The sequence below is a fragment of the Buteo buteo genome, chromosome 2, assembly GCF_964188355.1.
Source record: "Buteo buteo chromosome 2, bButBut1.hap1.1, whole genome shotgun sequence".
NCBI lineage: Eukaryota > Metazoa > Chordata > Aves > Accipitriformes > Accipitridae > Buteo > Buteo buteo.
The window spans coordinates 3136363-3277543 of record NC_134172.1 but is presented as its reverse complement, the minus strand read 5'-3'; the positions used below and the strand labels follow the sequence as shown (position 1 = coordinate 3277543).

Sequence of the window (141181 nt, the reverse complement as noted above, 5' to 3'; positions counted from 1 at the left end):
TTAATTGTCTGGACCTTCGAATTTTACTTAGGTCCCGTGGAGAAAAAAAAGACCCCCCAAACAAACCCCAACACCAAAGAATAACTCAACAAGCTTCAGTTTTAACCCAGGGCATGGCTGAGTCACCCAACCATAATCCAGCAGCACAGGTGAGTGCTAGTCCTATATTTTTACAGGTTTACTGCCAGTTGCACTGTGGAATTACTTCTGTTTCCAGCCTTGTGTCCCCTTACAGCATCACTCTTGTTGCTCAGAAATCACAGGAAGACAGAGGAACATGGCACTGGTGTCCATCAGAAAGGAAATTTCAGCAGGACAAGATGGCCCACCACATACACCATATGCATCTATTAGACCAGGCATCCTATCAATGCCGTAAGGCCCTGTGAATATCTGCACACCACAGATTTACAGAAATGTTCAACTGAGGAAACCCTCCCTTCTTAGAGGAGTGAACTCTATTCACTCCTCCAGAATAGGGGAAGGTAAAGTTTCAAAGAAATCCTTCCACCTCCCAGAGATAAGAGTCTTCCTGGCTGCCCAAAATAAGAAGAAACCTATTCCCACTCTCCCCTTGAAAACTCAAGTCTTGGGCTTCTCAGGGAGAAAATACCCAAACTTTGCACCATAACAAATACTGTGTTATCCTAGTTCTTCTCTTCCATCAGTCCCCATGTCCTTCATCTTCTCTCAAGGCCAACCAGTTCACCCAAAAGCCTCTCCTCAGGTTCTACGCTCCTACTATTGCTTCTGGCCAAGACTATAAGGACATCTTCTTTCAGCATCAAGGCCACCTTCAGCAGCTAAACCTTCATTCATTAAAAAAGCATCTGCTGCTGTAGACCTATTGCAGTGCTTTCCAGCTTGGCCTGCCAGTCCCAGGCTTTGCTGCAACTTGCAATTGCGTGAGCCCTTACAAATTTCAGAATGGCTTTGCTTCAAGACAGGACCTGAAGGAAGGATGGACTAGGTCCAGCCTGTACGAAAAGTGCCAACAAACCTTGGCCAACTCACACATACTTTTGAGGATTTAAAGTGAGTGGTTAAAATAGATGAGAATTACTTTTATCTGCCCAACAGCAAAGGCCAGCAGAAACACGCAGTTGGAAGCTGCACATGCCTTTTGGCTTTTTAACACACCACAGTGGAGGGAACGAAGGGCACACAGGCTCCTCTCTGCAGAAAACCTAACTGCTGCACCCTTCCCTGAACGTGGAATCGCACAGACCTACCGAGACACCCATCGTGGTCCGTGGAAACCCTTGTCCTAACCGAAGGGGGTTAGGACTGCAATTAACGTTAACTGCAGAAGGATAGAATCATTCAGGTTGGAAGGGATCTCAGGAGATGTCTGGTTGAGTGAGGGGTAGGGACAGACGTTGTGGGGAGATGGATGGGAGGCACTTGTTTAGCCTGGACGTGAGATGCAGAAAGAATGTCGGAATGGAAGAAAGAGAAGAGCCGGGCTGATAAAAAGGTTAAGGGGATTAAAAGAGGCTTATGTAAGCTGACCGTGATGATCTTTGTGTTTTCCATCCACATTGCTGTTTGCCTGGCTCCAGCTCACGTTAACAATCAACATTGTGCTTAGGAAGCACAAAATGTCTCAGTAGATAACCTGAAGGAGACCCACGGCATACGGCTGGTGGACCGTGGTGTACCGGGCTTTGCCCATGCCTTACCCCCACAAATCACAAGAATGAGAGCGTGGTCAAGTGGGCTCATTCTTGACAGGTGATGTAGGTGCGCTCTATCATTTCTTTGCTGGTGACACCAGCATTTTCCACGTGTGAGGCATCTGAATGTGACAAAGCTGCATCTCCTCTCGCCCACGGGAGCACGTGAAAGTGTCTCGTGCTCCCCAAAGCCTGACACCCCTCTGAACCTGCACGAGGAACCGTCTTGGGAGCGTTGTGCCGCGACTGCTTGTAAATCAGCGGCACGATGGCATGTTTGAGAGTGGATGCTTCATTGGTTAGTCCCTGAACTATGGCCTAATATATGTGAACGCTGACAATGATTTACAGGCCAGGAGCGGTTTGCATGCCCACACACACACACACACTCTCACAGGTGCCGAAATGCCCTTGCATGCTGGCAGCTATGCACTCCCCTCCATCCCCTGGGGTGCCCTGGCATGGGACAGGTTTTGCCTCTCTGGTCCAGTGCCATCAGCTTTGCAAGGCGAGGGGGAAGAGCAGATTGTTTCCCTCTTGCTCCGCATTGAGGTTTAGCAACAACCAAAACAGGGGAGAGGAGGGGAGGGCGGGTGAGTGATGGGGAATTGGCTGCAGGATGAACCTGGAGTGAACCCTGCCCATCACATGTGAATGCCTGCAGCGATTTTTAAATGGCATCCAGCATTTTGAACTGGTGTATGCCAGGCTGGCCGCAACGCTGCCCGTGTTTGCCCAACAACCGGAGGTCTGATCCAGGACCCTGTGGCAATATTTGTGTTATTAGATAAAACAAGCTGGAGCATGCTCCTTACATCTGAGGGCAAGCAGCGTGGCACAAAGCACATCCAGATACCTGCATGATGTCTCCCTCCAGGTAGGGTGGCTGCCCCAAACTGGCTTCTGGGAAAATTACATTTTCCCCAGAAATTCACTCGAAGATAAGAGTGCCCAGCAAAAAACTACTTACTCCTATACATAAATAAACTCTGATCGTTTCCTCCAGATATACACATGTACTAGTTTCTTGTAACAAGAAAAAGCTTGGACAAATGTTCCCAAGCAAACCACCCAGCCTGTGACTCATGCACATGGTCCAGTGTTGTGGTATGACTATTTTGGAGCAACATAAAGAAACAAGCCTGAGCATCCAGCATCTGCAGTGCACACAGCAGAACATTTTCCTACTATCTCGTCCTCGGAAACCCGGCACTGATTCAAAAAAGCCAGAATACGAAGGACAGTAAAAGCAACGAGGAGATAAAGTAAACTGGAAATTAGTGATCAGGGCTCCCATAACCTCCCTGGCAGGCAGGGAAGGATGCAAATGCAGAACCACAGTCAGTCTGTTTTGTGGCTTCTTCCAAGGTCAAAATTTGCTTCTCATTCCAGGTCAAAGCTGAGGGCATCAGGCAATGAAGTGCAAGTTAACATGCCACTTACGGACCTCTGGGTTCCAGAAACCTCCCGGAAAAAGGTTTTGCTGAATCCAGCAAATTCAGGTAACATTTCCTTACATTTGGGTCATTCCATGTGGCTCGATGGGGTCCAGGCACGCGAGTAGGGGATAGGCAGCTGCTGCACATCCGCCAAGATCAGCTGAGTGATTGCCCGTGTGTTTTGTGATGGTGGCAAGTGCCATGGCAGCTGGGCCCCTTTCACTGATATCAGTCTAGGCTGCTCTCCCTCATGCTGGTATAATCAAGAGACTCAGAGATACCAGCATACGCCTGCCTGAAGCCTTCCACAGTCCCCACTGATCGCATCTCCACTGATTATAATGGGAACCTAGATAACCACTCAAATGGAGACCCCAAAGCTCGAATCAGCTGCCTCAATGTAGGTGTCTAGCACTATCTGAGACACCCTGGGGCATCTAAGACATCCACATGAGCCTGGCCTGCAGGAGATAGGACCTTTCGGAGGACTGTATTCAGGTGGGATGGCAGCTGGAGGCTGGTGAGCATCCCACAGAGCATTTTAGATGGCAGTAGGTACCTGCGGTTAACCAACTGGATTGTGCCTCCAGATGTAGACACCAAGATTTAGATGCTTTAATGTGGAGCCAAATCCCACTTCCATGGCTCTTTCAAGGTGGAGGTTAATCCAAAGGCTTTCGACGGTCAGGAGAGCTTTAAAGGTAGTGGCAAATGAGAAGAAAACAGCCAAACTGGTGAATATCTAGCAACTGGGACCCGGAGGTCGGTCACCACCCCCTGCATTGCTTTCTTGGGCATGAGGTCTCTCACCAGCACTCTCCTAGCTAGCTATGAGGGAGCTGCCCTGGGCTGCTGCCAGTCTTGCCTTTGGCCACAGACCTGACAGCCCCAGAGCTCATGTAGAGCACATAGGAAGTGATAAAATAAAGCCATTTGCTACAGGAACATTCAGAAGGGGAACCACCGAGGATCAATGTCAATAGCTTTACCCAGGCTACTTTTACAGCAATGACATTGTAAAGAGCAATCACATCATAAAGGAATGGAAGTTTCAACTCTGAAGCTTTTTATTTAGCTGACAATTAGTGGGGCAAACACCTTGGATCTGTTGGAAAGAGAAGCCTGGGTGGGGAGAGGCTTACTGGTTACTTGCATTGCGTTGCAATGATCTGCACTGGGCATTTTTGGGGGGACTATCAGCCTCTGTCTTCCCTGGCATAGCCGTGCATTTCAGTTTGCACTCTTTCAGACGGTGCAAAGGAGAGAGCAAGCTTTGAAAGTGTGAGATGGGGAAACTGGAGACTGGCTACAAGAAGCAGCAGAGCGCTCTGCAGGCAGGTATGCTATTAGAAATGACTGACGCATGGCTCGATTGTCTATTTTTTCTGTATTTTGAAGATGTCGTCAGCAGAAAACGAGGTGGGATTTGAATGCTAAGTGAATTGCATGAGTTAGGGCCCTTGGAAAAGGAAGGGGTGGCTCTCAGAAAGCTGTAACTGGACAGACTGGAAAAAGGTCCTGGGGATTTCATCTACCCTGTCGCCCTGCCCCAAGACAGCACTGCATCTGCCCAAACCACCCCGGGCAGGAATGTGCCCTTAAGGACCTCCACAGGTAGGGTGTTTCCAGGCTTTAACTGGATTCCCAGTTAACAAACATAAGCCCGGTAGCCAAGGCTTGAAAGACAAAGCAACCACTCATCCACTGGGACAAGATCCCAAAGGCCGGAGGGTGTGTTGGCATTGGATGGAGAGAGCTAAAACAGGGGGGAACAGACAGGCAGGTGTGATCCATGTTTATTTTACATAGGTTAATTTTTTTGTGCTGGGGAGATATTTTGTGCATTACTTTGCTTTTCTATCTAAAACACTGTTGGTTGAACTAAATTATTTGTCTTGGTGAGCGGGGCAGTTTTAGCTCACCGGGCACCGGTGCATTTTGCTGGATGTCCTCAGGTTCCTGGGGTCGGAGGCCCAGGCTGGTGTTTTCTGAGTGACCCCTTCACACTTGAGCCTGGTCCGTGTTGCTGCCAGCCGGTCCTGCAGACAGGTCGCACTAATGTTTAACTCCAGCCTGTGTCACTGCATTCGGAGCCCGTTGTTGCCTTCTCTCTAGATGAGCGGTTTATTCCCTCCCTTTCCCAGCAGTGTGAGTAGATACACTGACCCCATCACCTCTTGGTCTCCCCCACACGAAACAAGTCTATTCCTCCATTGCCCTACACAGGTCCTCTTTTGAGACCTCTTTTCATTTTAGTTGCTGTCCTGTGATCCTCTCTAGGGGGGACACATCCTTCCTCGGAGCAGTGGAAAGCCTGAGACTGGTCAAGGCTTATTTTTGCTAGGAAGGATGTGTGGATTCCCACGCTGGGATGAGGATAGGGTCCTGAAACAGGCCAAATTCAGGGCCACAGGGTGAAAGGGCTCTGCCTCCTTGTCCCTGAGCAAAAGAAGGTCCATCTTTTTGTTAATCTTTGCCCACAGTGGGGTCAGCTATTTCGGCCAAGGCAGTGGGATCCTCCGGAGTAGCTGGGCTGTGGGCACTGGTCCATTAGCTCCTCCAGGAGAGCAAAAACCTCTGGTACGAGGGCAAGTGGATGAGCTCATGTCTGAAACCAGGGCAAAAATATCCATGCCAGCTCAGGCTGTCTGTGGTTATCTCAGTTTACTTTCTTGTGGAGGAACTACAGGCTGCCCCATTCCCCCTGGTTTTAGGATGCGAGTTAAGCACATTTGCCCCTGGAGACAGGGACTAACTTCTACTGCTGATCCTCTTCTCTAACCTGGCGGTCATGACCTCTCCCCATCATCCGGTGCAATGCTCACCACTTAACGACAAAAAAATCTGGCGAGGCTGTGGTGTTGGCATGCCTCTCCAGATGGGAAGGGGACCTTTACTTCAAAGATTACCCATCCGTGCCCTGGAAGGCTGGAAGTACTTCCCAAGTGACAAGTATCCGTCGGGGAGGAACAAACACTCCAAGTGTTTGTAGACCATTCTTCTATCACCTCTTGCCACCCTAGATGTTGACATGAAGTCAAGGCTGTTGTTCCTAAGTGGACTTGAAGTGTATTGACCATACTTAGTCACAAGCACTTCAAGACTGCTGTGGGGAGTCCTATGAATGGTCTGTTAGACCTTATTGTCTGAGTTGTGTCTTTTTTCATCTAGTGGCTTTCTCGGTGTTGGGTTGTCTGGTTGTGTGTTTTAGCAGATACGAAAGTCGTTGCATCCTACTCAGGGGGACAGGAATGTATCAAGGGTAGTTATAAAGGACATCTCCCCAGCATATTGGTGGCTGGTGTTTCCTTCCATCAACTCATAGACACTTGTCTGGGAAGGGACAGATCATGTTCTGGAAGTGACTATCTCAAAAGAGTGGGGGCGGGTGCTTAGTTTAGACTACATGTAGAATTAAACTCTTGTCAAATTAGGGGAGCTTGGAGTGAAATCAGTGTTACCCTTAACCAGCTAAAATGCATATTTGTCACTGTCACATAGAGATAGAGATTTTTAGGTCAAGATGTAATTATGCAGTTTGATAGCCTGAATATAGTAAATCAGAAAATTGGACCCAGCAACTCCTGCCTTGACCCTGAAAAGCTCTGACTCCTCATCTGGATGACTCCAGGTGCTTCCAGGACTTAAAGTAGTGGTGCATCCCCTATATTAGACATGTCCAAGCAAGAGACACCTCCAAAATGACATCAGTGAGTAGAATCTGGGCACCTGACTCCGAGGTCCACAACATCTCTGCTGGATCTGTTCAGACAGCACAGGGGTGGGATGCGCAAGTTTGGGATGTGGAAGGCTAGAGTTGCATGATGTTCAAGCGATCAGAATAAGAGGTACTACTGACACTCTGAAATCCTGAAAGGTGATGGCCCTCAATCCCACTTGCTGCTTTAAAGAGTTTGGCGTGAATTTTGCACGTCAGCTTGCAGCCATTTGTGTGATATCCGATAGTCAGCTAATTTAACTGTCGGAAAATGGTCTGGGGTTGAAATACTCATTTATGTGGATCTGTGCGTGTGTGTGTGTGTGTGTTCATATGTATGAACATGCACATAGTGTTGCGTGTATGTACGCATCCATGCCTTTATGTACGTTATTGCTCCCATTATTTCCACTGATTTGAAGTCAGAGCCTCACAGCCTGGCATTTCTCCTCTCTTTTATTCTGCCAGTGTCAAATACTTTCCCTGCTCACAGCTGGGAAGTCAGCCCGTCACATGAACTGTAGGCAAGGAGCATTATCTGCGTGGGTTTACTTGTTGAACAATGTAAGTAGATGATTAACCATTAAAGCAACAGAGCTTGCTGACCCATTAACCAAATAGGAAGGCCCTCTGGTTTGCTATACAATGGGTCCCATACAGAACGCACCCCGACTTGTCCGTCTCGCCAGTGCCGCTGCTGACAGACCTGTGTGGATATTGGGATGTAATGACTCGGTTCGGGCTCTCACGCAACCAATCGCGTGCCGGAGGCCGGTGCTCCCCACATTTTCATCTGCACTGCGTTGACCTTGGAAACTAATCTTGCCCGAATCCACGCTTTGTATCAAACCCTGGGAGACTTAATAGCTGCCACTTATTCTTCACCCTCACTTTTGCATGCAATGTGTCTACACGTTGCAGAAATGCTATGTCCGAATTCAGGAGCTGCTACAGCACACAAATTTATTCATCTGGAGGCATTGGCCAAACACCCATCAGTCCTTGCATGAGGCAAAATGAATCATTCCTTTCTAGCTTATCATTACTAATTAAACCCTGCATTGCATACCATCCTTGCCTTGTCTGTCAGATGCATTCCCAGTCAAACCATCCCTCTTGTGTTTTTGCTCTATGCACACTCAGCTGTCCAGTACTTATTACCTGTCATTCTCCTTGGTGGGTGCTACTGGAAATTCAGGAAACTGAATTTCCCATGTCTCTAATTTCAAAAGGGAAGGAAAACTGGTGATGTGATGATATGAAGGGGGAATCTCTTCCATCTGGATGTCATGAAAATCATGATGTGACACAAAGACCAGGTACTGTGACGGGAAGATACATTTCCCGCCCCCCCCCCCCCCGGCTAGTACCTGGATGTGGACTGGGTGGATGTTCTGCAAGCTGTACATTTGATATATGGGATATTCCTTGGTGTATCTCAGAGTTCCCAGGAATATTGAAATAGGAAGTTCCCCAAAGGCAGAGATAAGTGTGGGACCCTCAAAGTTACCTGAGAGTCGAATTTCTGAAGGTATTTAGTACACTAAAGATGAAAACGGAATACAAAAGACCTGTTTTGGCATTGGGAAGAAGAAGAGTGAAAAAAAAAGGAAGTCCAGCATTTGAATTGAAACCTCAAACCAAAACATCTATTTGAAACAAATAAGGACAAACTTTTCCACATATTGAGCTTCATCTCCACTTCCCCCCACAAATTCCTTGAAAAATAAACCTTTCATTTCCAACAACTCCTCCTTCTTTTAGGTGAGGAATTTTGTCCAGCTCTGTCTCAACCTGATGTGTGTGTGTCATTCACAGGAGGACCTGGATCATATCTGCCAGCCACGGGTTGGTGTCTTGGATAACCTACGTCCTCTCAAATGGCCCAAGATGCTTGTGTTAAAACAACTGATTTTCATGTATGACCTGTAGGTCTCCACCAACTAGGATGAGAGTTTAGATGTTAAGGGGAGAAGAATTGCCCTTTAGGTCCCACTGCATATATTGAATAGATCTCCAATAGCTATGAAGAGAGGCTGATGTGAGCATCTAGGTCCGATGGAGTGCGTAGATGGCAGACATCTACATCCAACCCAGTGAATCTCACTTAAGGATGGGATGGAAGGCAGATTGACCAAATATACGTCAGCTGGTGGATTTTGAGCCAGATCTGGAGTGACCTACTTGGTATGTCTAGGATGAGTATCCTGCCCTATAGACTGCATGCAGATCACAGCTTACCAGTGGGGATGGACCCTGCTTTTCAGTGCTCTGCTTGCCAACTGCCCACATAGTAATGTCACATCACAAACATCAACCAGACAACACAGCCAGGGACTCTTCCTAAGTTTTGGACTCTGGCCACATTCGGCCTGTCTGCAAAAGCCTTGTGGACACACAAAAGTGGATGCTGTGAGATAACAGGGCTTCAGGTTGCCTCTCAAACTGTATTAGGTGTTGAGCTTGCAATCTAAGACAGAAGGCAATGGGCTACAGAGAGGCAAGAAAACACAAGGAAACAGGGAGATGGCTTTGCTCAGCATGATGGTGTGCTCGTAACGGCTTACATTGGATCAAGCGATATACGCTATCATCGCCCTTTGTCATCATGATGGTGTCCCACCATCGGTGGTATCTGAGTGCCTAAATATGAAGGCATCATACAGTTCAGCCCTGAGTCATTGGACAGCTATGTTTGGAGACCACCCCAGCTGCACCAGCTAGCTCAGTACCAATATTCAGATTTTCCCCAGCAGTGAGTTACATATTGAGATCTGGCATTTTTATTCTGTCTGTTACTCAGCTGGAAACAAGTGGTAAAGGATTTCAGAGATGTAGTAGGCTGGGACAAGGTTTGCAAGAGCCTGAGCAGCCGCTGGCACATTGCAAAAATGAGTATTTCATCACCCTGGCTGTGCAGGGAGACATTAAACATAGGGCAAGCAAGCAGAGAGGACTGGCAGCAGACAGGTAGGTAGCAAGCATGATCCTCTACTCCACACTCAGACACTCCAGAAGACACAGATCTCCCGTGTCATACCTGCCAGCCCCGCACGGATGTCCAAGGTGCCCAAGGCCAACTCGCTGACAACAGACACCTGCCTTCCATCTGTAATGGGGGCTCAGGTGCCCAGTAGACATGGGACACCTTCGGTGGAGACCTCTGAATGGAGAGGGCTCGGTCCCACTGGGGGTTTCTGTGTTTTGCCATATACCCACCTGGGACCACCACGGCTGAGCAGCCCCACGACTGCGATCCTGATTTCTGAGCTTGAGTTTTCTTTCAAAAGGCTCATTTTGCTCACAGGAGTGGGGACTCACTCATGGGAAGCTGCTTCTGACTCGGGGCTCGTGAGCCAAAATCTGGCAGTCTACTCACGCGCTAACACAGGTAAAACCACCCAGCTCCTAGACGCTCTGGCTGAAGACCAGACAGACAACCTTCAAGACAATGACATTTCAGTTACAGCAGTAAATCATAAGACCAACTTTAAAAGAAGGCTAAACACTGTGAAATAAAACCCTTTTATTAGCGTGAAACGTCCCAAAAGTGAAACAACATGACCAAAATCAACCTTCATTAAATATAAAAGCAAAGAGAGAGTTTTCAGCAGTGCTGGAAAATACTCGACACACATTCAATGGGTGGGCTTGATATTGTGACTACGAAAATATTTTCGCTCAGTTTGTTTCTGGCTGTTTTGCAGCTGACGGGTTGCCAGATCTCTTGGCTGGATCCCTTCTGCTTCGGCATTCAATAAGATGGGTTTGCTAGCTTACCCGTACGGCTCGAAGAGCCGGTGGTGCCACCGGACTCGGGAAATGACCCCCCTGCTAAATGTCCTAGAAATATCCCACCGTTTTGAGCCATGGCAACTGTCAACAGTTTCAGAGAAAGTTCCCAGAGCTGCTTAAAAAAGAACCAATGGCTTCTTCTCGCTTCAGCATTTCGAACGGGGCGTAGCGGGACGGAGGAACAGCAGTTTTCCCCTTTTGTTTAAGGAAGCGCGGCTGTTCGCAGGACGGAGGAGCATGGGAGGACAGGTCCCCGGGGAGACGCCTGCCATCCAAGCGCTGGCGGTGAGTGGTTTTGGACAACGCTCTTGCTCCTCTCCGCCAACCCGCATGGCCCCAGCGTGGGGGGAAGAGAGGTGGATCTCCGGAGGAATAGCCAAAAGGAGGCTGAACCCCCAAAACGGAGGCTGGACCCCAAAAACGGAGGCTGGAAAGTGGTGACAGAAGTTCAGGTAGATTGGAAAGACCAAAGGGGTTTGTTAGTTGTTTTTTTTTCTTTTTTTTTCCAGGCTTTTCAGCAAAAAATGGAGTCGGAGAACAGCAAATGTCCTTTTGGCTCAGCTCGTAACAGTCCATTTGAGCTCAGTTGCTGGTTTTGTTTCCTTCTGAGGGCATTTCACTCCTCCCTTTACTGCCTTTCCTTTGCACACAGGGATTTTTTTTTTTTAAAGACAGCACGTAATTTTCAAACAAAAAGGTCATATTTTGAAATATCCAAGGAAATCTGTTGACATTTTGGACCTGACTTGAGAATGTTGCAGGGAAATGTTTCATTTTTTCCCCAGAAATTTTCTCCCACCTTTTCTCCAGCCCACAGAATTTCAACATGAATTTATGAATGTCTTCTGTCCCTCCCCAATTTCCATTTCCAGAAAATTCCCTATTCCAAAAAAAAAAAGAAAAAAGAAAAGACACTACCCAGACCTGCTCCTCATCCACTATTATTATGATACCTTGTTCTTTGCCATGTTAAAAACGGATCCATCATCCTGTATTCCTTCTCCATAGAGCCAACGGAGGTAAGTGGGTCTGGGACGAGCATCCCCAGCCCCATTCACCAACCCACGCCTTGCTCCTTCCCTCATTCCCATGACCACACCTTGGCATTCAACACACACCAGCCCGTCTCAGCCACGTCTGGCCCCATGTTGTTGCATCCCATGTGCATAAATGCAATCTAGGAAAAGCAGATGCTATGACCTGTCATTTACCATCAAGGAGAGACCCAAAATGAAATGGTGGCAAGAACCTAGGAATGAATAACAGGATTTTTTTGTTTTTTTTTTTAATTTTACCAGAGCAGTAATTAATCAGGGGAACTTAAAAAAACCCCCATGGTGGATGCCAACATCCACAGACAGGGGGGATGGCTAGAAACTCTTACAAAACATCAACCAAAAATTAATTTGCAGGGCTCTAAAGAGGTTTCCCTGTACCACTCTCCAAGGGGACAGCACTGACCGCAGCCAGGGACACAGAAACAGGGGCCGGCTGGACTCCAGAAATGCAGCCTGTACTCCCCACTCTCTATTTTTTTTCTTTTTTCTCCTTTCCCTTTTTTCATACATTATCATACCTCTCCTTTTCCCTCTCAGGCACTGCATGTCCTTCGGTTAACTGGTTTAATATATGTTCAAGGTCAAAGACCCTTGACTTGGGCATATCCCTGGTCATTGCCATCAGCCCCTAAGATACAGAGGCAAGGTGGGTGACCTTAAAGATAGAGGAATAGGTTACGCCAGGGCATCTGTCACCCTACGGATGAGGTAAACAAGAGGTCCTACGGGAGCAGAGCTAACGAGGTCTCCTATAGATCCGCAGACGGCATCCCGACATCTGCTCTTACAGGTCTCTCTCTTCTATCTGATTTTCCTAAGGAAGCAAATTGTCATCAAAAGCCCTCAGATAATGGCCAGTAAATCACTGTGTTTTTTACAGTACAGGCTCAGGCAGAACGAGAAAAGAGTCCCTGCTTCGTTGGCACTAATCCTTCAGACCTAAAAAATACCTCCTGCAGCTCTGTCTAACGAAACCACATTCATTCCCAGCATGCCTGATTGTCATAAAGACAGTAAGGACCTTATTTTGCTCTGGGACTAGTTGCATCAAAAATCATTCTGGTCCAGACTATAAAGTCCCCGATTCTCCGTGAAATTACCAGGAGAAAGGTGATTTCCATGTAAAGGATAACCTGTCTGGGTTTACTCAGAGTGGCTGTTTTGATAGCACTCGTGTACTTAAGAAGAAAATCCTTTGCAAGAGCAGAGCACAACTTAGGAAAGATATGCATGGAAGGAGGAGGCAAAAATCTCCTTTTTTAGGGAATTTTAAAATACGTTTTCCAGCTCTTGGGAACATCAATGAAAAGAGATGCCCTTTGCTGCTAGAGAGAAATGATTGCACCTTAAGAGAAGCATTTACGGGGCTTTCCACGAGTGGGAGATATTTTACAATTTCAATTTTTTAACGATGGAGAGCAATTGAAAAGTAAAAAGTTTGAAAACCTTTTGTTTCTCACACACACACACACAGGTACGTATAATATCAGCAAGCCCTGAGGCTTGGGGGACCCCTGATGGTGCTTTCCTGTGGTTCAGGCCCATCAAAGTCATTTGGGGGAGTCCCACTGAGTCGTCCTCCATCCTCTTCCTCACTGCAAGGCCCTGTTGCCTGCTGGGCAGCAGCCCTGACCTCATCGATGGATGCAGAGCTCTGCAAAGACATCGTTCTTCACCACCATGGGGACTTTGTAGCCCAGCCCGGGAGTGCAGAAAGCCCCCCTAAATAGGAGACATGTCTGCTGCTGGACCCTATTGGGCTTCTTTTGGTTGGACTGCCCTAATTTGGATTTATTGCAAGCCTATGCAGATGCAGGGTTATCACTGCCATTGCACATCACTTCAAAGACCAAGAGCAAACGTAGCAGGGCAGCGGCAGCTCCTGGGGGTCAAGGTTTGTACATTGGGCCTTGGGATGGAGGAATCCTTGCAAAGGATGCACAAGGCAAGACCAGCTGCAAGCATCTCCACCTGTGTGTAATGCTCAAACTTTAGGGGAAAGTCTGTGCAGCCACTTCGAGCTCACTTGGTACAAACAGGCGATGAACTTGGTCCTTCCTTCAGCTTAACTTGCAAGCAATAGCTTCTTAAATTAGAGGCAAAGGGGTGAGCGCTCTGAAACATCACCCCTTGCTCTTCTTGCATGAGATACTTTCAAAGTACTTTAATATGGGTCCTATAATCAGTTAAGAAAGAGGATCTCTGATGGGACTGAGGTTTAGTGAAACCTACGGCTTGTTGAGATTTGGTGCGAGGGACCCGGCTAGGCATCAGTCCCATGGCAGCTTGGTGCCCTGGCCTGATTCTGTTCCCACCAGATTGCCTCATTTTGGGGTAGACTTACAGAGGAAGAAGCAAAAATTCAACATGTGCAGCCCAATGAGCTGTGGCTCTGAGTCCAGCATGGTCCCCACAGCAGATGGATCTCAGAGGACAAAGCTGGTGGCCCCCCACTTTCTGCGTCTGGGGACACACACAGCCTTGCAGTACCCCCATGTCCCTGCATCCAGCTCTGCCCTGGATGGAAAGGGGGGGTCCGTGATGGAGAACTGCTTGCAGACCATCACGGCATGACAGGCTCTCGTTTTTGCTTTTTGCCTTCAATAACGCTGAAGTAACGCACTGCGACTGGCTTCGGTGCCTTTTCTTTATTGGGAAAGGTGGGGAGATGCAGGGCAGGAGTGGAAATCAGGGCCATGTCACTCCTTATTTGCAGTGATTTGCACTACCCAGCGCCCCGGGGAAGCAGGGATGCTCTCAGCCTGGCTCTCAGCAGCCCAGCTGAAAGCAACAGGCATATTTTCACCACATCTCTACCCTTGAAAATCATTGAGCCTGGCCAGAGGGCTGCGTGCTGGCAGGAGGGAGGGAAGGGATGGAGGTAAAACACCCCACCACGTTGCCTGAAGCTTAGAGCTGTCCCCCGGGGGTGACTCTAACTGCCTTCAGGCCCGATGGAAAAGAAGCGAGAATCTGGCTTCCAGCCCGCGTGCGATCACTTGCAAGGAGGAAACACCCTGGAAGTCCACGTGACGGCGAAAAAAGAGTAACTGGAAACGAAGGCGGTGGCAGCAGGGGGGGACTTACACGGCGTGATCCCTGAGATGGTGGAATAAACCACGTCCCGTGGGCAGGCGGCGTTCCCGGGTCTTGTCTGTTATTTCAGACCGTATCCGGAGGGAAGATAAATGCCAGGCCCACTTCTAATTAAGGAAACTGAGGAAGGGAAATGTGAGTGGCTCGTCTCGGAGGCGATCTGTCGGGAGGAAACACAGCTGAAGGCTTCTCAGCTATCCCAGGCGCAGCCTCGGATACCCAGCCCGCACCGAGCCTGGTGAGGTCCCCACCTCTTGCTGCCTTGCCCGAGTTGCTCCGATCTGGGAACGAATGCCAAGTATCTGGTGGGGAACCCATGCGGGACTGGCGATGAGGGATGAACGAGATGACCTCATGGGTATTTTCCTTCCCTCTCGCACTCCTATGACTCAGTCGCCCCGCTGAGCTGGAGTCGCTGCCCTGGAGAGGTTTGGTTCACGCAGCGAGACCTTGGCGAGCCGGTCAAAGTCCTTGCGTCTCTAAGGGGAGATGCTCGGAGGGCACTGCAGAGAAAAGCACCCGGAGCAATGCCATAGGGAGGCAAGGGCAACCCTGAGCAAAAGAGGTGCTGGGTTTCCCTGCAAAAAAAACATAACGGGGACGGTGGTGAGGGCTCCTCTGGCGTGGGGAAGCCTCCGGAGCGACGCAGGCAGGCTGAGCCCCGCTCGAGAGTTGAGTCATGGAGAAGGAAAACTTGAAGTCACCCTTCAGATTCCTCTGTGGTCTAAAGCACCCGGGAAAGAGCCTGACGGGGCGGCCGCAGCAGCCTGGGCTGTCTGAGGATGTCCCGGCGGCCGTGCTCGCTGCCAGTCGGTGTCATCCGTGGGGCTGGGAGCCAGGACTCGCCCTGGCAGCAGGCGCGGGATGCCAGGACCCTTTGTGGGATGCCAGACCCTTTGGTGGGATCCTCACAAGACACCCGCCACCCCCCCCCCCCAAATTCTTTGCATTACAGAAGCACAACGGCGAGGTCAGGGTTAGGGGGAGGATGCAGGTTTTCTTCTGTTTTTTTGGGCTCCTTGCTCAGCATTAGCATTGCACCCTGGCACCTTCTTTTGAGCCTAAAGAAACCGGTACGGTGCCAGCAGTGGCACCGTTCCCCAGTGCGGTGGTGGCACTTTGAAAACGTCACTTGAAACGCCAAACTCCTTGGCCACTTGGCTGCTTCACTCCGGCTACTGTGTGTCCCTTCCATCCTGGATGTAAAACACCCTGCTGAAAAATGCCCGCTTAAAAAAAAAAACAAACAAGCGGAGGCCAACGTGTTCAACGCCGCCCTGGACAAGGTGGCACTGCCCTCTGCTGTCGGTGGCTATGGGGGACACCAGCCAAGGCCACCGCCGCCAAGGAGAAATTCAGCTTTTTGTGTCACCCTAGGAACTGCCGAAGGACCTGGAAAGCCACAAAGCTGTCCCGGGATGATGCTGAGCCCAGGATTGGTGCACGGTCCCCGGGCATGACAAGCAGTAAAGCCCTGGAGGAGTCAGCGCCTGCTTGGGCTTCCCTTTTCCCCCGGCCGAAAGCAGAAGTGGTGACTATTTTTGGTGCTGTCTCACTTCGGAAAGAGTCGCGCGTGCCCCAGAGCATCGGCCACCTTTCTCTAGGCAGAGGATATGAGTAACGGCGAGGGTCGCGCTGCCTTTCCGTGCCCCGGAGCTCTGCTTCGGGGCTGCCCGGAGTAACCGGAGTTTCCTTCCATGTGCTGAGCACGCCAGCTTCTAGGGGGTGTGCATGAAGAATGACTCTTCAGCTGTCTTTTCCAGCAGAAAAACGCTCGGGTAAAGCCTCCCGATGATATACATATAACCTTGCTTGCCCTCCCCTCCACCCGCAGTCCTTTATTGCCTTTTCTCAAGCTGGAAGAGCTCAGGTGGGAGAATGAGGACACCCAACACGACGCCAGAGCTGGTGCTCCTCTTCCAAAAAAATCTCCTCGATGAAAGGCCTCTAGATGGGGCTTTAATGCAATATTGCTGCTGGCCTCTGCCGAGCCGCGATCCATCGCCCGCAGAGCCCCGGGGGCTGTGCACCTTCCAGCACCCCCGGGGGGGGCCATACGGGGCCGTGGCAGGGTGCCACCTCACCCCAACCACGGCCATAAGGGAACCGAGATATTCCCAGACCCTGCTGAATCACACGGATTTGAGGAAGCCGTTTGCTGGATTGGATGTGACCCCCCCCCCCGCCCCCAGCATGTTTCAGCCCTCACCCCGAGGGGTGCTGAGGCTTGCGGTGGGGGGGAGCCCCCCCAAACGGCACGCAGCGACGTGTGCTTGTGGGTGTGCAAAGCTTCGCACGGTGCAGGGCAGGCTGCTTTTCCACAAGTTCATTTTTTGCAAAGGTTTGGTCAGGGACTGGGCTGGGATGCTTTACACGTTAAAAATTAAAGCAGCTTTCCTCCTGCTCCCCCCCACTCCCCCATGCTTTTATTCTGAAAATAAGCAGAACCCAAATAATTTGCACAGTGCTGGGAAGCCTGGAAATGCCTGAGTGCACGGCCAGTGGTGAGAATAAATTCCCCGAGCTCCCAGTGTCCCCCACGGTTATCCGAGGCTCTCGCCTTCTCGTCGTGCACCCAAATCGTCACCCGCCGGGCACAGCGGGGACAGTGGCTTTTGAGATGAGAGGCCAGTGCCAAGGACCTGCGTGTCCTCCTGTCTGCGCCCCCGGGGGGACACGGGGCGGTTCAGCAGCGTGCCACACGCACACACACGCTTTTTTGTTACTGGGGGGCAGCAGGGGCAGAAATTACCTGGAGGATGACGACGAGAGTGACGTCCACCGACCTGCACCAAGCACCGGGCCCGAAGAGTTGACATTTTGGGTATTAACTCCTTCCCAGCCGGGGCGCTCATCATCCCGTCCGTGCACTGGGGTCTCTGCGCATCGTTCTTGCACGGGGCTGGGAGTGTGCGCACAAGAGCGTGCGATGCTCGTGCCTTGCACGTCCAGCCTTTGCACGACTGGATCAGCCCTGGCCCACCTTGCCTCTGCACGGCTGTGTAGCCTTTAAAAGACTCACTGGCACGTCCGACCCTTTGCACAACTACCTAGTTTTTGCATGATGGATCACCATTCCCTGCAGCCCTTGCGTGTCTTGTCATTGCACGCCTGGCCTTTGCACGGCTGCCTGGCACTAACGTGTCCGGATTTTACACACCCAGCCCTTGCACAACAGTCTGGCCTTTGCACACCCCCCCTTTGCCCAGCGGCCCATCCCTGGCACACCCAGCCCTTGCACACTCAGCCTTTTCACGACTGCTCAGCCCTTGCCCAGCTGCGGCACATCCAGCTCTTGCACATCTGGCCCGTGCACGACTGCCCGTTTGTCACGTCCCGATTTCTCAGGACGGCGGCTCAGGTTTGCTGAGTCCCGGGTCAGGATTAAGGTAAAATGACACAAGGGATCCTTTAACTCACAAAACTCAACTTTTATTCGCTCACGACAAGAATTGGCATGCTCGTCCCCCAAAACTGGTACGCTCACAAGAACAAATCGGCGTGAAACTATGTCAGTGAACTGCGTAATGTGCTAATCGTGTATCACCAAACATCTACTGCAGGCCTGGCTTATCTGGGAATCGGTTCAGGGAAGACAAGAAGGAGATTCCTGCCGTTGGGTCAGGGGGTTCAGAGCGGAGCCCCTCGCTTTCTAGACCCCTTCTCAGAGAGGACCCCGGGGGGGGCTGGATCCGCTCTTAGTCCCAGATTTGGTCCGGGGTTTATGTCTAAAGGGATGAGGGGAGGGAGAAGGGGAGAGAGAGCATCGGTCCAGTCGGCCGAGGGGTCCCGTTCCGGTGGGTTTGCACACCCGGGGGCTTCAGTTTGTGTCCTTTTAGCACCCCCGCCCCTCCTCCGGGTGGGCATTAGGCTAATTAGGTGTCATGAGGGGTTTGTGAGCCTTTGGGATTTGGGGGTCGTTTGGGGAGTGACTTCCCCCTCCTGGCAGACATTTTGGGGCATGCACGGTGAGCTGTGCTGCTCAGCACATCAGAGCAGGGAGCTGGGCACCCTCCTGCACGCCCTCCCCTCCTGGTGCTGGTGGGTGCTGGTGGGTGCTGGTGGGCTTCTTCTCACCTGGGGTTCCTTCCTGGGCAGAGTTCGTGGATAAGCAGAACTTGCCCCACCACAATGTTTGAGACATTAACTCTTCCAGTCTCTCACGCCATTCCTGGCACGTCCAGCCCTTGCACTCCCAACCCTTGCACATTTGCCTGAACCTTGCACGACTACCCAGCCCTTGCACCCCCAACCTTTGCGCATTTGCTTTAACCTTGCACGACTGCCCAGCCAGCCCTGCCACGTCCAACCCTTGCACGCCCAGCCCTTGCACATTTGCCTGAACCTCACATGACTGCCCAGCCCTTGCACAACTGCCCAACCCTTGCACGCCCAGCCCTTGCACACCCACCCCTTGCACATTTGCCTGAACCTTGCACGACTGCCCAGCCCTTGCACACCGAGCCCTTGCACATTTGCCTGAACCTCGCACGACTGCTCAGCCCTTGCACACCCACCCCTTGCACATTTGCCTGAACCTCGCACGACTGCCCAGCCCTTGCACGACTGCCCAGCCCTTGCACGCCCAGCCCTTGCACACCAAGCCCTTGCACATTTGCCTGAACCTTGCACGACTGCCCAGCCCTTGCACGCCGAGCCCTTGCACATTTGCCTGAACCTCGCACGACTGCCCAGCCCTTGCACACCCACCCCTTGCACATTTGCCTGAACCTTGCACGACTGCCCAGCCCTTGCACACCCACCCCTTGCACATTTGCCTGAACCTTGCACGACTGCCCAGCCCTTGCACGACTGCCCAACCCTTGCACGACTGCCCAGCCCTTGCACGCCGAGCCCTTGCACATTTGCCTGAACCTCGCACGACTGCCCACCCCTTGCACGACTGCCCACCCCTTGCACGACTGCCCAGCCCTTGCACACCGAGCCCTTGCACATTCGCCCGAACCTTGCACGACCGCCCAGCCCTCGCACGACTGCCCACCCCTCGCCCACCTCCCTGACCCTCTCACGCCCCCCCCGCCCTGTCCAGCCCGGCCCTTTCCCCCGTCCCGTCCCTCTCTCTCCGCCCCCTCCGCGCCGCTGCCCCCCCCTTCCTCCTCCTCCTCCTCCTCCTCCTCCTCCCCCCTCCCTCCCTCCTCCCGCCGAGGGGGCGTGTCCCCGCCGCCTCCCGCCCCGCCCCCTCCGCCCGCCCCCGCCCCGCCCCCGGCCCCGCCCCCGGCCCCGCCCCTCCGCCGGCCGGGCCGCTCGCCGCCGGCCGCGCTATAAGAAGCGGGGCGGGCGGCGGGGGCCGCAGCGGGCGCGGCGGGGGAACGAGATGAGCAGCGCCGGCGCCGCTGCAAGATGCTGGATGGACACGTCCTGCTGGGATGGCTCTCCTCCTGCGCTCTCCTAGGGCTGCTCGCCTGCGCCCCGCGGCCCTCCGCCGCCTACTTCGGGTAGGTGCCCGGCCGCCCCCGCTCCGCCTTTTTTTTTTTTTTTCAACTTTTGCTTTAGCTCGGGTGGGTTGTTTTTTTTTTTTTTTCTTTTTTTGGAGTTGCAAAAGGGGTTTTCTACTTTTACCCCTCCCGCCCGAGGTGGGGATGCTGCTGGGCTGGGCTCCTTGCCTTCTTGCATCCCCTCCCGCCGGCGCTGACAGCCGCCCCGGGGAGCGACAACCCCGTCCCCGCTTCTTTCCCCGGCCCGCCGCTCGGAGCCGGCTCTCCCTAATCCCTCCGGCGTGCCGCCTGCCACGGCCGGGCTCGCCGGGAGCTGCAGGTTGCGGGCTGCCGGGCGTTCCCGGGGGGACCGCGGGCTGAAACCCCGTGGAGGGCGAGGGAGCGCTTCGTTCTGCCTTTTCCCCGACGGGGTGGGCGGCGGTGGGGTAACCGAAGAGCTCGGCTCCCAGGTGCCTGCTGTAACCTCCACCAGCATGCGACAGCGCCGAAAAAAACCTCCTTTTTTTTTTTTTCCCCCAATTTAAGTGCATGCTTCAGCACCAGGTGCTGGCAAGCGCGTCCCACCATCACCCCGGCAGCGTGTTTTTTTGGGGGTTTGGGGTTTTTTTTGGGGGAGGGGGGAGGATGTGCATGCTGCCGTCCCCAGCCTGCGACGGTGCCCGATTTTTATTCCCAAAAGAGGGGCGGGTTCCCCCCCCCCGGGCTGGGTGCGGAGCGCGGTCCCCGCCGCATCCCGCCGCGCTCACCTGTGCGCGGTGCAGCGGCGCGGCCGGCAGGGGGCGCCAAAAGCTCGGGCCGCGCCGCGCAGGTGGATCCCGCTGCGCCCCCCCCCCGACCCCCATCCCCTTCCCTCCGGAGGGGGGGGGGTGATATGGAGAAGCCAAATAAAATCCGCTCACCCCCTTTTTTCCACCCTCCCCGCAGCCGCATCGTGAAATTTCAGGCCATAGCGATGGGTCCTTGCTGGCTTTCCATCTGCGCCCCCCCCCCTTTTTGCTTTTTTGGGGTGTTCGTGTAGCTGCCTCTTGTCTTTTTTTATTATTATTATTATTTTTGAAAGGCTTAGTGCCAGAATGGGGTCGGTTTGTGAGGGGAGTGGGGGGCGAGCACCTGATTAAGGGGTTTCGGTGCAAGTTTACTCCAGGGTGATGGTTCTTGCTGCTTTTTGGGATGTTGTGTTGTGACCGCTGGTAGGAGCCACTGGACCGGCCCTGGAGAATGTTTTAGCAGACTTGAGGTTTTTCCCCCTCTTTCCAGTAAAACAAATCCTGGTGTTGAGGCTTGTCCATTGCCTGTGGTCTGGCAAAGTTTTCCAAACAGTGCTACTTACATCTTCTGTTTCCAACTCGAGAGCCATTTAACTTCCTGCTGCTGGGGCTGGTTTTCTGAGGAAACAGCCTGTCCTGTGTTTGCAGGTTTTTAGGAAAAGCCCTTTTTCTCCCTCGGCAGCACACGGAGGGCCGTACCGAGCCCGTTAGCTCGTGTGTCTGCCGAAGACCACCGGCACTGTGCAGTTGTACTGTGCCTCAGGGACTGACAGGGCTTGTAAGGAGCTTGGCTGTAACTCTCCTGTTAATCCATGTGGTACGGGAATCTGCTGTAGTGCAGCAGGTAACTCATTCCAGTCGCTTGCTTCTGGGATTTCTCTTCTGGCCTCGTGTGGCTGGTGTAGATTTTAACTTAAGAGCGAACACATTGAGCCAAGGGAAGTGTGCTGCTAGGTCTGTCCTGACCGCTTTGGGTTATTCTCTCTGTCTCGGGACGGCTGCTGTTTCTGATTTGAGGCTCCCTCTCTAGCAATAAGCGGGGGGGGGGAGGAGATGCTGCCAGATGTGCACCCAGCCAGATGTGCACTCCAAGTGCTCCGGGGCTGCTGCGATGCGCGGTGAAGTTTGCTTATGCAAAGCATCCTGCTCTCTGGTTAGAGCCCCAGCGAAGGAGCAGCATCTGCTGCTAATCTCCTCTTTGTTCTTCCGAGAGGCCTAAAGCAGAGATTGCACTTGCTGAGCTGCTGGGGACACGGGGGAATAGTCACTGCTGAGGTCCAGGGTCCCCGCTAATCCCCAGCGATATGTGATCTAACAAGTGTGTGTGTGGAAAAGCGGAGCCCTCCTTGCTGCGGGCTTCTGTATATTAAGGAAAGTAAATCTTACCTGGTAAAAGCCATATGTTCTTGCAGAGCTCTTGGTGCCCCTGCGAGTGCCCTGTGAGGGCTAGTATTAGCCCTTCTTGGTGTGCCTAGAGAGGTAGCCACACGCATGGAGGAACTGCTCCAGGTGAGGAAGGACATCTGTTTTATCTTAAAATAAACCTTTCCTAAAGACCTGGGTGCATCACCCTTTGCTCAGGAGCTAAGCTGAAATGCTGAAGTAGGCTTAGTTAATGCAAAACCCTTTCTGGGCAGGGGAAGGGACGTTCTTTCCCAGTCCAAGGCATCACCAAAGCTACCACGACACCCTTTAGGTGGCCTGCCGGACCCTCCGCTCCGGGTGCGAACATCCCCGTCGGAGGAGGTGGCGGGGCGCGGAGCGTGGCAGGCGGCTGTGTTAAACAGATGTCACGCTGGAGCTGCAGCTTAGCTGCTCCGTTCCGCAGTCTGGTGGGGGATAGGGACAGCTGTGGATGATCCCTTCTCCCCCCCCCTCTTCCCATCCCCAATGTCTTATTTCAGGGAAAGAATTCAGTGTCTCCAAATGTGTGGCCTGGCGGGGAATTAGTGCACGGGGACAGAAATCGGGCATGGTTACACGATAACAAGATTGTGTCAGCATGTAGTTATGTCTGTGTCTGTCCCACGGGGGCAGCTAGCGAGCGGGAGGGGATGCTGGGGTGGGAAGGCCACGGCTGGAGAGAGCTGCTTCTCTGTATGTCTGGCCCTGGTGTTCTTAGAGGGATGCACAAGCAGCCCAAAATGAGAAATGCCCTCTGGAAGGAGAGCTTGGTGTACGGGAGATAAAGCGTCGGTGCAGATGGGGCAAAGGTGGACCTGAAGTGATGCTGATGCGTAGCGGTGAGCAGAGCTGAGTCTCTATAGGCACCTGCTCAGGAGGGGTTTGCTAGCCCTAATTCCCAGAAAGCGGCTCAAAGAGGCTGGCTTCTGGGATGTGGTGATGCTACAGCTCCTAAGCCGTGTTCTGATAGCAGACTTTGGGATGCTAGAGAGGAGAAAGCATGCCTCCAAAAGCGAGCAGGACCTGATGGCTTGTGGTGGGTTTAGAGTTGCCCATCAGGATGCCTGATGATGATGATGATGGGTGCATTTTAGGGTAGGAATCCGTATGGGAGACTGTTACTGGCTGAGTCTATACCAGAGGGGGAAGCATTGCCTTGAGATAAGCATCAGCTGAGACTGGCTTGCTGAGATGCACTGGCTGCTCTAAAAGTGAGCCTGCTTTTATGTTCAGCCATCTCCTCTGCAGCTGGGCTGTCTGAAAACTAATTTGCACCATATTGCAACTGGCTGATGGGGTAGTTTGGAGCAGCCCCAGACTGCCGGGGTCCCTGAGAAAGCATTGCGTTTCACTTTTCCTCCCTGCTCTGCTTTTCTTGTGCCTGACAAGCTTTGGGTGTGGGTACCTCCCCCTCCCTCCCTTTCCTCTCGCAACTGTGGCTGGGGGGGGGGTGGTGGAAATGCCACAGCAGCATCTGGGAATTGTGTTGGGTCTTGCACTACTGGGCTTTGGAAGTGGCAGATGACAAGATTAGCCACGCTGGGGTGACAGGCAGGCTGATTAACTTCAGTCCTGCTGTGCCCTGGTGCTAGCGGGAAGGCAAACCAGCCCCGCAGGAGCTTGCTGCTTTCCTGAGCTGCCTGGTCTGTGGGTCTGAGGTTGCGACCTGTCCAGGCCATAAAGCAAAACTCCTCTGTTTCTTTCTGGGTGTTCTCATTTATAGTCTGATTCAGTTTTCATGTACCCTTTCTTTTTTTTTCTTGCTGGAAGAAGGGTTGGTGTATGGGAGATAGAGCCGAGCAGCTCTGCTCCCTTTGCAAACACTTGTCAAGACAGTAGTAATGTTACAAGTGGCTCATGCTTACATAGTGTTTATATTGACAGATTGCAATGTTCTTCATAAATGTAACTGATCTGTATGCTGCACGCAGGCAACAGGAACCCTTAAATGCTCGGGGGGTGGGGGGGGGAGGGAGGGGAAGCATAGCTTGCCCTAATTTACCAACACATCGCTAGTGAGAGCAGGTTCCTTGCTGCATGGTGGGTTGGTTTTTTTTGGTGTGGGAAGTGCAATATATTTTTGTTCCAATATATTTTTGTTCCCATAGGCAGGTGCAGAATAGGTCCCCTGCTATGCTTTAGGTGCTGCCGGGGTAGAAACCCTGCAACCGTGGGTGTGATTTTACTAAAATTACTTAGAAAAGATCTGAATGCTGGAGTTGAAGAGGTATTCAGGGCTTGTGACCACCCTGATGGGGTGGGATCTGGAGGGGGCTGAGAGTTAGCGTGAGCTTCTGAACTCTTGCTACAAGCGTGTGGCATCAGCTTGAATGTCATCTCCAATACAAGCAAAAGCCCGCTGGTGCTGGCAGGCTTTGCCGCTCGTTTTTTCCAGCCTGCGGGATACGCTAGGTGCTAACGTGGCTGTTGCGTTATCAAGAATTTCTGTACCTGTCACTTGATGGTAGTGTGGGGCCACACGCTCGCGTTTCCAGCTTCGGCTGAAGGCGTGTGAACTTCTGGGGAAGCCGTCGCGTCGCCAGGCCACAGCGCGTTGGCTTTCCAGACGCGCCGGTCGTCTCTGGCGTGTGTGAGATGGAGCAGCTGGTTCTCGGCGCAACCCAAAAAAACAAAACCTGGACTCGGGTGGCGAGGGAGGAATGCGGCACGCAGGCAAACACAGCTGGAGCGTAAGGAGGCAGCTCCCCAGGGCTGGGAGGGCGGCTTTGCCATCCCACCCTGTGGTGGTCTGGTTTTTTAATAGATGGCGATGCTGGTTTTTAAGGTGCTGGGTTTCTGGTTTTCCTTGGAATAGGGTGTGCCTGGCTGTGTTGTGTGGTTTTTTGTTTTTTTTTGTTTTTTTTAACCCTGCTCCTTTTGAGCTGGGTGAATTGTCATGTAGATACTGATCCGAGTCCTGACTGGCTTCTCTCCCAAAGTTGGCCTCTCTGGGTCAATTCAAAGCAGCGTTTAACCTCCATTCCTTTGCGAAGGGGAACCCCGTGTCCAGAAGAAGCATTTGTAGATGTTTGAAGGTGGCACTGGATTTGATGAAGTGCCATAAGGGTGGTGACAAACCCAGGAGTAGTTGGAAAAATAACTGTGCGTGCAGCTAAGGTCCACCAGACCTGCATCTTCAGCCCTGGGGACTGGGGTCTGTCCCAGATCAGGCTGGGAAGTACCTGAAAGCGCCTTCAACCTGCAGTGTACTTAGAGGATGGAACAAAACTTTATTCAGTCGGGGATTAGTATGTCTTAGGCTTCTATACGGGATTGATCATGTTGCTTGAGACTTGGGCACCACTACCTTTGTGACTCAGTTTCCCTTACTTGGAAAGACACTGGGGCTGTTTTTCTCTGAACTCAACTTAATGGTGAACGTTGTATGCAGCCTCTGTGTCCAAAAACTGCATGTTTTTTTGCAGGGTTCATCAGTGCTACAGATGACTCCTTAGGGGGAGAAGATGGCTGTTGGGGAATATTGAGTGTATACTTGGCAAAGCAGGAGGCCAGTGACTTTATTTAGTGTGACTGGTGATGCAGAACTAGAGACCAGGAATCTATAGGACTCTGGTCTCCTGGTGAAAGCCCTGGTCAATGATTAACTTGCTTTCTGGAAGCTGCTAACAACAATAAAAGGGAGTCCAGCCCCACAACCCCAACACAAAAAGCCCATGAGTGTTTAATAGTTAAGGGCCTTGTGCTTTATCGCAGGGTAATGAGAATCGCCTTAAGGCTTATTCAGTGGTAGGTAATTGAATTAGGTTGTGGGATTGGGAAGGGGGGGAGGGTTAAGTGGAAGGTCTGGAAGACTGCACGGAGAAGCCAGTGTGATGCTTCGTAGTTTGAATCTTTCTGACCAGACTGGGTTTTGTCAATCTTTGCTGCTTGCTTCTTTTTTTTTTTCTGTCTGCTTAATGCGCTGTGCTGGCAGACTTGGTGCAACTGCCTCCTGGAGAAGATGTTCCTATTCCAGGGATGCTCCGTTCCATTCCCTTCATTTAGGGAGATGTGAACAGTGGTTTTTATTCCTGGTGATTTCCTCTGTGAAATATTGATATTTAAAGGCTCCTTGAGATATTTTTTGGGTTTTTTTGGTGGAAGAGCTAAACCAGAAGGAACCGCTGAACTGTGCTATCCGTATTCACGGAGGAGCCTGACTAGTCGGAGGAGGTACCCAGCCAGGGATCATCATGAGTGGTTCCACTGCGTGAGGATGCTTCTGATGCAGAGCAGACCAGAGCTGCACAGGGATGGTGGGACCTCGAAAGCTCAGCTCAGAATAGCTGCAGGCTACACTTGCCTGCCCCATCTCCCTCTTAAGTCCCTGTGCATCGCTGCTTTCTAAGAGGGACTTAGGTTGGAAGGGGGTTTTGAAGCTGTTTTTAGAGACTGAGGAGATGCTGCATGTCCCTGGGAGGGAAACGGTCTTGAGCATGGTCTCAGGCCACCAGAGGTGTAAGGACTTCTGCTGCCAGAAGCCAGACAGATCCTCTGCTCCAGTTTCATGGCACCTTCAGGACTTGGGTTCTCTGGTCACTTGAGTTCTCTAGAGTACAAACGGGCCAACTCATCCTAATGTTTACCTGAGGCATCTGAGAGGAGAAGGCTCAATGCATTGAGACTGGCTTGATCTGGTGTATGTGAAGGCTCTCGCTGTGCCTACCCATGCCCCTCCAGCTACCCCCTGGAGGAAGCACTCTTGGGTGGGATGGCCCTTGCTTAGTTCATACTAAAAGCCAATGTTAGACTATGTTAGTCTAACAAACTTTTTTACCCCAAGCTCCCTGACTGTCCAGGTAGCAACCTGCCAGCTTCCCTTAGGGGATATGTTGAAGCAATCCAAGAAGTCTCATGTACCTGGCTTTCCAGACTGCAAACATGCTGAGCCTCTGGCTTCCCTCCATAATGAAGCAGCCTTTCTCTGGGCAGCCAAAAAAGAAAATCTCTCCAGTGGCTTGTAGCATGTTAATGCAATTGGTTTCTTAATCTGAGCAGCCCTAAGCAGGGGGTCTGTTGCTTGCACTCTTAAATGCTGGTGGGAGGCTCCTGCTGCTCCTGCAGAATGTGGCTGCAGGGAGGCTGGTGCTGCAGGTCCTGGACCAGCACATGGTCTGGCTGTGGGCAAGGACAGGTAGGCTATGTTTTCCTAACTTGCTGGATCCAGAGCTGGGGAGCCAGCTCAGGTCAAGTTCAGTAGGAGCTAGAAATTATTGTGATGCTGGGTGGAAAGGGTTAACCCTTTAGAAGCTGGTTTTTGGTGTTTATTCTCAAGTTTTTCCTCTTCCCCTGTTTTTAACTGCTTTTTAAGGTTCCCTCAGATCGTGGCTGTAAGTGCTAATGAGCCTTATCTCTTGAGATACTGTCATAAAATACACTTATGAAGCTTATCAGCTCGGTAAGCTTTACATTTTATTGTAATGCCTGTTTGCACTGTGCTAAGTGGAACAGGGAGTATTTTGACTACATGGATAAACATAGCAGTTACAGGATTTGCTTTAGCTGATAGAAAAGTCTATTCTGACTTTTTTCCTTAGCTGTTGCAGAGAACTCTTTCAAATGGATCAAGCAGCTCCTGCGTGAGCTATGTGGTGTTTCAGTCTGCCTGTGATCTTAAATCATTCTTCTGTAAGGTGTGGGGAGTATTTTGTTAATTCAGTTGCTGAAGGATTTCTTCTGGGGGAAGGGGAAATGACAGGTTAAAAAAACTTGAACTCTTCCTTTGGAAAGAACACAGAGCAAAACAGCTCTTCTATACATCCACTGTAGAACATGCAAACTCAACAGTATCTGACATTAATGCTGAGTCTGTGCTGGCGTGGAAGGTAGCATGGAGCGTGCAGTTCCTGTTGATGGGACGTCAGGCTGTATGGGAGTTGGCATGAATTTTGTGAGCGGATTCATTTGGCCTAGGCTCATTAAAATAGTGTTAATTGGATAGCCAGATGCTTATGGAGTTTGGGGAAAAACTAGCTTGCTCTGACTTCTGCGTTTGCCATGCGCTGGATGGACAAGTTTCACAATTGTGGCAAAAGTTTCCTTTCTTGGAAAAACTGCTGTGAGTCTTCCAGAGACTGAAGTAGCATAATTGACCATTTACTGTGCACAGTAGGAGGTAGCTGCTTGTGCTGCGGAGCAACATGTGATTTCCCCTAGATGTGAATGAAATACTGAGATGCCCATAGGAGTATCTGAGCTTTGCTGAAAAAACCCAACCTGTCAGATGGCCCTGCCTAAGGCAATCCTGGGAGGAATGGGCAGAAGTTTAGCCCAGAGCCTTGGTCTGCTGTTGGGAAACCTCCTGAAAATCAAACTATAGAGCAACCTCCCAAAGCAAGTGGGGTCAAGCAACTGTTGCTTTCAAGGCCAAGTCCTTTTGGAAGAGGTCAGCTCATGAGCAAAAGAAGTGGCTTCCATTGGATTACTTGAATTTTTTTCTCCATCTTTAGGCTCCAGCAACAGTTTACTTTGAGGTACACAAGGGTGTGTTTTGAGTCTGACCCCTGGGTGATGCCTTAATGTATAACATGCAGGTAGATGTGACAGGCTGCCAAGATGAATTACTTTGTGCAGAGCCTGTGGCTTGAAACTGGTTTCTTGCTTCTGTGTCTTAAGCACCTCTTAACTTCTACCCAAAAGGAACTGGTCATGACTTGGTTCCAAAAGCATCAGTGCTGCCAGGTGAGCATCAATGGAGGTGGGCTCACCCATGTCTTCAGGAATACCTGTTCTACCTTCCAGTCAGAGCAAGTTATTACCCTTTAAATTCCACCTCCACAAAGTGCCTTATTTATTTTCCCTGCTGTCATCAATCAGCTGTATGTGACAGTTTTCCCAGCTCTGCATTTGGGAGTGTACTCTGTGTTGCTGCAGCATGCAGAGGAGTGCCCTGGTGCTAGCTGACCCCTCCGTAGGCTTGGCTGCGGGGGCTGCGGGACCACCGAGTGCTCATCCGCTCAGCTCGGGCATGCATGGCCCGGCAGGATGCTCTTGTGACTTGCTGTGATTTTTGTTGACTTCCCCACCTGATTGCTTAAAAGAAACTGCACAGAGGTGTTGCTCACCATCTGCCCGCAGTGAAATCCCAGTGTAGATCTTGCTGTGTGAACCCCTGCTGAGCTGGGTGCTTTGACTGGCTTTCACTATTATGGTGAGCTCAGACCTTTAAATATCCTCATTGTAATGCCTTTTCTGCGGGTTGATTTTTTTTTTTAAGATCAGTGATCTCATGCTTGGTATTGCAATGAAACAAAGAAGGGCAGCCCTGGGGGTGCATAACTGCACTGCTGTTGGAGATTGCAGCTGAAGATTGGAGGTGAAGCTGGCTCTGCATGTTGCAGAGGACCTCTTGTGGGGCTTTCCAGTTCCATCTTTTAGGATTACTGTTAGTAAACACCTTGCTCTCTGAAGCTGCCAAGGTGAAGTGTTCAGTCTTCTGGGTGTTGAGACAGGGCTCCTTGGCTGTGCCTGAAGCTGAGCTTATGGGGGCTTCATTTTATGCTGGTGTTCAATACAATGCTTCACTTTGAATCAGTGCTAAGACCTCTGGTAGCCGACTGCTGGTAGGGTGGGTTTTTCTTTTTTTTTTTGATGGGGATCTGTCCTGCTTGGCCTTAACACTGAAGCTCCTCGCTCTGCCTGCAGGAAGGGTCGGTGTCTCGCCTGCAGGAACTCTGGCAGATCGTTTCCCAGATGGCTTGCTTCCCCAAAATCGTGCTTTGACTTCAGTGTCTCCTGATTCCCGTGGGAAACCAGTCAGTCCTGTCCCCTATGGGTGCAGAGCCTCTTCCAAGGCAGTGCCTTCCAGCTCTGGGCAGCGTGGGTGAGGGTACATTGGACAAGGCATTGCAAAATACTCAGGCAAGCAAAGAAAATGTTCTTCCACTTGAGTTTAGCAGAGGAAGGCCACTGTGTATTCGGGTGTTTCTCGGCTGCTTTACATCCTTCTGCTCTCTAGCCTCAACTGCAAGTATCCCAATCCGCCCAGGTCTGAGGACGCCTGGATATCTCCTCCAGTGGTCCCAAAGGGGACTTCTAGTGTCCCCCCCAAGTATGGGAGCATCTGTACCCCGCTGACCTGGGCCATCTCAGAGCTGAGCTTCTCCAATGTATAGAACCAGCCTTGGTCTTGCTCTGGTCTCATCACTGGTGTGAATGAATGAGCTATGACGTGTGCCGTGACATCAGAGCGTCTGGGGGCCAAGTCCAGGGTGGGATATTCACCTGGGAGCCAGGGCGGCCGGTGGGACTGGGTACCTGGGACACTGCTGAGCGCGATTGCACTTAGGGTGAGGATCCAGCATGGGAAAAGCCTTTTGGACTGGCTGCAGGGACCTCTCCCGGTGCAATCGATGACTTCGGTGGAGCTTGGCCACCTCAGGGACACGGGGTTCAGCTTACTGCTCCGCTGCAAGCCCTGCTGTGCTACAGCTCTCCAGGGCTGCCCATCTCTTCCAACAAGAAACCCTATCCTGGAGCCCAAACCCCTCTGGGGACGGTTCACCAGAACTGATACTTTATTTAAAAGGACTGACTTGTTTTGCTTAATCTTGACGAAATTCTTTTCTAGCCCTAATCCTCTTCCAGCGTAAGGTGAGATCTTGAAATACCTGGCAAACTTAGAGCGTAGCTGTCTTTCTGCATCTCTGGGCCTCTCTGTAATCAAAGGTGAGGGGGGGCAGGGATGTTTTCAGCCCCTGCCAAGGATAAATCTGCTGCTGGGAGCTCGCAGGGAGCTATTTCCCAGTCTGTGGTTAGCAAGTTGATCTGACAGGCCAGAGGTGAAGCAGCCACTTCAGCTGAATTACAGGGTCTGACCAAAGATCCAACATGTCCTTTGGCTCATTAGCACGGCTGTGTTGCATCTCTGGTGACTATTTCTATCTTCTGGCTTGTCCCATGTTGACTCTGGAAATCCAGAGGCTTAGCATGAGTCTGAAGAGAGGACTGAAGCCGAAGAGCTGCTCTTGGGAGAGCATGAACTGGACTAACCAAGGCTTTGAGCAGTCCTTGTGGTCAGCGTTACAAGCCATAATCTCCATGCTGGTTTTTATTGCTGATGAAAATGTGTTTATAGGCAGAGACTTGTTTCCGCAAGGTGCGGGACAGATGCTGGGCCGAAGAGATGGCATTTGGAGGGGAGTGGGACCAGATGTAATCCCGCATCTGTCTCCTGAGCTTGCAGAGGGGTCAACAGCCACGCAGAAACATCTCCACTGCATCAAGTGAGATTTGCCTTAAAACTAGCTGCAGTTTGTCTCTGGGGAGCTCGTGGTCCCAGTCTTCCCAAGTGCACGGACTGGGTTCCCGGTGGGCTGTCCCAGACACTGCCTTGTGGGAGGTACCGGGGTAAGAGAAGGGCATCCTCCCTCAGCGCCGCATCCCTTGAGGCACTTGCTTGGGCTGCTGCGAGGCTCATGGAAAATCTGAGAGCTGGAGCTGGCACAGGGAGAGGGGAGGTGAGCTCGAAGGCTTGGTCTTTTCTGACTCACTGGAGTTTGGGACAGCACCAGGCTTGATGACCCCGTTACGCGGTGACACTGGTCGTATTTTTACCGTGTCCCCTAGCAGCTGGCTGGAGTTGGGTGCTCTCCCCTGCAGACCGTGCTGGAGGCAGGGGGGGGCATCTCAGGGTGCGGAGGTGACTCCCAGGAGCCGACTGCTCCAGCGCTGAGGGTGGTTTGAGGCTGGGGAGCTGCTCTCGGGGATGCTGAGCTTCACTTGCTGTTGGACAGATGAGCAGCGCGGGGGCAGTGGGGTTGCCTTGTCCAAAGAGATGCTCTTGCCTGGGGCCGTATACTCTGTTACCAGAGCTTTTTGGAGCACTCCTTTCAAGCGCTTTCAGCTGAAGTGGTTCTAGAGCTGGTGGCTGATGTGTCTGGATGTGTTCAGAGGCCGGGAGTAAGTTTTACCTTGTTGCTCCATGGCGGTGAAGGGAGCAGAGAGATTGCCAGGCATCTATACGACTTTGGGCATGTTCGTTAACCTCAGGGTGCTTCAGCTTGTAAAACAGGGCTGTCTTCAGGGGGAACAGGCTGTGAGCTGAGTTGGGGACTTGGTGCTCATCCCCTGGCTCTTCCCGGGACCCCCAAGGGCTGTTAGATTATGGACTGTGTCTGAAAGCATCTTCTATAGGTGCCTGATGAGGCAGAGCCCTCTGGGATTGGAGTTACTGCTCCTGTTGCAGCAGTAAAGGGGCTTCAAAGGCAAACCTGTGGGGGAATCTACTGATGGCTCGGTGATCTCTGAAATGCTAGTAAGCAGGAAAGCACTCACTTCAGCCTGCAAGATCTGACTGCAAAACACCCTTCATTTTAGGGGTGCAGCGTTGCACCAGCTATCCTTTTCCAGAGCCTTGCTGGGAGATGCAGGGCTGGATTTTCAGGGCAGCTGCTGCCCTTGCATAAAGCACCAGCCATGCATTGCTCTTGCTACCGTCAGCTGCCTGAGCGCCTCTGTTTATGTATCTAAAACTTGAAGGCTGGAGAAGGAAGAAATCTGACCAGTGCAATGGAAACCTTCAATTCCCTGCGGTCCCAGGAGGAGAAGAGTAGCTTCAGGCTGGAGCAAGGAATGAACTTCATTTGTACACTGCCTCGCCTCTCCAGGAGGATCAGCCAGGAAAAATATCAACAGTTCCATTAAAAAGTCTGCTGGTTTGCTAAAGTAGTGGAATAAACATACCTGTAGGCATAACGGCCTGAACCGCACAGGAAACATTAACTAGAGCGAACACACGCAGACTTGCTCCCTCTCCCCCTGTATATCTACCAGATAAAAAACACTGCGCGTCCATGGTAATGTGTAAATCAAACAGCAGCTGGGGGGATTATTCTTAGCTGGGGAAGAACTGGCTTGGATCAGAGGGCCTCGGTGCTTTCCTAGAAAGGCAAAACCTGTGCTGAGCCTGCTCGGTGCTGCTGCCTTGTCTGGGGGGGGACCTGCGGTAGGAACTGGGGCAGGACGGGGTTTGGGGTGGTTGTTAGCCCTCTCTTTGATTCCCCTTGCCCCTTCTTAGCTTCCCTTTCCCTATTTCTTTGGGAACTGTGTGGGGCTGAACTGCTTTTGCCCTAACTAGTTGAGTCCAGTCGAAAAGCTGGGGTGGAAACCAGTGGGAAGTGGGTGACAGCCTGGGAGCTTGCAGCAGAGTGGGGTGGGTGTAAAAGCACTAAATGGGGAAACCACCCACCCCGGCCATTAGTGTTTGGTGGAGGTGGTCCCTTCGGTCCTCCGCTGAGCCCACAACACGTGTCCTGACATCTCTGGGATGGGGAGAGTAGAGACCTGAAAACTTGCGTTACATATTTCAGCCAGGGGATGTGAGCTTCAAGCGTGGCTTGAATGAGAGACGCTGCCAGCGCTTTTTGGACCAGCAACCTGGTCCCCGAGCTGCCCATAAAAACAGCTTCCCCCTTGGCCATACCCAGCGTATATGGTATGTACAGAAAATACATGTGGAAAATGCCTTCAGTTGCAACCAGATGGCACCTGTCAAGCACAAGTAGACATTTCTATTAGTGTTCTTATTTGAGTGTCTTGGACCACTCCCAGCCTCTCTGGATAGCAAAATAGCCCTGCTGTAGCTGTCCTCCCAAAGCAGCCCCAGAGGCAGATTGATGTGATTTTTGCATGCTAGAGACAGTCCCTGCGCTCCCCGGCCTCATCTGCACAGCCACTTAGCACAACTAATCTGAACTGACTTTTAAAGTGGATTAGTTCAATTACTCTTAACTAGCCCTGGTGGAAACGCTCTCCTTGGGGATTAAAGATCCTTAATTCACTTTAACGCACTTGATTTCAATGCAAATCAGGCTAAACTGAATTAAAGGCACTTTAGAGCCTTGCGCGGAGGCACTCCTTCAAAACTGATGTGGTTTAACCACCCCACTTTGCATTCCTGTGCTCAATTCATTCCAGTTAGCATTGCTGAAGTGTCCCCTTACAGATGACTAATATAGGCAGCCTCTCAGATATAAAGCTGCAAACACATTACCTAGGCTAATGTGTGAACCAGCTTCTGTGAAGACCTCCTGCATCTGCTGATTCAGTGCTTAGAATGCTCAGCCAGAGTGTTTCAGAGGTGTTTGCTCTTCTTTTTTTTCACTCTCTTTTCCACATCTTGCTTTTTTAATTCTTCAAACCAAGCTCTTTGCTTTTTCACTTAAAAATGCAGGGCAGTGAGTCACACACCAGTTTTTCTCTGCTGTCCTTAACTTGCTGGATAAAATGGAAGTACTTCACCAACAGCGCGCTCATGTTCTTAACTCAGTAATTTAACTCTCCAGTTGAAGATGAGCTGTGGTTGTGAAAGAGATTGGCCTGTTTCCCTGAAGCTTGAGTGAAAAACAGTCATTACATGTGATGTCCTGGGCAACTGGGCAGGATAATTCTTCCTTTGGAGAGAGTTGGGTGGGACAGGGGTTTTCTTCCATGTTTTAAGGATGGTTTTAAGGGGTTTTCTTCCATGTCAGATAATGTGTGTCTTGGGGAGAAGAGGGGAATCCTGCCAGCACCAACTGAGGGGGAGATCCCTGAGCAGGGGGGAAAAATTATCACAATGGTTTTTTTTCTTCCCTTTACACTGACCCTAAATGTTTTGGCTGTGCTTTCTGAAGGAGACAGGAGGTAGCACTAACCCCTCTGCAGATAAAGCTCTCCATCCCCTTGCCTGCATCCCTGCAGTCCGTTAACCAATTTAATACCATCCTGACCCCTTGGGCTTCACCTGAGACCCCTGTTTTGCTGCTCTGAGCTTAAATTTAATCCCTGATGAGCTGCTGCCAGCAGACTGAGGAGGGGATGGCTATTTGGCACAGCTTTGCCATCTTTCACAGGGATGGTGGCCCAGCAAAGGAAGGGTTAAACCCCATGATTGCAATGAGTGCCGACGTTGCTCTTGGTAATTCTTCGGCTTGCCGGAGAGAAAGTTTATTTTGCTAATAGCCCTGCGTAACTTCACTCGCCCTCCCTTTGCGTCTCCCCCTGCTTATGATATTTCAGCTCCTTGTAGTTTAGCATCATTTAAGGGCTAGGTGAGCAGTTTGGGTGGTCACAGGAGCAGCTGGCAGCTAGATGAGCTTTTTTTTTTGGGGGGGGGGGAGTGGGGAACAAACTTCCAGTTTCTTTAGCTCGGGTTTTTCATGGCTCTCATGACAAGTCCCCCGGTGCACCGCAGGCTGCGGAGAAGGGAACAGGCGTTGCACGCGAGCGGGATGCGGATGCTGCGGCAGCGCTCTGTGCCGCGATGCTGCAGCTCCAAAATCCCTCAAAGGACCCGCTGTGCCGACGTCTACATCTCGCTTACAGCCATGGGGATGCTGGAGGAGAGGCATGTCCAAAGCTGCCGGCGGTCTCTTTCTAATTAGGTGTTTGGAGATGTTCAGGGTCTGTTGGGTTTTGTTCTGGGGAGCTGAGGTAGAAGGACACAGCAGCCTGCTGTGGGTGGATTATAAATTGGGTCTGGAAAGGTCCCTGTTTTAAGTGTCTGAACGATCCCTGGCAGATACTTTCCCACCCCAAGCTTTCAAATGCTGAATGAAAGATGCTCTGCTGTGAGCCTGGGCGCTTTTATCAGTGCTTCACTTCCTAGCAGTAAAGGTTTTCCTCTAACAGGTGATGGGAATTTCTCTGGCTGAACCATGAGCTGATTTAATTTTAATTTCTTGTCACTGAGGAACTCCCCCTTCCCTCTCTGTAGCAGCTTGTGCATGGCTGAAGAACATCATCATGGTGCTCTTCAGTTCCTGGCCTTCTTCAGGCTTGGTCATGAGGTGGGCACAGACAATGACAATATGGATGTTTGCTGATGCAGTTATGCTTTAAATCTGGTTTCTTTGGCTAAGTTTCCTGGAGCAGTAATGTAAATCAGTGGCCGGGCTTGGGGAGTTTTTTTTCCTCTTCTTGCTCAAAGAATACCCTCAAAAAGGAATAGTCAGGGTATTCTCTACCAATATGGGGAAAAAAAACCAGTCGTATAAACTTATTATATCCTTAAGTTTTTAATTACCTGAGCCAAGACCTCTGTCTTGCTAGGTTTTGGTGGCAAGCCCTAATGAGTTCAGCACCAGGAGGTGTTGGTGTTTCCTCCTTTAAGACTTGAGGCCATAAACCTAATCTTCAGCATCTCTCAAGATTTTCTGGGGGCTATTGCTCTGGGGCAGTAGTGAAAACAATGATGACTGATCACACATTGCTTTTTGGGTAAGCAGCCAACTTCTAGCTTCGCTCCCAAGAAGACAACTGAGGTCTTGCTGAAAGATGATGTTTCACCTAGGTGCAAATTTTTATTTGGGGTTGATGCTGGCTTTCAACCTCATGGTCTATGAATAGGTGCATTAATGCATTCTGCCAAACTATGCCATCTTCAAAACCACCTCCTCTCCTAGGGATGCCTGGACAAACCTGGGGGACCTTTCCAGAATAGCTCTTTGAAAGCCTCTCTGTTGAAGCCATGCTTGTGTGAAGTCAGCTTTTCAGTAGAAGACAGCAAATAGGGTTGCAGGTGCTGGGAGAAAAGGTATCCCAACAGAAAAGAGAGGCCAGCTCCCTGGGGGAATTGCCATCCCTCTGTGCAGCATCTTGGGGTTGAGGATCTGCTTTAGCTAATTATTCTCCTGCCTCTATCTTGGGGGTGTCACCCTTACTCAAAGCTTGTGGCCAAAAGACCTCAGACTTCAATGCCTGAAGGCATCTGGCATTTGATTGAGTTTGTAACCATCGTCTGAAAGAGGGAGGCTAATGAGCTGCCTTTGTGAAGTGGGAATTGCTCACATCAAAGAGCAACCCAGAGGTTGGCTTTCCATCCCTTGAGGCTTCTTAGAGTGGTGGCAGAGAGCTCCAGGGCTACTCTTGTAAGTAGTCAGGAGCGCTGGAAACCTAAATGCAAGACCTGCTTAGACCTGCGAGCTGCATTTTAGACTCAAATGAAATGATTCTGCTTGAGGTGTGACTTCTTCCATTGTGTATTGCTACGACCATTGGGCAGAATGGTAAAGGACTTGCTGGATTGGCCCTTAAAAATGGGGTTTCAGTAGGTGGAAGATATCTGGCAACATCTGAACTGAGTTCTCCCTCCTGTGAGCATTCAGTCTGAGGGAACGCTGGCCTGTGGCATTCATGGGGTCTGTGGGGTTTCCTTGCTTTGTTTTCAGGCTGTGTACATTGACCCCTTCTTTCTAATCCTGCAACTTGCCCATAGGGCTGGAGAGTATCTGCTGTAGAAGATGCCCAACTTCCATCGACAAAAATGAACTAAGCACTGTCAAAATTTGGAGTAATGGATCAATTGAGATATTGGTGTAAGGGTTTTATGGCTTTTGGTTATTTCAGGTTGGTAAGTACAAACCCCAGAAGCTGAATTCTTGCTGTAATCAAGTGATGACTAGGAGGAGGACTGGGTGAAGGACCTGAACAGAACTAAATCTGGAGTAGTATCTAGGCTGCTACCAAGTCCTGTCTCCTGTTGCTATGAGGACTAGTTTACAGGATACCCAAAGGAGAGATTTCTTTACAGACTAAGCTTTTCTCTGCTTAGATGAGTCCAACATCTTCTCTGGTACTTGCAAACATACCTTTAACAAAAAGATGGTGTTCTCTTAAAATCACTGAAAACTCTTAAAATCACTAAAAATCTCTGCTGTGGGATTTTTATACATCCTGCTTAATGGGTTCAGACCGGAACACTTCTTGATCTCTTGCTGCCCTGTTTTCAGCAGCCTCTGAACACCGGTGGGCCATTGCATTTAGATGCCAGTATAATTTGGTAAGGATTTGTCCCTTTTAATGGTTTCTTTCCCACCTCACTTTTTAAAGCTGCTCTAATTCCATATTGCCCTAATTGTGATATGCAAATTTTAAAAGGAAAATTGCAGCCAATGTGTTTTAAGATCCTTATGGGCAAGCAGCCCCCTGCTTAACGTGATAAATTTGGACAGCTTTTCTCACTAAGGCAAATAAAAAGCCTTCCAAATCAAGAAAATTATGTAAGCAAATCCGATGAGTGTGCTCTAAAATTAAACCTGCCTTGCAAGTTCTGGGGCCTTCACTGTGAAACCAGTGAAGATTATTTTGGGGAGCCTGTACAGCCTTGCCTGGGGGATGTCCAGTGGTGTCCTGAAATTCTCTCCCTCTGTTGATCCACTCACCCGTTTGTTGTAACCAAATGGGTAGGAACGTAAAACTGTCGGGGACCATCCTTGCCCAGGACCAGCTCCCCATCACCCTAAATGACCCACAATAGCTATTGAGCCCAGAAACTTCATAGAAACACCAGATAACTTGTCCCCTGCCCTCATGCAGCTCCTGCCATGCAGCATCCTACTCAAAGGCACGACTCTGCAGCACCGTTGTAGCTCGGTGTGGCTTTGTGGTGGAGCGAAGCAATGTCTCATCGTCTGTGACCAAAGATGTGTGGTGTGAGCTTCCTAACCCTGGAGTTTGCAAGCTGTGCGACGTGCACTCTGCAAATAATCATTATTCTAGGGTGAATAGAGTAGTTTGCCCTCAGCCAGGGCAAACTGAGTTAGACAGGCTTTTCCTTGCCGTCTTGCCATAACCCCGTGTCCTCCTCACTCTATGCGCGTTGTGAGGAATGCTCTTTTCTTGCTGTCGTGCCTTCCTCCTCCCTTCTGTTGTGTTACCTAAACTTTTCTCCACTTTGCAGTCACACAAAGCGTGTTTTTTCTGTGGTCCGTGGCCAAAGCTGCTTTGGAGACCTTCATTCCCATGCTGCAAGTTGTACTCGGAAGAGGTCAGCGTGATCCTCCAGGGATTTGAGTGTCTCCGTGAGGTTTCCCCGTGGGGACTCTGGTGTCAAACTCCCCTCCAGTTTGGGGTGGGTTGAGGGCAAGACCCTCGTCTCCGCATGCGGTCGCTAGCGCAGTATCTTCAGCCACAGTGGGAGTTAACTGACCTCCTCCTTAAGGATTTGTGCTGAGACAGCTTCGGGCTGTTGATAGACTGGGGTGATCTTAAGGGGTTTATGGCACTTCTGGCTGAAGCCAGATATAAACACCTGGAAAGTCTTAGCAGGGAGCACCTCTCACATTATGCTCGTAGTTCTTGTTATGCCCAATAGATCCGTCAGCTCAGCTGCACAAGGTATTTCCATCTGGGGAAAAATCTCCCTTAATTTTGTTTTACTCTTGTATTTGCAGATTGATGACAGGTTTCTAGCAAACATGCAAAGCATTTGGTAGCGTTGCTATCATTTCCCTTCGCCTCAGTCATTTTTTCATTCTTGGCCCTTGGTCCTCCTGAGCTCTTGCAGCCAGGAGATACTGAAATCACAAATGTGCAAAACACAAGATGGATAAACATCTTAATCTCATGGATACTTCAATCTAAATGTTTTCTGAGGCCCTCCTTCAGGAAGGATTAGCCGGTAACAGCGTCTGAAAGGTCGTAGCCTTGCTTTGACTTGCGCTGCTGCTCAAGATGCTAAACGTGTGTGAAAGCTTCAGCAAAAGGCCTGAGATGCCATCACTGTTCTCTAAGGCTCCAGGGAGCATCTGTGTGTCCTCTTGGGCTTTGGACATTCGCCTTGGAGCTCTGCCTGCCTGTATTAGCCATTGTGATAGCGTTGCTTAGAGCGCCCAAATGTGACATGTATCAACTGGCATTTTGGCTGCGCTAAGTGTAAGATTTTTCCAGTGTAGGTTTATATCTGTTTTTTTTCTCTCAAGTGTGTGCATATTACTGTTATGATTTATTTTCAGGCTGTAACTTTGGTTTTATCACTTGAAATACTTTGGAAACTTGGAGGGCTTTTTTAATTAGTTGCAAGCCCTCTTTAACTTGGAGGAAAATTCCAGTGTGAAGAATGCTTTTGATTCACAAAGAAATCATGTTACAGAGCTCCGGTAGAAAGGCTTCCTCCCATCTTTGTGTTATTTGGGCCTTACTTTCCTCCCCGAAGCTGCCGTTTGCTTTGATAAAGTTGATTTTGCTTCTTGACAGCTCCAGAATAGATCAGAGTTTGTTATTGAAATGTCAAGACTATCAACATGGATATCCTTTGGCAGAAAGCTGGGTGGGAAATCATGAGCCTAGGAAACTAGTCTTGGGTACTTAAACTCTTTGACACAGGGTGGGAGAAATGAATACAAATAGTGGTTTTTGATGATAAATAATAGCAATAGTTGTGTGCTAGGATGGGTTATTCTTGCTCCCTTCTGTCCTGAGACCTGCTAGTCAGCCTGCAACAACCAAAAAAAGTTCATGTCTCCTGGTTGTTCCTTTGCTATAAAATAAAATGTCTTTCCCTGATTTTAGTTTCAGTATTGCTTATTGCTCCAGCTGCGTATGAAAGTTATACGCTGTTGGGGCACTTTCAACCACTGCTATTTTGGGGCTGGAGAGGGGTAAACTAGAGGGATTCCTTTCTCCACCACCGAGAAAACAAATGTCGCTCTGGGGATTGTGGCGGCGAGAAAGCTGGCGAAGCAAGTGAGATCCTGCCACTCTTGTTCCTGTGGTTCAGCCTGCAGAATTGCAAGTGTAACCAGCGCTCGCGGGGCTTCAAGGAAGCGAGGTGTGAGACTTGTGGGTTAGCGTCCCTTGGGGATGCAGGTCAGGGGATGCTGGATGCCTCCGTAACCTCAGGGAGGGCTGGAGGGAGCCGGGGAGGTCGGTGGAAGGCTTGGCAGAAGACGCACGCTCCTGTAGGGATGAGGGACCAAGGCTGGGGGTGGGACAGTCTTCTTGACACACGGCCAACTGGAAAGTCTCAAGCGCAGACGAAGAAAGAGGATGGGGAATGTGATACCATCTACCAGGGAAGGACATAAAACCGAAGGGAAGGACGTAGCCAAGTTTTGTGGCAGTGCTATTGGGTTTCAGCTGCTGCTTCAGCAATGCTGTTGTGCAGTGATTTGCTTAAAGCTCTGGGAATTCTAGTTCGGTTTGTACAAGTAGCCAAAGAGATATCTCATCTTGGTGTACGTACCTGTTTAAGTTCAAACTTCCTTGAATCTCCTCATTATTTCCCTTCAACCTGCATTCATACCCTTCCTTTCAAATATGCTTTGCCACAGGATTCAAGGGAAAACATAACTCACACAAAATTGGAGTGCAAGTGGGGTTCAGCCAGCTTTTAACTTCTTTTACCCTGACTTTTGTCTTCTGTGTGTTATCTAGTATTGAGCGGACAGCTCTGGTCCTGCTTATCCCCTATGGTGAGAAAACCTGCTGGGGAGACTTATTCATAGGCAAGTTGTTTCTTTTGTAGGAAACGTAAGTCTGTACTCTTGCTCCAGTATCATTATTGATAGTTTTTTGAGATTTCACTGCACAGCTGAACACCTTTGTGACACTTGGAAATTAAGTTAGGCCCTTCTGATTTTATTTTTCTTATTGTTTTTGACCTATTGGCTCTAATTCTGATGGGTTCCATGTAGTTGTGCCCTGTATCATCCTGGGATGATGACTCAGTCTCCAGACCCACTGAAAGAGGTGGGATGTGGGAATTGTAAAGCAAGCCCACGTGCGTTTTGAAGACAGATGGAAACTCCATTTCAGGCTGGAGCTGCTCTGATTGTGATTAACTCTAATGAGCATCTGTTGATGGAGTAGTCCAGGGAGGGGGTTCTTGGAGTTCTTTATTACTGATCATGTTAGAATATGAAGGGCTAAGTTGAAAAGGAAGATACAGGTTGTTAAGACTTACAGCAAAGCTGTCTTGCTTACAGAATATGCCCAATGTGTGTGTTAATTTTTCTTTTCCTTTTTGTAGTATTCCACATCAGACAAATTCCACCTGCACTAAAGCATTGGGACAAATATATTTATAATCTGATTGTTTATATGTGCCACAGGATTTCCCTGATGTGTATATACCCCCCCAGGTATAGGCTGGAGCCCCTGGAATTTGCTTGTCCCTTGTAGTGCTGACCAGAGTTTCTGGCAAATACATGTGAAAGCTGAGCATTAACTACTGATGTGCATCTGCAAGTGAATCCAGAAGTAATGTGAATTAATGCCAGCACCTAAAGTATCTGGGGATACCTTTTAATACACAATTACTGCTAATGTAAGGCTTCACAGTTTAATTTGGGAAACTTCAGAGGTGAGCTGTATGAGTACTCTAAAGCATGTCCTTTGTGCATGCACACTGTAATGGGATTTTGTTTCGTGATTGCACGCAAGTTTTGTTCTGCAAAATCCTTGCTTCTTTCAGTGAATGGGCAATTACTAAATATTTCTTTTTACTGTTCTCATTAACCGTGTGGCCCCAAGGCTTGTTTAGAACACATTATCCAGGTTCTGTACTCAATGGAAAACCCATTTGGTTCTCGTGGGTGTCTTTAAGATGCTGAGAAACAGACCTCAAAGAGAAAGCTATCAAGAGTCCGCTTCTCTACAGCATCCCTTCTGATGCTGAAAGTCAGCTTTCTTTTCATTACTTCTGAGTACTTAGAATTATTATAGGTCACCCCATGTTTAGTTGTCACACTAGGGAAACCCAAAGACTCAGTACCTGGAAAAAGAGGCATGCTAATGACTTGAACAACTGTAAAAGCTCTTTCACTGAATTTGCCTTCTGTCGTGGCCCTGCTAGAATGAATTTTGGATCTCAAAAATGATACTTATAAGATCACAGTTTGCTCCTCCCATGGTCCACTGCCTCCTTTCCATCTAGTTGTCCTGAGGGAATGAAGACAAGGTGGGAATCTGGAGAAGGATATCTGTCTCATGCAGTGCTTGTTTGCAGAGTGTGGCCACATGAACTTTTTAGATATAATTGATTTGCTAATGGATGCACATAATTATGCTGATGTTTCCTGGACCCCGAGTTGCTGAATTGCAAGTTGTTTGTGTATAACAATTTTGTTCTTTTCATTTCTTCCACTTACAGTTCTCAAAGGAGTTCACAAGGGATAATTTGGATAAACTTTCAAATCTCTTCATCTGCATTTCACAGGTGGACTCTAAAGCATCCTGAATTCAAGAGTTTAGGGATATAGATCATAATTATTTCAAATGAGATGTCGGCTAAATGCCTTCATGAATCTGGGAAAAACTGATCATCCAGGCCTGGACTGGGAAGATGAATCATGTATTTTCAGACCACACAAACAGTTTGTTATAAGACAGAATATCAACCTGGATCATTCTTGTAGAGTTGAGTGCAGAAAGTGCACTGGCTGGTTTTTGTTCCTCCCTGTTGCTTTTCCCTAAATGTGTGGATTAATGGGACATCTCTCAGTTGGAGCTTCTGACCTTGCTATAGATTCTCACAGTCAGCTGAACCTTATGCCATTTATTCAGCTGTAACTTGATAATCTTTTTAAAGGTAAAGATTCCAATCCTGCACTGTAAATTTATTGAAGAGGTTGGACCCAATGACATTTCTGGGGTCTAAGGAGTAAAACTATTAAGACAAATGGAAATGGGAAGTATTTTCCTTTTTCCTCAAGTTCTTTGGGGCTGTACTCTGCGTTAGATACATGGCCACTATTTTGCCTTTCAGTCCTTGGAAATGGCTGTTATATGACATATTGAAAGGCCACGCTCAGTGTCACACCATGGCAGTTTTATATATACCTCTTAATGCTCTTCAGTAGGTGAAGATAAGGCATCATGTAGTAGGCACCCATAGAGCTCATAGCTTACCTCCACGGTGTTTTGGGGTAATCAGTGATTTAAGGACTGTCTTTCTGCTCTGCTTGTTTTGCTAGCTGTTGGTGGGTGGTTTAGAAAATGGGAACTTGCACAAATTGGTTGACAGTGTCTCGGATGATGTTTGCATGCTGGGATAGCTCTAAGCCTGTGCATTCTCTTCCTGTGAGACAGCTTTTCCTCAAGATGCTTTCTAGCATGTTTTCTTGCACTTTTTACTTAGAATTGAAAATGTTTCTCCCTTTAGATGTCTGCAGGCACTGGGAAAGAGTGGTGTAGGGATTGGCATAGGAATGACATTGTGTAGCTCTGCATTTGTTGGGACTTCCTTGTCCAGCATGAGCAACTTGCAAATCATGCGGCTTCCTTACCTGGTCTGCTACTTCTGAGGTTGTATTTTATAGGCAGTGGTTGTAACTTAAGGCTTGCTCTGAGTTCGTTCTTGGAATTGCGGTGAAACAGTCCCAGCTTCATGAAGCATAAGTCTCATGGAGCTGGGAAGCAGTTCTGAATGAATATGGATACAGCTGCGGCATCCCACAATGCTGCATCTTTATGTCCAGTCTTAAAGTGAAGCTCTATCCTCCACAAAGTAACATGAAATCTGTCAAAATACTGTGAAGAACAGCTTTCACATTCAGTGAGGATTGGGCTGGCGAGGTACAGTGTGACATAATATGTCTTTGCCCTCTATAATCTTTTACCCCTTCCAACATCCAGGCGCACAAGAGCTGATTCAATTCTTAATCTTGGTGTAAAGAAACCACCTCGTGGTTTCTGTATTTGAGTTGATCTAAATTGGGATGGAAGGAGTTCTTGAATCCAACAGCTTTAGGCTATTTTAGGTGGTGAAAATCTGCCATTGGCACTATGGAAGGTATTTATAAGTAACAAGCTAATTATGTAAAATGCACACTGTCCACTTGTTAAGATCTTCTTAAAGTTTCATAATCTAATCAGAATTTGCTATGTATAACACTTGGCTTGTTGTACCCCCCCCTGCCTTTTTAATGCAACTTACTTGGATGGATGGGTGATCGATACAGGAAGGAAATGCTTTCCTAAATACTGGTTGGTTGAGTGTGCCCCACATGCCTTTTTAATACAGTGCATAAGGGATTCTTCTTTTAATTACTGAGCACAGATGCCTGGCTTTGAAGATGGGTGATATGCAGTCCTGTCTGCTCAGCATCACTCGTAGAATAAAACTTTGGCTCTCCCTGGGCTATGGTATTTTGGTTAATATGACTCTCTTTCCATATAGATTCCATATAGTATCATAAAAAAGTATGTGCTGAAGTCACCAAGTATTCTGAGGGTATTCACCCAAAGTATTGGCAAAGGTAGATGTGGCTGAGGTCCTTGCTAATATTCTGTAGTCCGGTCACCTTCAGAAGATAAGTGAGGGTCCTGCCAGCAGCACAGGTCTGTTCAAGACATCTTGGCTCTCAATATTAATTTATTCATCACCTGTGATTAGCCACTGTTACAGCATTTGCTTCCCTTCCACAAAACCGTGCATGGGTTCAGTCTTTGAGGAAGGGTTGCACCGTTCTTATAATGGTGTGGGACCTGGGTCTGTCTTGATAGTGGTGAATGGACATCGGGAGGTTGATGGCAGATGTTCACATGGTTTGTTCTTTCCCTCTTCCTCTTGCTGGGACAAATTATGGTGTGGAGGAGCAGGGTTTGGGGTGCTGGGGGAGATCAAGGGAAAGAGAGCAATATTGTTCAATGGACGGCAGTGAGGGAAGGACCATGCAGTGCCCTTGTATCTGGAGCAGAAGACAGGTTGGATGTTGGTTGGCTTCTTAGGAACTTGTTCTGGGATACATTAGCAAGAGTATAGTCTCCTGCACTGGTGGTTTATCCTTATTGTGATAAGTTTGAAACCTTGGGCAGAGCTAGTTTGTTTAGGTGGAGATCTGACTGCTGAAGTTTCAACTGAAGCTTGTAAAACCTCAGGACTGCAAAGCTCCTTCAGAAAGAAATTCATGAGACACCTTTTGTCATGGGATGACCTTGATGCAAGAGCCTTCAAGTATCCTCCTGTTGAGTTTTGTAAGGAGACAGCCTCTATGTTCCCAGTTCATTCAAACAATCTCCGTTGGGGCTCAGAATGAGGATAAACTTCTACCATCCCATCACCATAATGTGTGTCTCGTGCATCCTGCTCTCTCCAGTGCCCAGAAAGTTTGTTTTTTCACCTGTTTAGTTTTTAAACCTGCCATGAGGATAATATGACATTAGAGTGGAAAAGCTATCGCTGCTGTGCAGGGGAGGAATTGCAGAGCCGTAAACTGCTCCCAAAATAGATCAGATGAGGTGTCAAACCGCCCAACCATCTAAATACTCCACGAGCTGACCTCCGTGCGATATATAATAGGGGCTGGGTAAAATGTTTTGAGGGAAGGGGGAGGTGAAAACCCCCTTCTGCCTGAATCTACATGCTTGTTTCTAGAAGCTGTCATTTGTCCAGAAGTTGATTAGGAGCCAGTCTCTGCTTCCAGCTGGGACCTCCAGGTCCTGAATATAAAAGCTGGGGCTGGGGAAGGAGGAGGAAGCTCATTCCCCAGTTGTTTTTCTGTCCCAATGAACTCGAGGAGCTCTTTGCATTCACCGTGCTTTCCCTCCAAGGTTCGATTTCAAACCCCCAGCGTCTGAGATCTGTGTCATCTGGAGAGTAAACTTTCTTTTCTCCGTAGCCGCTGTGCTACTTGAGTGTGTGCATAGGGATATCTCCAGGCAGCCAGGGAAGCTGCTGTGTTGGCTACAAGGAGTTTCTTCCCTGCCTGCCAATCTCTGTGGTCTGGGCAAGGGCAGCTCTGTAACTGCAGCATCTGCCGAGAACAGACCGGGCAGTGTTCGGGAGGGACGGCACGATTTATCCGACAGACGGGACGGGGAGGGGGAAAGGAACGGGCCAAGTCCCGCTCTACGGTGCGTGCTGCGGAGCCGTTAAGCCTTCATCTCCCCAAATTTAACAAAAGGGCTGGCTGAGGTGTTAGGGAGACAAACGGGCGATTCATGACCGAGTCAGATGCGTTCCCTGGCAGGGGCGGGTGGGAAGAGACTGACACTAACACATGGCTGGCCGCGCTGTCGCTGGAGCCGTGCGAGGCATGCCCACGTCCCGGCGTGCGGAGGGCTGCCGTGGGTGGGAAGCTCGCCGAGGATGCGGCGGGATCGCCGCCGGCACGGCGGAGGTTGGGGTCGCCGAAAGCGAGCGCGGCGGCGGCGAGAGCTTCTCGGAGGAAAGAGCGGGGGTGCCCTGGTTGTAGGAAATCCATCAACCCGGTGTTGCGACGCGTTGGTGCGTGGGGCGTGCTTGGCACCGTTGGGTCGGGTCTCGCTCTCGTCCGAAATGTTGGAGAGGGCGGGTGGGTTAAGGGCTGCAGCCGAAGTGAGGTCCTGCGGCGCGTCTTACAGGTGCCTATCTCCGGTGCTGAGGACATAATAAGTGCCGTACGGGGTTGAACCAAAGGTTTTCTTCAGCCAGGGATGGGCATCTGGGGAAGCCAAGGAGAAGTGGGACGAGTGATGTGTCTCCTGGCGTGCCCTGCTCGCTCCTGGCAGCCAGCGGCTTAGAGGCTTCCTGAGCCAAAGGCTACGTTCAAGCCTTCATGTTTCATCACCCACCTGGGTGAACCTCCCTTTCCTGAATTTGTCTAATCCCTTTTTGGAATCTATTCATAGTTTTGGGCTTCACAATATCCGGTGGCAATGAGCCTTGCAGTTTAATGATGCGCTGTTTGGAAAAAAAGGCTCCATTCTCGGAGTGTCTAGCATTTATTATTATTATTTTTTTTTAAATAATAAAATGCTGTGCCTAGCCTGAGTCAAAAGGTCTGATCCCTGCATTGCCCTAAGCAAAGTGCTCCCTGTAGAGGTCCCAGCCTTGGGCAGATCGGCAGGACTTGGTTAGGCTTGATGGCAGTAGCCTGAGCTGTAAAGAGCCAGAAGGATGGATGGGGGGTGTTTTAGGAACTAGGACTGCCCTTACCCCATGAGTGATGCTTTCCGATGCCTTCTTTGTAAACCTGCTGGAATAAATATAAAGTAACAGCAGTGCAAAAAGCACAACAAATATCTATGGGTTTTTTGGTCCTCTTTGTTTAGATTTCAAATGCTACATATACTTTGCTATGTGCAACTCTCCCCAGACAAGGGAAGCTACCAAGAAAGATTGTGAACTTGGATTTTTTTTTTTTTTTGCTTGGAACAGTAAAACAAAGCTGTTGCTGCAGGTTTATCGCACAGATGACTTTCTGGCTTTTAGGATTTTGGGCTTCATGGTAGGAGCAGATGTTACAGAGTTTGCATATGGCTCAACTCTTTGTTGCAGGAAAATCATGCCGTTGAACACTTGGCCCATTTCCTTTGGTCTGCTGTCTAAAATCTGGGGTAAATTCTTTTGCAGTGTTCCTTTTGTGTGATCCATTATGTCTGTGGTCTTCTGGTCCTCAATCCCACCAAAAACTATTCAAAAGCAAGGCGGGGAAGGGATGGTTATGTGTATTTTCTATAAGTGTGATCTAAACATGTCACTTGTTTTCTATGTCATGGAGAGCTGTTAGGCCCAATTCTAGATTAAAATGATCTACTTTAACCCCATGTCAGGGATGGAGCTGAGCTGGTTTTTACTGCAGCAGGGATCTGAGATCCTGGGATGGCAGGATTTTCAGCAGTGTGGAAGAAAACCAACATTCCCCCTCCCCCCAAAAAACCCCAAACCCCAATCCACAAAACCCCCCAAACAATTCAAAACACCAGCCACCAAAAAAACCCCACCAACAATCAAACAAAACCCCCTACCTTATGGAAGTTTTGTCTTCCTGCTGCAAGGAGGTGTTACTATAGGGCACATATATTGTGCATGTGTGCACCTCTGACCAATTCATCCTATCATGGAAAATATTCTGAAACCCCCTCTTTCCTTCCTCCATACCATGTGGAGCTAAATGGGTTAAAACAAACCTTTTATTTTTTCTCTGAGCTTATTTCTTCATCTTCCATCGCACTGCTCCCCACTTAACTGCTTCCCTGCCCCAAAACTCGCAGCTACACATTACCTACGGTCTAGTGGGAGTTGTGCCAAAAGGAATGATGTTAAACTAAAAAAAAAAAAAGCAGTGGCCGGGATAAGGAGCAGCAGTGGTTTGCAGGTTGGGGGTCCGGGAGTTGTCCAGCTGGGGAGGGGGTCGCTGGTGGGGGGGTGATTCCTGGCACAGGCTGCCAAGGGCAAAGCTAATGCCGTCTTAAATCAGGAGTGAAATCCCCTATTGCTGCCTGGCCCGTGCATTCCACTGGCACCGCGGTTCACCGGCCGGTTTTAAGTTGGTTTGAAAATCCTTCGTAAATCTTGCTGATTGCTGTTTCATTCTTGAGAGGATGAAGGGGAGAGGAAACAACCTTCCCCTCCTCTTCTCCCCCTTCCCCGCCTCCTTTCTCCACCTCGGCTCGCTTACCGACAAAATGGGTTGTTCCACTGGAATTAGGTTGCTCTTGGGGCCAAGCTACCCGGGACCTCCCAGCCAAGGGCAGCTAATAGTCACGGAGTTGTAAGAACTGAACACCCCCTCCTCAAAAACCCAGCAGTGTTTTCTAAAGGTGTTTTGGTGCTGGGAACCGTTCAGTTCAATCCATGGGAATTGCAAGGGAGTATTGCAAATGCCTGTAGAGCTGGTCCTGATTTTTGCTCTGTCCTTGTATTGTTCCCATGCTGGTGAATTTTAGATATTTACCTAAAATAAAAATGTCTTTTGCTCTGGTGGACTGGAAACTTCCTGAATAAGGTTTGTTGTAAGGAGAGGGGGAGAAAGGAGGAGAAGTAGTTCAGCCTTGTGGTTCAGGCACACCACCAAGGGCTGAAAGACCCAAATTTGATTCCTTCCCCTGCTGTGGGGTTTCTCTGTGATTGATTGCTTGTGCCCTCCTCCCCTGGGGAAAGGGACGCAGAAGGGAAGGCAATGCTTCCTTACTTCGGTAGAGTGCTATTAGCTGTAATTCATAACCTGTGCAGGTCTTCTGCCTTGCAGGAGTGGGAAATGCTGCAGCAGCTTGAAGTATTTGCTTGTGGTGCTTCTGATTGCCACAGTGCAAAAATAGCTGTTCCCCAGGGCACCTTGGTCCCATAGGTCCCACGCAGGAATGCACCGTAAGGAGAACATCTCCAGCCCTCCACATCTGGACCGAGTCACGTATTCACTGAAGTATTTCTCATTTGGTTGCTAAAGTTTGTCCTCATGTACTCTGTGCCAAACTCTTATTTGGTAATTTGTACAGGAGAAGTTGAGGCATGTTTTGGCAGGAAATCGCATGGAAGCTTATTTATCCATGCAGCAACCATCCTGTATCTGGGAGGCAACCGTCTGTGTCTTGCCCCGTTCACAGAAAAATCCCTTCTGAACTGATGCGACAGCTCCTTTGTGGGGGTGTTGGGGTCCAGCTCCCTTCTCCATGCAGGACAGCTGGCCTGGGGAGACTTCACTTGCTTGGACTGCTGGTGTTCAGCAGCCTGGGAGAAGTCCTCTGACTTCTCTGTGAACATCAGCTAAGGCTAAAATGGGAGACTCGGACGTAAATTATCTCTGTGGTAACACCTGGGCCTGAAAAGAGCTTAATGATTTGGGATCAGAGTGGCTGCTGTGAGTGCTAGAAGCATTCAGGAAAGCGGTGTTGGAAAGGGAAGAGCTGGAGATTTGCACCAGCAAATTCTTTCTTCCAGAAGCAGCTGCTGTTTCTCTTTTTGCTGGATGCTGGAAATAACTCTCGATAGGACCTGAGAGCCTGTCAGGTATGTGTACCAGGTTCCTTACGTGCCCCTTCTTCCAGCCCCTTGCCCAAGATGCTCAGAGAAGAGGCCCAAAGGAAACCACTATATAGATCTATTCAGGTAGAGGAGTGATTGAAGACAAGTTTCAATGGCTGAAGCCTACAAGAATCTGCACCTTTCCGTCTGCTTAAAAAAAAAGGAAAAGAAAATCTGTTTGAGCATACTGCATCAGCAATCTGATGGAGACTGATGCTTCCTTCCCTGGTAAGTGGGACCTACTGGGTTGGAAATTCTCCCATGCTGTAGCTCTTCTCCTCTCTATCCTAAGTCCCACCACTCGGAAGCAGATCCAAGGACTTGAAGGCATTTCCCTCTGTGAAACATAGGCTTTCTGTTGGAGAATGAGCGTACGGTATGGCTGCTTTCCACCTGCGTGCAGTGAGGTTGCAAGGCCCTATTGCTCCTACCATGTGTTGGTGGAAGTGTGTAAAGTTGTAGTGGTCTCTGTGGTGGGGACTGCTACTTGTTTCTTTGCAAGTAGAAGCTGCAACTGAGATTTGGGCACTGTTGACTAACGAAGAAGCCCGCATTTGAGGGGTTGCCACCTAAAGAAAAGCTTTGGGGTGTGTGCTATGCTACTTGAGAGCAAGATAAGGATCAAAATAGCAATTGGGACTTAAAATACAGCTGTTCTCATCACAATTACTTGAGTTTCCAAATTTTTTTTTGCTTTGTTTAATGGTCTCCAGCAGCAAGCCACCATTTTTTATGGAGAATGACATGGAAAGCAAAAAAAAAAGAGGTGAGCACCAAGCAGAGAGTTGGTTGGGAATGACCTTGAAGGAAAAGAACTAGCATGTGCATAAAGGGCAGTGATCTGTGGGTGATAAGGGGAGGAAGCTTTGCAAAGTGCCAGGATAGATGAAGTTTTAGCAAAACTGGTTTTGATTTCTAGGTGGAGTGTAGGTTGTTTAGCTCTGTCCTGTAAAGCCCTGGATGGTCTACACTTTCCCAGGCTGGGAGAAACACGTTTCCTTCAGTCACTTTCTTTGACCCCCACAATGCACAGCACCATGCCAGAGGAGATTGGTGGAAAAATTACACCGAGGAAGATTTGAGCTAGGAGTAACTCTAACAGAGCAATCTTCATGGAGGGACTTAACACTTGCTGAGACGGCAGGATATTGTGGAAGCCAAGAAATCCTTGCTGAGGTTTGGAGAATACCTTGTGTTATTTTTTTGTAAGGACTTAAGGAGATATGGGGTTTTTTGTGTGTGTATGCATAAGCCAAAGTAGGAAACCCCTGGCTTTGTAGCTCAGAGAATGGCAGAGAATTTTGAAACTAGCTTTAGATTTTGTGCGTAAGCAAGGCAGCGATAGACATGAATGCCTGAATGCTGGGGTGAGCAATGTGTCTTGGAGCAAAAATACTTAGTTCAGACTTTGAGGGGTAGAAAAGAAATAGAGAACTAATTATTTAGTAGCAAAGAAGAGAAAGCCTTCTCTGACACCAAACGATTTGGGGATACACCAATATTTTTGACAGCTCTGGGAAGAGCAGAGCTGAGGTTGGTGGGTGCTCTTCAGATGGTTTCCTCCAAAGGATGTAGAGATAGTGTGAGCACAATGGTGACACTTGGACCTGTGAACACTTAAATCCAAACAACACAGTGCAGAATGAGATAGTTGATTCTTCAATGGCCAACTCTTGCTCCAAATACCAAGTCTTCATCACTCACCATGGAATTCACAGTTTTCTTGGACTTTTGGCTTGTTATACTTCAAACAGCAGCTAGCCTTTGTGGGTTGGGGGGGACCATGGTAAATTTAGGAAAGCTTCTTCACAGTGTGGGAGTCTGATGGTGGGAGAGAGAGAGGGCAACTGAAGGTTGTTGGATGCAAAAAATAATAATATAGGCCTGGTGCCCAGCATAACTCAATCTGACTCCTTGAGTTGTGGAGTCATTAATTTAGGTATTTCAGAGAAGGCTAGTGTTTAAGTTGTCAACTTTTCAGAAACTTTACTTTCTTTTAATAATTAAAAAAGAAGTGGTGGAAAAAAAGAAAAAGGGTTGGAAGAGTAGCAATACTGCAGGAAAAACATTCATGTAAAAAGTGAAAATAGAATCAATTTGGCCATTGTACAGATGTACCAAAGATAAATCTCCCGACAGAAGGAAGTGTCGGGATAGGAATGCAATATTTCAGCAGGGCTGTCATTCCAGGCGGGTATAGCAGAGGCGTTTCCTTGCAGGAAAGCAGCTCACCTTGGCTCGTGTCTCTGGCGGCACTTGCAAAGGAAACTCTTGAGCATGTCAAAAACGAGTGCACTCACAGGTCTGTGCAGGCGCCTGCCTTCTGTCTTGTCCCCCTCAAATTCTCATCAGGAAAATCCCCAGTTAAACAAGGGAAAATACAGGGACACTGAGGGAAGAGTGAGCTGACGAGGCAATAAAAACACTTGACTTCTGAGATGAGCTGAAAGCAGGGACCCATCATGAATTGCCTCTCTGGAAGGGCAGTAGTTCCATGGTTCTACAGATAAAACTTGGCTATGCAGCTATCAGTGCGAGTTGTGCAGTGGCAGGGGCTGTGTTTGGGATCACTCCCAAGCCTGGCTGATTGGAGTGTAAACTTGAGCAAAGCAATTAGCAATGTTTGACATGAAGTTCACAACCAAGGCAGCCAAATGCCACCAGTAATGCTACGTGCGAACCAGATAGGTCTTGCTATTTACATCTGGTGATAATAAACCTTCTGGTTTCCTGGCTTCATACTAGAGACAGGCTGAACTGGAAGGAGAATAGTGCAAATGATGTTGCAAAGGTTCTTCTCAGCTTGGTGGGTACGGCACTGAGCAACCAGGTCCTTCCTGAGGTCTGGACAGTGCAAGGGTGCCACTCGGAGCAGAAGTCAGGCAAGGTGCATGGAAGAGTAGGTCAAACTCTGAAGCAGAAAGTCTCTTGACTTTATAGGTTCGTATTGCTTTCAGAGGCCAGAGTTAATTTCCAGAGAGTTAAAGCTTCCTGGGTTGTGTGCAATGAGCTGTTTGGTCTCTCTCCAGGTTCCTAGTGGACAAACACACCTTCCTCTCAAGCTCAGTTCCCTCGATCCAAAATAATACGATTGCACAGAGTGGCTAGCAGTTTAATTGTAACAGTTGTGGATCGGGTGTGTATAAAATAAAAACCACCCCCCCGCTTCCCATGAAAAATTTCCTTGGAAGGAACAGCTCTGTCTTTGTGAGGAGCTGAGAAAGCATCCGACTCTGACACCGTTGCCTTACGGGACCTCACTCAGCCTAGGTTGCATAAAAGGGCTTTATAGGATTATAAAGGTTCCATGCAGCGGCAGCTCCGAGGCAGCATTTCAGGTGGGGGCACCAGCTCTCCTTGGCTCTGCCTGCGCTTGGTTATTATTGATGCCACGCTCCGAAAAGTGCTACCTCACCCTTCTTTCCAGGGCTGCTGGAACATGTGTGCGGAGCTGGGGCTGCTGCATCAGTCCCCCCCCGATGAAATGGGCACACGTTCAGTGCTGGGGAGGGAAAACGTGTGTGTGTGCTGCTTTTACTCATGGAGGTCTTCACCTGGAAGAGCTTTATTGCTTGTTGGCTAGGAAAAGCCTCTTTCCCCTAAACTGAGTCCTTGTTGTCTTCTGGAGATGCTTTCCTAATTCACTTGCTTTGCTCTGATTCGGACCAACTTGAAAGCCAGTGAAATTAATCTGAGCACTAAGCCAGGCGGTGGTGGATGGGTCTCTGCTCAGCACGTGCGTTGCATGGCTTGGTTTTTACCAGTTCGGACTTTCATGTCGCCTTTTCTCTAATGGGTGAGGGCAGGGCAGAGCTGGGTCAGGAGACGGGAGGTGGCAAAAGGTGGTATTCTGCCTTCTCTATAGGATATCGTGCTGGTGTCTTGTCTTTGGGCTGTTTTCTCAGGAAGGGGTGAAGTGGGTGTCCCACGCTGGCCCAGCTTTTTCGGCTTGCTGTGGCCACTACCGATGTGTCCCAGATATCAAAGCTGGTGAACTCCTACATAAGCCTTTTGCACAGAGCAATGAAAATGGATGTTGATGACAATTAGTCCATTTAACGCTTCAGTTTTCTATTGTTTCCCAAGACTTTCCACTAGTTAAGTGGCTGCTGGAGACCTGTCCTCTGGTGTTGTGCAGTACCGCACATCCTATTTTCTACCTTCTCCCTATCCCTAGCTCTTCACTTTGTCTATTTAAGTGAGTTTTATTGGAGATACAAGCAATTGGGCTGTGCTATCAGCGAGTTTTGCAAGGCTGATCTGTGGGAAACTATACTTTGAAGTATCTCAAAGCCAAGCACCTAAGGGGGAGGGTGGGGAAGGGGTTCAAAATCACCAATCGCTCTGCCCAAATCTCGCCTGTAGGATCAATTCCTGTATCCCTCTTCACTGTGATAGCCATCTGCCATATGATACTCGGAGCTTATGTTTTCCAGAACATTTAGCTGAACAGTACCTGCTTAGTTGGAAAGGTAAATCGGGGAGGGGGAGCTGTAGAAAATGTTTTTATGCCTCCTTCTCTCTTCTTTGCCAGCTGAGGGTATCTCTTGCACCAACTGTGAAAGCTTGCAGGAATGAACCTTCAGAGCATGGTATTGAGGAAGGGCAGGAATGAATGTCCTGGAGATTTTGTTACAGGGCTTTACTGCTGTGAAGCTCAGACCAAGCCACCTTTCTCATGAACAAACCTGCTCGGAGCTTTGGTTAATGAGGCACCAGGGCTGAGTGAAGTCCCATCTCCCTGGGGAGCAGTGGAGACCAAGTCCATGCTCTGTCCCAGTGGAGACAGAGTGAAAATGTAAGGGTTAAAATCTGCCAGTGCTTCAGACGGAGCTTGTTGTATGGCCTTTTGGATGTTTTTATCACTTTTGGGAAGCAGAATTTGGGGAGAAAAACCTATTTTGGGGGAAGTTACACTGGGTTGCACTAGTTTTCCATGTTTTCCACAAATCACTGACTCTTCATTTTTACCATAGCAGGGTTTTTTTTTTTTTGCAAACCCCTAATATTTCTGAAGGTAAATGAAGGAGAACATTTTCCTGCCCATCTCTTTCTTCTCCTAAAAATCCAAACCCCAAATGCAGCTATTTTTTTTTCTTCTCCCTCCTCTAGATATCTGATGTTAAATCACCTTGTCAAATCATCAGTAATGATTGCATCTGTACTGGATGTTGCTGGCTGTGGCTCAGGTCAGGATTTTGTACCCATTGTGCAAAGGAGGTTTGGGAGTTAAAGCATCCTAGCTGCTTGTCCTCAGGGACTGTGCTCCTGGCAGGATGCATCCCACTCAGAGAAATCCTCACTTAAAAAAAAAAAAAGACAAATTACTGCTCCTGCAGGACAGGTGGGGTTTTAAAGGGTTTCCAGGTTCCATCTGTGTTCAGGGAAGGGGCTGAGCGTGTGCTCCCCTCCTGTGCCCATCACCCCGTTTCCCCCAGTGGTCCTGCCGCGACAGTGATGCCTGAGCCTGCGACCCATCCCCGCGCTCTCCTGCGCAGGATTGCGATCTTCCAGCATGTTTTCAATTCTGGCTTTAAGCAATTCTTCCTTTTTGGCTAGGGAAACGTCTCTTCAGGTCCTTCGAAACCCTGCATAGTGATTCCCATTGACTGCGTGGACTGGCACCTGGCCGAAAAAGGGCAGAGCCAGGAGAGTGGGGTGCAGGCAGCCTGGCCAACAAACCGCTCCTGAGCCCAGCAGATGTTCCTGCAGCCTCTCCGCTCCCTGGGGCTGATGCCAGCCTGGTCCTTTTCCAGCAGCTCGTCACTTGACACCGGGAACGGTCTGCTGGCTTCTTTTGTTGAGCATTGTACGAGTCAAGGACCTTGTGCTCGGAGAAGGCGATGGGACACGAATGTCTTCGGGTCATTTTTTTTTAGGTTTTGAGCTCGTTCTGCCTTGTAAAAGCTTTTGGCAGTGTTGCCTGGAAAGTGCATCCTGTTCTCAAGCCTCAGGCTGTGGCTCGCTAGGTTTTATGTTGGGATCTGTTCTGCTGAGGACAGGGTGGCTGGACTTGCTTTCTCAGTGTGTCTGTTAGGGTTCTGGTGGGACGAATCATCCTCTAGCCCTTCCCAAGCTGGTTCTGGCTCTGCTTGATGTGCTAAAATGATTTTTTTTTTATGTGCAGGAGACTGGCTGTAGCGCTCTTGTATTTTTGCTAGTTTCCCAAGTTCATGCAGTTAGGTACCTTCAATTATTTCTTTCCAATTTTAGTTTTCAACACAGTCCTGTGGTGGAGATTGCCAAAGTCTTATGTCCGAACAAAGCTCTGAGAGAGCTAGTAGAGAACATAAATCCAAATATTTCTTCTTACCCTTCTCTTGCTCCCCCCCTTGCACACCCACCGCGGGGTGCCTCGCTGTAAAATCCCTCCCTGCCCCGACATCAGCAAGTCCACGTGGGTGCTCAGCCCAAGAGACCCCGATCCCACCGCAGCCCCCAGCTCTACCACGGGCTGTATTTCTCTCTCCTCACTGCTCTGCCCTTCTGTTCCCCTGCAGGCTGACGGGGAACGAACCCCTGACCATCCTCCCTCTGACCTCAGAAATGGAGGAAGCCGCCGTCAAAGCCCACTACAAAGTCTGTGACCGCCTGAAGCTGGAGAAGAAGCAGCGTAGGATGTGCCGGCGGGACCCCGGCGTGGCCGAGACCCTGATGGAGGCCATCAGCATGAGCGCACTGGAGTGCCAGTACCAGTTTCGCTTTGAGCGCTGGAACTGCACCCTCGAGGGTCGCTACCGGGCCAGCTTGCTAAAGAGAGGTGAGCGGGGGGGAATTCTCTGTTGGGGGGTGCTGGCATCCCCTGCACCCATCAGCTGTCCCTGGCATTTTGCCGAGCGGTCATCCTGGAGCATCCTTTGCCAGTGGTGGGTCACCACCTCCCCAGAAGTCCAAAAAAGAGCTTGTAGAAGGTAAACACCAAGCCAGGCTCAGCTCGTCCGTGAAAGCGCACGGCAGGCAAAGGATGTGCTATATGGTGGTAATTTATGTGCTTGTACTAGTACTGTCTGCTTCCCGTTGCTGGCCGTGGCTTCTCTCCTTGGAGGCTGGAGGTGTTTGTGCATGTGTCCGCAGCCAAGGAGCTGCGATCGCTCCTCGCTTCTGCTGGAAGTTGAGCTGTTGCTGGAGGGGAAGGTCTTGAAGTTCCCAAACCTGTCCCCTCTATTTTATTTTTTTCCTATTCATAATGTCAACCTTTCAGGAAAGAAGTTGAGGAAATGCCTTGTTAAGGGAAAGAAGGCAGAAAGGACTGTTCTGTGCTGCCCTGTTAGTGGGGGCAAGGGGAGCCCTATTGTAGTTGCAGGGCAAAACACATAAATGTTCGTGTGTCCTGAAAAGCTCCCTGGATGTGAGCAGTGGGTAATTCCCACACCCCTTCCCAGCTTGCCCAGAAGCTGAGAGCGAGCATACTGGAGGAGCAGGTCCTACTTTTATCTCCTTCTGTGCTACCTCATAGTCCAGTTGTGTGCACCCACCCAGTAAAATCCAGTTCTTATTTCTGGATTGCAGCTAACGGTGCAGCAGGACCATTTTACAGATAGTTTGCATGGGTCTCGAGGGCTTTAGTGACTCCAGAAAGTCCTACACTCAGTGATCGAGCTGGACCTAGAAACCCAGGGTCTGACATGCTCAAAGATAAGAGCAGAGGTTTGCAAAGCGCCCTCCCTTGCTAATTAGCGAGAAGGAGTAATTCAGAAGCGCCAGGGCTTAACTAGTGCACTGTCACTGACTGCGCTGGAAACAAGGAAAGTCCTTATGAAACCCAAGAGGTCCAGCCAGAGCTGCAAGACACTTAAAAATATCCCCGCATGCCAGAGGAGTCCCTGGGTTAGTGGTGCCTTGGGAAAGCCAAGCACTTTCTCATGCTGACACCTGGAGGCCACAGCTTGTTCTTTCAGATGTGCCTGCCCCGGTGGGCAGCCCTCGGCAAGGGGGATTTCAAAGCAGCCTGAAGTTGAGCTGCCTTAAAACTCGACGGAGAACCTCCCCCCGCCACCCCTTGTCAGGACCCTGTGTAATAAATGACAGCTCTGAGGGTTGCAAGGCTCTGCCTGCTGTCTCATTCTTCCATGTTTTATGCCCCTGCAACGTCTCTGCCCTCCACTGATGCTGTAAATCCTTCAGATGTTGTTCCGGTGGCATAACACGCTGCCCTGTAAATCTTTCTCCTCCTCTCCAGGAGCTGCTGGTTCCTGGTTCAGCATTGCAGCAAGCGATACCCCAGGGGAAAGGGGCACATGTATCACCCACTACGACACAGCTATTCAAATACGTCGGTGTGGGCTTGCTTCCTCTCCTCCAGGACCATTGCAGCTTTCTAAGGAGAGAAGAAAAAACCCCAAACCCCACGTTTCACTTATGAAAAGCTTCTCCCTCCGTTTTTACACTTGGTCACCAGAACAGCCTGGCTGCCGGTTTGCAACTTGGGCTGATGCAGCCTGTTTCTTAAAATAACGGGGGATTGTTTAAGGGACTTGTTATCCTCTTTGGATACTCGTGAACAATTTTGGAAATGGTTGAAACTGGATAGCTGCGGACGGCAGGCTGTCGATGCACTGGGGGTTAGAATGCCTGCATTGATTTAAAGCTCATTATCTTGTTACAAAATATCTTGGTGCAATCAAATAGTGCATGGCGGAGATGGCTTTAAATCTGGCCAGAGCCAAATGTCACATGGACTTGCTTGGAAGCCGCCTGAGCTGCCTGTGGGCGAGATGATACCCGTGCTGATGGGCACTGGGAATTTGTGAAGCTTTCAGTGATGAAGAAAGGGAGGAGTAGAGCCGAAGCTGATGGGGAGATTGATGGAGGGGGAGAACCTGGCGAACGAGCCATTCCTCCTGGCTTTCTGTCAAACCTGGTACGCGCTGTGGTTGCACGGCATTGACTTTCTGCTGAGATTTCACAACCTCTCTGAATTCAGTGCTTCAAAGCAGGAAGCCTTCAAGCAGGTTGTAGATCGAGGCTTTCTACTAAATCGGACCACATCCAGGCTGTTTGCTGCTAATTGCAGTGTCTCACTCTCGGAGGAGGGTTTACGGTCCCTATTCCACCAAAGACTTTGTTACCACACTGGTCCCTCTCCATTTCGTAGCAGAAGTCGTAGCAGTGGCAAGGGGCCAATTCTACAATCTGGGAGCATCTGTCTCTAGCAGTGGCATCCCTCTGACAGGCGCGTGGGCCGTCTGACCTAGGGCATAACCTAGAAAAAGCTGAACTAGCCTACAAAAGGCGAAAGCTGTTTAGAAGGCACTTTCTACTCAGAGGAGTTCGGTGGTCTGTATACACATGAGTTTTTCTTGTGTGAATTAAGTAAAGAATTCTCCTACTGCTCCTGATGAGGGTGTTTGCAGCGCTGAAGCTGTTTCTGGGGTGCCAGAGGACATGGTCTAGGGAGAAAAAGAGGGGAAAACTCCAAATTGGGTTTCTTAACCCTGAATGCTCTTTACAGTGTCCTCAGTGAGTGTGGTGTTGAGCCTTTTTTATTTTAACCTTCCTTTCAGTGAGGGAAAGGTTCCTGCTTTGCTTTTCCAGCAGTAGAGTGGTCGGACAATTCCTACCAAGATCTGGTTTGACTCGGCCCCCTTGGGAGGACCAAACCTCAGTCTTCTGGGCTGGATTTTCATCTCTGTTCTGCTGAAGCTCAGCATCGTACACTTGGGAGTGCTTTGGGAAGGCAGGCTCTGGGGATGGGCCAGGGTAGCACCCCATGAGCTTGCTTGGACTACCATGAACCTCCCAAGGAACAGTTCCAAAAATGACCTGGCAGTGTCTCTGCATGTCCTTGGTTGACACACCAGCTTACAGATATATCCACTACTGTCACCATCCACTTGTGTTATTTTTGAGTGGGGGATTTCTTGAGTCTGATCCAAAGCTGTTCTGGAATTGCATCTCAAATATGCAGTCGTTTACAGCTTCCATAGCTGGAGAATGAGGAGCTATAAATACTGGCATGTTTGCTTTTTATTTCTGTCTTTTATCATACAGATCGAAATCATGGGTCTCTCTGGGCCTCAGTTTACCTATTGGGGGGAGCGGATGCTGTCACTTCCCTGCAGCTGAGCGTGGAGGTGTAAAAAGGGGTTGTACATGAAAGGTTTGAGGTGTAAACTGCTTTTTTGCAGCATTTAAGGTGCTGTGTTAGGTGACAGGCTGGCTACTGTGTGCTTCCCTGCCCTCAGGTGCCTTCTGTTATCAATCTTGTTGGACTGGAGTAGGACCCAGTAATTATTTTTTTTTTCAGGAGGAGAGGAAAGAGCAAGGAGTGCTCATGGTTTCTACCCCAACCATCAGACTGGAAGTCTATGCTGGGTTCCTTCTATTTGGTGTCCCCTTGGTAGTAGTATCGCTGTACCACGGTGATGGTACCTCAGTATTGCTATACCACGGTGATGGTACCTCCATGGCCTGTCCAACTCTTGCTCATGCCTTCCTGTTTTCAGGCAGAGACTATCTGAAGAGTGGAAGTTACAGAACCAGCCAGATTTCGTTTGCGTTCTTGAATCCTGGCTCATGCCACCTCCACTGTGTCCTCTCCACCGTCAGCGATGCACGTAGAGCTTGGCACGCTTTGACATCGCTCAAACTCTTTTCACAATGGGTTTTGCCTCAGTTCCCTCATTTATTTTTTTTTCCTTAACCCTTGTTCCAGCTGCAATTAAAGCCGCTGCCTCCTCTCTCCTGCAGGTTTTAAGGAGACAGCCTTCTTGTACGCCATCTCCTCGGCGGGGCTGACGCACGCCATGGCCAAGGCGTGCAGCGCGGGGCGGATGGAGCGTTGCACCTGCGACGAGGCCCCCGACTTGGAGAACCGCGAAGCTTGGCAGTGGGGCGGCTGCGGCGACAACCTGAAATACAGCAACAAGTTCGTCAAGGAGTTCCTGGGGAGGAAGCCCAACAAGGACCTGCGAGCCAGGGTGGACTTCCACAATAACCTGGTGGGCATGAAGGTGCGTTGCAGAGTGGTCGGGGTGGGGGTTCGTGCCGTCGTGGGGGCAATAAGATGCCGCGCTTGGGTGCGGAGACAGGAATGTTGGATGCAAAAAGCATGGAGTGGTCCTTCTGCTGGAAGGGGCAAGTCTTAGTTATGGGACTATGCCTTGGTTTTGTCACTGGGCTTCAAGAGTTGTGTGAAACCACTGGAGGGGGACCAGAGGGAAAGAAACAGGACTGTCCATGCCTAGAAAACATGAGGTGGGGACAAAGATTGCCGGCTTTTCACAGGGAAGAGAGGGTCTTACACTACAAAGCGATGGAAAGACAGGTTCGTCAGGCTTATGTGAGGTAGGACAAGGAGGAAGGGGTTTACGCTGCCACAACGCAGGTTGAGGGATGCTTTTCTGGCTGCAGTTCAGTAGAGCATGGACAGTCTAGCACATCCGTCACCAGGTTTCTTTAAAAGCCGCTGGACAAACACCTGGCAGGGAACCAGGGTTCAGCTATTATTCTCTGACTGACCTCAGTCCTAAAAGTCCCTTCAGCCTTGTTTTCTGGCAGAAGCCTTCTGTGTAGCCTAGAGCTGCTGGGTTTGCAGCTGATAGTGTTTGGGTGTATAGACCCCTTTTTTTTTTTCCTTTTTTCTTTTCCCATCCTTATCCTCTCTGCTGGACGACTCTCTGCTCTTTACCCCTTGTTCTTCCCACGAAGCTTTACCCTCCTGCCTGGAAGCTTCCCTGCAGGACTGATGTAAAGGACAAAGTGTCTGCAATTGCTGCGTCATCCCAGCAAGAGAGGGGAAAGGAAGGGGCTTTCCACCTTCTCCTGTAATCTTCTTGGCTGTACCTAGCCTAGAGTTGCTCCAACACTAAAATCCCTCAGATTGGCCAGCACAGGTGCCTAGGATCAGTGTTTCATTGCGCCAACCTCAGAGGGGGACATACTGTAAGGCTATAAATAGCCTTCGAGCCTTGTTATTGTCCGTGTGATTGGATGGAGGGTTGGGGCTGGGATGGGGGACCTGGGTCTCCAGTTTCCCAGGCAAATGCAGCCCAGCCAGTTGTGCATTCTAGGAATCGCCACCCCAGCTCAGTTGTTCCTGTGTGTATGCATAAAATGTCATTCCTCGTGACAGAGTTGGGGCATCGGAGAACGCCACCAGCGAGTGCTGGCCAGCAACAATCTCCCCCTCTCCCCACCACCAGATGCTCCTAGACAGCGCTGAGATCAGGATTAGAAATATCCTGGATTTAGCTGGTGTCTGGCTTTGGCTGACAGCTTTTCTGCCTCTGGATTAAAAGGCTCAGTGCCTCTGAACTCCTGTTGCAGCTCTTTGGCGTGTGAAACAGGCTTTGCAGGGTGATGAAATTTGTTTTAATCCTTGTGGTTGGTTGTTCCTGAGGGCCTGTCCCAACTCTTTGGAGTTGGCTGTGTAGCAGATGGGACTGAAAATGGAGAAGATGGTCCGTGGAGGCTGTGATTTCATGCTGGAGATTGCTGGGAGATATCCCAGCTCTCCTTCTTTTCCAGAGTCATATAATACAGTCTCATCAAAACCTACAAGGCTGTGGCTTTAGGTGCCATTAACATGTTCTTGTAACTCTGTGAATATCTCCCTTTCAGCAGTGGTGGGGCTAAAAAAACTTGCTGAAGGGATTTGACCTGACTCCCAGTGCTCTCCACCTCAGTGGCTGCAGTCAGGACACCCATATTACTGAGATCCAGTCTCGGATTTAGGTTAGGTGTCCTTATTTGTCATTTGTGCTCTACACTGCCTATGTGACTTTGAGTTAAATGAACTCCAAGGATGAGCTGGAGGGAGTGAATCTCCTCTTTCTTGCCCTTTCTTGTCCTGATCCCACTGTGACTTATTTCCCAGAGGAAGGGGAGATGTCAGGGACTCTCTTGCATCCTCTGCCTCCACTTGGCACAGTCAGGCTCTGCTCTGGTCATTGGCAGTGGTTTCTAAGCCCTAGTGTAGTATCTGCAGCTAAACAGCTGAGTAACAGTTGTGACGGTTGTCCAGACACTGAGAGCCCTCACGGCAATCCAAGTCAAAGACCTTTGCTGCAGGTCAGTGATCCGGTGTTCCTATTTTCGTCCACCCACGCCGTGTCTGTCGTGTTGGTATTGCTGTCTGACAGCTTTCCTTGCCTATTTGCAGCAGCACTTGAAACGATTTCTCTGTTTATGCTCCTGGAATAATTGTACCATAGTCTGGTTGAAAGGCAAGCCAAGCATCCCACCAGATTCACACCACCACCATGAAGGCAGGCAGAGAACAAGCAAACTGCATGCGGAGAAGGAAGCTTTTAGGAGGATGGTGGCTCAAGATCAGGAGAACATATGTCTATGTAGTCAGGATATGGGGACCTAAACCACTGGCACAAGACAATGTCATTAAGATGATGGTCAGAGATGTCTGAGTTGGAGATGAGGACCCAGGCTGGCTTTGTAATTGCAAGGTCAAAACTTGCAGCACTTGCTTCTGGTTTCAAAATATTGAAACCGATTTGAAGCCTGAGCATTGCCCTTCTTGGTGTGGTTGATGGATTGTCTCTGGCATTGCTTACACTTGGGTGTAGATTAATATCAGGTTCAATCTGCTTACTTCCTCCTGGTCCCACCGCAAGTGCAGTGTTGGTGGAGGATGAGAGTTGCTCAGCAGGCAGTACTAGGTTGAATTTGCTGACTTTATTGATATTTTCCTCAATGAAGGTAGTGGGTTAAATATAAAACTCAGCATGTTTCCTCTACTCTTCTTTTTTCAAAGAAGCTGCCCATTGACTAACTGCTGCTGTATAGACCTTCCAACCATTGAGTAGCAGGAGATGCTAACCTAGTGACTATAACAGTCTGAAACAACTTTGAACTAACCGAGTTTGGTTATCTGAACAAGAACTCATATGTATTCGATTTGATGTGAATCAAAGGCTATATAGGAGGAGTGCAGATGGCACAAATCAAAGCTATTTTGGAACTGAACAATTCTGAACTGGAGCGCTTATTATATAACCAAGATGCTCTTATGGCTTCTAATGTGTTAAATGTCCCTGTGAGTTCCAAAAAGATGATTATGGCCATTTCAGACAGGAGCTTGAGATACAAACTGAATGGCTTTCCCAAGGTTATGCAGCAAGCTGATGATGGGGCAGGAGACTGAAACCAGCTCTCCTGAATTCCGCTGCATTTTTCCTCTAACTAAACCGCAGATTTTATGTCTGGTAGTGAAGCCATACATGCATGAACCAAAATCTTTGCACTACAGACTGCTTTGGACTGGGCTGAGAACAGACAAAGACTTTCTTTTCCAGTACTTTGTTTTGCTGCAGTGGTAGCCTATGTTGGGGTACTTAGAGTGGATGGATGGATGTGCATGTGTGTGTTCACTGAGGGAGTAGAGGAATATCTATTAAAGATATAGCACAAGCTTGGTGGTCTCTCACTGATTCTTAACAACATATAATCCTTCCCATCTAATTACTCCCAGCCATGGCAAAAACATATAAATAGTCCCTTGAGACCCAGCAGAAAAAGGACCTGTGGTTAATTGACTGATTTGGCAACCAACCCTATACCCTTCTGGTCAATGCAGCACTTTCTCCATGGTGTCACACTAGCAAACAATCTGCGTATTTCTGCGAGGGTGACATTATCCTATCCCGCCTAGTTTTAGTGTCTCTTGGTAGACGTTCTCATTTAATTATTATTTTACTTGGTTTTTTACAACCTTGATGGGCCGACTGTAATTTTGCCACCACCAATGAACTAATCACTGAACATGTTGTGGCTGTGATGGCTCACAAAGTTATATGATATGACCTCAATTGCTAATGAAAGGGCAAGCTTGTCTAGTGTGAGGATGAGGTAATTAGACCAGGACTTCTCCAGCCTTCTCTTTATTGAAAAGTAGGAGCTCTGAATAGACCACTTATTAAAAAAGCAATTTCCCTTCCTTTGCCAAATCTACTCTTGCTCATTCAGCTATTCTTTCAGAGGGGTCTTGGGTGGAAGGGGTATGTGTTGGGGGGAGATGTGTGTATGTGTCAAGGGGATGTGGGGGGCTGGTGGTGGTGAGAGAAGTCAACTGTATTAAAGGTCCGTTGCCAGCAATGAAGTTTCTTGGTTATATTAAATGAAGCACAGGCAGCCTTACTAAAGCTCTCTTCTTCTCTATATCCTCTCCCCTTTTTTTCCCCCCTTGTACACACAAGTGCAGCCCTCTTTTGTAACCCATTAATGAAAAGTCGGAATATTAGAGCACTCAATTAGTTCCACTGGGCTTGAGTAAGTGATGTTTTAATTAAATTTGCCCAGTTTCTCAGCAAAGTATCATTAAACATGACTTTCCAACTCCCTCTCTGGAGCGTTGCTAAGTTTCTTAATCCCAGGAGTGCTGACCTCTTCCAGAGGTATGTCTGGTCAAGCATGTCTTACAGATCCAAGGGGCACTATTAAAGGGGGCTGCTGTTACCCAAGGAAAAAAAAAAATTGTCATGTTCTCATTCCCTTTTCCCTTTAACCTTTCAGAAGGAGGGACACAAGGAAGCCTTTGCCTTCAGGACCCTGAAGTCAGGGCTATAACCACAGTCTCCTTGAGAGTCAAGAGTGTTTAGCGCAAAACTATCGGAGGGCAGAAATGGAGAACAAGAAAATCCCCCCTCTGGCCCCTACGAGGTCTCTCTTTAGGCAATATCCCCCTTTGAAACTGGTTCCCTTCATGAGGCTTCCTTAATTGTTTTCGCACAATATCAACCCGTGTGTTTTGGTCTGCGCAGGCTCTGTGTGTATTTCTGAAGGGTCCTTGTCACCCGTGTTGCTGTAGGGTTCAAGTCCAGACCCATTCTGAGACATGTCAGCCTGCATCTCTGAAACCCCATGGGATGCTCTGGAGAGGACAGTGGGAGGTGCGTGGACTTTTCCTTGCTGTTGACTTGGTTTGGAATTCCATGCAAGGAATGGCTTTTCCCCTTAGGCAGTGCTGGCAGGGATCTATCTCGAGGGCTGAGCGTGCCTCCTGTGCTGGAGATGGACTCTCCATATCAGGTAGATGTTTGCCCAGCTATCATCTGTCTGAGGAACTTCACGAGCTATCATATAACATGTTATCAGGGCATACCACCCTCTTCATTTCTGTATCTCCATTTTACAGAGGGGAAATTGAGACCCAGAAAGATTAAGTGACTTACTAAAGGTCACACACAGGCGTAGCAAAGCAGAGACTTGCAGCCTGGTCTCCTGTTGCAGAGACAGTGTTTACAAGCACTGCCCATCCTGTCCCATACAGCTCCTACTAGCAAACACGATTCCAGTCAAACTCCAGAGTTTAACAGGCAAGCTTAAATGCTAATCCCTCTGTTTTTCTGCACCCTCAAAAAGTGTAATAATTGCTCTGAGACAAATCTGTATGAGCTTACTAATACGGTTGATGCATGGAAAAAAAAAAAGGAGACATAACGCATCCTTTAGGCAGTTTCTTTAGGGGTGTGTTTGCAGTGAGAAATCTAGCATCACGCTTTTACTGAGGTACAAATCAAATGTAGCAAATAGCAGCCTCTCTGAGACTAGCTCTTGACTTTGTACATACAGATCAGTTTGCAGGGCCACCACTGGTATTAATTGCTCCAGGTTATGACAGGTAGGAATGCATAAGCATGCTCTCTGGATTTTTCCCCTCCTTCTTTCAGGCTGAGATTGGCTCAGCCAAAGTCTTTCGAAGGCCTGGAAATCAACACTCTGGAAAAAATTGCTTGCTGTGTCCCATAAGTAATTGCAGTTAGTTGTTTATGTAGAGCTTTCTTTGCATGTGAAGCACACTAGGAATACTGAAGGGGGAAAAAATACTTTTAAAGTTCTCAATTTAACGTAGGGTTATGTTATTATTCTATGTTTAAGTGGTTTGTATGTTAATGCGTATTTCACTAAAATATGAGTGTTCATATTTTTAGAGAAGGAAGGGTAGTGAAAAGGGAAAACTGTACTGAAAAAACAGTTTGAGCACAGGCTCAAAAGAAGGGCTTTTTTTTAACAAGAGAGAAGAAAAAAGGCAAGGGAAAAGAAAACTTCTAACTACCTGGGAAACTTTTGTACATTGACCAATGGTGATGGCCAGTGTTAGGGGACAAGTCAGGTCTTCTAGTTGTTCGGGCACTGTGAAGAAATGGGGACCGTGGCTGCTGTCCAAACAAACATGAATACTTGAGCCGAGAGAATAGCTAAGCCTGTTTAAATTGAAGGAGGATATGTATATAGAGGGTGGAAGAGATTTGATTTGTAAAGAAGCATCCCAAAGTCCTTTCTGAAGTAAGGCAAGACGAGGGCAGGCTTTTTCCTGGATGAGCTGACTCGAAGGAGGTTCATCTGCTCCCTCCTCTCCCCCAAACCATAGCGAATGGTTTGAAGCCTTGGAGCCGCAGACCAGCCATGACGACATTGGAGCTCTAACCGAGGAATTCCCACGGCTGCGCGTCCGCTTCGGACTGCTGCTGCCCAGACAAGAGTTGTCTGAAAACCACTGCCAGAGCCCCGTGACCCAGCTGGGAATGAATGGGAATCTGTCCTCAGCATTTCAGCTAAAACACTGAGAAATTGTGTGTTGCAGCATGTCTGAGACTGATCATTATGGGGGCACTTAGTCTGAGCTTCGTAGCAAACCATTGTTGTGAGGAAGGATTACATGTTGCATAGCAATGCTCTGCTGTGATCCCTTTTCCCTATGGCTCTTGTAAAGCCATTTGGGCAGGCGGTCCTGCAGAGCTATCTAATTTCCTTTTAGCAGCAAGCACCACTACAGACAGTTCAGTCTTGCTCTATCATAATTGTTTTCCTCATTGTGCCTTTGTCAGTAGTTGGTGTTCTCATGACGAGATCAATGGGAGTTTGTGTTCTTAAGTCAAACTAATTTGCTCAAAGAGCTTTATTTTTGTCCAAAACTACTCTCCTATTTGTGAGACTGCAAGACCAGGTGGTTGTTCAGAGGAGAGTGGGAGGGCATAATTTTGATGTTTGATGCTATCCCTGATCCACTGATTGTCTTTGTTCGACTTTGCTTCCATGGTAGAAGCTCGCTACAGGATATAACACGATGAGGATTCAAATGCACACTTGTGATGTTACTCCCGAGTTACTATGACCCTGATGTGTGGTAGCTGTGGTGTTTAGCCCATGGGGAGCATGATATGTTTTGTGCTTTGGATTTAAGCTAATACACTTTGCTTCTTTGCTTCACATCTGTGACAAGCTAGAAGCATGCACGTGGTGACTTACCATGGTGTAGGTGAAATACGATTATTAAATAAGCGGTGAGGCCGTGTGCATTCAAGAGAAAAGTTCAAGTCTATGTAGGATGGAGGCAGATCAGCCTCTGAGCTGTGATGTGCCTTGAAAAGAAAACAGGAGCTACCTCTGGCTCTCGAAATGATAAGCTTGTGTTAAAAGCCTTATTCTGCCTAGACTTTTTTGATAATAAAAGCTAAGTTATTCTTGCCTGGAAGTCCTTCCAGGTTTGAAAGCATGATCTAGACATTTACTCATTTGTCTCGGGGCCCAGCCAGGAAAGGTTTCTCCTACACTGCTCCAAGCAACCTGCTGACTTGGATAAGTTTTGCTCTGCTTTCTGGAGGAATGAGGTGGATTTAAATGTCTCTGACAGGAGCCTGCAACAAGAGGAGGAAGGTCTTTGTGGAAGCTGGGGAACAAGGCAAGAAACAGAAGGGCTTTGCCAAGATTCATTTTGGCTCGTGGGTGGTTAGGGGCCCGTAGGCAGCAGTTCTCCATCACGCATCACCTCGAGTAGCTGCATCGTGACTGACAGCGGCAGGGGAGGCTGGCTGGGGAAGAAATTTTTCTAGGATTTTCACTATAGCTGCCTTGTAACATTCTTGAGCCCTTCCTGGTCCTTCAAGGAGAAGGTTTACGGGGCAGTTGGGATGCACCATGCTTGCACAGTGGCCATATGAAAATCTACATGCTGGATTTCATGAACTGGTGCTTTCATGAGGACGGGGACAATGGAAACCTTTTATGCTTTGGTCCACCAGTGCATGACATCTAAGTCGTCGTAGGCACTGCTTAACAAGGAGCTAGAAGTGGATCAGGAAAAAACAGACTGGGATTCAGCAGAGGCTTTGTTCATCACCGTTTAAGCCCAGACAAGGAGAGTAGGATTCATCTACCTAAATATATGTATTTCTACCCTTTGAGAGACCTTGATGCTCCTGGAGGGGCAGCTGGTGGTGAAGAGCAATGTTTTACAGCACCTCAATGCTAGATGCTGATATTTAGACACCTGAATTTGTCCCAGAGGGTGGGATTCTGCTCATAGGTTAAGATGTCTGAACCAAGGTGCCTCTATGAGCTGGGTCCTGAGGCTCCTGTTAGTGAGTGGAGATGTGGTCAGCACAGTTGGTGGAGCCTGGAGACCTGTTCAGTGGGGCATGTGCAGGTGTTTGCTTTGCTGCAGGATCCTCTGCCTGCTTCGGCTCCACTGAGCCGGATGGGAGTTTAGAGGTGTTTCTCAAATGCAGGCATTTAAACTCAAATGTCTGCTTCAGTGAGGTCAACCCTGGCTGGCTGGCGTGATTCAAGTGCCTAAATCTACATGCCTATTCCTGACTGAGGGTCTGCTGCCATCTGCTAGCTGCCAATCCATCACTGTCCGGATTTTCAACACGTGTTGTGCCATATCTACCAGCCCCATGTGGATGCCTTGGATATACTGCACCTGCAACGTCAGCTCTCCCACCGAGCTCTGGAGAGGTGGTTCCTGACAAGAACAACCCTGTCTCCAGGTTCCCTTCCTGCATTTCATGACCGTGCCTTGTTCAACCAGCTCTAACTCCAGCCAAGCCTGCCCGTAGGAGCGTGTCTACCAGCTGCGCCAGCTCCTGTGGGTTTCTTGCTTTCCCATCTCCCGTAAAATGGTGGTCGTCTCCTTTTCCAGGTGGAGCAGATGCGAACGGCTTGGGGGAGGTGGAAGGGTTGAGAAAAGCCTGAACTGATGAATGACTGCAGTGTGCAGCCCTTCTGCATCTCAGCAATTTTGCCCAGTTTGCTGATGGTCTGGGCGTGAAATCAGGTATAGGAGCTTTGTTTCACATGAACTCAGCTCTCACTTCTGGACAGCCAGTGAAATGTGACTTTACATGAGGGACAGGATGGGTGAGGGTTGTTTTTTTTTTTTTCCCTCGGTGTTGAAACGTGTTCTGTACGCTCTTGTCTAACATTGTGGGATTTCTTGCAGAGTTGGCTAGACACTTTGGCACACAAAGCGTGACAGCCCCTAACCAAGCCGGCCCAGCTGAGTACTATAAGCAGTAACACATCTTTCTCTGTAACCCGTCACTTGTTTGAATGCTACTGTGTATTATTGGATTGCATTTGAAAAGGTCTTGGCTGTCGCAGGAATGAAGTGTGACCATTGGCCAGGCTTTGCTGAAGGCCGTATTATGCATAGTGTCTTTCTAAAAATGTCTCTGTAATATCAGGATTGGGCCAGACCCCAATTCTGAGTCCATGACCTATTGCACATTTGCACATGGTGCTCAGCAGGACTCATGCAGCCAAATAATTAAGAACCGGATGGTCAGGAAATGGCCTGGAGCCAGTCCTCTGCTGTCATGAGGCCATAATGTGGGCAGATGCCATAATGGGCAGAAGGGGGAGATTTTTTTTTTCTTTTTTAGATAACGTACATGCCCGAAGGAAGGGCACTTTCAGTAGTACCTTGACAGGAGGCAGCTCTATAAAACAAACTGTTTGAACTTATTTTAAGGGGTGGTTATACCTTACCCATTTAAAATCAAAATGTAGCCTATTTTTGAGGAAGCGGTGGGGAGGAAGAACTAGAGCTGTGAATATCTGTTTATAATCTGTGGACAAAATGCAGGTTGCCTGTGACTGTCCAAATAACATGTCTGCTCTCATGTTGCCCATGAAGGAGTCCCAGGCATAAATCTATCTCTGGAGAAGATGGGGGAGAACATTCAGATGCTATTTACAAGGAGATGGATATGCTTTTGTGCTATGAAGCATCTTTATTGCAGCCTGATTCAAATGGGGATGGGATGCTTTGTTTAGCATCAGTCAATTTATGGGTATGGGGTCCTTTACAGGACCCGGGGGGCTGTTGCCACCTTTGTGTCTCTCCAGGATGAATAACCATTGACTCTCTTTGCTTTCTTCTCTTCCCTTCCTGCTCCTGCTTCTCCTTCCCATGCTGCTTTTCCTGTTGAAAATAACTGTGACTTTCCATTCCCTCCATCTTGTATGTGAACACTGTGGTCCCACTGGCTCTGCTCTTCCTTCTGTATTTATGTTTTGTGGTGGTCTGAAGAGAGCTACTCCCATGCAAGCTATCCCCAAGCAAGATCTGGACACCTTTCTATATGGAGACCGACTTTCTTTTGTTTCAGGAATAAGTCATCATATGCATTTACTTTATGTTGTCTTGAAAAAGTTATTTCCCTCCTTTAGGGATTCTGTGAGATGAGTCTTACTTCTCATTACAGCACCCACTGCAAGTGTTTGAATTTTAAAATAATACAAGTAATTAAGAAAGGACTTGAAACCAAGCTTTGTCCTTGATAGTTGTAGTCCAGAGGCATAAGCAGACACACAGTTTTTAACATGAGAGTCTTGACATGGAGGGGATAGAATCTGCTTCAGTTTCCAAGGGTTTTAATGCCTTCCTTTTCTTTTCCACCTTGACTTTGAAGACCTTAGTCATAAGTGCTCTGCTTTTTTTGTGGAGAGAATAAAATATAGATTTCCGTCCTAGTTGAAAACACCTTACAGAAGGTTCTGCCACTACCTTATAGAAGTTACGCTAGCCTGGGACTTGGACCTTGCAGCCTGTTCCTCCCTGGACAGGGGCTCGTGTAGACCACCTTTGGGCGCAGCAGCCCCTGACTGCCTGTGTGATGCTGTTTCCCTTTATCCCCTCCCTAGAAGCCTGACACCACAGCGTTTAGCTAAGTGGCTTTGTAAACACTTGTGGCCTTGCTTGCTGTGTTGCCTGGTCCAATCTCGGGACCCACTCACCCTGAGGTGCTGCTGAAGCTTCAAGGCAGGAGTTGAGGTTCCTCACCCTGACGTGGGGCAGCTCCTCTTTGCTCAGGATGGGGCAGATGGTGCAGCCTTTAGTGCAGGGAGTCTGTTCCCGTGGCCAGAGCTGAAAATATAAAGTCCCCCTATTTCCCTGCAGAGTGACTGCCCCACACCCTTTCTCTGGTTGAAAATTGAAGACTGCTCCCCTAGTCCTCCCTGCAGCCACCAGCCCCATCGTAGTCCCCAGGGGTCACTGCCTGATGGGCTGAGGACTGAACCCACTGGGCTGGACTCTTCTCACTGTAGCATCATCCCAGATTTCATGTTTTTCCCCTTGAAATCATCAGTGTGAGAATCCAGATTCCCCTTCCAAGCTACCTACAGCTGGTGACACAGGCAGAGTAAATCCTGGGGGCTGCATTGAAGCACCTGGAATTGCTGAACCCATCACACAGGGGTCTGTTTTCCATTTCTTCACATCTTAATTTTTCAGAGGAAGGGAGGGCACAGAGGAGACCACGGCAGCCTTGGGCTTCACCCTGCATGAAAATGTTCTGTGTTAAACGTGCATTTGGCCAGGAAGCTATGGTGCTTTTTGTTTTTAAGAGCACATGCAGTTGTCTTCATTGCTAGCAGAAAAAAAGTGGCAGGTCCTTTTGAACATGCTACTGTACTCCAGAATAAAATCCTGAATACAGGTTGGAGATGTGGAAGCTACCTGGATGTTTTTGGAGCTGCTGGTTTTGGTGATGGTGATTCAGGCTGTTGTTCTGGAGGGCTTATATATATATATTTCAGCTACACAAAGTTTTTTCCTCTAAAGTGAACTGGGTGGGATGCTATGCCTCATCGCTACTGGTGGAAACAGCACAGCTTAGCCATGTTTGCACTGAGCCTGTGCTGCTAATTGGAAGCTGCGTGAGTTTGAGGTGGTATCCTGTGTGTTGTGGTACGGAGAAGGTTCCTACTGTCCATGCTCATGTTCTGGAGAATGTGCCACCCCACCTGTCTGTGTTACAGTAGCACTCTCCCTCTTCTCTCAGTTAAACCAACTCCTTCCACTTCTGTTACATATTATCTCCTTGTTCTTGTTAAAATAGATAAATAGGTGTTAAAATATGTGTTAATCTCTTAGCTGCGTCGTAGCTTCAGATCTCTGTCTACGTAGATGAGTGCCAGCAGTGGACAGCCTTTGTATACCTTACTAGTGTCATTAACTAGCCAATAAAGCAACATTTTGGCAGGTAAATATCATATTCCTTGAAACTGGGACCCTTCTAAAGCAAGTATTTCCTGTAGTATGTATTTTCCGTCCTCTTCCAGCTCATAGTTTTTGTATCGTCATCGACTTTGTGTTCCAGAAGTGTCTTCTAGCAAACTTTTTTTGCTCTGTGTCTTGATTTCTTCCCCCATAACTGATTTTCTTTTGGGGCCGTGTGTGTCTGCAGGTCATCAAAGCTGGAGTGGAGACAACCTGTAAATGCCACGGCGTATCTGGATCCTGTACTGTCCGAACGTGCTGGAGGCAGCTCTCTCCATTCCATGAGATAGGGAAGCAGCTGAAGCAGAAGTACGAGACGTCGCTCAAAGTGGGCAGCACCACCAACGAGGCCACAGGGGAAGGAGACATCTCCCCACCCAAGAAGTCCATCCCAGGTCACAGTGATCAAATCCCAAGGACTACGGATCTTGTCTACATTGACGATTCCCCAAGCTTCTGTATGATGAGTAGATACTCGCCCGGGACTTCGGGAAGGAAATGTTACAAAGACAAGAACTGCGACAGCATCTGCTGCGGGCGAGGGCACAATACGCAGAGCCGGGTGGTCACCCGTCCGTGCCAATGCCAGGTCCGTTGGTGCTGCTACGTGGAATGCAAGCAATGCACCCAGAGAGAAGAGGTTTACACCTGCAAAGACTGACGCGGCTTCTGCTTGATGGCAACCCTTGGTGACGGGCGGTGGCGGTCTGTGAGAACTGCATATGGAGACAAACAGGGTTTGATTGACCTTCTGGGATCTGAAAGCTATGTTGAGACATAAGCACTTTGTAGGGTACAGGTGACCCAGCTGTGTTGCTGTTTTGTTGTTTTGTTTTGTTTTCCTGTAGACTGAATTTTAATGAGGTCCAACCATGTGGAAATAAGTGCCTGTCACACTGGGGTTAGACACCAGTTGACCTTCACCTTAGCTGTCTACGCAGTTTGACGGATCATTTATCCTTGGAACATCCCGATCGTTTCACCAATCCTCCATGAACTCCTGGGCTAATATGTTCTCTTTGGCATCAATAACCTATCCTTATTGCTGAAGCTTACCCAACCGCTTAGAGAGCTAAGCAGATGCAAAAGTAAGATCTTTCTGCTTTGAATGTGATGGTACGGGAAGCGGTCCTTTATTTCCCCTTCTAAAACTGGAGAGAGGTGTGTAGGGTAAGCAGGATCAGCCCTGACGGTTCCTCCAGTGGAGTTTCTGCACATCGAGCAAACAAGGCTCCGACAAAGAGACCCACTGGGAGGGTAAGCTTTTCAACAACAGCTCCGTATCCGCGTGCTTTGATCACCAAATACAGCTCAAAAAATGTTGGGTCCACCATGTTGCAGACAGAAATCTATCCAAGAAAGAGGTTGGGAAGACAGTAGAAAACCAGACATGCCTGTCCCCTTCAGTCCAATCACATATTCTTTTTTTTAAAACAATTTCTTCGAATGTAGTTTCTTTAGCACTATTGTCGTCTTAATTTTTTTTTTTTAAAAACCACTAGATACTTTTGTTTTATTTTCAATTCGTGCATGATTTATTTTTCTCTCCTCTTCCCACCTCTTGTTGATCGAATTCACCCTGTGGTAACTGCTTCAGAAATCTGAACTGGAACTTTTTAGTCTTATGCCAGCTGAATTTGGACGTGTGTTTCTGAGTAGCACAACAGAAATTCGAGTGCATCTTGGAATGCAGTGCTGTCTTGCATTGTATAGCAGCCGTTTTGGACTGGATCAGACCTCTGGAGGAGTTGACTTTGCTTTTACTAGGTCATCATTCCATTTACTCTAAGCCATGGCAGTGGTACATGACACAAGCTGTATGTAAACCCTATGACCTTAAGATTTTTTTTTAACCACTAGATCAAGAACTGTATTTTAAAAATACAACTGCTAAATGGTAACCAACTATTGGATTCGGAACAACCAATCGACGCAGAGACAAACTATCAAGTGGCCAGAAAAGCCAGAAATTGACTGCAGTGGTAGATTGCTCTGACACTGTGAAAGAGATGACAACCTCCAGCATTTCTTTTTTTTCCTTTGAAGAGGATACTTACAATCCAGGACTTGATGCGGCAATATCCTTTAGTCATATAAAAGTGGATTGGAAGCAGCCAGTGAATGCCTCAACGAAGCTTTCTAAGGAAACACTGGAGAGCGGAGAGCATTATATTTTATTTTTGGTAGCAATTTTTGATTGTCCAGTAGTAGCAATTTCCACCAATTTTATATAAGCCATTGATCTGGTTCTCAGAGGAAAGCTGGCTGGAGTTTTCCAAGCAGTAGTAGATGTTAGCCAAGCAAAAAAAGAGCAGTTTTCGAAGATGGACCATTATTTTTCAAGGTTTTTTTCTTTTTTTTTCTTTCTTTTTTTTTCTTCATTTAATCCCCCCCCCCCCCAATAGTAGCCACTAATATTTAAGCTGTTCATGTGCATCTACTGGGAGGAGAAACGATTTTGTTTTTCTGGTAACAAATCCCTGCAGTCCAGCCTGGCTTGTTGGCATCCGATCTTGAGGTGGGGGCATGGGGAGGGACAGGTTGTTACTGTTAACAGCGCTATGGTCCTGCAAAGTGAAGCGTACTGTCTCTTTTTTTGATGTTTGCTTATTTGCTGTACAATTCTGGAGGTTGGGGTAGTGCTGGAGAAGGAGGAATCCACGCACGGTGTTTGTCCTTTCCACCACAGCAAATGCACGGTGGTGCATTTGACGCAGAAAGTTTGCAGGAAGGTCTTGCACCTTCTGGGAGATGCACCGCTTTGAAAGTCACCCATGAGCAGTTTATCTAATGGTTTAAAAAATAAACTGACTAGAAACCTATTATTCAGTGTGTGCATGTGTGTATACATATACACACACGCTGACACATAAATATATATATATAAATATTGAACGAACATTTATTTATTGTAAAGCCCTTCAGAAGGACCTTATGGTTTCAATGTGGTATTATGTTAATTTTTTTCTCCCTCTGTCTCTCTCTCTCACACATATGTGCAAACTCACTGTTACATTTTTGTGTGTGTGCTAGAATAGCTCTTCCCCTCCAAAGTAAGGCTGGATCCAAACCTGCTCAAAAGATGAGGATTTTTGGGTCTGAATTACTATTTCTGGCTCCATTCTTTTTAAAAAATATTTGTTCTTAATTAAAGAATGGGCCGCAATTTATGTGCATTATTATTAATATTATTAATTATTATTATTATTGTTATATTTAAACCATGGGCCTCATTTTCTTTCTTTTCACTGGTGTCTCTGTCTCCATTGACCTCGCTGGAGTAACTCCACATTGCACTGGTGTGAGAGGAGAATGAGTCCCTAGATGCAGAAGAGAGGGCAGTGTTGGCGTAGATATCCTTGCAGAGAAAATGCCTGGGTCGGGTGGGACGGGGTAGCTTGGTGTGTTTGGCAGTGGGGGGGAGAGAGAGATGGGTGGGCAATAAGGCAAACTGTCAAAGCTTGACTAGAAGAAAGCGGCAAAGAGTGAATGAACTACTGAGTGAAAGAGCTCTTCTGTGTATTATAACTCACGCACTGAAGCCTGGATGCTTTCTGTAAGTATTTAAAAAAAAAAAAAAAAAATCACAACAAAAAAAAACACCACAAAAAACAAATTGTATTTATGTTAATGTGGATATATTACTTGCCTGTTATATATTGTAAATAGCAAGGTTTATTCTCCTGTGGTTAAAAAAAAATTATAAATAACTAAATAGTAGCGAGGCACATGTGTTAAATGTATAGGCAGTGTATAAAATATACTAACACTCTGAAATCAGGAGAACTTGTCTTCTTGGCCTTTTGACCTAGGGTGGTAAAACATATGTGGGTTATTTTTCTTCTTCCCCCCACCGCGTTGTGTGTGTTTTGGGTGTGGGGGGTGTTTATTTCCAGCATTTTCCAATGTTTGCCTTATCTTTGAAGAAAGAATGGGGGGAAAAGCCTCATTTTGGAAAAATCCAGTGGAGCTTGAGTAGGATGAAACAAGTGGCAGCTGGTAGAAAAGATGTCAAACCCTCTCAAAACCCTCTCAAGTGCTTGACCTGGGTTTTCTGCTGGTGATAGATGTGTGTTGGAATCGAATTAACCCATGGAGCAGGAGCTTCTGCTTGTGCTACTCCATACACGAGTTCAGAAAACCCTAGATAAGAGACCCTGAAGTCCTCTAGAAAACATTGGGTAGTGTCCTGTAACCCCCTTTTTGTGCCAGCTGTATGAAATTGGATTTTTCCAGAGAGGCTAATTCTACCACCACACCATTGGATCTCCAGTGCAATTCAGTGAAATTGCTCGTTTTTGTAAAACTACTACAAGAGTGGATTTGGGTCCCTGAATCTTTCATGGTGTCATTTCATATATATATATATAAAAAAAAGTGCAAAGCAGCTTTTTCCCTTTATCTTACCCCCAGAGAAACAGGTTTTTGCAGCAGATGTAACTGGAGAAGGATGGACGGGTGTAGGGGAGGTCTCTGGTTTCTGATCCCCTTTCACCCCCTGTCCCCCAAAAGTGTCAAAGTGTTGGTTCTCCTAAGCTGATCCAGCAAGACTTGCAAGATCAGTTTTGGGGTGGGGGGGTGCAACCATTATTTATATAACTTTTTTATTAATTTTTTTAAAAGAGAAGTTAGCTGATGGAAGAATATTTTTATTGAATAGTGCATTTAGTTATGTCAGAAATATAAAAAAAATATATATAATATTTTTGTAAACAAGGCAAACTGAAAATGTTTGCTGTTTTATATTAGAATTTTCTATTAAAAGAAATAAAAACCCACACAAATAATTGTTGCACCCGTCATCTGTTTTTTAACAAGCTTCTATTCTGTGTGACTGACTCATATATGCCGGATGAGGAGACATGCAAAACAAGTCCTAAACATTACGTTCTCATTGTCTTCCAGCTCTCAAAACACTCCAGTTGGCAAAACAAGCAGTGTTTAATCAAAGGGGCTTTTTTTTTTTTGAGTCTTGACACTAAAAATGAGTTATGAAGAATGAGTAGCTTGTAATTAAAATACAAAAACCTACCCTGAAACTTCAAGCTTACCCTTTTTCAGTTGTGCATCCTAGTCTTCAGATGGCTGTGGGAGGAGGAAAACCAAAACCTATTTACAATAACTAGATATTTGCCATTGCTCTCAGTTGGCCTGGGAAGAATGACTCTTAAAAAGATTGTTGGGGAAAAAAAACCAACAAAAAAATCTGAGTACACGGGAAGGTTAAATGAAGAGGACCAAATTCCAGGCTTGATCTAACACAAGCAGGTTTTATCTATTTGAACGGGGCAGTGTAAAACTGGGGAGCTGGGAACTTGGTCTGCTGCGGTTTAGGAAGCCTGTCGTTCACCTTTGGAAGTGGGGGATGAGTTATGGACCATCTGTTTTCAAAAGAGCTTTTGGGATTGCTGGTTTGGAGACCTGAGCAGGGGCAAAATAATTTCTGAGGATTTTTTTGTGGTCGGCCAGCTCGTAGACATCTGCCTTCCTTCAGCCCAGGTCTTGAATTTCTTTGTTAATTGTTTTTCAGCTGCCGTGTTTTAGCCAACATATATTAGGTTGGTTTGGCTGCAGTAGGGTTGGATGAGAACCCAGATGAAGGGACAGATTTCTCAAGGGTTACTTTCATGGAGTAGATGCTGCTTAAGGTAATTTTCTGGTGGATTATGGTGCCTGTGAAAAATTCCTCAGTTGATGTTGCAGTAAAATTAGGTCTGTTCTGTACTCGATAAAACAGGTGCAGCAAAGCTCTACGTTCCCAGTTTATTCAGCTCTGCGTGCACATCTGTTGGGTCGAGTCTGGCTTCCGTGGTCAGCTCGTCCTGGCTTTCAGTTTTCAGGATGCTAACTAGGTGATGACTTTTAGAGAGCAACATTTTCCTGCAAGAGAAATAGTGCCTTTTAGGACCATTACTGCTCATGTAACTTGAAGGAGGCTCAGCATGGCGCAGGATCAGGCCTGCAGAAATCTGGTCATTACTAAAGCAGTTAAGCTTAGGGCCATGCATCTTACCATTGAATAGGGTTTAGATCTATTTTTCCCTGATGAACATTGGATTTGACCAAGCTATTTACATGTTCCAGGAAACAGAATATTTCTGAACAAAACCAAAAGGGAATCTCTAGTGTTTGTGGGTGGGCAGAAAAAGCAAATGGATATTGCAAGTACAGTTTAGCTTTGGCATCATGGTAGAGTTCCTGTAACTACGTTTCTTCAGGTGCAGGGAGCAAGTAGGGTATAAGCTAAGACCATAAATGATTCAGAGACATAATATTCAGCAGGCTATCAGGGGACACATCTGAATAACGTGTTTTTCTCAGTTGTTGCTGAACGTTTCCAGAAATGGGCAAAGCCCTTCTCAGCAGCACTGGGCAAGGTGACCTAAAGGGACTGGAGATTCTTCCCTTTCAGCACAGGGTTGCTCAGGAAAGTTGGGAGAGATGCTGACCCGCGTGGTGTAGTGGGGCATTTGCCACGGGCCTGGAGTCATCCCTCCTTAGATAAGGAGCCCGTGGTCTGCAATCAGTGTAAGCACCTCTAGAAGGTGTTTTGGCCCATGTGGAGGTGCCAGTTTCTTCCCGCTGACAACAGAAGGGGATAAAGACATAGACACCCAGGTTAATAGAGGTGGGGATAAATTCAGGACTAATCAAGGTATGTGTGGGTAACCCTGCCAGCTCCCCTTGGGCATGGACCCATCTGAAACAGCGATCACCAAACTAGCACAGGAATTTTCCCTTGTTCCACCCCACCCCAGTCTCTTAACAATGCCCTTTCAGGCCTGAATGTAAAGTCTAGGATTTGTTTTGCACACTTGGGATGGCATTTCCTTTTAAAGGGAGGTGGGAATACTAACATGAAGGATTAGTATTTTTCTTTTGTTTTTTTGTTTTGTTTTTTTTTTTCCAATGTCTTATGGGAGCCTAAGTTATTTTTCTCTACCTCATATGTACAGCTTGTAGGTATAAATCTGATTCTGAGTGACTGTTGAGAATGTATTTAAGTTATTTAACATCTTTGTATAACAAAAAAAGCCAGAACAAATGAAACAATAAATGTATTTTAAATTATACTTGAAGCGTGCTCCTCTTTCTTCACATCTGTTGAAAAAGGTCTATGTTCAGTGGTTGTGGGAGCCCCTGTGCCTCCCTCAGCACTAATCCTGACTTCTGGTCCTGGAGCCAGCCTGTCCCTGTGGCTAATGTAAGCCTCAAAAGACTGTAAAGCCTAGTAGGGTGGCAAGCGTGTTGCCTAGATGAGTAGGATGGTGTATTTCCAGCCTGAGGTTGCAGTATGCTTTGGGAGAGGTGAAATGATCCCCATTAAGTGGTTGGGCAGTAGAGAACCTCATCTATGTCTCATTGCAGTCTTGGTGTCATTGCTGTCTTCCCCCCCCTTTAAAAGCCCCCAGGCTTTTTGGGGAAAGGGATGCTCACAACCTTCATAGGAGAAGGTGTTCTCCTTTTCTTTCGGCAGTAATTATACCTGCAGAAAGCAGAGTCAACAGCTCAGGAAACAGGTCCTTAACAAGCCCAGCCTTGGCAACAACTAACCCTGGCCAAGCGGAGTCCGAGATTTGTCCATCTTAGGTCCTTGAGATGGCTCTCCGATCACAGCCCATGTAGTGCCTCAGAAGTTTAAAAGTAGTCGTCCTTGTAGCGTTACTGTAACCTGGAGAAACACCTCTATGCCAATTTTGCATGACGATGGAGTGACCTGTCTACAGCAAGGCCAAAACCCCCAGATTCCTGCTCTCCCCCACCCCAATCATCTACTCTCCCAGTGAAACAGCTCACAAAGTACGATCTGATTGAGGACTGTTACAGAGTGCTCTGGTTTGGGCCGGTCACTGTGCCGGTGTTTTGAGCAATACAACATTAAACAAGCTCAGGGGGTTGATGGACTCCATCAGATTTTCATGGAATTGCACTCATCATCATATGTTGCTGGAAAAGTAATGATACCTTGGCAGAATGTCACTGTCATGATGTGATTGCAAAGTTACTCTGATAGAGTAACTGGCTGGAGCTCAGAATAGGGAGGACGTGGCCAAATTTAGTCTGGCTGAACTATGACAATTAAAAAAATTGTCATTATCCCAGGCTATATATTGTCTTGCTTGATCAAATATCTTTTGCTTCCCAATGGCCCCCCTGGAGCTATTTAGTACCTAAAATTCATTTCAGTTGAGCTTTAAATAAGCAGAGCCTGTTGCTATTCATCTTACAACCTACTAATGACTCAAACATGGGTGATTTGGGTGTGCAAAGCCTCTGAGAAACAACACAGTGCCCCCATACGTGGGTGCATGTAATGAGATGCTGCTTCTCTGGACGGCAGCTGTGGGATGGTTCACAGATGCTGCTTTTTCATGTGGATGAGGAGAAAGCTTAGAAATCAACCAGCAGCCACCTGAGGGCCAACTGCTCAAGGTGTTTAAAACTGACAAACAAACAACCCAACCCGAAACCTACCCCTGGAGTAGACGAAACTTGTGGCAGAAAAGATCTTACTGAGATAGCAGGTGGTGGACTATGAGTAAGGGGTTGTTTACATTACTGGGCTACTGTCTGTTGAGGCAGGCAACCTTGTCATCTCCCTTAATGGTCAAGTAATCGTATTAACGTAAAGCGTCTTCATGGGGGGGTAAGAAAAAGCACATAACCAATAATGGTAGGTCAGCAGGCAGAAGGTAACTTCCTACCCTGCAGTGATTTAATGGTTTTCACGCATGTGTCCAGGTACTCCTTCTCAACAGTTTGGCACCCTGTCGAGACAGCTAAGTGTGGGCCAAATGATTCAAAAAAGCAGACAACCAACCCAAGTTGCTTGGCAGGCTGACTGGGCATGTGATAGAAAAACCGAGCTTGGAAGGAGCCTTAGCCACAGCTGTCCTTTCAGTGTACCCTTGATAGACTTCTGTACACCCCAGGTTAGACTATTAAACAAGGGCTACTGTGTTCTTGATGGTGTGCTGGAGCACTTTGGAAACTCTGGCTTGTGTCTCCCAAGTGCTTCACAAAGTCGGAGGTGGTTATCCAGTTCTCTCCTTGCCACACATGCATAGTTCTTGCATTTATTTTACCTTCCAATCTCGTTTTCCACTGTGGGGCAGCAATCGCATCCAGGCCTTTAACCAACCCTTTAAGAGATGGCTCCTCAGTACTTTATGCAGAATCAGCATGGTCCATCCTCAAACAGAGATGATGGTATCTTTATCCATTACCATGCTGATGTTGGTATCGTATAGCAGTTTTGCACTCTTCACAGCTTATTATCTGCAGCATCCACCCAAGGAAACGTTTACTAAATGACTGAGAACCCTGCACAATCAATGCACCTTCTGCTTTTGTTTTGCTTTGCCCCTCCTTGTGACGAGAAATATCAGCACCACGCAAGGCAGATACGTCGGCTGATGTTTGGTCCAGGTAGTTTTAAGCAAGAAGAGCGGATGATTGGAGATGATGGGATTGGAGATGGGGATCCATGGAGCTACCTCTGGTCTACCTCCCGTCAATCCCTGCAGCATACCTCCCTGCCTTCCTCAGCTTCCCAACTGACCTTGCATTACACTTCCTGGCGGTTGGGTAATGAGAAATCGCAGGCTTGAAACCTCACAGCCAGCCTCCGCCAGACCCTTAAAGAGCTGCTAATGTGAGTCGTAAAGCCACAGTAGCCTAGGATGTAACAGCGTTTTGACAGCTGTTCCCGCAGAGGAAGTGGGTGAAGCTAGAATGCAGTTTGTAAGAATTTGGGATTAAACAAAGAAAAAAAAAAAGTATCAAATGAGAGACTTCACCTCCAGAAAAATAAAAAATAAAATAGGTTTCCTTCCCACTTCTCTGCCATTGCTTTCCTTAGGGCCACTGCTAGGTCTTTGCAAGAAGGTGGTTTCAGCCTGCGTCTGTGGATGTGCTAAGCAGCAGGGGAGCACGAGAACTAAGTAAAATCCAATAAACAATAGAGGTGCCTTTAGGGTAGAAAGAAGTAAGGACTTGCCTGAACCTCTTATGAGCTTCTAGCTGCACATCTGAGGAATGTGTTCTGTGTGGAACTGTGTGTGTAATCCAGCTAGGAAACTAATGACTGAGCACAGATGAATGTAGAAGAGCATGTGCGTTTGTGAGAAAAAAAAAACAGAATTAGGAGAAAGAGAGAAAAAGTCATGAGGGGACAAAATTTATAAAGAGCTTCCTCTTAAATAGGCATGAAGGATGAAAATCTGACTGTTACTTGGACAAAAATAAAATTCATCACCAAGAGATGAGATGGGAGAGTCAGGTCCCAGATATCGATTCATCATCATCATAATTAACATAACTCAAACTGTGTAGGTGCTTTTGGACATGTCATTGTAGAGGTCCTAATTGAGTTATTTGAGACAGATGCGATGCCTACTTTCTTTCAGTCTAAATAGAAGTACAGACACAGAATCAGAGAGATGAAAGAGGGCTAGAAAGGAGATGTGACTTGTCCAAACTCATGCCTTGGTCATTTTGAGAACTGGGCCTAGAACCAGGTCGTGGTAAGTGCCCTCCACACTACTGGAGATGTGGGGGTATCACAGGGGGCCAAGAAAAAGACACAAATCCTGCTACACTTCAGTGTTCATATCCTGCCTTTCTGCAATGGGAAGCAGATGGGATGGCAGCGTGATTCGTGTGCTTCCCTACGGATTTGCTTCAAGCCTGGCTCTCCAGGCTTATGCTTGAAGCCGTCTCCTCCATTTCTGCCAATTACCAGTCTTGAGTGGGAATCGAAGCTGGCTGGAGCTGACTGCCTTCTCTGCTGTTGGCTACAGTACTGGCGGGCTGTAGCCAGGCTAATAAAGGGTATAGCTGCTGTCAAATGCAAAATGGAGCATTTCCCTCGGGACCTGGGCTATAGAGATAGTGAGAGGAGATGCTGCCAGTTGCTTAGAAAAGTGACGAGTCATTTCACTTTCTCATTCTTCTCCCAGGTCATCTCTGCTCCTACTTCCAAGAGTCACAGTGTCAGTGTAGGGAGTGGATTAGACTTTCTGGCTACATCTCCACTAGTTAATTAAACGTAGCTCTCATGCTGATGCCCCCTGACATAAAACAGCCCACATCTAACCTATTAAATACTCTTGCCTTCCAGAACAAGGTGGCTCTATGCAAAATGTTTCCTGGGAATGGCCCTTGGCCCATTCTAACTGTTGAACCATGCCCAGGAATTCCTTGGGAGTGTGCTTTTACCTGAGCCAAAAGCACGCTGGGGATATATTTTAACAATATATTCGACCAAGTTCCAGTGCCCAGGAATGTTCCTTGCCACTCTTTAAAGCTGCTAAAATAGACGCAGAAATTCAAGTGCTCTACAAATAAGCCTCACACACTAAGCCTGAAGTAGTTGTTGGTCAGTTCTTTCGTTCTGCTGGTGGGGAAATCACATCTTAGGGAAAGCTGGCCTTCCTGGGTGGCCAGGGCTAAAGCAAGAACCAAGTCCATCAGAGCTGCTCCAGCACATCAGCCTCCAGGTACCCCTGAAGTGATTTCTGTAATAGTGATTAACTATAACTAGACCTCACAAACCTCATCACTTTTTGGATAAGGCATGGACAGATCTTGAAAAAGACCTCATGCCAAAAGACAACCAAAGTGGGGGTAATCCATTTGTGTGCTTATCACTGTTTGTAGGCCCTGCATAGACTTCCACGGCTTCATTCAACATGCTCAAGTGCTGAACAGCCACAGCTTCCTTTAATTATTTAATTGAGGTATGTATATAAGGAATGCAGGTAGTGTAATCTCTGCCTGTAGTTAATGGAGAGGTAATGAAACCTAGAGAATAACAGGGAGGGTAAGTGGTGCCTGTCATGTGCCTCTTTCTTCGTTGACTGTTCATGCCTTGGGTTATATGTGTCTGTGCTTGTGCCCATATATTTACGGTAGCATATCCTATAAATTTAATGGCTGGCAGCATTCACCACAAGAATGCCAAACCCAGGGACTGGTACAAAACCTTCGGGATTCAACAGAAAGACCCTAATGGGCTCTGATCAGAGCACGAAATCCCATGTAATCCACATAACTAATATTAGAATATCAGTTGTAAATATTAGAATTCAAGTCCAGAGCCTGTGTTTCAGGCTGTTCTCCACCTCTCCTTCGATGATGAACTACCCAAAGCCCCGGTCTGCTAAGTGGACTCTGGCCAGCAGCTCCTGCTTTAAAGAGCTTGATATTGCATCAGGTAAGTCAAAGGGGGAAGAGTTTCAAAGCTCTGGTTGCCTGGGGCTGTGCCCCCATCTCCAGGCTATGCTATCCCTGCCTTCCATCCCCTCCCGCTCCTGCTGACTTTAATAAGAATTTAGACTTAGCATCAGAATGACACTTCTGTCCTGGCTACATTTTCATTTACAGCCTTCTCAGCTTCCCTGGGCAGTGTTATTTTCCAAGTTGCTAATTGCAAGGGCACTCATCATAAATTATCACTCATTTCTCCCCCTCAGTTGCACGGAAGAATCCCTCAAGGGATTATGCTCGTTAAAGCAGGACCGGGCTCTCTGTGAGCGATGTCCCAGGAGAACTGGGCAGGCTGCTGGGAGGACTGAGGGAATAAAAAGAAAGCAAAGGTGGTTGGGCACTGACGTGTAAACTGGAGGGACCTCCAGCCCTAGGGAATCCCCCAACATCTGCTGGGAATGTCTACCAGCTAACCCTACTTGACGATTCAGACAGAAGGACAGAAGACTCTGTGTGCCTGAGATTTCACTGCTTTTTGGAAGGATTAAAGATGAAAAAAATGGGGTTAGTTACTTCTAACAAGGTAGCGCTTAAATTGAAGTATTGGACACAGCTTAACAACAACAACAAACATAAAGAAGACATTTGAGGCACTAGTGGTTATCCCTTACCTGATTTGGTGTCTTGGTTAATTTTACACACTGGCAAAATGTCCCAAGCATCAACACTGTTCTGCTATCATGTTTTCCATTAGTTACCTCCCTCTTGTTCTTCTGTTTATTGTCTCCTGAGGCAAGGAAACCTCAACAAAACCAAAGTTTTCCCTTCCCCAAGTGTGAATGACCTCACCTGGGCCTGTTAGCTTTTCTTTTTTCCTTGTGACAGGTCACTGGGCTATGTGCCCAGTTCAGAAGCACAGACTGGCTGTACAAGGATATAGTAAGGAGAGGGTATATTTATAACTAAGTTTTACTTCGAGATCACATTGGCTATTAACTTTGAATTTGCCCTCTTTCAAAAAACATACTTCTACCTGCTGACATTTGGAAAAAAACATGAAGAAGCCATTCTTAGCTTTTTTGGATGCTCTAGGCAGCCCATCTCAAAGCCCCGGGCTGATTGTGGTCTTGCCCAAACCATGTTTGGTTGAGTCTTCTCTGATTCCTTCTCCCTGCTGGGCTGGCTCGTCTCAGTTACTACAGCTGTAATGGCACTGAAATGCTATTAGTCATGTACCATCAAGAGAAATTACTTTACAGACAGTTAAATAATTTGTTTCCTAACTTCCAGGTCACAGCAAAGTGTTCATGGTGGCTGCATACAGCACATAAAAACATACATGATGGACCTAGCATGAAGATGCTTGTCCTAAATTGCTTTTCCTTCATGGGTCACCACATTAGAGGTGGTGGAAATCTTCAATCAAGCAATCCTGTGAACTCTGGTGGGTGTCTCACGCTGTTCATTCCCTCAAGAATAGTTAGTGGTGCCTCTCGGTGAAATAGAAATGATTATAAATACCGGACAAGTGAAAGGAAAGATGACAAATGTCTGTTTTGTGCGGATCTGGTTAGTGCCACGCAGGGAAGTCAGCTGTTGTTTTGTTGTGGCAGTAAATCGCATTGTGAATAGAAAATGCTGCAGGGGAGTGATCTGCAGTGTGAGGGCTTTGCTGTGGAGAATTTGATGAAAATAGCAATATTTTCCATGGAAATCGGAGCATATTTTGTGAAGAAGGTAACTGAATTGAAACCAAGATTCTCCACTGAGAGCAAGTATTTACAGGAATATTTTACCTATGGTTATCTGCAGATAAGAGGATCCTCAGAGGAGGATCGGTACAATACTGAAGTCTCCTGATTCCACCTCTTGGCTCCTGTTGCCAAGATCAACCCGAGGCCAACCTTACCCACACCACCTCAGTTTTCCATCTCACTCACCTGATATCACTTGACATATGGGATGTGCTAGAGCACTCTCAGAAAGTCATTGTTTACATGTAAATCCATATTTCAGTTTTATTTTGGGATTCTTTATTGCTGAATCCTAACAGAAATCCAGAGCCTATTCTATCAGGTTATACTAATTTAAAATGCGAAACAAACAGCTGTGTGAAAGGCCCTATAAGTATTCAAGAGTTATAGAGCTGAAGATATGGTCCATATTTTATGAATTATTTATTTTTAATCAGATATTTCATTGGTTTAAAAAGCATCATCGTTTTTTTTTTTTCTGTTCCTTTCTTCCCAAATAAGCAGTTTGGAATATTCTTGCTTTTAACAGGGCTCTCAGTTTACTATTCAAAAGTATCTTCCTGGTACCTTAGTTGTAGGAATCACTAGTGGAAGGAAACAGATGTTGTAATATACAGTTAGTCCTAATCACGTTGTGGAAAAAATTCTGCCCTTGTGAAAAACATAAAATCTGAGGAGGTAACAAAATGCAAACTTTTTGCTAAATGCCGCTCACTGCCCCAAAATGCTCTGTCCAGCCTGTCTCCCACCTGAGCTGAGTAGTTCAACTAGAGCTGATGGGAATTATTGTGACAACTGCCAAAGGTGCTTTGGAATTAACGAGCAATTACTGACTTCACCTTGGTTATTTCCAAACATATTGGTTGATTCTGGAGTTAGGAGAGACAGTGTGGCTCTCGTACTTCCTTTTTTTGGGTTGGAAATGCCCTCTCTGCTGTCCTCTGCCCCAGGAGAGAGCCAAAGGCGGATTTCGCGTTGCATCCTCAGCGCCTTGCTGCTGCTCACGTCGGTACCTCTCGCTTCCCAACGGGATCTGCCCGAGTGGGTGGAGGACACTGAGCCGCAGCAAAAACTGCCCTTCGGATCCCTGTGGGCGGAGGTTAGACTGGGACAGCTGCTTTGCTGGTCTGCATATGGCTTTAGCTTAATATATACTCAGGAGGTTTATGGAATAAGTAGGATTCCAATGGGATGCAGCCTTTTTGGAAGCATTGGCAGCACAGCTTTGCCTCCCCTTCCCCTCCCCCCCCCCTTCCTAATGCTGTATTGTCTCTATACAGCTTCATCTGCATTTCTTAACCCAGCATTAGCCCTCTATAGCTCCTATAAGTTTCTACAAAGCTTCACTTCTCACACCCTGATGTGTCTCATACCGGTGACCTCAGCTCCTGGCGTGGATGAGCCCGGCCTGTTACTTGTAAGCTAGGGGAAGATCCCCAAAGGATACACGCAGCCTTCCCAAGAGCATTTTCAGCAACCATAAATAACAGTGTTTGCGATCAGCTTTATGTTAGAAGTCAAAGTATTACATGCTTGGGTCTGTAGCATCTTAAATAGCTATGAGCCAGTCCCAGGACTTTTTGCCAGTTCATAATTTTTGATAATTTTTTATGTTTAGAAATTAGATATTTAATATTTAGGAAAAAAATGGAGACTTTTTCATGATTCTTTTTTCTCTCTGTTTTCTCAGGTAATATATTCTGTTATATGTTTTAAAATATCAAATTTCTAGCATTCGAAGAAGAGCTATAATTAATTCCTGCTTTTAGGGGAGCGATGCTCTACATTTGGTCTGGAAATACTCGGATTTTCTTTGCTTTCGTCTTCTTCTTGGTTTCTTTTTTTCTCTTTGTTTCTCTTTTTTGTTCTCTTTTTCTTTCCTTCTCTTTGAAGGTAACATAGCAAAAAACCAGACAATGATGTTGCTGTTGCTGTTCTGATTGTTGTAGCTGGAGAAATCTGTGGTAAGTCCTGGCCTGAGCTGTGTTGTGGACCAGGAGGTTGCCAAATCCAGGAGCTATCATCTTGATCAAGATTTGTTATCTGACTCATTCAAAGGGTCAAGGCTTTGAAGGGTCCTGGACTAATATAGTGCTAGATGGGGAGGTCTGTATCTTATCTTTTTACAACTCCTTATCATTACTATCATATCAAATATACTGATGGAGCTGAAGGTATCCTCGCCAGCATGAGGTAGAGGTGCACCTTCCACTCCTTCGTGGGAGAAGGAAAGCAGGTGAGACACTTCAGGTCATCTCGAAGGACATGAGAAACCTGTGTCTGGGCAATTGAGTTCAGCCTTGGACCTCCTAAATGCCGAGCTAGAAGAAATCGCGGCTCCAACCACGCTCAGAGAAGACTCTTGGTGGTTTTTGCCGCTCTTTGCCAGCGAGGAGTGATTCAGCCCCGAGGCAGATGCTGCAAACAGCTGTCAGCTCTGCCCGGCTGCCAGCCCAAGGCTCCCTTTGCTTTCTTGCGAAGCTCCTTCCTCCCAGCCGTGATTTCCCCACCACGCACACACGCCGGAGACCCAGTTTTCTTACCTGCGCAGGGAAGGGCCGTTCCCATCGCACGGGAGGAGGCGAGCCAAGGCCACGGGGGGGCCACTCATGCAAAATGGCAGCAGCAGAAACTGGATCCCTGGCCCCTTGGAGCCCAGCCTGATGCCCACAGCAATAGCCCGAATGTCCTCGTTGCCACCAGGTGGAGCTGGGAGAGAGCTCCTTGGAACTGGCCAGCCGACAACACCCTGGGACGATTGCACAACCCCGGTGGCTAACCGAAAAGAGGAATTTTTGTCTGGTTGTCTCCTGCCTCCCCCCCCCCAACTCCTCCCAGCCCAGGAAATTCATGTCTCTCTTAGTGAGAAATTTCCTCCCCAAAATCAAAGTTTCCTTTTCAAAGAATGAACCCCTGCCGAGATCTAAATCTGGCCATCGCAACCGTTCCTTGGCATGGCTGACCATTGGCTGGAACAGCTAACGCGACACCGATGTTGCTGTTTATCTCATGCGGGGCTGCTAGGTGGGCTCCTCGCCCCTGCCTGAGGTCACCTTGCGGCTTGGGATTGCCCACCCAGGCTTGCTGGGAGCAAGGCTGGCTTCAAGGTAGTCTTGTGGAGCTTCTACCCTCATCAGCTGCTCAGGTGATGGTTGCATCAGTTTTGACCGCTTCTGTTATTTCAGCCCTGAGCCAAAGTGCGTGGAAATGCTCTGCTGACGCGCTTCTCCCAGCTAGAAGAGGCTCTTCACCGCAGTAGACACCGAGACAGCTTCTCCCACTTAACAGCTTATAGGAGCCACTTAAAGTGCCCTGCCGTGCCTCTCCTTTCTCTGGGCTGTATATTTTGCCCTCCACCCCCGTCCAGTCTGGAGGTCACCCACAGACCCAATCTGCAGGAATAACATCAGATGTGGCCATTCGCCGTTGGCCTCGTGAGCTGCTGCTTTGTGACTTTCACCCCGGTGCTGAGGAACCTTAATGAGACTTAATATTAATACGCATTATTGGCAGTGGAGATAGATAGTGCAAGAGGTTTGCCAGGTCTCTACAGATGAAGTCAGCTCGTATCTGTCTGCCCCAGCAACGTGCTGGGGGGGTGAGGTGGCAATGGGCTGTGAGCAGAAAGCCATTTGAACGGGTGACCATCATGCTGTATCTGTACTAATATCTACTGCCTCTGAACGGGGCTTATCCCATGAGAGTCACATCGGCTGTAAAATGACTGTTGGGGGCCCAGAAAGGACCCGATTCACCTGGAACAGGACAGAGCATGGGTCCATTGCTTGTATTTGCTGTTAGGGCTTCATTGGATGGATGAAGGCAAGCAGCTCAGCAGGTTGGACTACCGTCTGTAGCCAGGATTGCGGTGGTGTGTTGGAGGCCATTCATGGTCACGAGCTGGAGAAACCGAGGGTGAAACCAGACTAAAGTTCAGGGCAGGAGGATGGCTTTCATGTTAAACTAAACCCCAGGCAATAAGGGCAGGAGATAATAAAGGGGGAGGCAAAGAATAAGCATGGTTCTGGGATGGCCCACAGGTCAGAAGATACATTACCCAAGCTCAGGACCAGGAAATGGAGCAAGCGTGGCTGAGGCAAGGTCAGGTACTGGAGATCATTCGAAGAGCCACTCTTCTCTTAGCCATGTTCTGCCCAGGCAAACCTCCATTCCCGAGTAAAACAGCGGCAGGTTCATCAGCTGATGGAAAAGTGATGCAGAGACAGTTGCATGGGTTTGGTCTGCACAGGTCCTGGATAATTTGGTGTCCCGTTCTCAGACAGGGGAGAGCCCACCCTGACCAAATGCCTTTTGTCTGGCACACAGGGTCCAACAGCCCACCGGCTGCTCATCGGCATCTCCTGTTTTGACTTTGGGCTCAATATGAAATAACAGCGTAGGTGATTTCTTGCCTGAACTGATTCCTGTGATCTTTGCTCCAGGAGCAGGCAGTGCCTCTGCTCTTGTAATGCATGGAATGAGACAAGTCATTTGATGGCTTGTTTTTATTTTTTTAAACTGGACTGACCCTGAGATCTCTTGACTTCACCTTGTACTAGTCCATTCCCCTCTCGTTTTCTTTAATTATTATTATTTTTATTCCAGCGCGATTTGCTTTTCTTTTATTATATTTTTTAGTGCTGTTGAAATTTAGTACTCAGTTGACAGGCTCTCATTTGCTTCCTTCCAGCTCACAGATGCTCTTAGTGCAAAGAGCTGGAAAGGAGACCTCTAAGGCGGAGCTGGGCTCTAGGAAATGGCTGCTGGGGCTTTGTCTCTGGGCTGCAGACCACCAGTTCTCCTGTTTCACACGTTATGGTCATATCTTGTGGCCACAGCCAACGGTCCAAATTTTGCAGTAATAAAAACGCTCAACTTTGATTTCAACTAAATGACGTTTGGGGGAGTCTCTCCTCTGATTGCATATAAGGATGGTAGTTCCTTCACCAAAAATAACCAGCGTATTTCACGTGAGCTAGCAGAGAGGCTCTGCTTCACACTCACAGTGCAGTGCAATGGCCTGACCCTCCCAATTCTTTGGTGCTCACACATCAAGCAGGGTTGATCACCTTCGCCCATGCCCAGTGCTGGCAGTGCCAGTCAGGATTGCTCCTGGAGCAGAACTTGTGCTGCAGGCAGAGGCTGACCCCTCAGAGGAACCTCTTTAGATGGGACCTTCTTGCCCTGCAGCCTGGTCCCAGGCCCCTTCCCATTAACACATCCCTCCCTCTGCCAACACCCAACAAATCCACGGTGCACGCGCTGTAAGGCAGGAGAAGTGGGAGGTCTCTTCTCACCGCTTTGCATCTCCCCAGCACCAGTTCAAATGACCCTCACTGGTGAGCTGACACGGGGCAGAGGAGAGAAACGTTTTCTCCCAGGGTGTTCGCTCACTCAGGTTTATTTGCACCCAACCAGTGTGTTTCTAGCCTGTAATTTTTTGTTTCACCCAGCTGTGCCATTCCTTCCTCAAGCTGGTTTATTTCTTTTCCATACGCTCGGCATCCTTCAGAGAGCTGCTGGAAAGGCTTTGCAAGCTAGCATGGAGGTATCATAGGTAATAAAATACATGTTACCGAATGCTATGCAAACAAGTGAGGTCACCGTGTTTAGTAAATCTGTTTTTCCCCCGACTGAGGATAAAACCTTGTTCTCTCAGAATGCTGGAAAGTCTAACGCCTGCCTTTTTTTTTTCCTCTCCTTTTTCTTCTTCTACTCATTTTTAATTCCCTCTCTGTTGGTTCCCCTTGTGAGTATCCCACCTATTTATCCAATGCTTATTATTGTTGTTAGGTAACTGGCAAAGATCGACATCTTGGTGAGCAGTCTCCCAGCCCACAATACTGCCTTTTTCTCAGCCCCAGCAAAGAAGCTGAAGACCACTAATACCAGCTTTATTTTCGTTGGCACTTTCCAGAGCTGGAGCCACCCAGTCTTTCCTTGCAGAGTGCTTCTTAATCAATACTAAACGGGCTGACAGTGCAAGCAGCTTCCCTCTGCAAACAATTATTAATCAATGTTGGGGGGGGCTTTGGTGATGAAGGGTATGCAATAAGCCTTTAAGATGGGAGTGAACGGGAGGTTGCATGAATTGGGATTTGGCAGAGGGGATATGTGTTTATGTCAGGTATATGGTCACACGATCTTGAAAGCAGAGGGATGAATTTCCCTGTGGTGGGAGCCAGGACCTGGTGTCACTTGTGCCAATCTTGAATGCAGAAGATTCCTTCTGTTTTTCTGGGGGTGGTGGTTTGGATGTTTTTTTGTTTGGTTGTTTGGTTTGCTTTCTTTTGTTTTGTTTTGTTATTTTTTTTCCTTCTTTTTTTCCCTTCTCTGATATTTGACAATCCACATCAAGCCCAGACTTCATTTTAAGTTCTGGAGTACCTCAAGTTGTGTATTGACAATTTCTTTAACTGAAGGAACACTTAGGTTCTTAACTGGATAAGCATATTTAGAAAACAAAGGGTACAAGAATTAAAAATCTGAGAAAATAAAAAGGATTGTCTCTACCTAAGCACTGTTTGAAATTAGCCATAGGATCTGTACTGCTCCTGAATGCACTGATTAAAATATTTAAACTCCTCCAATTTAAAAGGAATCCTTCAATTGCACTATAATAATTTTCTGTGAAATGCATCTTCTGGGAAAGAAATAGTTGGGCAGTTTAAATTCTTGGAGAGCAGAAACAAAAGCACTCTTTCTGACCTTGATATTGCAAAGACCTGTCTGAAAGCCAATGGGAAATTTTCTGAAGGAATGTTTTCCTGTTGGAAAAAGCCAATTTGATAAAACTGAAATGGTTTTCAAATGTTAATTCCAATGAACTTTGATTAAAAAAAAAGTTTTGGTTTTCAGTTTCAGTATGTATTTTCAATTCTATTTTTTATATTAAGTGCTCTATCATATTGGTTGTATAGAAGCCATAAACCTCGAACTCAGACCAAAAATTTGTCTTTATTGACAGGAACATTTTTATCAACTGCAAGTGTCCTTTTCTCTCAGAATTGTGTTTAGTAGGAAATTTTGAAAATATTTTGCTTTCCTTTGGATCCAGACTGGAAAGATATTTGAAAACACGGGATTTACCACAGAATGGAAAATTTGATTTCTCTCCAGCTACGGTGCTTGCAGGTAACAGGCGCTTTATAGTGCTTTTTAAAAAGGATACGGGAACAGATTGTGGAATAGACTTTCCAGGAACGTGGTAGAACCCCTGTTGCTTGAGGAATGCTAAAGCTGATTTGACAAAGCCCTGGAGAATATGTTCTTCAGGGCAATTTGGTATTGGCAGGCAAGTGGACGGGTTGACTTAAGACATTCTTTATGCTTCTATGAAGGGAGGACAAAATGTTTATTTTGGTTTCAGGGTTTAATAGGTTTGGAGATATTTCAAGCTACTGGAGGCTTCGAAATTAAAGTATTCAGCCCAGAGACTTCTCCGTTTTTTAATTTTTTTTTTTTTCAGGAGCACCAAGAGCAATCTGGGCAGTAAAAAACTACAGTTATCTACAAAAAACCTTTCTCATCTTACACTTCGGGCCACAAAGCACTTTTCCACCTGAAGAATAACCTTTTAGAGGGGAATGCTTTCTCCCCTCCACAACCACACTTTTGAATCTCCTTCAGTCTTCAGTCAAATTGACATGGGAAAAGTTTAATCAGGGAGATATAAAATTCCTGAAATGAATATTAATTCATCGATTGTTTTCTACAGTAGGGCTAGTGTCTCATAGCTACCTCTTCTTCATTTCCCTTGGCTGTTGACATTTCCCTGGGGCTTTGCAAGGAGCAGTGTTTTCTTCAGAATGTGGAGACTTTCTTGCCTTTCAGTTTTCCAACTGCATGTCAGGAAGCCAAAGTCCTTGGAAATGTCGACTCAAAGGGGAAACAGGTGATGTGAACTCGCCATGAGTAAGGCTGGAGGGTGGCTGCAGAAGTACGGCGTTCCAAGAGTTTTATATATAAATGCCGATCTGCTGGAGCATGAAATGACCCTGCTGGTCTTTCTTTCTTTTTTTTTTTTTTTTTCCCTTCCCTTCCCTTCCTTTCCTGCCTCTTTTAATTGTGTGTGTCCTTTTCACTGCCCGGTGGGTTGTGTGTTTTGGATGAGGAGGCACCTCCTGCTCTCTCATGTGATGGGATTCAAGGACGGGTCCACCAAGAGCATTAGGAGAGCAGATAAAACCTCGGGAAATCTCTGAATCCAAGTGTGAGTCATCAGAAGAGTTGATTTGAAAGGACAGCTGTACTAACATTGACTAAGATGCCTATTAAAAATATTGGCAGTCAAAGAAGGATCACTCAGTATTTGATCACCCATTTTGGAAATTAGCAAAACAATCTGCAGAGATTCTGAATAATATTTTCATGTCAAGATAAGGACTTTTCATTTGTGGGTGTTTTTTGCTTTTTACGATTTCCTCCCAATTTTACTCAGGAAATCGTAGAAACACAAAATACTCCTTCTTTGGTGGGACTGATATTTGAATCAAAACCAGAAGCCTAGGGTATGTTTTGTAAGCCTAATTATGATTTTCCCCCATGATCCATTATTCTTTTTATTAGCCTGTGACAAACTGCCTAAGGGTTCTGGGAAATGAGCAGTTAACTCCATGTCCTCTGGGGCTCAGTTTGTGTGTGGTTTAGTGCCTGGGTAATGCACAGGGCTTTGGGGGCAGTTGTAGCCTTTCTGGGAAAGTGCTCAGTGAAGGAGACCTCTTTCCCATGGTACCAAATGGACATTGCAAGATACGTTCCATCTCCAAAAAGCCCCATGTTCAGGTGTGGTTTTGGGACCACCTCACAAGGTTTGTGCCTCTATGTGGTGGTCCTAAGCCCGCATGGATTTTACCCACCAGTAACGGCTTACTAAGTCCAGTAAGGTGTCCAATCATTCCAAGAATTATTGCAGCTATGGTGAGGGACAATGTTGAACCTCAAACCCTTGAAAACAGGAGGAACTGGCTGTTCTTCTGTGTTCATTCCAGGGTGGGACAAGCCTGGTCCCACCCGTGCCCAAAGACAGGTTGAAATGCAGGCAAGAGGGTTAGGATGACTTTGGTGAGAAATGACCTGCAGTCAGATGCCTGGGACCAGGGTGACCTTCAGGCAAGGGATTTTCCTTGAGTTTCCTTCCAGGGAATCCCAACCTTTGGGCTCTGTGAGTTGATAATTTCTACCTTCCCCCTTAATTCATCACCTTTGCCAGAGCGGGATGCAGCAGCAGCATGGGGGCTTTGCTGGGTGTCTGCTCACTCCAGAGATGTGGGGTGTCAGGACTGGATTCAGCGTGGAGACCTCTCGGGACCTATAGATGTAGCATTTCTATATTGGCCTACATTTCCTCACCTATTTGCTGTATTCTAGGCTTGTTGGATATAAGGGTTGCTTTTGCTGTTTGTTTAAATACAAATGAGAACAAAATAATGGGGAAATCATCTTTAACTGAACTTTTAACCGAAGAGATAGAAAATGTATTTCGTGTTGGTTTTTTTTTTTTCCAGAGGGGAGAGGGGCAAAACCTCTTTGCTTTTGTAAAGACCTAGTCCCCAAATTTCTGTAACCAAATGAATTAAAAAGAGAGTGTGTGTATTTTTCCTGTGACTCCATTCTTCTCATTAAAACAAGCAAGCAAACAAAAGTTTAAGAAAGAAGGTACTTTTATCACAGCTAGATTTGCTTATGCTTTGTCAGTGATACTACAGCAGCTCAGCTTTCTGATGTAAAAATAACCTATATGGACTGAGCTCTGCTCAGTGCACAGAAAACTCAGCAGAAACAGGAGCACAGACAACTTTTCCTGGAGCTCTGGGCCATCAAGACCTGGCCCGCATGTTTGTGTGAGCCTGTGTGCAAATGGAAGCAGAGAATGAGTATAAATAATATGAGCAGGAAGCCTTTTTTTTTTTTTTCCCCCAAGTACCATAGATATGCTACTTTTTTGTGAGCTTTCATGTATTTTTTTTATATCAAGACAAAGCTGAGCTCCCTGAGCACTTGTCACAAAATAACAGAGATATGTAAGCCCATAGCAGAATGGCCAAAATCCTGGTACATTTAAGAGTGACCAAAGTTATATTGAAATTTGAATTTAGACCTCCCATGTCCAAGACGAGGTGCAGCCCCACAGAGGACAGCTGCTGGAGGAAGGGTGATGGTTTGATGGTGCTCATGCCATGACAGCTAAGCCTTTGCTTCATTTCCCCAAGTTATCTTCAAAACAGGCCCTCAGTGTTTGTATGTAAATGCTGTAACATAATGGTTGTGGTATTGTCCTCTCGGTGTCAGAGAGGAGGAGCAAGGGACAGGAGAGATCTGCATCCATTCATTGCCCTTGCTTGTGCTAATACTTAAGGAAAGTCACTTTTTCTCTAGAGATTCTTTACATTGTTCTGGCTCAAGCCAGGCTTTCCAAACCTCTCTCCATCCATCCATCTATGCATTGCAAAAAGCAGGGGAAATTTCTGCTTTTCCAGCCTTTGAGGAAAACTGGAAAAGCTGAATGACTGGTGAAAGGATCCATCAGAAGAGAACCAGAATTTCATTCTTCCCCAAGGGACATGCTCTCACCAAAGTCATTCTTCCCCTTGCCACCGTGGCACCAGATGACATTCAGATCTGTGCTACTCTGTTAAAAATCCACTTTCCCATAGTGCTCATGTTGACAATCTGCCAGCAAAGGTTATTAGATACCATCCCTAAAGCCTGTGGCACATTGACCTGTTCTTAGGGAATCGAGTGAAAGCCTATCCCCTCCCTAGCTAGAGCCCACCCAGTAAGAAGCAGGCTGGTGGGTTGACTAAACTCAGATTATTCTGTCCAGAAAACTACACTTTTAATGGATTAAACATCTCTGTGTTTTGTGGTTGCCTTCTTAAGAAAGAAAATCGTTACAAGAAGAAAATATTGAACTGGTGTATATTTTCATCTTTTGACTCAGAGTAATTTTTCTTTCCTCCCTGCCTTCCTCCTCTTCTGCTTTTCTGCATATAGAGAAGTAAATTTTGTCTCCATGATAGTTCTTTGGCTGAACATGATTCAGCACCGCTGGTGCTCTAAATCAAGGTAATCAAAATAATCATGTTCTTTTAATCCATCCACTGGTCCCAAGCTTGTGTACTACATATATATTTTTTTTCCTAAGGTCTGGCTCTGACATCACTGAAATACTTCAGCAAAATATCAGGACTAATGTCAGGAATAAACCAGCATTGTTAGTTCCTCCTTTCATCCAAAGCCAAACACCTGCAGCTCTCCACAGGCCTCAAAGAAGACCTCGCTGCCTAGAAGTGCCCAAACAGGACTCCTTCTCCAATGCTGTGCTCTTGCAAGAAGTGGATTCTTTAAGGGGAAAAGCTCGAGTCACAGATTCCAGGAGCATTGCAAAGAGGAAAAAAACCAAAACCACAATAAAAAATCAAAGAGTAGGGCCAGATCCTCAGCTGATGTCAATTAGGAGAGCTCTGTCAATGTCAAAAGTCATCCTGATTTACTCCAGCTGAAGATTTGACCAGGGATCTTCAATCTGAGGCTCCCAGTTGCTATACAAGTAAGTGGTGTCAGCACTGCTTTTTCTCATGAAGACCTAAAAATGGACTCCTGGGTTGATTTTCTCCATATCCACTGAGCTCTGCTGACTGCACCAAGGTCTGCTCAGCAGAAAGTGATGTGTTCGCTCACCCCTCTGCCAGCCCACCTAGGATGCTATACGTTGCTTGCACAGGTGGGGATGGTGGTGGTGCAATGGATTTGCCTCTTGAGCGACTGATAAGGAGCATGAGAACTCCACCAGGAAGTTTTGGGGTATTATCAGAGTTCTAAGACTTTGGTGAGGCCCCAGCAAAATTTGCTTGTGCTCTAAATCTGCTGTTTGCTGTCTGACTAGCTTTCGCCTATTGCTTCCACAGCTTTGCACCAGCTAAACCTACTGGAAAGCAGAAAGTTTCAGCTCAGGTACAATAGTTAATGCCATACTCATGCACTATGTTGTTTAAAAGCCTAAACTGGTATCTCTACATGGTGCCAGACTGGATTATATGAGGATACTGGCTGGAGCTAAGCCTCAGTGCAAGACTGCACCATACTCCACTGCTCAGTCAAAATGTTCCTTAGCTTTGGGGCTTCTTACGTAGAAAAGAAAAACCTGCTGACCTCCATATGACCACTACAGGTCATTAGGCCTGTTAAGAGAAGAAGCTTTGGTGCCTAACTCTTGATATACAGGAAATTATATATGTAGATGCATCTAAAAATACATGCAGCTTTTTAAAATTTTGTGCCTGCTCTTCCTGCATATGTGTACCTTGAGAATATGAAGTCTGGGAATCAGCATGAACAGTTAAATTTTACACCGAGACTCTGTATGCTGATATCAGGGACGCTGCATCAATTCCTCATTTGAAATGTTGGCTTTGGGAAATCACTAAAAGTTCCTGGGAAGTAACCAGCTCAAAGTTTCAAGGAAACTCAGTGAGAGGCTATGACTAACAGAAAAAAACAAAGGCCAAAACTGGCTTTCCAGCGAACCATTTATTTTCCCAGAGAAGTCCCTTATTAATTTTTATGGTGCATAAATACCAGAAAACCAGACACCATTAATTAGTGACTGGATTTGGTCTTCATACTCAACTCAGTTCAATCCAAGCCAAAGTGGGATTTTTTATTTTTTTTTTTTTTTTTTTTAAGGTTTAGAGAAAAGTACATATGTGGATAGTTTGATTTTGTTGTTTCTTTAACTTTCTGAGCAAGTCTGATCCTAATTTAAATTAGTGCAAATTTTTTTTTTTTTTATTCCAATCACTGGGACCCTCTCTCACAGGATGTTATTGTTCGCATCTACCCCATGTATTCTGTTGGTAGCTGACACACGCCACAGTGCTTTATGGATAAATACAGGATCTTGAAGAGTGAAGTCCATTTGTTTCAGATCTTGACCCAACACCTATTGGCTCAACAGATGCTCTTGCACTGACTTCAGTGGGCATCTCTAAGGTGGCGAGCAAGAGCCTTTTTGTGAAGTGCCTTGCTGAGACAGACACAGTGCTGGGTGTGCAGTCCCTCTCAGCTGGCTCTCCTGCTCCAAAAGTAGGAGAAGAAAGACAGGAGACAGCAGATCCCTGCCCCATGTCTGCAGAGAGGACTCCAGCAGCAGTAGGCGTTTTGGCTGCCAGAGTGGCATCGACAATTCGTTTCTCCTCTGATATAGAGGTCTTTGGACTTGACCTTCATCCCTCGTGCCTCTCAGGAGCTGTTAGCCAGGGGGTGGATTTAGATGGGCTGCTCTGTTCCATGCCAGTTTTATCATGGGAGCCAAAGATTCTCCTGACCCTGATCACCTGGTGTTTGGAGAAGGCATGTCTGACAGACGTGGTGACTGTCAGGGATTAATCTGCAGTTTATCTCTTTTCTGTCAGTTGCTGACAGGTTTCTTCCTCATATGGAGTTTGTTTCAAGGCTTATATGGTAGGCCCATCCTTTAAAAAAAGAAGATAAACGCACCAAGAATCTGATCTATGAAATTCTTGAACCTGAGAGGATTTGAGTGTAATGAGTTATTGGCCGTTGGGACTGGTAAAGGATGATATTTTGCCGAGTACTGCATCTGCCAGTAAATCACACAGAAGTCTAACTTTTAATCTGTTTGTATGTTGAAAGCATGCCTTAGGCATTGTGTTAACCCTTTGTTGTCAGGCTGTATTTCAGCCCTGTCTGTGGAGCTGGACGTTAGCTAGTTGGAGAGCACAGCAGCAGCAGAAAGCTGGGGCTTCCAGAGGTCCACAAAAGGTGTGGAAAGGGCATTCAGTGAGAGCTCAGTGCCTAACCCACTGAAGTCCCAAGAAAAAAAGTCAAGCCTAAATATCTAAGCCCAGTTTGGTTTGAAAGCCTTGGAGATTGGACCTACCAGGGGGATCACACAATGGTGGGATGGCTGTACAATACACCCTCAGCCCAGTGCAATGATATGCTCCTGGGGAGACCAAGTCTTGGACTTCTGTCTAGGTCTTGTTGCAGATCCAATATTTCTGTTCCAATTCCCACAAAGTCAGGAAAAGAAATCAACCTTACAAAGTGTTTTTCTGTATCCTCTACTGTCAAATTTGCTGATAGTTTAGATTGGTTACACCTAATGCTGGTTTTAGGTGTAAAATTTGTGAAAATCTCTCAGTTCATCTGGAACAGATTTGCTTCATTTATGGAGAGGGTATTGATGGTATGTGACTAGTTCCAGCTGCAAGAAGAGCTTGTTATGCGAGTCACGGTGCATATAGTGACTAATGACTGACAATAGCCAATTTACAAATTTACCTCCCAAACAATGAATTCCTCCTTTTTTTGAAGACACAAATGACCTCCTTGGTAGAGCCTTTCTACCTCTATTAGCTAGAGGAGTGTGTATGGTTAGCTTGAAGAGATAGGTAAGGCTAGGGCTGAAAGTTGTGAAGACTTCTTCACCCATAAAAGAAGGTAGAGTGGCACATTTTCTGCTTCACTGTGCTGTGGTTTCTTTCATCCCCAGTTCTCAGCATCCCACCTCATTCTCACTCCCAGATGTCGTGCAGTAAAACCATCAACCAATGTTGATCAATCCATCCAGGTAGGTTTGGTTGTTTGTTTTTTTTCACCACTCTCCGCCTAACGAAATGGTCATTAAATAGAGGAGCCAATTCCAGAAGCCAATGTAAATCAGAGCACAGAAACACAGCGGACTGAAAGCATTTTGCCTACAGGCACTGCCAACTCTTTTGAATGAGAAGACAAAGTGAAAATTGGAGATCTGTGTGTTTAGACCACAGAGCTGGGAAAATGGAGTTGACTGAATGTATGTTGGTGAGAAATGGTGTGAAAATTACATGTCTTCCAGACTTAAGCACAGCTGTAGAGCACCCAAGGGTATGCACTGCTTTGGGTTTCTGCTATTCTTGGCTCTCTTAGTACCTCTTAAGTGGCAGATGACATCTTGAGAGTCTCCATACGTGACATGATCCGTGCGCTCTGTAAAAACTCCATGCAGGATTAACGTGCTGTTTGCTTAGGAGAAAATCTTGAGGTCTTGGAGAGGCTGAAACTCAGTGTCATTCAGGGGAATTCACTCACAGAAGTTGCCCGAGTGGAGCACGGAGGAATTTCAGAGCCTTGGGAATGGCTTGTGCGTGTACAGCTTGACCTTATGTACGTAGTACGTGTGATATTATACACAGCAGATGAGCGGATTGCGCAAGGAATGCTTTATGCGCTTTTAGTGGGTTGGTTATTACAGGGGGATAAGAGGGGTAAATGGTCTCTCTGGGAACAGCCTGCCTTACTTTTCTGTTATACGCCAGTGATGAATAGTACGTGTGTGGGCATGGAGATCCCTTAAAGAGGTTGGTTTATAGCCCGTCGACTTTACCAGTAATACAGCACTCTGTTTTCGATGTTTGCCTGAAATCTCTGTTGACATTACAGTTTAACTGAAGACAGACTGGCTTGTGGCTTAGGAGATCTAGGTGCAAGTCCCGAGTGGGTTTCTGGACAAGCCACTTTAACCTCCCCACGCCTTGGCTTTCTTCTCAGAAGTGAAATGTTTTGGTTTTAAACAAAACTAAATTGTTTTTCCCTCTAGATTTTATATTTTAGCTGGAAAATTTATAAAAGTTGGGGGTTTTGTTGTTTTTTTATTTCCGGTTCCTGTTGGAAACCATTTTTTTGTGGAAAACACAGCTTTTCCCATAAAGTGTTCTGAACTCTACCAAAGGAAAGCGCAATATAAGATCTATTATTCTTGTGGTGCGTTTGGGGTCAGGATGCATTCATTGGTCACGTAGCCTTACCCAGTGTGCTCTCCTGGAATGGGAGTGCTGATGGGAGAGGAGCCCTCAAGGACATGCTTTTGGGCTTTTTTGGTCTATTTGTTTTTTAAACATTTCTAACCTCTTCTTAAATGCAGGCTTCTGCTCCCTTTTTTCAACTGTTTCCAAAGGGAGGAATCCCAAATCCATTCCTCAAGACCTTTTTTTTTTTTTTTTTCTATGTGGAAGTACCACACACAGCTCTTATTACCCTCCTGTACCTCTCCCCCTCCCCACTCTTCATCCTCTCCCCCGGATTCCTCCCAAACACTTGGGTTTGGCTCGTTCCTGAAACCAGTTTGGTTTTCCTTCAAGAAGCCTTTCCGCAGCTCTTGTTGCAAACCACACATTAGAAAGGCAATGAGCTTCTCCAATCCTCTTTGCTCCTTGCTAGCTGTTGTGAATCCAGGAAAAGGAGAAAAAAAAATAATATCTGTCTTCAAGAATAACAAACATACTTTTTCATCTAGTTCTGCAGACAGGGGAAGCAAGATGTTCAGATCCTGAACCAGAAGTTCATCGGGTCAGGGTCCCTGAAATCCATAGCTTGATGGTGATTTGCAAGGAGCTGTGCGACTGAGGACCACAACGCTGAACTCTCTTACCTACCCTTTGGTGGATTGGCTGGCTGGTTTGGAGCAAAACCCACAACCTGGATGGGAATGTTTAGTTTCAAAGGGAACCTGGAGTCTAATTGTCCTTGGTTTTGGCTATGCTGTAAGCAAAGCCCTGGTGTGTGTCTTGCAGAAAGGGAGCAAACCCAAAGCTAGTCAGGGCTGATTTGGTTTATTTTGTTTAATTCATATGGACATAAAACAAGAGAAGAATAGTTTAAAAGTGAAGTGTCTGAGCAGAGAAGCAAGAATGTGATAAAGGAACGTGAATAGAGAGTAATTTTACAGCAGCTCGTGGTGATGGTTCAGTATGTGTTTGTACCCAGCTCTCAGATCTCGAGCCAGGACCTCTGTTTTCTCACTTGCCATCAGACTTGATGGGGAGTCGGGACTCTAAGTAAGATGCGAGGAGCTTTCTTGAGACTGCAGTAATGAAATCTAACTATTAATTAGATGTCTGGGTTTATAGATGGGTATGTATCAGTGCATTCATCTACAGAGAGGCAGACTGGAAGGCATGCAAAATGTGTGGGATCTGACTTTGGCTTTGAAGAGAATTCTGTAATTTAAAAAACACTGTAAACTTTACCAAGAAGCTAATCCCCTTCCTTACCCTCTCTCCTCCAGATTGCTTGAACAACATGAATCATTCCACCCTGTACACGTCAAAGAAAGGATTTTTCATGTTAAACATTAATTTTCTTCTTTTTTTTTCCTGGAACAAAATATTATCAAAATCGATTTATTCCCATGTGATATTTCCGTATCTTTTCCTGAAAAAGAATATTGCAGATTAAAGCCTCCCAGAAGCTCAACAGCTATCTAGATCCTGACAAAGTTTTGGCACTCTTCCTTGTTTTGTCACTGCTGCTGGTTAAAAAGCACTGATAAAACCAGCCAAACCATTGTCAGAGAGCGTTGTAGTGCCCCACTCTGCACCACTGCAAAAGACAAGCCTGTGCTGAAGACATCACTGACTCAAGCTTAAGTTCTTTTTTGGTACACACCAAATCCTTGAGATGTTCTTCAGGTTGTGGCGCTCCATGTTGACTTTCAAACACAGGTATTTTCAAGTGCTGCCCCTCCTTTCTCCTGTCTTTTTTCTTTTGTGGCTGATGTTTTATTGTTTACTCAGGGTTGCCTGTTTCTCCTTCCTCTGCCAAAATCCCTCGTCTTCCCACTTCACTGTGTGCATGCATAGCAGTATGTTGAAGTAAGACTTATATTATCTAATGACATTATGGCTCAGGCACGTTTGGTCTCCTGAAATCAAACTGTAACATCCATACAGTGTTCAAAGAGTGAGATATTTCAGCAGGGGGATTATCGGGACAGAGCTGGCTTGTCCTAGACACTGTCACCCTTTGAGATGGACCAGTGGGTTCAGCCTGCTGGCACGGTAACACGGATAGAGGGAGAGCTTTCCCTGTCTTACAGCATGATCAGTCATCCCACAGGGAAAAGTAGTTTTGAGGGCTGTGAAGCCCCATTGCTCCCTCTGTCCTGTGGGACTTTCCCACCCCATATTGCTTCCCACCTTGTTTCCAGCTCCTCCGTGGCTCTGGCCAGGACAGCTATTGCCCTGACCCCCCCCAACCTGGGTGATAAATGCTTGATAACAGTCATAAGCAGATAACTTTTGGGAGGGCGTGAGGAATGGTGTGAAGCCAAGGAGAGGAGATGAAATTATGATTTCAATAAAACACTCTAGAGCCCCCCTGCTGTTTGGAAATTTCTGTACATCCCAGAAAAATCCACCTAAATCTATTGTGGTTCTTCTTTTTTTTTTTTTTTTTTTTTTTTGTCCTGTCTCTTTACCTCCCTTACAATGACCTCCGTTTCCTTTGGAGTAAATGCATTTTGTACAATGAGTGATATTTTCTCTTCTACCCATCCTTTCCTCATTTTTCAGCCTGCCTTGGAATGCAGGATTAGACGTTGTAATGCGGCATTAGGAGCCGTAAAGGTTAATATCCTGCCTTCCAAAGTCACTCTTAGGCTCACAGGCTTTGATAATGAAAGAACCCTGTACCCCTCCCCTGCTTTCCCCCTCCTCCCCCCCCCAAAAAAAAGGATTTAGGAAACAGGTCAGAGTCTTGTCTTGTCGAGAAAGGGGGAGGGAAATAATAATAATGATAAATAAATTAAATAAAGACCAAGCCCTGTCCTGCCATACATAGGAGTCAGGAGCCCTTTTGCATTTGAGACACCCAGCAATTACTAGCTAATCCATTTGGCAAATGCAAGATGGTGCATAGATCAATTCTTCCCAGCCCAGTTTTTTTGTGTGGGGAATGTTTGCTGACTGAATTAAGGAACAAGCAAAGAAAATACCCTCGTTGTTTCCCTCAAGGCTGGACAAAGCCGCTGGCTCCTTGGGCTGTAGGCTCGGGAGATGGAGGCTGCTGAGCCTCTGGACGTCTGTGAAGGCTGGAGGAATAGCAGCGCTTTTGGGGAAAATTCCTGTCTGCACCTGGGTGCTGCGTTGGCCCCCTCCCTGTCAGGGGAAACTAATCCTCTGCGATTTCATCCGTCGTTGGCCACGGTTCAAGGCAGGCTTAAGGAGAAGGCAGGGGGGAGGAAGGAGACTGGAAAAGAGGAGGGTGGGAAAGCCTGAGATACCACACTGTTGAAGCCACCTTGCACTGTAACTCAGGGATTTGATTCTGGACAGCTCTGGACCAGCAAGGATAGGTGTTGGCATGGGGAGGTGAGGTTAATTTTCCTGTTCCTTCGGGATCCTGGGAAAGCTAAGGCTCTCCGAGCACCCCGGAGGGATGTGCGGTCCCATGCTTCCCTGCTGCTGATGGAGCTTATAGCACCCAAGGGTGGAATGGCTCCTTAGCCTTGTTCTGCTTATCCGTCCTCACTTCTGTAATGGAGCCCTCTCTCAGGACTGAGGACGACAGTTGCTTGTGCCCTTTGGAAAGCAAGATGCTTCATGCCCTTGTCTGAGCCACATGTTAAAATGAAGCAGGTTGAATTTGGAGTTAGCGTGCTGGTCTGAACCATAGGAAATACAGGTCCGAGTTCAGCTTTCTCCTTAAAGTCCAGAGTTGTCAAATAGATGCTTTTGGCGTGTTCTTGTTTCCTACCTGTAAAATTGAGAAATTACACATTTCTTTGTCTAAGGAGCTGGTCAGCTGAACCTTGCAGGAAGCCGAAGAGCTGCACAGGCCAGAAAGTAGGAAGGAGAGATGGCTATAGAATAAAAACTCTGCTTCATGATAAGTCTCAGAAATTGGACACTGACTCTGGTTTTCTCACCCAATCTGTTTTCCCAAGCACCAACCTACAGCTAACTTCTTGGGAAGCTTTTTCAGGCTCTGACGGGAAATTTTAGCCTGAACGTGACAGACTCTTAGGCAGTGTCTGTGTGGAAACCAAAGAGTTTTTCTGCAATGAAATGACATTTTCCCATTTCAAACAAATAATCAAGCAGCCCTTGGAAGCCAAGAGGTGTCCTACCAGCAAATTCCTAAACAACCCTATCTGAGTGGCAGACAGGAAAGAGCATTTACGGGTTAGATGAGCAGGATTGTCATGCTCTACTAAGAAGTTTTGATTCTGCCAGGTCAGAAAATTTTAAGGGGAAAATCTACAATAAATGATAATATCTCCAAAGCATAATAATAGTTCAGTCTGCTGTGGTTATTTCCTGAGTAATTTCATAAAATAAGAGCAGTCCTTACTCCTGCTCTGGACCAGATAGCCCTTGTGCCTGTTTGGTTATTTGAATTCCTATAATAGTCTCAGAAAGATAGCTCTAAATGATCCACATCTGTCCAAATATGTCCAGTAAAGTGTGGGAAGCAGTGTTTGGAAAAATCTTAAACTGATATTTCAGAATTTTTGCTTGTTTCTTTTCTTGGTTACAGCATTTTAGCATGGAGAATATTCCCTGAGATTATAATCAGCAACCTCAACACTCATTTCTAGAGCTGTGTAAGTGATAGATAAATCATCGGATAGATCAATTGACATACTTAAGTGCCTGATGTGTTAGCACTATGTCCCACAGCCTCCCATCTATCACTGCCCTGGGTTTTTGCGGAATATGTACATACATTTCTCCATGAGAAACAGTCCCCAGTAACCCTTAGTTACACGAGTCCTGTCCCAGCAGGCACCAGGACAGTTAGTTTTACACTAAAGGTGGGTTGAGTTGGAATATTTGAGAGGGTTTTTTTTTTTTCATTCTAAAATTTCCACAATCCTCATCAGGAATCTGCTAGAGGCTCCGCTCTGGGTATTAAAAATAAGTTAGCACCCAGCTCAGCAACTTCAGTAAGCTGCAATGATCTGGTGGGAGTGACAGCATTTCTCCTACCCAGCCATGGGAAGTGCCATAAAAAGTAGGGAGAGTTTGAAATGAAAATCCGTGATTGATGGTGCTCACGAGTGCCATATACCTAGAATTACTCCAGTGTTCATAAACTTAGGACATTCCACTCAACAGCTCAGAGGAAAGGTGTCCCTTTGACACCTTGGCTGTCCTCCAGCTTAAACTCCAGAAAGACCTCACACAGGGCCACAGAGAAGCCAAACGAACATGAAATAACCTGAGCCTGAGGCCATGGCATGTCAAGACCCGAAGGAATGACGGAATGGTTATTAGTCTGGGAGAATTACTTGTTTCCATGAACGTTGTGTACAGTGTACATTTGTGAGTTTGATGCTATTCGTAATGTGAGATTATAGTCCCGTGTTGATGGCTTGGAGACCTTAAACCCTCTGACTAGCCACAGGACTAACAGACCACAGCAAGAGCAAAGGAGCTCTGCTCCATCCTCCCCCACTGTGGCTAATTCACTCCTGCTGCAGGGGGACCTGAACTGCAGGCAAAAAAATCAGGTTGTTTTTCTTAGTTTGCTCTGCTATTGCCTGTCTACTTGGGTTCCCTGGCAAGGGCACTAGACAAATCCTGTCAGGGTTACTAATGGGGCTACTAGTAACTAAAAAGTTATTACTTATCTACAGAGAGCAGAAGTTTTCCCCATATACTTCATCTATCTAGGTCCTGGAGTTGACATAAGACCTGATGTAGGTTATTGACTGGTTTTCTCCTTGAGAATTTACTCGCTCATTTGACAGGGCTACTGAAGACAAGTACAAATAGTTTCAGCTGTGCTGGACCAAAGTGAGTCCTGAAAAGGAAGAAAACAGAATGCACCATGTTTTGTCTTTGCAGCAAATTTTGCAGTGTTTTTTTCTGAACACGGCTCATATATTTTAAGGAGACGTTTGTGAATCTGGAATTGATTCTCGTAAAACTGCAGCATATAGGGATTTTATAGGAGTGTAAAGAAGATGAGAGGGTATAGTGAATGTATTATAAGAGGGTATAGTGAATGTATTGGGGCGTTAGCAGCACCAGGAGATCTTAGGAAAGGATGACGTTGTGCAGCACATCCTGGAGATGATGGATACATTTTGTCTGGGATGATTTTAGGGATGGAATGTTTGTATTTAAAGAGAAAGGGTATGGAAAGATCCTGAAGGGAGATGGAAAGGAGGGCCAAAATGAAATGTCCAAGAATGTGAGCAGAAATGGCTCATCAGGCACAGCTTCTACCAAGGGCCTCTTCTGCTCCAAGCTCCATATATATCTTTGCTATTACTGCAATTCCCAAGTGCAGCTAAGTGTATCAGCACACATAGCACAAAGCAATCGAACGAAGTAAGTTACGGCATTCTCTGATCACTTTCCGTGGAACTTACCACAAGCCTAGCAGTGTCATTATGGAAAGAGTGAGGTGAAACCTTTGCTTTCATCCCAATTGGTCCCACGCTTCCCATAAACTGTGGAATTTAAGAACCGAGTCTCAAGAACCAGCTCTAAGTCTAGCTTAGACTTTCTTTTGGATTTGTCATTTTGCTCCTTTGTTATATTTTTGTTCCAGCCCACTAGACAACCAGAAAGGATCACCTTTAGGTTTTTTTGCACAGCTCCAGAGGACTGTACATTGGATAAACTGGCTTGATCACACATGCAGTGCCAGTGAGCTGGGAACCCCACTGGGGATTCAAGGGTTGGATCTGGGCACCAAGACAGTTCTCTCTAACCTGCTGCATTTGCCTTGGAGAGATGGCTGTGAAGGCAATGCATGGAGTCCAGCAGCTAAATATGTTCTATCATTTCTCTGGATTATCACTGGCTAGAAAATAAAGGTCAGCATTTGCTGTTATCCCATCTGTAGAGCTTCTGAGAAAGGGTCCCAATACTGACATCCAACCTGTACCACCTAAGAAGTTGGATCCACTTGTCTTATGGAAAACTAGTGTAAAATACCCCTCTCCTATTTCTTCTAGATGGCTAGTTTGAGAGCAGTCTATTTTGGCTGCGGTGGCCAAAGGCTCTAGTGTGTTAGCTGTGACTGACGTCAGATGAATTTGTGGTCTCAGCCCATTTCTCAGTGCACTGTGTCATCCTCAGCAGCTGGCACTAATTGTCCGGGTAGTCAGCAGAGAAGCCAAACCTTGCTCTGTGTAGGGGGTTAATTAACGGTCTTTGCAAAGGAAGATGCAGTGGTTGGGAAGTGGGAAGAGGTATGATGCTCTGACCCTGATTAAGTGTGGGTTTGTGGATAAAGCCATCTCCATTTCTGAACCTCTAGGAAAACCAAAGCAAACCAAATAAAACAAAGCAAAGATAATCATAGAATCATAGAATCATTTAGGTTGGAAAAGACCCTTAAGATCATCCAGTCCAACCATTAACCTAACACTGCCAAGTCCACCACTAAACCATGTCCCTAAGTGCGGCATCTACCCATCTTTTAAATGCCTCCAGGGATGGTGACTCAACCCCTTCCCTGGGCAGCCTGTTCCAATGCATAATAACCCTTTCAGAGAAGAATTCGTTTCTTAATATCCAATCTAAACCTCAGCTGGTGCAACTTGAGGCCATTTCCTCTTGTCCTATTGCTTGTTACTTGGGAGAAGAGACCGACCTCCACCTCACTACACCCTCCTTTCAGGTAGTTGTAGGGAGCGATCAGGTCTCCCCTCAGCCTCCTTTTCTCCAGACTAAACAACCCCAGTTCCCTCAACCGCTCCTCATCAGACTTGTGCTCCAGGCCCCTCGCCAACTTGGCTGCCCTTCTCTGGACACGCTCCAGCACCTCAATGTCTTTCTTGTAGTGAGGGACCCAAAACTGAACACAGGACTCGAGGTGCAGCCTCACCAGTGCCCAGTACAGGGGGACGATCACCTCCCTGCTCCTGCTGGCCACACAATTTCTGATACAGGCCAGGATGCTTTTGGCCTTCGGCCCATCGATCCAGCCTATCCAGATCCCTCTGTAGAGCCTTCCCACCCTTGAGCAGATCAACACTCCCACCCAACTTGGTGTCATCTGCAAACTTACTGAGGTACTCGATCCCCTCATGCACGTCATTGATAAAGATATTAAATAGAACTTGCCCCAATACTGAGCCCTGCGGAACACCACTTGTGACTGGCCACCAACCAGATTTAACTCCATTCACCACAACGCTTTGGCCCCAGCCATCCAACTGGTTTTTTACTCAGAGAAGAGTACAGCCATGCAAGCCGTGAGCAGCCAGTTTCTCCAGGGGAATGCTGTGGGAAACCATGGGGAAAGTCATTGCTTTAAAAAAGAAAATAATCTCTGTAAGAAAAATTAGTAGAATGCAAAATTTACCATTAGAATCTGAAAATGCTTCCTGAGATAAGGTGGTCACTAATCCAGAACCAGCAGAAACTGAATTTCTGCTTTTCTGTCAGTCCTCAGCTCAACTTGTGTGTTATATCCATTGATGCCCACGGACACTCAGTACTTATGTGAAGCTCAGTGCAGTCAATGAGCAGTTCTCCAGATATGTCAAAGACCATGGAGGTGGAGAGCCATCTACGGCTTAGGATCCCCAGGCAAGAAGAGCTCCTTGGGTGTGTGCTCCTTAAGGCTTTAAGGGGACCTGAGAATCAACACAAAGAATGGAAAAAGAGGTTTATTGTCTTGTGCTGTCTTTTTATACCTACATCAGTGCCTAAGTACCTTTCTTTTCCCCTTGTCCCATCCCCATTTATCGACCAACCCAGACATGTGACAGTTTTGTCACAACTTTGATAGTTAACTGGAGCAAGAGGGGCCAACGTCTGCTTTTGAAAAGAATTCTCCAAACTGCTCAGGTCACCTAGGAGCCAAAGGGTGATCTGGTGCAAGTCTAAGAGTCCTGGGCCAAATTAAACACTGGTACAGCAAGGATGGAGTAGGGATCTACCCGCCTGGACGTCATGCTGAGAGGTGGCCAGCAGCTTCTGATTCCTTCCTTGACTCTTCCACTGACCTTCCACCCTAACGATGGGGTGGCTGGGGAGAGGTGGAACATAGCTGTTCAAGCCCTGTTTTGGTTCTCAGCCCAGCCTGGGGTAAGTCTTTTGTCATCAGCAAGATTTGCCCTAGATTTTCCCCCCAAAAGAGCTGAGATTAGGTTTTAGCCCCTGCTTCCTTGGATGGGTGATGTAGTTCACAGCTGATAGGCTCAGGCCAATCCCAGATTGAAGTCAGTTATTAGGGCAACCACAAGATTTAGATGACCTGTCTGCATTGCATTCATCTTGGAGGGCTTTGTACTCCTCAACCTACCACCTTGTAAAGGCGGAAGTTGGGAACATCTTTTCTTTGGCCCAGATTTTCCCAGGGGCTTTTCCGTGGTTAAATTAGAAGTAAACATTAGTAATATTCCCGCACATCCATTTATAATTTGGTTTACAATGAAGATGAAGGATTTAGTGCACTGGAGAGATTTTTAGCTTCTCAAACTGGCACCGCATCCTTCTGACAAGTCAGTTGTCTTGCCTCAGTTTCCCCAACGTGAAAAAAAAGGCTTGCACTGTCATCCTCGTTTTGTAATATCGTCCGTGGCTTTAAAGGTCTTTGCTTTACTGCCCTTAGCAGCTTGCATTGTGTGGCAGAGGGCACAAAGTGCTTTAGCACCTCAGCGCTCCACACTTCATAGTGACAAACACATCTAGCAAGTTGGGCAAGAGCACTAAAAGGCCAGCAGTTTAGCTGATTCCTCTCCCATCCTTTCAGATTTCAGGAATTATTGGTCTGCTGTTAAGCACTTTTATAATAAGCCTGCTCCGCTGGTTGCCAAAGGCTTCCAGCCAGTGATTTCCAATGAAAGGAGAGGAGACAGTTTGACTAGGAAGGTCAAAATCAAACCCAGGACTCAGTCCAAAATAGAATCATATCTATTTTGAGAATTTGATTTCTAGTTTTAATTAAGGAAATCTTTGGATCGTCAAGCAGCCCTGTGGCTTTGTAGCAAGTACAGGAGGCTCTTGATTCATGGGTTGGAGACCTGACCCCGTCCTCTGTGGCACGGTGGTGGGATGGGGATTCTTTCAGCGAGAAGTCATCTGCACTTCCCGGGGGAGCTGGTTTTATGGGCTGGCTCTGACCACCAGCGGTTGACTGGGAGGACAAGGGTTTCTGGGATGGTGTCAGGAGGGGGAGGTTGACAAGCCCGCTGCGACTTGCACGGGGAGAGGAAAGTGATTTGTCAGAGCTTTAGCAGAAGGGATAGATGATAGGGATCCTTTGTGCCGTTAAATACCAGCCGGGCTTTGCCTCAAAGGGGGAGGTATTCCACTTGGGAGGGAACCCAACGGCATTAGTAACGTCGTATGACAGTATACACAAATCATCTGCTCCTGGTATGAATGGTCCTGCAACCCTTGACAGCGAGTTGCTGCTGTATTTGGAAACGGCCTTACTCATGCCTCCGGGATGCAGATGATACAACTCCTGGCTCCTCTGTCACCCCGTATCCTCACGCTGCAGAGGGCCAGAGGCCAGGACCGCGCCGTGCCGCTGCCGTCTGGGGACGGTCTAAGTGACAAGCGGGCACACGGAGCGGCTGGGGATACGAGGGTGGAGGGAGGCTGGAGCTCCGCGCTGGGGCTGCTGTGCCTGTGCCAGCTGTGGCTGGGGTGGAGGCAGGGGGCAGCCAGATGTTGCTCTGCTCGGGAACGCACCCCTCCTTTCCCTCCAGATGTTCCTGCTCACCGGCACGGACAAACCCAGCCCTTACCCTCCGGACGGATCAATATTCCCCGACCCCAATACGCAGTTCCCAGGGCCCCTTTGCCAGGGTGGCAATCGGGAAATTAGCTGGGTGGATGTTTTCCTTAATAATTAAGATATATATGTATAATAACATGATCAGGTCTCATATAATGAGCTCAGATTTTTTCCCCCTTATTCTTGCTTTCCAGGGAACGCTGGCAGGTTTGGCTTTGTGCATCATACCACAAAAATCTCACTCCTCCAGAAGAGGGCTAATACACGAAGGAGCTTTCTACCAAGCTGATGTATCACACATGCTTTATGTATCAGCTTGGATTTCTTTAGTCCAGACAAAAGGATCAAAGGCAGGGAGGGGCAGGGGTTTGGGGGAGCTTTAATTCTTGCAGACGTGGAGAGCAGGGCAGCGTAGCATGGCTAGAAAGGCTCAGGCATAGCCAAATGTAAGAAATGGTATTTATGACCTGTGCTTAGAAATTGCCTCTGAAGCTTGTAGAGCAGTTGGTATCACTTTCAGCTGACGCTCCTACAACTGAAACACATACAGCACAGGCAGGAGCAGGAAATACAAATTATGGACAAAGGTTTGGTGGATGCAGGACCAGGAAATATGTGTTGTGTAGTCCAGGTTGCCTTTTTACAGATTTATGTCATACTGCCTACATGAAGCTGAGGCAGGTATTAATCCCAAGGCTGAAATGCTGATGGGGATGGGAGTAAATTTAAATGTCTTCAGGTAAATTGTTATTCAAAAGGACACTATTATAGGCTCTGCCAGAGGTTTCCACCTTTCAACTGGTAAACCTCTGGGATCCTGCCATTCTTCTCCAGCTCTGAGGGTGTCTACAGTCACACTCTTGACTTGGAGAAGTTACCTGTGAAGGAACACCAGTGCTATATATTTAACAGCAATAGAAAGAGGGATGACTGAAGGAGGAGCTACCCAATAGCAGTAATTTAAAATTTATTGCAAATCCCAAATGTTTGAGGGTTTTTTCCAGACATGATTTACAAGGTTTTCTATGCTTACTAAATACTTGTTAAGAAACTGCACGGTGCCTTGTCTTTGAGTTTTGACTAGGAATCATTAACACCCACTCAGTAGGGTTTCGCATACCAAGCCCTGGATTTTAAGCCACTTTAATATATTCAGGAGAGTCTAGGAAAGAACAGACCTGCAGCCTGCTGTCAGCTAAGCTGGTGGCAAATGGACACTATCCTAGAGACACACATGCCCATCTCCTGGAACTGTCCTCCAGTGAGGAAAGACTTCTCCCTGGCCTCTCAGAAAACCAAAGAAACAGCTTTTTATGGTGAGGTATGGTGTGAGGATGAAAGATTCAGCAATGCACAGAGTGGCCCCAAGCTAGCAATGATGTGACAATGTCATCAGGATTTGGAACAAGGCACTTTATTTCCTTTCAGTGCGGTTGATTAGGAGCATCCCTCCTACCCACAAAGTGGCCAGTAGGGTCTTAGATTGGAGTCAGTACCTTTGCATATATTTGTATAGCAAAGGGCTATATAGGATGGATGCAATAACTCACCCCCAGTGTTAGCTCAGGCCTCTCTGGAATGTTTTTCCCTGGTTGGTATAGGCACCCCCACCTCCAAAATTGCCACCAAATTGGTCAAAATGGATGGCCCAAAGGTGGAAAGCCTGGACTAAGTCATGGCCAGCCTTCAGTGGGGACCTGTCCTGCCATATGCTGAGCAGTACTCAAGGACACCCTACAGAAAGTCACAGGGCTGATGGGGGGGGCTGTATTGTGGCCTTTCGTGTCAGGATCTATTCATTCCCTGGCCCTGAGAGCAATAGTCTCTTTCCATGCCAAATGGGCACATTCTCCCTTGCTGAGCCACCTTTGATCTAGACAGGATAAGAAGTGAGAGCATATGTCTGGAAAAATCCTGCAGATCTCTTGACCTTTGGGTTGTAGGGTTGGCTGCTGGCTTCTGCTGCAGAGCTGCCTCCTCCTCGTCCATCCCCTCACACAACAGATATATATATACATATATATATATACAGCTTTCGCATGTACCAGCTTTTACTGATGACATGAGGCTCGCTGGAGCCCAAACGAGACTTGCCAAGTCCAAGAAGACAAAGCCAGACTTGTGTTTAGTGGTGTGGAAAGAGGGGCGGGAGGTCCTGCTCCACCTCATCCCCATCAGCCCAACACAGGTTTTACTGTTCCTTGATGATATATTTTCATTGCAGGAATAGCTGGAGAGCGCGGCGCACATTTTTGTTCGCTCTGCCACTGCCTGGGTTGGCAGGAGGTGTTGCTAAGCAGTCATTGTGAGTGTTTGTATACACTCGGCACCAAGTTACAGTGAAAATTTGGGAAAGACCCACCCTGGAGGTGACTTTCTCACCACCACAAGGTGACTCCCAGAGCAGTTTTCCGCTGGTGTGGGGAAATTGTCACTCTTTGCAAACATTGATCTGATTTTTTTTTTAAACAGTGCCAAAATTTTTGTTGTTCTTATAGCCTACCGTATAATGGAAAGCTGATACGATATCAGCAGGGGTAGTGGGAGCCCTGATTGGAGTAAAAGAGGGAAGGAGCCACGCTATCGAGTGCTACAACATCATTACACAAATTCATTTACGGCATCACCCAGGGACAGGGAGTGTGCCTGGAGTAACTTTATCCCTACCATTTATTTGGACATTGGGAGTGGATGCAAACATAGCACCTCTCTCGGGTGCTTTCAGGATGGAAGAAACCAAACACCCCCCGCTCCCCCAAATCTGACTCAACTGTTGCTTTGCAGGGGTGTCTCACCAGATCATGCAAATCGTAATACCACTGCCTTTAGAGGTTTACTGAGGTCTGAACTGGGAGATGGGAAGGGATTCTTACAACAGAGGCTCCTGGACCCACGACAGGACTGAGTGTGAGAGCAGTTCAAGGGAAGTCTTAACCAGCGGGAGGCCAGAACAACAGTCCTGGTGCTGTATCCTGATCTTGCTTCAGTGGATTTACAGCTGGTTCCTTTCCTGGAATGAAAAGATTAGAATCGCTGGAGCTGCGTGTGCGTCTTCCAGCAAGGAGAACTAGGTATGCAGCAGCTGTAAAAATAAAGAGCCCTCTCAGACCATCGTAGTAAAAAGGTTTGGAAACCGTTGAAAGTGGGGTGGGGTGGGAAAATCCTCAAATTTCCTACCTTTTTTTTTTTTTGTGTGTGTTCTGAATTTCAGCATGTCAGTTTTGAACTTGGTTTGAAAGAAAAGAAAGAAATTTACATGAAATTGGAGGGGAGCCTTAAGATTAAAAAAAAAAGGTTTCAAAACTTCCTCGAAAACTCAAAGAAATTCTGTTTGGTTTTGCCTCGTTTGTCCCATTGCTGCCTTTCCCAAAAGCACTGCTGATATTGGAGAGTCCATCTACAAGAAATCAAGGATACAAAACCTGATGAGAGGCATTTCAGAGCAACTTGACAAGACTAGACTGTGTGCTTAATTACGCGGTTAGTTCAGCTTGTATTCATGCTTTGGGACTTCGGGTGGAGACCTATAGGAATCAAGAAGGGAGCTGCAGGTATATACCTGCAGGTGACCAGAAATTTGCCCGTAACACTGAACTTGTGATTTCCACTGAAGTATCAATTACTGAGGGAAACAGAGCAGAAGACAAATAAGAAAAATAGTGGCTTAACTGAGTCTAGCAAAAGATTGTGTTAAGAACTGGAAAAGTGAATCTCATCTGTTTCTCCTGATAAAACTGTGCATAAAATGGATTGAACAGAATAGCAAGTGGTCATTCTGCTTTTCAGTGCATGTTGCTGCAAAACTTCTTATTTGCTTCACTATCCTGGAGATCTCATGAAAGCTGAAGTTTAACACAATGCTTGACTGAAATTAGATTGGGAAAACCCTCCTTTTTTTGCTCTCTCTTTTCTCTGACCTCACCTGGAGTATGAGACCTGTTCAGAGGAGCTTTCATCTCACAGAGATGGCATTGGTGAGAGGTTGCGGGGTGAGCTGTAATACCCCTTTTTCTTTCTCTTCTACATGGTTCTGGACAACTGGTAACCCAGTCCCACCACAGACTTTCCTCCTAGCCCTGACCTGGCTGCAGATCCCCTCTTCTGACACTCCCATGGGCAGGAGGACAAGCACTGTCTGGGGCTGTTCACAGCCCATGGTGCAGGTACCATTAGCTCAAGGGAATGGGATGGTGCCTCGGTAGCACTGCCAAGCCATGTAGGTTCGCTCAGGATAACGACACCACTAAGTTCTTTCGATGATGTCAGTCATTAGTAGGGTGCTTTGTCTGGTGGAAGAAGGCTTGATGTTTGTGGATGTGAAAGCCCTCCACCTAACTGCAAATGCTTAATTCCTAGCTTCTGGGTTCTCTCGTCTGTCTCTGATACCAAAACCAGGCTGGAACTACAAGGAAAATAGGATGGACTGAAAATGGCTGCTTCCCAGAGACCATTTTATTATGGAAATATACCACTTGCCTATCAATAAGTTAAATCTGTTAATGTCTTTACTCACTGAATTGAAACTGTTAATTGCAAACTTATTGGCTCATTTATTATGTCTAATTTTGGGTCCCTTGATCTTCACCTACTTCTTCGTTTGCCTCCAGGTATGCCCCTGAGCTCAGGTGGCCACGGTCTGTCCTTCCAGAAAGGTGCCCGTCGGTTCTCAGCCCTGCGAGGCTCCTCTTGGGCAGGAGGGCATTGCATGTTACACATTTGGTTCCTCTCATCTTTGTTCTATTTGTTTTCTGGACACGGAGACTGCTATCCTGGCTCAAACTATAGATCCAGAACTTGTTCTGACTCTCAAGCTGTGGCAAGTGCCATCCGCTACAGGAAAAAGCACAAAAACCTCCTAATCAACAATTATGGAAAGCTGCCCTTGGAAAGTTTCTTCCTGACTTGTGTTAGCAAGAAATTAGTTTATTCTGAGAGTTTCCCTTCCCTCCCAAAAGTACATGTTAAAATTCCCTATTAATCTTCTTACAAGGTCATTATTGATCAATATATATTTTGAATACTTAAGGGCAACACTAGGATTTGCAGAATTATTTGTTGTGTAAAGACTTTTCTTCCCCCTTAATAACTTTTCACAGCCCCTCACAGAATTTGTTGAGCAACCGCTGAGATTAGAGGCTGTTTTGGACTTGGTCCTAGAAAACAAGCCAAGTACGATAAATAAAATAAAACATCTGGAGGTCTAGCCATCAGAATATCATCAGATATCCACTGATTCTGAGGGAATGTTATGTATGAAAGGTAATAATCTCAAGTATTGGGCTTTTCATAAAACATAACTCTCTGAAAGAATGTAGAACGAGACAAAAAATAATGTTGATCCGAGTTGATTGTCTAGAAAATTTACTATGGAAAATCATGAGCTCTGTAATGAATAGTTGGATCGCTTTAACTAGCGTCTGTGCCAATAAAATCTAAACATATATTTAAAAAACAAAGATAACAGAAGTCAATCTTGCTAGGCAGAGATGCAAGGAACAATGCGAAGGGTAAACACTGTTGAAAAGGGAAAAAAGGCAAATAAGGTTCTAATTAGTGGGAGGGACTGAATAGATTACACAGAGAAGATAAAAGCAAGGAAACCTAATTGGAAACACAGCAATGTAGTATCAAACAATCCAAAATATGTTATCTAGTACAAACGGGTTTTCAGCTCTTTCCACAGGCAAGTGGTGAGTAAAAAGGTTGATGCTCTTGGGGTTGGGAGACAGGAAGCAGAGAGAAGAAAAAATGTTAGTCACGACTAAAATGCCCACTTCCCAAATTGAGTAATAGGCACATGCAACCCTTCCCCCATGGTGAAGACTGCAATTTCACTCTCAGCCCTCATGGAAGCGCGTGAGCACAGCCCGATATTAAATGTTCAAGGGGTTCATCAAAGACCTGCTGTTCCTTCATGTTTTTCAGTGCTGGTGGAAATAATAGAAACCTAATCAGCCTGACCACTGATGCCATGTCATCCCTCTGCGGTGGCCCATGTAGAAAGAGTACTTCTCTGAATTTGGCCGACCCACTGAAGATACTAACTGTAGTATTTGTAGTGTGGAAGCAGGTAGCATCGCTGGGTCCTCTCACTCCCTAGCCAGAAAATGGTGTGGTAGGTGCTTCTTACAGGGCTAAAGTGGTTGGAGAAAGACCTTATGTTCAATCAGGCACGGTGTGTATGAACAGACACCTAATAAAGGGCTTTGATGCTCCTTTTGGGAGTCAACTCTAAATCCAGATTCTGAGGAAGGATGGACAACTAAAGGAGCAGGAAATCACTCTCCTGAGTTTATGGTGCCTGTGTCTGTCGTACAGGTTTCAGCTGGGGTCAGGAACATGATGGAATATGACCATTTGTTCTCCATGTGCAAGCATCCTTACTAAAAAAAAAAAACAAATCGGCAATCCTCAGTGCTATGTGGAATCACCCTCCTTGGTGTCCTTGTCGTTAGTGTCAGAATTAAATGCACAAGAAAAGTGGCCCATTTTTCCTCAAACTCTTTGTATTTGAAGACAAGGGAAGAGGTTAGATCTACGAAAACACTCTGTGGTTAATAGCCTACTGGCTGTTTTCATCACTTTCTGGCTCCATGGGTTATGATTTTCTTGAACTGATGCCCCAGGTTTGACTTTCAATACATCGAGAGTGAGCACTTGTTAGTGAGATGTTGGTTGTACGGGGTTTAGCAGTCCCTGTGGGTGAGCTGCCTGGCTGGGTGCCCGAGTCACGCAGCAGCGGTTTCTGGTCTTTGAAGTGACATGCACCGCTTTTGCAAGTTGCTTTGTAAAAGGAAGATCACTTTTGCGAATGGCTTTCTGCAGCATTGACTTAGATGCCGGGCATCGCTCAGCAAATTCACCCCTTGCAGAGAACGCAAGGGTGCCTCGCTGCAATTGTATAGATTTGGCTTCTCCCTTTCCAACCAGCAGACTACCAGGCAGTGCCAACTCCTCTAGAATTTAAAACACAGGCATATTTGTGGTCATTCCTACTTCTTATTTTGTAGGGCTTTGCTCAGCAGTACTTGGAACATGTTGGCCTCATAGATTTCTGGCAGAAGACTGTAGTGCTGCGATCCCTTCTATGAATTAAGTGTCTGTCTGTCTGTCTATCTATCCAGCTGTCAATCTATTCTATCTCTGCTCTAAGCAAGCTTAGTTGTGCCTGGGGTGGGAAATCTGCCTTTCCTTCTCAGGGATCAGCATGCAAAGACCCATCCCCTCTCTCAGAAGCAGCTGCCCTGGTTTCTAGATTTTGCTGTTTATTTTAGTAAACTAGACCACGGGACCATCTTTGCTGTTAAGTCCCCTTCAACCTGCTGCCATAGACAGCTTATTTTGCCTCCGGATAGAAGCTGCCTTGCATTTTTGATCTTTTAAAAAGGAAAATATATTAAAAAAATCAAACTTGTCCTTTTCCTCTGCTGTGCTATTCCTAGCAAAAGTGTCATGAATGCTTTTTGCTTCTTCCCCCCTCTTCCTTTTTTTTTCTAAATCTTGATGAGTGAACAGATATAAAAAGAGGACAGTTCTAGCCTTCCCCAGTAACTAGTATTTTTAAGGGTCAGTGCATAATTAAAACTTCCCAGCACTGCTCACAGCACCTTTGGTGTTGTAAAGAGATCACACACCTCTGTTTAACAAGGTGCAAATAAATTTTCACAGCCTTGACTGCTTGCCCCGTGAGCCTGACGGCACTAAGTGACCGGACCACTCAAGTACCGACCAAGAAAGCGAGAGGTCAACAGTGAAATATCTCTCTAAATAAGGACAGGAAAGATGCCTTCAGAAAATGAATGCTGTCTCGTCTTAGCATGTGGTAAACTTTTGAGGTTATTGCTAGTGGCCAAATATAAAATGCAGGTCTACCATATGTTCTCTTGATAAATTTTAAGCAGGGGACCATGCTGCGGTTGAGGTTTGCATCTCAGATATGGAGTGATAGAGTAGGAGAAAAATTTGGCACAGCAGCCAAAGGTCAGGAACGGCGGTGCAGACACAAGTGGAAAGTTTTGGGGCAGGACAAAGGTTATGAAGTTAGCAATGGGAGCAGACAGCCGCGGTCGCAAGACTCAAATGCAGCGATTGGGGTGACTCATTCACGCACAGTTGTTCCTCGCAGGAACCGGGATGGGGTTTGTCCCCTCGGGGTTCAGTCTTGCCAAGCTGAGCCTTGCTGGATTCCTGATGGGAGCTTGCTTGGTTTGACAGGCTCCCTGCCAAAATCACTGCATGTGTGAGCCTCAGTCTCCTGGGGTGATGGTCTCCCTTCTCTCCCCGCTTCCAAGAAACCTTTCCCATGAAAGCCATACCGTATCACAGGCAAATTCAGGTCAGAGGAGACTGCGGGTCACCTTGTCCAACCTCTTGCTCAAAGCAGGGTCAGAGACGAGGACAACCCGCTGCTAGTGAGTGAGATGAGGTCTCACCTTAAGCTTAGTGCTTGGGAAAGGGTGATGAACCTTCTTTAGAAACTGACATGAAGGAGAACCTTTCATGAATCAAGCGGGATGGCATTTTGCTTTTCATCCCCAGCCCTGTGACAAACAACAACTGCAATCTGGCAGCATGCCTGTTCTGGCCAGCAGACCCTTTCGACCACTGAAAAAGCCACTGATTTCAAAATGACCCAAAGTCGTGAAGAACAGCCCTTGTTGCTCTGGTTTCAGGGATTTATCTGAATTGGGTATCATTCCTCGTTTACAGAGAATCAAATAAAAAGATGGACCTCTACAAGCAGAATGAAAGGTCTAGAGCTAAATTAGAGTCAAGGAACAAAGAGTTAGCACTGAAGACAACACTGCTTAAGCCTGGCTGCTATAGAAAGTATTTTCAAGGTCTCTACTGCCACTGCATTGTGTTTTATGGCTTGTAACCTTTCAGTGCACCATCTGAAGTGTGGCAGTGCCGATATCCTCATTCTGCAAGTTGAAACTGGGGGTGGTACAAAGGAAAGAGTAGTATTCATTTCCGTCAATATTAGCCATCTAAAATTTGAGAGCTTGTCTAAGTTGGTCTTTTCTACTTTTTCTGGAGTAGCTGAAGCTAGATATGCATATTTAGAGGGCAAATTAACTGATTTCAGAGGAACCTGTCTTAAATGAATCCTTGTCAGAGGATCATTATTAGAAACGAAATGGAAGTGGGGTGATGCAAAGTGAGCTAAATACTTTGTTTCAGAATATTGCCTCTGATTTGAAAGAACTGCTTTGCTTGGAATTCCTTTTTCAACTTTAAAGAAGTAATGCATAATGCAATAACAACTACATAAAACTCCAAATTGGTTTATTAATCCTTGGACACTCTAGATTCTGATATAACCCCATTTTGCCATAAAAAAAACCTTTGAAGCCAGCACTTTCTGTTCACTGCTCTTGATCACAGGCTTCTTTCTTGCTGCGGGCAGATGAGACTGCAGAACTGTTTACCAGGCTTAGCATGATGGGTGCCCTTAACGACTTCTGCTCAGTGATTTTTCTAACATCCTTAACTCTGCTTGATGTCCTGATCTGGTTGTACCACGTCTACAAAGCTGCCACATCTTCAGGATGAGTTTGCAGACAGCTCCTCTAAAGATTTCTCTAAAGCTGAATTATCAGCTGGTTTTCATCTCATCTAGCTTTTTTATTCTTCTTATTATTAGTCTTTTTTTTTCCCCTGTGCTTTTGTTTAGATCCAGAAAAATCAATAAATATCCCAGCAAAAAGCATTCCTGGAAGGTTAGGGTGCATGGAGCCACATTAGCCATTAAAAGTGTCTGCAGGGCACAGTTCCCAGTCAGTAGACGTGGGGGTGGGATTTCTCTCATTTTAATATCAGATGTCTGCAAATTATTTAAGTCTGTGTTAGTCACTCAATTCTCCCATTATAGTGAAGGCAGCCTCCAGACACCCATTCACTCCCTGGCCTCCAGGTTCAATTTCATTAAAGGCTTCTATAATCCTGTTTAAAAGAAAAAAAGCAAAACAAACAAACAACCCCCCAAATGGGTCTTCCTTTGCATCAGGACAGGTAGAATTTGAAGACTGCCAGACAGTACTGTCTCTGAGTCTCTCGGGGATTTTGTAAGTCTATTTTACTTCCAGCTGCTCTCTCCTCTCATAGGTTTTTCTCACCAGAGACTCTCTTAACCCCAATCCATTGCAGCTGACTTAAACCCCTGCAAGTCAAGTAAAGAGCAGCTAAATTTTCAGCAAAGTAGGGTCAGTTCCGATTTCATTCAAAATGTAAAGCCAGGTGCTTTAAATGCACTTTGCAAGAGAGGGTTAAGTTACAATAATAAACTTACTTGCACTGGCACTAGCTCGCCTAGAAGGAGAAAAAGAAAAATTATGCTCATCCAATTCTATACAGTTTGGCAGGAGATGGGAAAAGCAGAGCAGGGTTTCTAGGAAAGTGCAAGGAAAGTCACTGCTTAGAAAGCTGATCTGGTGAATTTTGCTTTTTTAATTTTTTTTTTCCTGGATTCTCACAAAACCACAGAGGCCAGGAGGGATTTACTTCAGTGTCTGCCACAGTGCACGGTAATGAACACTGGTCCAAAAAGAAGCTTTTTACAGATGATGTTATATGTGCTGAGCATTTCTGTGGCCCTGTTCAATTAGATGAGAAAGAAAGTCCTGAAGCGCAAAGAGCACCAAAAATGCCCTTATAAGCTTCAGCCATGTAGAAAGCCAGACTGCAGTTTGTGCATATCCCTATCTATACTGGTAGTGAAACATATATTTAAGTTATGACCTTAAAATGAGAGTCAAGCCTCTCCATATCCCTTGTTAGTTAGTCAGAAGTTGGACAGGACCAGCTCCGCTTGATTTGGAGGTGTGAAACCCGTCCTGTTCCCCTTTGCTTCTCAGGCTTTTCTGTTCCTGCAATGTGTCTGGACCTTGTCCTGGTCCTGGTTATCCAGAAGCACTCATCCAGTTCCCTGCTCCTGCTTGCCAAAGGGGTTTGGTGCACACTAGTAAAGAGAGCTGGGTCCTGGTGGGGTTTTGCTTCGCTTTCCTGAGGGCTGGCTGATGAGGCGGTGACTTCTCCCCTGGTGCAGGCATCTACAAACTGTGGTCCTCTGGAATGGGTGAAAGCAAAAGGGACGAGGATTTCTTGAGCTTTTCTCCTTCATGACCCCATCAGCCAAATGGGAACTCATGGAGAATTCATTTATGGAAATTTGATATTTAGAAGTAAGTACAACACAAATGGAAAAAGTAAATGCTGATATTCAAAATTAAAGGTTGCTTTACAGAAAAGTAAAATGTGATGGGTGTTTTAGGGATGAAAAACCCTCTGTAACTCCAGTTCGGTAACAAGGTAGAAAGAAAGCTTTGGGGAGACTGTCAATGAAACTTCCTCATGAGCACAGGTTCAGGGCTTTAGGAGCACTGCGGTGGAATGGAGACTTTCTCTCACTATGTCATCACTAATATAAAAGGCTAGGATAGTATTACTATTAACTTATATAATTTGTATTAGATAAGCACGTATATCTACTGCTAAAATAACATTCTTTTATCTGATATAAGAGAAAACATATACTTCTTTGCTGCTTTGAACAAGCTGGCTTTCTGATCTCTGCCAGGGAAATACTCACTTAATATTTTCCTTAAAGATGTATTTGCTGGTCAATGACTTCTTTCATTTAATTTAAATTTTATATTTTATTTTATTTAACAATTTTATCTAAAGTTTCCTACTACCATATCTAAAGCAAGTCTAAGCATACACATCTGTTATTTTTATTCATGTTCTGATTGCTTTCTTGCATTATTTTCAATGAATTTTTACACTATTTAACACACAAAAGCCTACTAAATTAGTTAAGATTAACTGATACATCTGCAGTCTTGTCAGACAAGTTTTGCAGCGAGCTAAATGTATAATCTACTGCAAAGAACTCTAAGAACAAAATTCAGAATATATTCTTGTCATTGTAAAAGGATGGTCCAGCTCACCATGTGATGGAGCCCTCTGACGGGTCTTGTTTTCAAAATGGTTAATGGATGGGAAATTTTTGTCAAGCTAAATCTGAGCAGCCATTGGTCTGAACAGTCCAGGAGATACTCTAATCTACACGAAAAAGAAAAAAAAAAGAAAAAGACTATATTGTGCAGGGTTTGGGAAAGAAGAAAAACAGCGCATCATGAGTTCTGCAACCAAGAGAACATGACCGTACAGAACTGTAGTCCCTCTGCTTACAAACTTGTGGCTTAAGTACTTGTCTAACACAAGCTACACTGGCACCAGCAGAGGAAATCTCCCACATCTGTCCAAAGGGGCTTTGGACTGTTTTCACAAATAAGAGAGAGACATCGCCTTTATTTTGACTTGTGGAAGAGGGGTAAACAACAGTGTCACAGAAGTTTCACAGATCTGAAGAGAGATGAATATCTGGCCAAAACACCACTCCAGCAACCACATTTTTCTGGGGACTGGGGGCAGAGGTTTGTGAATCATTTAGTAAGTTCTCATGTCGTTGGATGACCTGTAACTTGACCACAAGTCCATTGCAAAGCAAAGTACTAATTTGCTTAAGCCATCTTCAGAGCCCATTTACATGGATCTCACTACACTGGAGAAAGGGTGCACAGTTCCCTAAAAATAGATGCCTAGTGCTATTCAAGGCTCTTGGGAGTCTAAGACGTCCACATGGGGCTGGTGGCTACTGGACAGGTCTTGCAGAAGACTCATGGTTGTCCAGATGCTGGAGACCAGCTGGAATGCCCTAGAGCATCTCAGATGGCGTTGGACACCGATGGTTAGGCAAATGAATAATGGCCCTTAATCACCATGACCAGCTTGGAGGAAGGAGGAATGACTCTCCATCTAAAAAGGCTGAAAGCTTCCAAATTGCTCCAACATACACTTATGAGGGTCTGACCATGCCCTCAGTCCAACTGCCATCCCAGCTGGGAAGACGAAACAGTAATCACCGTATTTGCTTACTTGTGTATTCCACATAATGAAGAAAAAACAGTTAGACCACATGGGTACAACCAGAATGGGGAAATCCAAGGATTGTATGTGCTTTTGTCCCAGGCTTTACCTGGTGAGTATTTTATGTGTCTCTCACTCTGAAAGACAAGTAATTATGAGGAAATCTCAGGCTTCTTTTAAAAAGAAAATAAAGTAATAATCCTCAGAAGTGCAGAAGAAACCTTAAAAAGGCAAAATGGAAAAATTTCCAGTATGAGAAGGCAAACAAAAAGAGCCTACATTTATTTTTGTAGAAGTCTGATGAAGTTTAAGTCGATAATATGCCTGGGTTGGGAGGGGGGAAAGCAGAGAGAGGGCTGACTCATGTTTTTTTGAATGTTTGGGGTTAGCACCAGTGTGTTTGGCAAATTTTTGTGTGTACTTAATATGTGTGAAGGAAATTATAATTGGTCCATAGATGATTTGTTAACTAAAAATAGGGCTAAAGCTGTAAAAATATTTGTAACATAAAATGTCACCAACTCTTCATCATTCTTTAGTGCTTTTCTCAAAACACATTGCTAACTACAGGGTCTCTAAACACCTCTCCATGGTAATTTATTTGAGAGCTGATGGCAAAGCTGAAGATGCATTTCAGCATGTTGGGCGAGATCTGCAAGGGCAGCTAAACCAGATGAGGACCTACCAAGCTAATGGAGCAACTCTTTCTCAATCACAACGTAGAATTGCCTCACTGGCTTCAATGTCTTTACTCTCCCGGTGCCTCTTGTTGGGTTAGAAACTTGCTCTGGTCCTGTCTTTGTGAGTAAAGGAGCAGCAGCTGAGGTTTGACCACCTAACTGTCTGAGCAGTCTGTCCTTGGTAGTTGAAAATGTCCCCAAAGCAAGGAACTCATCCCAGGATTTGCTAATCACCATACTACCTTTCCAGCCTTAATTTTGCATGTGGTCTCCATATTTTGAAGATCTTCCTGCCTGTGAGATTGTGTTGGCCACTTCTTCTTCTGAGACAATAGCAAAAAATCCTGCTAGGACATCCATTTTCCATGCACCCCACACAGGAATGTACCCAGATGTCCTCGGCAAACTTGCCACGAGAGAGGAACCCCAAGTAAGTCCCCCCTGTGTGGTCTCACTGGTTACATGACATATCACCTCGTTTTCTTGGGTACATGCAGGGAAAGTCTCAGGCTGAACCTGGAATTGATTGAAAGTCCAGTTGAAGTTGGTGGAAAAAAAATCCTCTCTTGACCTTCATGAGCTTTGGCTGGTATCCAGACTCATGATGTTCACACCTCCTTAATGCAACCTCCAGCACTTGAGTCATGCAAAGCTGGGTCGGGGAAAATGTCAGGTAATGCAGCGTAAGCAGCCGCCCCAGAGGAGAGGAGCTGGTCGGCTATTCCCAGCTCCGCCGTGGTTGAGCGCAGAGTTTATGAAGTGCTCCTTCTCCGAGTGCATCCAAACTGAGCAGCACCTTCTGCTGGTCCTGGGACCAGAGACCGCAGAACATGAGCTGCCACCAACACCTCGCCATTGACCTCAGCCTTGCTCGCCTCTCTCTCCTCTCCACAGGCTCTGCCCCCTCCCAGTCACCCCCCTCTTCTTCCTCTCCCCAGTCCCTTGACAGCACCGTGGCCGGCTCCAAAAATCTGTCAGCTGGAGTTCCTACTCCCTGAAATTATAGGCGATGGTTTGTGAAACGGTGGAGGCCTGCTCAGTGTTATCTCCCTGTCACTCCTCATTTGCCCTTTGTTAATAGGTGGATGAACTTGAACAAATCCCGCAAATTCCTCTGCTTTCCTCTTTTTGCCTTCCCATCTTTCTTCTGCTGCTCTGCACTGTTCACCTCTCACACCACTCCCTTCTCCCCCCTTCCAGCCCAAGTCAAAAAGCAAGAGTAAAAACAATGTCCTATCCCCAGGCTGTTAACCAGTCATATAAGCTTAAGCCTTGTTCACAGCATGCAACTAGAAATGAGAAAGTGTATGTGCGCACACACATGTGCACACGTGTGAAAACACAGCCTTCGCGTCAAGGTTTGCATCGTGTTGCAGAAGGGGTGGAGAGCTTGAGAGGAAATCTGTCTGGGAATGGGAGCAAACTGCAGATTTTCAGTTCATTTAATTTTTTTATTCCAGTCTCCACCCCAGCTCTCTGCATTCAGCGATGCATTTTTTCCCTTAGGGAGCAGAGTTCTGCTGCTCACAGGCACTAGATTGAATTCCAGGTCACATCTCTGCTTGGTGTGAAATCAACAGTTAGATGGGTCCGTATGAGCTGACAAGCCGACTTGCACTTATTTGGGTAATTATATGTCCATTCCCTCCTCTTATTACCAGGGGATGCCTAGCATGGTCTGGTTTGAATAGACCTAGGTAACTGAAGTTAAAAAACCAGATGGATAATTTGGAGAAGGTGGGATCATAGCTGAACCATGAGCTAGTTGCCCTGTGGAGGGCTTAGCACAGTGGTATGGGAAGCCAGTGTCCGGCAGTGCTACAGTCATTGCTTTCTTGAAGTCAAATATCGCAGTAAGCAGCAAAGCCTGTCTTAGATGGATCCAGTAGGTTGGTTGTTATGACCCTCGGGATACATTTATGCTTATACTCTAGCATACGGACAAGTTGTGAAGGAACAACTTCTGCATATACTGATAAACACTCTTACCCTTCAGAACTGCTTAGCTGCATGGAAGCAGGCTCCTGGAAATGTTTCCTTTCCAGGCTAACTCCTAAACAGCACCCAAGAGTTACTTCCAAGTTTGCTAGTTCATCTGGGCTAACATGGTCAGTGTTAACAAATGAGTAGCACTAACGATCAAGTCCCAGCATCCAGAGACAGTCCTATAACTCTTTCTTTTGCTGCTAGTGGAAGTCTGAGATACTAGTAAGCAAAGGTAAAGCTTTGTGTAAATGATAGCTCCCTCGGTTAAAGTTGTGACTTTTTAATGTTCAGTGCTAGCTGAACAGACTTGGAGATACAGGCTTTAGACTGAGCATAAATGGACAGATAAAAAATGTCAGCTGGGGCTTTCTCACATTAGGGTCTTATGTTTGGCCCATTTTTTCAAGAAGCAAGGTCACCATTAGCTACTCTCTGTGCATTTGACTCACACAAAATAAGGTTTTGTCTTTTTTTTTTTTTAGGAAAGAAACATCACCCAGCCATCAGCATCAACATCAGCATCAGCATCATTGGAGGCAGGACCTCAATGGCCTGTGCTGCTCTCTCTAATGGCTAGGCAAAGCTGGACTTCTTTTGACATATCCCTGTGATTAGAGCTAAAAAGGCAAGTGTCACTGGAGGTAACCAGAGTCGTTTCTCACTTTTTCCTGCTGGAGGAGTTTTGCCTCCCAGTCTGACAGCCAGATTCGCCCAGATCTTGGCTGTCAGGGTTCTCCTGGGTTGTTGGGCTGGTGGTGGAGTCTGGTCAACTTTAAAATAAATATTGCACTTGCTCTCTGGAGATGGAGACCCTGATGCCTCTAGTTGTAGCGAATGAAGGGCTCCCACCCATCCGAGGGTCTTAGGAGGCAAGCTACTGTCAGCTGCACTAGTGGAATGCAGGAGGCATGCCTCTCTCTGGAAGGAAAACGTACAGCAAACACCCTAGATATTTTTTTCTGTTTCTTTCCAACATTGTGAGTGCGCGAATGCCGGATTTGTTCCAATTCAGGTCACTGCACACAGCACAGCAGAAAAAACAAAACAAAAACCCGAAGGAACTCAGCGCAGCGGAGCAGCCCAGGCTTCAGTAGCTGCAGCAGCAGGTGGGCGATGTTAACTGGGCTTGGCCGTCTTCAGCTGTTTTGAACATTTGCTGGTAGAAGGAGATGATCAGAGGTCATGTCTGTGTTACAAGGGAGCACTGTTTCCGGTTTGGGATATTAGTCATTAATTAAGAGCAGGTGCTGGTTGTCTAGACAACTATGTGGCCTAGCCAGAAAAAAAAAAAAAGTGGATTTTCAGGTGATTATTGGCAAAAGGTTGGGAATTAACCACTTAATAACCTTAATTTTATTTTGTTTTAGTTTGCAATGTTTAACCATGAAATACCACTTTTTTTCGCCATGAATCAATGAATAATTTTATAAATCCAGAGCATTATCTTCAGAATTCACCCTGATTCACCATCAGGAAATGCAGATCAGACCATTACCTGGTAGGATTTCACTCCATTCCAGCTTTCAAACAGAAATGTTACATGTTAGACTGATCTTGGCTACCTAGTTAAGAGTTTTTCTGGGAAGAAAATGGCTGGCATTGATGTTCACTTTCCCATACAGAGGTATCGTTAACAACCACAGGCGGTTAAGAGATGAGAACCACCTAATCCTATTCTGCTCGGATATTGGTTCATATACCTTCTAAATCTTCATCCTCTTGGAGCTATAACACCTTGTAAGTCTTCCCACCTCCGCTGCGATGTGTGTCTTTGCGTATTTGTGAAGGTATGGCTGTATCTGGATAGATGCATGCACATATGTGCATGTATAGCATATTTTGCCCTGTATTATTCTAAGCTAGCTACTGTTCGAGAGGAAGAGACTACATGGCCTGCTGCTTTGGCCATTATATGCTAATTTCTATGTTCTTGCATTTTTCTCTGTTGAATCTGCTCATGTGGTACTTGAAGACAAATTTGTATGGAATCTGTAAGATGCACTTTCCAGTAGGTTACATTAATGATAGTGCTCTGGATTAATCTCATCTTAAATTCAGTTTCCCCTTGGTAGTATTTGCATGCTGTCATCATATCCTGCTTAAATGGCTTCATACAAATCCTTTGGCATGAAAGGTGGTTTTTAAGTTCAGTACTTGGTTCTGACTTTCAGCAGTCCTGACTCAGGAGGAGCTCCCATCCCATCAAGTGATATCGTCCCTTTCCATACATTGATGAAGTGGGAAATTCAGACGATGAAGTTTGTCCCGCTCAGCCTGTGAGAGGTTGTTGTATTTTTGGCATGAATCTGAGCTCATTGGGTGCGTGTGATGGAGGGCATCAGAAAATCCATTTGATACTCATTGTTGAATTTATAAGGGATTAATAACTCATCTGGGTAGAAATCAAATCTTACACCATGTTTGGGAAGCACTGGCTGAGTCTGAAATCGACTGATTAGTGACCCTGGTTTGGATTTATGTCTTCTAATCTTACCTGAAAGACAGATGTCTCAGTCTAGCCTGATCCCAGCAGGCTGCCTCTATATTGCCTCACTAGAAGATTCTTCCCACTGTACAATACACATAAGACCTACTAGCAAAGACCAATATCGACCATAAAAACATGATTGTGAGAGCAGGAGAGAGCACCAATATCCTGTCATTAATTTGGACATCCCGGCAGTCTCAGAGCTCTTGAAACCTTTGAGGTACCAATCTCTGAGAAGTGGGGGAGCATCTTTGAGCCCCATCACCCAGTGCTTGCCCTGGGCTCAGGCTTTACAACTATGGCATGTAGGAGACGTGATGCTGGGGAAAGCAGATATATGAGCTGGGCAGGTATGGCTGTGCCTTAGTCCTTTTCCTATTTCTTTTTTCTACTACACCATATGTTAACACCATGTAAGTGTACATCATCTTCCCTGCATGTTTAGACACCTCTCAGCCACATGGAAGCTGCTAAAAAAAACCCCAAAATTGTTTTCTTAATCAAGAACAAAACTTATTTCAGTTCTTTTGGAATAAAAGTGAAGTTTTCTTCTGTAATTAAGGATCACACTTGACTTGCACATGTTTTTTTCCAGAAGGACTTAAGCATCTGCTTAACATGCAGCACATTTTCAGATTCTTTGCTGAACGAAGGTTTTGATCTCAATTATTTTTTTGCTTCCCCCTCATCATTTCTCATCCCTTTTCTCATCTGCTACTTCTAATCTAAGCTTGCCTTGTATAAATAAATCCTAAATTGACGTCATTTGTCTGTGGTATGGAACACTGTTTATGTTGAATCAGGTTTGCTGTTTTGTTAGCATGGAAGGCAACCTGAATGGTCCAGGTGCAGAAGCCCGAAGCTTAGTGGCTTGAAATGAACATGTGGATTGATCTGGTCAAATTCTTACATTAATTAACTGTACTTCTTAACTGTTCTCCTTCTTTTTTGTTTCCCCACCCCCTGCTCCTTTGTTAAATGAAAACATTATCTTGATTCATGCAGTATAGATTTGCTTTTGGTCTGACACAGAACTGAAGCGGGTTTTGCTTGGCAAAGCAAGGGATTGCAAAGTTTGCTGAAAACAGTATGTGATCCCTACATGATTTTTTTCTTCTCTTTTGTATCTTGCCCTCACAGGTGAAATCAACATAGATCTATAAATGAGGTGTGTCTAATTTAAACTACTGACACTTTATCGGTGACAAATTTGCTGTAACTATTTCCTGAAGATATTTGTTTTCTTTTCCCCAATTATGCTGAGAGTTGGGACATTATTTTTCTATAGAAAGGCCATTTAAAAAGTCCACTTCCAGCTGAAACAGCTCTAGTCTTTGCTAAAATATGTATTTGTTTAAATGACTTCTACAGAAGAAAAATAGTAAAAATAACGCTTGAAAAGTAGAGGTCCTTTATCAGAACTTGGTTGTTTGGGCTTCATTAAGAGCTTTGCCACAAATTTCCTTTGTAACTTGGGCATGTTATGTTACCTTTTTACCTTATTTATGAACTGTTGAAAAATATGAAAAATGCTCCCTTTGTCTTATCTCTCGACACTGGCCATTCTGCATAGCAGACTTAGTACATACTTTATAATAACTATCTGTAATTAAGTGTCACTTAAGGGTCCCTTTAAAATTCCATAATAGTGTATACAATTTTATATATATATATAAGATTCAAGCCTTTAATCTCTTGATGCCTTGATCTGTAATGACCATGATAATGCTTGCTTTGTCTCTAAGCTCTTTGATGCAGGGTGGGTTTTAGATCCATCGCTTTTGGGAGTCCCTTGCTGAGTGAGGACCTTGTTCTTTGTTAGATCTACTACAACATTCGCTATTTCCTGAAACACAGAAAATGTTTAAACTCTAACTGCTCTTGGAAAACCCTGTACTTGCCTGTAAGGTAGGGCTAGAAGAACTCCTGGCCCGTTCAGTGTCCAAAAATGAATGGGTCCCTCTTAGAAACTGGCTATTCAATGTTATATATTATTGAGACAGTCTAGGGTTTTGCCCCTGGCTAATTTTCTGAAAGCTGCTCAAGCTGTGATCTGAGAACAGAAAAATCACTTTCCTTTTTGACTTCTCTGTGACACTCATATTTCACAACAGCAACACAGTTGCTTTCAACCTTTTTTGCATATGTGGACATATGGAAAATTTCCAAAGCTGGAGCATGCCCTGAGCAGAAAATTTAGCTCTGTTAACTTGGATCTTTTTTGTGCACATGAACCAGAAACCACATTTGACTTTCTGCAGAACTTACGTGCATGCTTGGGAAAGAGGCAGAAGGGTCCCCAATGGAGAAATGAAGGGGTGGTTCTTAACGGGTGTCATTACACATGATCATTACAAAATAATAGTAAAAATAATAAAAGGTTCTGCACTCATGTCTCTTGTAAATTAGACTAACAGGGTGGGATTAATCTCCTCACTTTATATATCTATGGAGTAGACTGCTTCAGCTGAGCTACTCTCTCTCTGTTCCCAGTCATACCCCAGGCTTCATCAGGTCCCCTGCCTACACCCAAATCCTTGCTGCCGTCAGATCCCGAGGGGATTCACGTGAAGTGCCCTGGTGCAGGTCCATCTCTCTTTCACTCACTAGAGCAGGCTGTGAGACTCCATAAGCAGCACAGGAGCCAGGCTGCTGGAAAAAAACCCTGCTAAAATATAGGAGTAGTGTCATTGGAGGAGGAGATATGGTGAAGAGCAAATATCTGACCCAAGGGTGGCCAAATCTGTTCAACAGTATGACGGTGCTGATTGCTTTTTGAAGGCAGAAAAAAAGTGGGTGGCTGGCTGGCTCAGAGAGGACCCAACCTCTTGTGAGGTTCTTGGTGCCTTCCACGTTCAGTGAGGCTGGTGGGAGCAGCTCGGTGCAACGATGGGGCAGTTGCTAACAGCCTCTCTACATGAATTTTGGACACTCATAGAATCTGGTGAATTAATTTCTGCTCTGATGCACAGTTCTGGAGATGCTTTTTTTTTGTAGTGACCAAGAACCTGCCCTCCTCGGAGTGGTTTGGGACTGTCAGCCCTAGAGGACCTCAGATGGTTTCTACACCCAGTTACTTGAACTGGCGTCATGTGAACTTTCTGCTATTCCACATTGCCATAACCCAGTCCCTGTTTAACTGGGAGGGCTTGGTCCACCAGCCATCTTGCAGTCCTCCTCTGTTGGCATTGGGCTCTAAAGATGTGTGCAGGCACCCTAATCTTATGTTATACCCTAATCCTAATTGGAGATATTCGTACAAGGGAAGAGAGTGGTTGTACAGTAGGGAGCACAGTGACTGGTTTCTTGGAATTAGCTGGGTGCTAATGGTGATAATGACAGTACCATGGTGCTGCTGAAGTGAATGTGAATTGGCTAAAGATGGAAAAATCACAAGCTTGCTTTTAAAGCTTTTCCTGTATTTTTCCCCTTCACCTAAGTATCTGAATATGAAATAATAATTGAAATGTATCAAAACAAGGAAAAGAAAAGCAGCTAAGTAGAAATCACATTTTTGCTTCTTATATTTCTTGCTGCTGAAATTAGGATGCCATTTGGGGAGAGACGTGAAGGAAGGAGATAATTTTTTCTATGAGTTTTCACCAACTTCAACGAATCTTCTTTTGAGTAGTTGGGACCATGTGACACAGCTGGAATTTACTGTGATGAGGAAGATGCTAAACATCACTTTGCTATGCAGATGATAGAGGTTTGACCCGTGGACATGATTAAATCCCAGTAGCCTAAGGCAAAACCCAAATAATTATGTGCTGGAGCATACCTGAAAACTATTTGGCCACAGACAAATTAATATCTCCCTGGCTTAGTGACACGAGGGAAAACAGTCCTGTCTACTGCCCTGGATTTCTACCTCCTTGTGATTTACCTTCCTCGCTGGAATATTATCAAGCCAGCTCTAACTCCTCCCAGCTTTCTGCTGATGGCGGTCCCTTTTCTTCTGGTGCTTAGCAGCTTTTCTGGGGAGCATCTGGCTAGGACTATCTCTGTGCTGTAAACTGATCCAGCCCTCAGGCAGGAGGTTTTAGCCTGCCTGAAGAATTTGGAGGACGGGTTTCTAAACTTCTCCCTGCATAAGCCATGCGACCATGTGGCCATAAATCCTATAAGCTTGGGCACTTAGTGGTGATGCAATAGCACTCGATGGGCTCCGCTGGATAATGCTGCTGTAATGTAAGGTGGATGCAGCACGGAGAGACTGGAGCCTCAGGGTCGTCTCTGCGGGTTTTACTGTCTTAGGCAATGTGGCAAATGTCCACCGTACACACAGACAGCTCCAGCACGCAGCGATACCTCTGGGCAACTGTTCATTGAACCCCCCGACAGAGAGACGTAACGCTCTGCATCGTCTGCCGGGAGGAGTTTTTGGCAGAGGAGGTCTGATGTCCTTGCAGCACAGCTGAGAGCTTTCCCCCTGCCTCCCCCCCTTATCCCCGGGCTGAGGACGAAGAGCATCTGTTTGGCCATCTCGCCCCTTCCCTGCTCCCCTGCAGCACGGCTCATATTAAGGCTCCGGTTTTCGTGTCGGGTGCCATAAGCATTAGGGCCCCGAAATGCCAGCCCTTGTGCCAACAACAAGATATCACAAAGGATTTTTCTGATTTGCTTCTATCTGATTATAAGCCGATCGTGGCGTTTCCTACTGGGGCTTACTGAGTAGCACCCCCCCCCTTCCTCCCCTCTCATATGTCCCGGGGATGAAGGGGCTAATCCTTTACATTAACCAGCCCATTAACTATTGTGCCTGTAAAAACACCCAGCCTGTCACAATTACTTCTGGCTCTGTTCCCTCCTGCCCATCAACTTGATCGAAGATAATGTGTAACGGGATAGCGCGGCGCTGCATGCTGTTGACACTAGGAAGAAAGATCCCAGGGCTGAAGTGCCACTCAGGTTACAGATGAGCTGGAAAATCCACCCACTCATGAGAGTGGTGACAGCTTTGTATACAAACTCTTGCTGCCCGCGATACCGAGATTGCAGAGGCTGAAAGTCTGCAAGTGCTTGACAGACAGGACTGAGACGAGAGCCAACAGGGAGAGGGGCTGGGTGGATGTTGCTGGAGGGCGGCCGGGTCATCTCTTTTTAAACTTTGATGCCGTAGCGTAAGTGGAATAAGTTATCGGCTTAAGATAAATCAAACGAGGATATCTGCTTACCGCGCAGCTCGTCCTTTGTGCCGGTCGGCACAAAGGGGGGATGGAGGAGCTGAAGGCACGACGGCGTTGTCGTGGCCGTGGGTTCTTCTCACGTGTTTGTGCACGTCAGGCTGCGGTCGGGTGAATTCCTCCAAACCGTGGCTGAGGTGCGTGGTGGTAGCTATGGCATCGAAACCAAGGGACGGCGTATCGGCACAGTCACACCCAGGAGCCTTGTCCCCTTGGTCCTGACACGGGCATTACATACTCCACTGCTTTGTCTCCTATCGGTGCTTTTATAAATGCTTCAGGGCAGGACTTGAATATTGACTTGTTTTTACTTTGCCCCCAAAAAGGTGTGTTGGTTTGTATTTGTTTTTGTTTTTTCATGCGAAAAGGTTAAAATGACAGCTTCCAACCTGGGGTGACTCAGCCCAAAGCAGAACATTTCAGTTTTATCAGCTGGCACAACGAGGTCTGTTTCAAATCATTTTTGACAGCATATTAAGCTGCGTTTCTATCTCAGCTTGAAATTGGCCTGCCCATTGGGGCTTACCCTTTCTCTAGAAAGCAACATGCTTTTCTCCATCTGAAAACCAGGGAAAAAGGTGAGTGGGTGAATCACTGGGACACAAACGTAGCTCAGAGGAGAAAAAGAGGGACTAGGATTTTCAGAATATAGCACCGACAAAGGAGCAGTTTGATTTTCACTTGATCTGAAAATAGCCATTGGAGCCAGGTTTGATAAACTGAAATGCAATATTGCTGAAATCCTGCAGTTCACTTACCTCTGACATTTATTTACCAGCTGGCATAGCAAGACTTCATTATCGGCTGGGCCTTTCCATGCAAGTGTAGCAGTAATATAAAATAAAGGCTTCTGAAGTACTCTGCGCTAAGCTTGCTTTCCTAGGAGGGATGGAATATGCTGGGACTAGATGCAGTTTTTAGAATAGAAGCTGACATAGAAAGATTATCCGTACTGGGATGGAAGAAGCTGACCAAAACTGACTTTAAATTTTTTCATATATAGCTCTTCATAGCTGATGCTGTATAAGGCAGGTCCTCTTACTAAGACAGAGAATGGAGTAACAGAAAATTGTTTGTCACTGGGTTTGTGGGGACTCTGCACCAGCCATGAAGGTTTATTTCCATTATTTGGGCATTTCCACTCCTTATTGGGATCCCCAAAACCTTTGAGACATCTTTCTTAATGCAGCAATCCTCTCAAACTCAAAGTATTCTGAGATTAAAGGAAATACTGCAAACTAGTAGTCATAATACCAGCATGGATGATGTTAATGGTTTCATTATGAATTAATGGTCATAATAATAATTGTTGGGCTGAGGCAGGATGAAAAGCAGGATTCAGCAGGGCAAAGTGAGTTTACAATGTCATGAATGTTGCTTGACCTCAGAGGGGTGATTCTGTCGGGATCTCCCATTGCCAGGGTCAATTTAGGAAGGAAGTAAAACTCAGAGCACATTTTGAAAAGAACAGTTCATCACTTACATGTCATGGTTAGTAATTCCTCACTCAACAAAGGCAGGTTCAAATGGCTGAGACTGTGGGGTCTAAACCAGATTCCATCCTCTATGCCTAAACAAGGTGAACACCCAACAGATTTCAGCTGAAATCTTTTCTGCACAACTTTGTTCACAGTGGCAGGCATATTCTGGATGAAAATCCTCAGGAGCTTTTGCAAACAAGGCAATGAGAAACCCTATAACCCAACAGAGGCAAGCAACTCTCTGAATAAAAAGAAAATCTAGGAAAAATAAAATTATAGAGCCTCTGCTTTTTTTAAGCACTTTTGGAGGCCTCTAGGAAATGACACTGGGTTACCATCTATTCATTTAGCACATCCAGACGTGACTTAAAGAGTATGGGGGCTGTTGTGACCCTAGATGTGGGAGATGGAGGTATAATTTATGTTGAGATCTAAGCTTCTCCAAAGTTCAGAAATGGCTTTGTATAATATATAACCCCATTGATAATTGTGTTAAATCCTTTTTTTAAATGATGCATATACAAATAAAAGGGACTGAGAGTAGATGTATGATTACCTAAAACAAGATGTCTCTGTTTAGTTAGGAGTAACTTTATGTCAAGAGCAGCAGCAGTGTTTTCTTGCTCCTGCCCCATCACCCATGAACAGCTAATGGCTAGTGATGCGATGCCAAACACTTCTTTTCAGCAGTTTGGATGTGAACCAACTGCTCAAGTGAAGTGTACTTTAGAACCCAAGCACAAACTTGCTGGTCCTGTTTCACCCTCAAAGAAGGGCTTGCCTACCAAGGAACTTGTCTGTTATTTGCCTTCCTAGTTTTAGTTTCTCCTCAGCTCTGTGTGTCCAATCTAATAAAAAACACTGCCTCTCCCTGCACTCTTTGCTGATTGCGCTATTGCAGAAAGATTGTCCTTCCACAAAAGGGCACAGATGTTTCAACACTCCGTGATGAAACATCTGGAAGTTGGTCAGCAACCATTACAAGCGAGATGCACATGGCTGATATCAGCACCTTGCTTCCCTCTGTAATGGGTGGTGAGGAGAACTAGGCTTCTGGAATGAACTTCCCAAAGCCAGAATTGCAGGTGATGAGATATCTACACTTATCAGATGGAAATAATAAAGGAAGGCATGCTGGGAGGTCATTGGTGCTGGTTTAGGGCTATAACTAGGGAAAAAGACAGGTCATAAAACATTTTCCTGCTTTGAGTAGCTTTCTGGGAGATTTCTGCAAAGGGTATTTACATTTTATTTTAGACACCAGAAGCCTTGACCAGACACCACTAATCACTAGATTATCCAGCCAGACTCCCCTTTGCTGCCTGTTCTTCAAGCCCCATGACTCTTGCAAGCTTGATGCAACGTTAGCAGGAGGGAAGAGATGCGTTCACTTCCAGACTACAGCCTAACATTTAGGATGCTTTTCTAGCTTGTGCAGATATTAGCCCACAAGTTTGACATTAGTCGTGGAAGCTTGTTGAGTACTACGGTGGTCTTTGAAAACAGCTCGATCCAAGTAAGTTGGCCCCTACCTGGGGAGGTACCTCTGGGGAGATAAGTGCTGATATGTCTCTTTTCTTGCTTTAAGGAGGAAAATAGGTGCTGATCAGTCTGTTAATATTTGCTGTTGTCACTCACAATTTATAATTCAGTGAACTGAGGACACTGGGAAGCACATGCATAGGTAATAACACCAGTTTAGCTTCAGAGACCTCAGTGTGCAAGGTCAGAAGGAGGAAAAGTGTGTGTGTGTGTGATGGGGGGGATGGATTTGGAGAAATGAAATAACACAGAAAGCAGCAGCATTGCATTACAAGCCCTTCAGCCTGGAGTCGCCAGAAACGTGGAGGCTTTTGCATTTTAGCTGCTGGAATTTTACTTTAT

At 46.7% G+C, this 141181-nt stretch overlaps 1 protein-coding gene across 1 annotated transcript; it reads left to right on the top strand.

Annotated features, from left to right (window-relative positions):
* Window positions 1-20112: 20112 nt before the first annotated feature.
* WNT9A (Wnt family member 9A) lies at window positions 20113-76781 on the top strand. The gene is made up of 4 exons (XM_075043811.1): window positions 20113-20238; window positions 57336-57595; window positions 61525-61787; window positions 74268-76781. The coding sequence occupies exons 1-4, from the start codon at window positions 20144-20146 to the stop codon at window positions 74739-74741; spliced, it is 1092 nt and encodes a 363-aa protein (XP_074899912.1). The 5' UTR covers window positions 20113-20143; the 3' UTR covers window positions 74742-76781.
* Window positions 76782-141181: the final 64400 nt, after the last annotated feature.

What these genes read in the sequence shown, in the direction of transcription:
- WNT9A (XM_075043811.1), top strand. Translation starts at nt 20,144, where the DNA reads ATGCTGGATGGACACGTCCTGCTGGGATGGCTCTCCTCCTGCGCTCTC. An exon ending in CCCTCCGCCGCCTACTTCGG is followed by an intron (nt 20,239 to 57,335) that starts GTAGGTGCCCGG and finishes GTTCCCCTGCAG; the next exon opens with GCTGACGGGGAACGAACCCC. An exon ending in GGCCAGCTTGCTAAAGAGAG is followed by an intron (nt 57,596 to 61,524) that starts GTGAGCGGGGGG and finishes TCTCTCCTGCAG; the next exon opens with GTTTTAAGGAGACAGCCTTC.